Here is a 132,935-nt window from a genome sequence, read left to right as displayed (position 1 = left end):
CAGGCCACTCTTCTTCGGCGTCACTTGGTTCGGGTGACGGCTGCTGGATGACCCTAAAGCAAAAGAAAAGCAAGTTGGAGACATGGCATAAATGGGAAAAGACACTTTTGTTCATACATGTTTTCCCCAACACATTTGGTAAGAGAGGGGAGCTCTCTTGGTGCTTGGGCTTGCAGCCCACAGACTCAACGGGTACCCACTGTAGAGCCCATCTTTGGCATTCCTCATGCTAAGATCCATGAACAGAAAACAGAACAAGAGCATCAGGTAAGAGATTTTCAGGGACTCTCCACCAGCAAGGTTAGAAAAACATGCTTGGCCACAGGAGCATTTCCCCATTGGATTTTGTTCAAGGTGGTGTGTCCCATCAACGATAAGAAGCTAGCCATGATCCAAGATAGTTTTCCTTCTGTACTGAGCTCATGTTCACACAGGCATGTGGCCCAAAACCTTCTTTGGAATTCCCCTAAATTTCAGAATCTAACATAAGTGTTTCCTTTCTTGGCCACCTGTCTTTAAGGGAGTACTTAAACCCCTGAATATCAAGCATTTCTTTCTGCTTACACTTACTATCACTAGGTACACATTCCTGACCTCATCCCTATTTCATTCTCCTCCTTCTTCATCCCCCCGCATGTTTAAGTACACTTCTTTCCAACCACAAGTCATCCTGAAAGCCTGATTTCTCTGGAGTGAGACTGATGAAAGTCTCCTTATCAAGGACTGATACAAAACCATGTGCAATGAGAAGGTCAGCACATCCCTTTACTTGCTTATTTCTTACCTTATTCAGCTCACCCACAAAGTCAGCTCCTAACTCAAACTCGACCCTGATATTAGTATGTTTGTACATCCCTTGTTACATTTGCAACACCTAGGAAATATTTCAGGCCAATTCCAGCAATTTCAGGCATCACCCACAGTGTCCAATGGATGGAGCTAAGAGTTATCACACCGAGGCTGCTTCCTCTACTAAAATAGTTCTTGCAGTTTAAGACGATCACTATGGAGAGTAACTTACACAAATGAGTTCACTGACAGAATCCATTGGAAACAACCTGCCACCAAGTTACCCCAACGATGTGTGCTCTTTCTCTACCTCCCCACAAATGCAATATCAGCCTACTTTGCCTTTACACATTATCACAGCCAGTGGGAGAAGGCAGGCAGAATTTGGATGGATATTCTGAAAACATCCCAAAAGATCTGCAATGGGCACAACCTTCACAGCTTCCCACAAAGTTATTTGTCAGCTTTGTAAGTGCAGACAAGACTAGTCTGGTCTTGAGAAATCCATGGAAAGGCTTATTTATAACCTTGGGTTGACTGGTGGGGCCTAACAAACCTGAGCTCTCATTTCTCACGCTTCCAAGTTGTGAAATGCTCCACCCCATTGACAGGAGCAGCACTTCCCTGGGAAAGCAAAGGACCTTCCTCCTTTTCAACCGATTCTACATGAGTGCTCATTCATTTCAGGATCAGGACAGGAATATTTAAGACCAACATGCCCATTCTGGCCAAGTTAACAGCAGAACTCTGCTCTCTACAGCAAAGGTATTCAGTAGGTTAATGACACAACTTAAACTGCTGCTGTTAACTCCAGAACTCCCCCAGGCTTCATACAAAGCATTAGAAAATCCAGGTAGTACCTGACACTTAGCAAGGACTTTGTAAGCTCTGACAAACCTGGTTTACAGCATGATACTGAGTCCACGTCACACCACATCTAACTCAGGCAATGCTGAAGGATGACTTGCTAAGGATGTATACTTGGGTTTAATCCCAGTTAGGAATGCATTGTCTCAGCAAGGATTTTCCCCTGTTTATTTTAACTTGCATTTTGGTGTGTCACTTGGGTTTCCAGAGAACTGTTTAGGTGACTAACCTGAAAGCTTTCCCTATAGCAAGGGGGCTCCTAGAGCTGCTCAGCAGCTCCTTCTGTGGAACCTGTCTCAAGTCCAGGAGCTAAACTAAATAGACCTGAACATCCCAAAACACACACCCCCGCCTCTCAAAAAGCTGCTGCAGCTTCAGGCTCCCATTACTCCAGTTCCCCAGAGCCTTCTCTTCTCCAGGCTGCCCCAGCCCAGCTCTCTCAGCCTGGCTCCAGAGCAGAGCTGCTCCAGCTCTCACATCATCTCCATGGCCTCCTCTGGACCCAGTCAGCAGCCCCAGAGATGAAAACGCAGACAACACAACAGGCTGGGCTCCCCAAATATTCACAAACTCCAGGTCAAAGCAATCCTCATGAGTTCAGATGAACAAGCTAAAGCTTACACTGAACACAAAAGCAAAACAAGCCTTGTTCAATGTCAAGCATTAGGACAACTCAGCTCCTGTGACCCAACAAGAGTTTTTACGTCCATTGCCAGGCTCTTCCACAAACAGCTCCTCAGCTGACCTGAAAAGCAAAATGTGGGGGTGAGCTGCGCCGCTGGGCAGTGGATGCAGGGCACAGAAGCAGCTGATGTAAGCAGTGTGTAAATGCTGCTGGAACACAAAGCTGTGCTAGAAAAGCTGGGAAAACAATGGCTGGAAAGCTCCCTGGACTCCCCTGCAGACACAACAAAGGGGAGCCAAGGCCATACCTCATCAAAACAAGCTGCTGTGGTGGGCAGCTCCCTAATCCAGAGCCATGGATGCCAGCTCACAGTACTGCTGAGCCATGCAACCAGCTCTCTCTTTTCACCTCCTCACACAGGGTGCACAGGACATGGTGCAGGCCAACCAGCAAAGTTAGGTGGTGCTCCTCGCAAAGCATCACCCTCTAGACAGGCAAGATGACTGCTGGCTGATTCTGCTCGGGGCAGCAGAGAAAAGCCTAAAAGAAGGACTAGGGGAGGTGCAGAGAAAGCTCAGAGAGAAGCATCTGAGATAAGGCCAACAGGAAAAGTGTTCACTGTCTTCCAGGCGACCAGTGTGACAAATCGGACCAAGCCATTCCCTGAATGCTGCTAGTCACAGAATCATGGAATCAACCAGGCTGGAAAAGCCCTTTCAGCTCATCCAGTCCATCCGTTCCCAGCACTGCCCAGGCCACCACTGCCCCATGGCACTGAGGCCTCGTCTCCACGGGGTGTGAACACTTGCAGGGACGGTGCCTGCAGCCCTGCCCTGGGCAGCCTGTTCCAATGCCTGAGCACCCTCTGGGGCAGGAATTGTTCCTCAGCTCCATCTAAACCTGCCCTGGTGCAGCTTGAGCCCGGTTCCTCTTGTCCCATCCCTTGCTCCTTGGGAGCAGAGCCCAGCCTCCTCTTGGCTCCATCCTCCTGTCAGGCACTTGTAGGGAGCGATCAGGTCCCCCCTGAGCCTTCTCTTCTCCATCTGAACTCCCCAGGTCCCTCACAGAATGAGCTCTAGCATAGAAAAATTTGTGTTGGAAAGAACCTTAAAGCTCATCCAGTTCCAAACCCCTGCCATGGGCAGGGAGACCTCCCACTAGAGCAGGTTGCTCCAAACCCCATCCAACTAGGCTCTGCTTTCATGGCCTGATCCAAGCAGCTACACAAAGCCAGCCCTTCCAGACCAGCTCATTTGGGATGGCAACTTCCAACACCCTGTGTGTGTATGTGTGAAGCTTGTTAAGGAACAGCACATGGCTCCACGTCAAGTTGGCAGCTCGATGCCGCGCAGCAAAGCGCCTCCCTCAAAAGGGAAACAATACTTCCCAGGCTTTTTTTGTTCCTTGGGAAAAGAAAGCTTTCATGTACAGCACACAAGCAAACATGAAGTCTCTAGCAAGCTGGCTGCCTTCCTGAGAGATCCCTGTGGGAGCTTTTGCTGCCAGCCCTGGCATGAGCAAGCCCAGTGCCAGCACAGCACAGAAGCCATTGTTGGGAATCCTGCCTTGATATTTATTGATTCCAGTCACACAAGTATTCCAAAGGGGGGACTGTGGGTCTGACTTAGCACGCTAAAGGGCATCAAGAGGGCAACTTCCAGCTGTACTGAATCCTGCGTGACTTCAGCTCTAGGTGACACCTCAGCCTGTTCTTCCCCAAACACCTGCACCCAACATCACCACAGAGCCAGGATCTCTTCTATCCCCATCCTGAGATTCACACAACATAAGCCCCAAGCTCCAAACACACACTTTGAGGAGAAGAGTTCACTTCTCTACCTCATGTACCCTAAATGAATCCAAGATATCCACCAGACACTGGCAAACAGCATGAAGTGAGGTTATTAACCCTCCTCCTACATGCTCCATCCAGCCAGAATAAAGCAAAGCAGAAGTTATTTGTGCTATTTAGGTAGACAAGGCTGGAGCTGAAACAAGTTCTTCTAAAACCAACCAAAGGAACGTACTCAAACAACTAAGTGGAACTTAAGAGGAGCTAGGGACTTAAAAACCCAAGCCATTTACCTTAAAGGAACCACAGCTCTCTTCCTACAGCAAGCACCAGGCAGTGCTTAGGCCTAGGCAGAAGTAAAACACTCAAAACCAAAGAGGCTTGATGATGGTTGGTCATCAGGGTGTGCATGCCTCCTCCTCACATCACTCTGTCCTTTCTCCTCCCATCAACCCCCTTTGGCAATCACAGCAGTAAAGTCAGAGAAAAACTTCCAGAAGTTCTTTGGGATTCCCCCACAAAACAAAGCCCTTGAGCTCCCTGTTTAACTGGCCATTCCCACCTGGGTTTTGCTTCTTTGCTAAACACAAAAGCAAGAGGCGGGGGAAAGATGAAGTCATGGGAATATGCTGCATACATAAGGATGCTTCAGCAATGAAGTCATGGAAATAAGCTGGATATCCACTGATGGTTCAATAATTGCATGAAGTAGATCTGGAAAGGAGCATAGCCTAAGGGGGCTTTGAGGAAGAAAAAGAGAACATAGCCAATTTTGGCACAAAAAGAAGAGTTTGAAGAGTTAATGAGCAGAATAAAGATGAGGGATGCTTGACTTGGGAGATGTGCTGATTGTATCTTTACACCAGCCTCATTAGAACTGTTAATGTGTGTTTTTAACAACACAGCAAATAACACTGGTAGTTACTTGTAGGGTGATGTTGCAAGAGCTTACAGTTATAGAGGCTTTAAATAGAAAAGCTTGGTAATATTGCTCTATGCTTCCAGTTCCTTTTAGAGGAAAACTGGAGGCTGGCAATTGGGCAATCTTCAAGCAGCAAGAATGAGGAAATCATTCTACCCAGCGTTATTCAGCTCTCCATTTTCTAACACTGGATGCCAACAGAGCAGAATAATCCATATAGGGAATATCTCCACTAATTAAACTTGAATATTCCCTTTAATATTCTAAACTGTTAAAGAACTATTTGCTTTTTACATAAATAGGCATCAACCACACTTCTCTCAGAAATGCTGCAGCAGAGAAAACACTTCGCATACTCCAGATCATGAATGGGATTATATCTGTGAGGATTAGAGGATGATGCAAAGGCAAGCGCCAAACGTTTGGAAAATCTATACTTGTAATACTTGGAGGCATAGCTTGTGAAGGGAGGGGATTCTCCCCTTCTGCTGGGCTCTGGGGAGACCCCCCCCCCCCCGCATTCCTGATCCAGCTCTGCGGCAACAACACAAGAGAGAGATGAAGCTGTTGGAGCGAGTCCAGAGGAGGCCACACAGAGATGCTGCGAGGGCTGGAGCAGCTCTGCTCTGGAGCCAGGCTGAGAGAGCTGGGCTGGGGCAGCCTGGACAAGAGAAAGCTCCTGAAGGAGAGACCTTAGAGCAGCTCCAGTGCCTAAAGGGACTGCAGGAAACCTGGAGAGGGGCTTGGGACAAGGGCCTGTAGGGACAGGCCAAGGGGAATGGCTTGAACCTGCCCGAGGGGAGACTGAGATGAGCTCTTAGGCAGAAGCTCTTCCCTGTGAGGGTGCTGAGGCGCTGGCACAGGGTGCCCAGAGAAGCTGTGGCTGCCCCATCCCTGGCAGTGCTCAAGGCCAGGTTGGACACAGGGGCTTGGAGCAAGCTGCTCCAGTGGAAGGGGTCCCTGCCTGTGGCAGGGGTTGGAGCTGGATGAGCTTTAAGGTCCCCTCAACCCAAGTCAGTCTGGGATTCTATGAAGTCTTTCTCCTCACCATTTAACTTCCTCTTCTCCAGACCTTCAGGAGGTAAGACAAGTATAAAGGCAAAAGTTTCCAGGTCCATTTGAAACATTCTTGAGGAAAAATGGAAGATACTGCAGCCATAACTCAGTAGTGAAAAGTAAAGTTGCGGAGTAACATGGATACTCACAGGAATTGTGTCTACGGCGGAAGCCTTTGGACTGAGTGAGCGTTTCCACATGCCGATCCATGTAGCTCTTGGAGCACTGCTGCTGTGGAGAGATTACAATATCCTGGTTCTTGGTGTCTGTTCTCTTCGGGATGTTCTGTGGGGCACTGCTGGACATGGGTTTCTTTAACGCTTTCCCAGTGCCATTCTGACTGGGACCCACTTGGCACCCAACACCAGGGATGCCCATCTCTGTCTGTGGCAGATCCCCACATTGTCTGATGTCCCCAGGCCCTGGGATCTCCAGGATTTTCAGCTCAGTAATGTCACCTGCCCTAAAAACAGGGAAAGAAAAGCAGACATGAGGAATTTTGCATTTGAGGTACCTCTGCAAGAAACCCCTAAAGAAAAACGTGTTACATTGTACAGTGTGGTTTGCCTGATCAATAGAAATGAGGAAAAATGGACTTTAACGCCCAATCACACAGGATATTTCCATAGACATCAAACTGAAATGGCCTGAATCCTCAAAACACCAATGAGTATTTCTACACCGCACCTGGGTTTTGTGTGAAAGGTTCTATTCCAAGCTGGAACAGGCAGCACTCAAGCAGAAAATGGAAGCAACTGACCTTTGCAGAGATCTGCACTGGTTTACCAGTTTCTAGACACTTCATTCATCTCAGCCTTGAGGCTACTATTACATTTAATCCCTTTCTCCAGTAATCTACCCTCAGACGAGGGCAATTCATGCTCAGACAAGGACAGTGCTTCCCGTTCCCTCAGAAAAAGAGATAAAGAAAACCAAAGGAGCACTGGGTACAATTCAAAACCAAACAAAGCAGCAGTTACAAAGAATTCCATTTACCCCGATGGTGAGAAATACATCAGAAATTAGGGCTTCTACTCAAAACTTAAGTATTTGTTCAACTGGGATATAATAAGAGCTTGTTACTGACTTCCACATATCTCCTAGGAGAATATGGTCATCATCATCTCACCCTATTCTCTTTAAAATCCAGGGAGAAAGAAAGATTAAGAGTATCAGGGAATCAATTTTATTTAAAAGTCAGTGACTCGGTGTCTCAGTTGTCATAAGATGCCGGGTAACAGGAAAATGGCCAGTGATGAGTGACTCTTGACTCTTCTTTTTACGTACAGTGTTACCAGGAGCTGGTGGCAAAGAGCTCCTGAGAGTAACGCCACTACAGCATCAATTCAGCTTCTTGGTTCAAAACTCTGTCCTGTCTCTGCAGCACAAAGCACATTGCAAGAGCAGAAGGGATGGAGTTGGATTTGGTAACTGCACTTCATTGTACTGGGGCAATAACAATGCTCAGCAGCAATAGGGAGATTAAAGGCAAAAAGTTCATTTCTGAGGAAAACCAACCCAAAACCATCCCAGCCACCACCGACGTGGGAAAAGGCAGGAGGGGAAAAGACAACCACTAACCTGAAGGTGACTTCTGGCACGAGGCACTTGACCCCATTGTGGAAGGGCCGTGTCAGGGAGATGGTCTGGCTGACCTGATCCACAGCAGACACTCGTCCTTGGTAGACTCCCAAGCTCTCTCCACAGTTAATTGACACAATGCTCCCAAGCCAGTCCGTAGCCATCTTTCTGGCACACAACCACTGTAAAGAGACACAGGCCTGGCTGTAACAAGATGCAGAAAGTGACAACCTGAATCAGCATCAGCTGTATTCCCCGGCCCAAAGCCTGGCTCCCACCCAGGCTCCGGCTTTGTCAGCTTCTCCCTTCTTTGTGGGGTGGAAATAACATCCCAGCGAGTGTGTAAATCCCTGGATGGGGTTTTGCTATACCATTGTGACACAGATCGCTGTTTGCTTCATGAAAGAAATCATTTTCTAACTGGATTCAAGCTCCCAACAGAAATATTTGGTATTTAATTCTGTCTGTGGCCATTCTCCCTGGAATTTCAGGGAGTTGTTAAGAGTTTTGGCACAGGAACACTGGGGCAGACGAGCTTTTGTGAATACTCAGCCCGGAGAAGATTCAGCTCTGAACACACAAATGAAAACCAACACCTTTAAGGGAGCAGATACAGAAGGAGGTGAGGGAAACCCAGTGCTGGAGTCCAGGATAAAAGCCTTCCCGCTCTCCAGAGCCAGGAATATCAGTATTCCTGACGCAGTTAGGAAGCTGCACTTCTCCCTAGCACTGAGTTCCACCAGAACACAGGGGAGAAAATCCACTTTGTTGAGTCCCACGCTATTCCCTCAGCCTTGATGCTTGACTGAATTTGTGTCAACACACTTTGAAGCAGCCTAAGCACATCTTTTGAGCTGAGATCTCTTCCTCCAGACACAGGCCCAAGAAGATGACAGGCTCGCCAGTGTCACAGCAGCGAAACAGAGCTGACAAGTTCCTAAAGGGAAATGACCACTGTATATATTTGCCTTTCGTGCTGTAATCAACAGATATGTACTGTCAGGAGCACAGAGAGCCCAGAAGATAACCCAAAAAGAGATAAACAGCAATATATAAACCTTGTTTCTGAGTGTTGTTTTAATTCTCTTCAAGCTCTTCCTATCCTGAGCTTCTTGGAAAAAGAAGGAAAAAATAACCCTGGAAATAACTAGGATGCATGTTACCAGGAAAACTCCTCACTTCCCCCACCTTCCAGGGGGCTGAAAACAGGGGATGCTTCAAAAGGAAGCCAAATTTGGTGACTAAGGTGGAAATCCATCAGCACCAACCTCCTCTCTTTCCTGCTTCTCTGGATCCATATTAAGCCATGATAACAATGTCTGGATGCCAAGGTGAGAGCTGCTAAAAGGCAGTTTCAAAAGGCAGAAAACATATCACCAAGTATCTACAGTAAACTTAAAACTTCACTCCCTTTCCCACTTTTTGTATCTCCTTCTGGAAACAAGGGGAAGAGCTCTACACACATCACCACTTTCCAAGGATGCTATTCAAAAACAAGAGCCTCCTTTCACCAGGCAAAAGATAATCTACGTTTGCATTCAAACATGAACTAAACCAAGGGAACCTCCTCATCTCAAGGGAGACTTCTACTGCTTTGTGCAAAAGTCACTTAGAAGAAGGACTGAACAATACATGCAATGAATTATTTACAACATCACACATGAGAACAGCAGCACATCTGTGTGGTTACACACACTGGGAAAGTCAAACCTCCCGTCCAACAGTGTGTCATATATTGCAGGTTTTGCCATACAACTCACAGAGATCTTCTCCCCAGCATCACTTCGGGTGGGTATTACTGATACGCCTGATACTGCCAGTTGTAAAAGAAAGTCGAGGCTTACTCAGCCACGCAGACAGCTCTTTAATACACAGAGTTTGTAAGCAGTAACTCAGCACCTTCTTCCATCCCTGGCAGTGCTCAAGGCCAGGTTGGACACAGGAGCTTGGAGCAAGCTGCTCCAGTGGAAGGGGTTGGAGCTGGGTGAGCTTTAAGGTCCCTTCCAACACAAACCGCTCAGCAGCCGTGCACAGCGGGCACAGCTGCATGACAAGGAGCCACAACACATGTTCTCCCACCTGAAAGGTGAGTTCACAGCGAGCTGGCTTCACTCAGTCACGAGGAAAGCAGTCACAGCGACATACCAGCTCTGCTGCCGGGGCCCGGGCAGGCACAGGGCACCCACCCCCCGCAGGGCTCATCCCCCGGCCCCGTCAGCCTGATCGGCACAGGGCAACACAGCCCCGGGGCCAGCAGCACAGGGACCCCCCGGGGGCGGCACAAGGGACCCTTCCCTGGGGGAGAAGCCCGAGGAGATCCCCTCACCCCGGGGACAGCCCGAGGCCCCCGCACCCCGCGCGGCCCCGGCCGCCCCGCTGAGAGGGGGAGCCCCGGCAGGGCAGGGCCGCCCCGCCCGCTCCCGGCCCGGGCCTAGCGCCGCGGCCGCGCCTCCCGGGCGGGCCCAGCCCGCACCGCGGGTGCCGCCTGCCCCCGGCGGGCCCGGAGCGGGGGTCCCGGGCCCGGCCCCGCCTCACCTGGCGCCTCCGCCCGCTCCCGCCTCAGCGCGGCCTCTCCCCTCTCCGCCGCTCCGCGCTTCCGCCGCTGCCGTCACTTCCGGCCCCGCCCGCCGGCGGCCGACCATGGAGTGCCGCGCGGCTCATGCGCACGGGCACCGCCCCCGCCCGCTGCGGGGTGCGCATGCGTGGGGCGGACCCGGCGTGGCGGCTGCGGCGGGGGAGCCGGGTGCCGGTCCCCGCAGCCGCCGGGAGCCCTCCGCTGCGGCCCCAGCGCCGCCGGCGTCACCCCCGGGCCCCCCGCACCAGCACAGCCGGGTCGCTGCTGCCGCGCGGTCTCTGCCGTGCCTGCCCCGTGTCACTGCCGGTGGGCTCCGTCACCCCTCCATTGCCCCTCCATCGCCTCTCCATCATCCATCACCCCGCCCTCACCTCCATCACCCCTCCATCAGCGCTTCATCACCCTTTCATCACCCCTCCATTCCCCCTTCATCATCCATCACCTCCATCACCCCGTTCACACCTCAACCCCATCACCCCTGACACCTCCATCACCCCTCCATTGCCCCTCCGTCACCTCTTCATCATCCATCACCCCTCCCTCACCTCCATCACTACTTCATCATCCTTTCATCACCCCTCCATTCCCCTTTCATCATCCATCACCTCCATCACCCCTCCGTCACCCCCACCACACCTCCATCATACTTCCATCACCTCTCTGTCACCTCCATCACTCTCTCACTCCATCCACCACCCCACCTCCATTGCTTGTCACAACTTCGGCAACCTTCCATCAGCCCCTTCACCTCTGCCACACCTCTGTCACCTCTCAATCACCTCCATCACCCCTCCATCATACTTCCATCACACCTTCATCGCTTCTGACGCACATCCATCACCTCTGTCACATCCGTCACCTCAATCACCTCCATCACCCCACGTCGCCTCCACCACCACTCCATCACCCCTCCACCACCTCTGTCACATACCTCCATCAATCCTCCACCACACCTGCACCACGTCCATCACCTCCGTCACCCCTCCATCCCCTTTCCCAAACTCCCCACCCAAGGCACAGGTACATTCACCTCCTCCTTTCCCCTCAGCTCCACTACCCCCAGCTTTCCCCCCACATAGCATCCTGAGCCTGTTTTGCTCATTACTGGGAGGAAGGAGCAGGCAGGGTGCCGGATCCCTTCCTGAGCTGCTGTGCACAAAGGCTGATTGAACACACAGTCACTGGGAGCACAGTCAGTAACAACACTGTGAAGGTGACCCAGGTTAGGGTGGGAGGAAGGCTCCTCTTCCCCACAGCAGCCTTTCCAGGGCACAGCCCCCACATCCAAACTACCCCTGTGGCTGTCCATCCCATCCAGGTGACGATGGAGTTGAATAATCACCTTTCTTCAGGTGTGCCCAGACCCCAGTTTTCCATATATTCCCTTTTTAGTTACATGGTGATTTAATGTTTATCACCTTTTTTAAGGGATGCTATGCAAAGCCTTCAGAAATAACCATGCTCTGAGCTGGGGAAGCACAGAGCAGGCGATGGTCCAAAGCATCCCTCTGTGGATCACCTCCCTAAGGGTCCTGAAATGCTGTTTGCAAGCTCCTGATTCATTTATTTGGAGGAATAAAAGGGCCACGCTTGATTTTGGGTGAAATCCTGAACCAATCAGAGCTCAGCATCACCTCTCTGTTGACGTTTTAGCTTCTCTATACACACAGGGAGAGGACCAGAGCCAGCACCTGTGAGGACTAAACACTCCCCATAATACCACTGGTATCACAGCCCTGATGGTGAAGGAACATCCAGCTCATGTCCCTGCAGGAAAACCCTGATCCAACACATCCAAGTCAGCTTTTCAAGAATAACAGAAATGGGGTTTTCCTCAAACAATCTTTTCCCAGAGGAATAAGACCAGAAAGAACCAAACAAGTATTTAACAATATAAGTATTTATTGGGTTAGAATCACTGCAGTTTATACCCCAGTGTAGGGATGTGTTCCACCCAGGTAGGAAGCAGCATGAATCAGTGCTCAATTTGCCATGGGAATTCACCATCTCCTGCAGCCCTCAAACCTTTACTAAGCTGAATATGGGAATCTATTGCTTGTTAAAGGACCCTCAAACTATAGTTGATTAAAAGCAGCAAATACACCACCTGGAAGCCAGAATGTGCCTCTTATTGCTTCTTGTCCCTTATTCTCAGACCTTGGATATTTTCCAGGAGGCTTCCTGGGAGGAATTTAGCCAGCATCTCAGTGTGTGAACAGCACTGCTTATGGATACACATTCGTTCTCCTCGCAAGCTGTCTTCGAGGATGGGTAAAACCCTTGGGGGTTCATTTAATGCATTTACACTGAGGGCAGGTGGGTGCTGGTGCAGGTCTGGCCCCTGCATCACCTCAAGAGCCCTTCAGAAGGCAGCTGGAGCCACAGGAATAGCCTGTTCCTATCGGCAGAAGGAGCCAAAGGCTTCACAAACAGCTCTGCCAGAGCTTGTGGGAGAAGCCCGGCCAGGTTTCCCAGGGAGGATGCCACAGCTTGATTCCTATTTGGTGGATGAAGGGAGTGTTGCAGGAGGCAGGGTGAGGACATCCCTACCGCTACCCCACACTGCTCCGCCCAGCGCAAAGCATCCTCCTCCTCCTCCCTCCCTCCCCACCCCAGGGCCCTGATCCGCATGGTTCTCCCCATGGTGAGCTTTTGTGCAGGCAACAGCAATGGAACCTGCTGGGGGGGGGGGGTGTCATGGGTAGCCTGACAAAGCCGGCTTTATCCCTCCCCACTGGCATTTACATGAGATGAACAAGCCCCCAGTGAAGCAACACAGTGAGGAGCTGTGCTGGCTTCTAGACAGCATGAGCAAAAGCAGGCTGAGCGTGCAGCTCCCAGGGCTGGCTCTCGTGCGGCGCGATGCTTCCTCCCGCGGCTTATGGAGAGCTCTTCATGGGGAAGCGCTGCTTCATCTGGAAGCAGCTGCACTTCTTGTACTTCATTGTCAGCCCGTACTGAGGGGTGATGTCCACCTCCGCGCCGGGCAGCAGGCTGAACTCCAGCTGCTGCAGCAGCGTGGCCAAGAAGAGGAAGACTTCCCAGCGGCCAATGGACTCCCCAAGGCAGCGCCGCTTGCCCAGGCCGAAAGTCAGCACTTTGTCACCCTCGGTCCTGTTGATCTCAGTCCCTGCAGCGTTGAGGAACCGCTCGGGGTTGAAGGCTGAGGGCTCCTTCCAAAGCTTCCTGCGGCAGAAAGGAGACCCAGCTGAGGAAGCTGGATTCACGCGGAGAGACGCACCGCAGTGCTTCCGCACTTCACCACCCAAAGCCCCTTTGGCAACCTCTGTCCCTGCTCTGAAATGCCAACGAGATGACAGAGCCCATCAGCTCAGGCTACTGAAACCTCGATTGCAAACTCAGCCTGTGTTTGCCTGCGCCGTTACCGGAGGTGGATTTAATTCAGCGTGCAATAGCTGGACATCCTGCAGCCTCAGCCAAAAGGGGAGCATGGAAATCGGTCAGCAGCTCTTACAGAAAGCAAGGATGGAGACCTGAGAGCTTTCCCACCTTCAATCTTCCCAGCCCATCCCAGCCCGGCTCCTGGAAGGTGCTAGGTGGGATTTTCCAGTTCTTAGCTGAGAGTTTCTGCTTGGACACAGAGAATCCTCGCTGTCCCCAAAGACAGCGTTCCCATTGCAGTGCTCAGGAGGAATACTGTGGTGTTTCTGCTGCTGGGATACTTGGGTATAAGCTTCTGATCCGGGAACTACCTTTTGTGTCAAGCCTTGCTCCCCTGCCCAGGAGGGTCTCTACTGGAGAGCAGTGGAAGGGTAGGATGGGGCTTTGCTGGCCAGACCCTTTCCATCCAGCCAAGCTGATTACCAGCACTAACGACAGGAGCTGATGGAGTTTAACGGGAGTCACGTCAGGACATGTTTCTCCCTGGAAGAGGGAACCGGGACGTTCCCACTGAGCACATCCAAAGCCATCACCCCGGATCACAAGGGCTGCTTGGCAGGAGGATCTACTGATTCCTGATTATTCAGCAGCCCAAGCTGCCAGCCCTTGCACGTACATGGGATGTCCAGTGCACTGAGGACCTCACCACGTGATGGGGAGTTGCTGAGCCAGTGACCAAGTCGCCCCAGAGCAGCTCCATGCCCAGGAGTTTTTGGCCTGATCTGCCTTGGAATACTCACACGTCGTGATTCACTTGCCACTGGTTGACAAACACACAGGTACCCTTGGGGATGTAGTAGCCATTCAAGGCTGTTGCTCTTGTTGTACTGAAAGAGACACAGGGCAGAGGGGAAAGAGAAGTTAAGAGGAGACCTGCAGCTTCAAGGTAAAACAAAGCTTGGCAGGTTCAAGGGTTTCAGTTTCAATGCCCTATTTGTACTCTTACAACTGATGAGGAAATACCGCCCGTTGCATTTGGGAGACTAAATAGGTTAACACTTTTCCTTGAGCAGAAAGATGCCAGTTTCGGGAAGCTGGATGAGTTCTGATGGGGTTTCTCCCCCTGGGGAGGCTGGGGGAAATACAAACCCAGGGGTGTTTGACATCCCTCCAAAGGGCTTTGTGGTGGATGCAGCCCCAGGCATCGGCACTACCAGATGTGGAAGCCATGGAGAGCTTTGACAGGAGTCATCCAATCTGTGCACTGGAATATTTCCTCATAGCAGGGATGGATTCCCAGGCAATTATCTGCCTCAACAGCACCTCCCAGAAAACCACTCCACAGAAAACCCCAAAGAGGATGCCAGGCGCTGCAGCCCTTACCTGTGCGGGATGGTGAAGGGCATGAAGGAGGAGTGCCTGAACACCTCCAGGATAAAGGCTTCTGTGTAGGGCAGCGCGCCGCGGTCCGACAGCCTCGGTCTGCGCTCCCGGCCGATGGCCTGGTCTGTGGGAGGCCAAAGGAAGGAGCAGGTCGGGATCAGCCCTGGCCACGGGGGTTTTGGCTCCAGGGGAAGCAGGTTCCTGGACTCACCCAGTTCTCTCTGGATCCTCTTCTGGATGTCGGGGTACAAGGCGGCATACATGAGGCTCCAGGATAAGGCAGTTGTCACAGTGTCGAAGCCTGGATGGACATGGAGAAGGCATTGAGCTATCAAAAGAGGGCAGGCAGTGGGTATTTACAGATCCCAGCGCTCCACGTTTGCCTTGGAGCAGGTTCCTCAGGGGTATCCGCTCTGGTCACTGTTCAAGGGGCACCTGAGAGGCCAGGAACAGCTCCAAATACCCAAGCACGGCCAAAATCTCACTCCAACAGCTCCAGCTCCCATACCCAGCATCCGAAAAGCAAGGCTTTACCCTCCGAGATGTTCTCACCTGCCCCAAAGAGGTCATAGACGATATTGATGATCTTCTTATTGGAGAGCGGGACATACGCATCCTCCCCTACACTGTTCTCCTGGCAGTGCTCGATCAGTGAGTCCGTGATGTCCCGGATGTGCTCCTGGGGGAGAGCCGGTGGGTCAGGGACACCGCGGACACCCAGGGCTGGGGAAACCTCCCCCAGCAAGGGCCAGATCCTGGGGGATTAACTCAGATTGGAGAGCCCCAAGGAGCTCTGATGCTTGCAGGCACCTCTACCCACATCCAAGAGCATCTGAGCTCTTACCTTATCAAAGCTGGTGTAATGCTCCTGGACAATCTTGTGCACAAAGGAGCTGAAACGCCTGTTGATGTCCTTGAAGAGCTGCATGGAGCGGCTGGGAAGATACTGGAGCAGGGGGATGAAGTCTGCAGGGTTACCAGAAGCAGCCACATCTCCAAACTCATTGTTGAGGTTCACTATGTTGAGCAGCTCCTGGTCGTTGTGGTCGTGCCGCTTGCCAAAGCACATGGCGCAGATGACGTTGGCCACAGAGACCACCAGGTACTCGTAGGGGTCGAAGCTCTTCTCCTCCTCCATGAGCTGCAGGAACTTGGTGACCAGGTACTCCGCCTCCTTGGAGACGTGCTCCTCCAGGAGGCAGCAGGATGAGGCCGTGGGGCTGGGGGTGACGGAGAAGGTCTTGAGGGCGTTCTGGGCCAGCTTCCTGCGGGCTTTCCACACCTCCCCGGAGTCTGAGCTGAAGGTCAGGCTCTGCCCGTCCGCAATGTAGCGGAAGCTGTGGAGGTCGGGGCGGCCCAGGAAGTCTTCTGCTTGCTTCACCAGGGCTTGCTTGATGGTGTCCAGCCCGCTCAGCACCAGCACAGGCCGGGTGCCGATCCTCACCTCCATCACGTCCCCATAGCGCTGGCTCAGCCGGGTCAGCGCCAAGTGCGGGTCCTTCCTCAGCTCCAGCACGTTGCCGAGGATGGGGAAGCCCCTGGGGCCGGGGGGGCTCTTCAGCCCCTTGGGCACGTGCTGCCGGAGGGACTGGATGAGCAGGAACACCAGGCAGAACACGGCACCAGCCACCAGGAGCTCGGTGGCCGAGACGACACCTTCGCTTCCCAACAGAGACATCGCTGCCATCGTGCAGGAGCCTTGGTAATGAACCAAAGAGGCATTAGGAAGACTATGGAGCACCTCCAGTCGGAGGCACCTGCGCAGCACTTAAACCTGTTAGCTTCTGATCCAGAGCTGCATCAGTTTTGTGCACTTTAGGAAGCTGCTTGCACTTAGAAGCCATATTTTGCTAGTCAGGAGTGGAAGGAATGGGTCCCACAGCTTTTTCTGTGTGCGCAGGGAAGGAAAGGTGCTCTCTCAACTACAGCACCTCCTTTCTACTGCAGAGCCTGTTCCAGAGCACTTGAGTGCTTTCCTGTACTTGAGTGTGGGAAAGCTGAATCCTCCTGGTTGCTGGTTCCAAGCCTCTGCTCACCACCAAACCACAGCATTGCCATGAATCTCCCTCAAGTGTGGATGGTCATGAAGCCCAGCCATGGCTGCAGAGTGGGGCTGGAGGCTGTGAGCACCCAGCTCCCTGCTCCGTCAGAAATCCCTCAGGAAATGCCGAGCCAGGGGTAGGAAGAGGCTGGAACTGAAATCCCCCCTCTCCTTGGGTTGGTACAGACGCTAAGGGACACCAAGGTCCCACGGGGTGAGGAACGTGGGGGCTGCTGGGACCCCAGCCCATGGCTGCAGATAGTGGCTGCCCCATGGTGAGAGGGGCTTTGGGGCAAGGGTTACCCTCAGAACCCCCTAGGAGCCACCCTCCGGCAGCTGCAGGAAGGATGCCAGAGGAGATCTGGGGAGCCGGAGTGTGGGGACACCCACGGCAGAGCACCCCTGGCTGCCCATCCCTCGGGGGTGCCCTGGAAGCGCCCCCCGCACCCGTCCATCCCGAGGGTACTCACCTGTGGAGCGCTGTGGGGCCCGATCCTCCCGGCAGGTACCCCCCAACTCCGTTTTGCTCCTGCTTTATATGCATTGCCGCTCGCCCTGATTGGCCCGGACACCTCCCGTCACGTGGCCGAAGCCTAATCAAAGCTGACGTGTGTCCCAGCTCCCAAACACCTAACCCGGACCCCCCCCCCCCCCCACCCACGGCGGAGATCCCGCACCCCCCGCACCCGCTCACACACGGGTTGGGGTGCGGGAGCCCCGTTCCCTGCCTGTCCCCGCAGGGAGGCTGCGGGGCGGCGGGAGGAGGAAGGGGGGGTCCCGTCGGGGCAGGGGGGGTGCCGGTGCCGCCCGTGGGTTCCAGACCGGGGCGGGCATCGCGTGCGAAGCAGGCGGGATGTTTGGGCAACCCGCGCCGCCCCGGTCACTCCAGTCACGCTACCGGCAGGATCTTAAAGGCGCCGGTCCCGAGCCCCGGTTCCCCCCTCCCTCAACCCCGGGCAGCGCCCCGGATCCACCGAGGCCCCCTTTCCTCCTCCCGGCAGCCCAGGCTCCGTTCCCCCTCCTCGCCGCCGGTGCCCGCAGCCCCGGGATGTCCCCGGTGTCCGGAGCCGGCAGCGAGGGAAAGCACCCCCGGTGTCCGCAGTGCGGGGCAGGAGCAGCGGATCCCCCCCCCCCGGCGGTGCCATCCCACAGGAGCCCCAGGAACACGCTCTTTCCCCCCCCCCCCCCCCCCCCGAGCCCTCCCCCCCGCCCAGTGCTTTAGCGGTCCTCCCCGTCGGCGGGGGCTGCCGGCGCCTCCGACAGTGCTCCCCGGGGGAGCAGAGGGGGAAGAGCCCGGGGTACGGGGTATCACCGGGTGCCCCCGCCGGTGCGGGGCCGCTCTGTTGGCCCACAGCCCCGGTGCTGTAGGGCAAGTGGGGCGGTGGGGCAGCCCCGGGGGTCACGGCCCTCGCTGCCCCGGCGCAGTTAAAGATTGTCTAAGTTCGCGTGCGAAGCGGCCGTGCCCTCTGTCACCTCCTGTCCCCTGGGCACAGGGCAGCCGGCGTGGGGCAGGGGGATCACGTCGGGGGGATGCCCGGGGACAACAGCGGGTCCCAGGCAGGGTTTGCTCCTCCAGTCCCGCCCCCATCCCCAATCCCTATTGGGCTACAGGTCAAGACCTGTCCTTCAGGGAGGACAAGCGGGACCAGACGTAGCCCGACTCTCACCCCTTCCACCCTCATCCCCCCCTATCCCCAGCCCAGCCCAGCGCGATGGGAGAGGGGCCGTGGGGTCCCGCCCCGGCGGAGGGGGTCCCGGGAGTGGCACTGGGGACATCGCGTGCGAAGGGGCTCCGGACTGACCCGGGAGGGTCACTCGCAGTCACGCTATGGGTGGGTGGGGGGGGAAATGGCTTTTAAAGGACCAGGGCGGTGGCCTCATGTCCAGGAGCCTGGCCCGGGGTCAAGGCGGCGCCGGAGCAGCTCGGGACCAGCCCCCCCCTGGCTGGCTGGGGTGGGGGGTCCCCAGAACTGGGGGCACTGGGCACACTGGGCTGTATGCCCTCTGCCACGGGATGCTGGTGGCGGCAGCCCCCTGTGCCACTTGTGTCCCCCTTGATGGCACAGGGACATCCCTCGAGAAGGCAGTTTCCCACTGTGCAAAGCTGAAGGTCTCAGCTGTGGCACCACAAATGTCCCCTTTGCGGTCCGGGGGACACTGAGCGGTGCCCCAGACTGCTCTGACGCGTCCCATGCAGAGCTACCCCTCTGACACTGCACTGCCTCTACTCACGTCTCTGGAGAAGGGCAGCTCGAGACACATGGACCGGGCAGGACACGTGGCTGTGTCCATAAACCCCAGGCAGAGATGTGCCCGTGCCCTCACTGTGGCACCCACACCTGCAGCTCCCAGTGAAGCCACGTACCTGCGGCTGTGCATTCACCCTACACATCTATAGGCGCATCTATACGTGCAGACTACACGTACACACAGCACATACAGCACCATGTGTATGTGCCATGTGCATGTGGCGTATGTACCAGTGCACTCGAGCACATTTTAACACTCCTTTATGCACACACTCTATACATGCATATGGACAACCTATACGTGCACACAGACACTGCACATGCACATGGACAACCTATACATGCACACAGACACACTACACCTACACATGGACACACTAGACATGCAAACACCCTATACATGTACACAGACACTGTACATACACACAGACACACTAGACATGCACACAGACATGCTATACATTCACACAGGCACATTATACATGCACACAAGCACTCTATACATACGCACAGGCACACTAGACATACACATGGACACCCTATCCATGTACACAGACACATAGACATGCACACAAGCACCCTATCCATGCACAGGGTCACACTAGACCTGCACGCAGACACTGTACACACACAAATAGCCCATGTACAAACACACAGCATGTTCATGCTCTTGCATGGGTGGATTTGCCCGTGTTCACACACACCCCCCCGGCTCTGCCACGTGTGCACACAGGGTGCACGCCAGCATCCTCTTGCTCCCGTGTATGTCCTTGCACGCACACACACGCTGGTGCGAGGTGCCTGGCACTGAGCAGAGTGGATCTTAGCAGCCAGGGTTTTGTAACTGTTCTTGCCAAACACTAATGAATGGCGTCACTGCTGTTAATGAGCCTGATTAGAGCAGATGTTGAAAGCCTTTATTAAATATTAGCTCAGCTTTTACCTGCGCCAAATTCCCACATCCAAAGATGGAATGAAACTGGATGAGCTGAACCCCAAAGCTCAGCTCATTCCTGCTCATCCCCGCTGCACTCCCCAAAGCCCTGCATTCCCCCCGGCAGCTGCAGCAGCAGCCCCACGGGCTCCCACCCCTCCGGCTGGGTTTGGGGAAGGATGAGCTGCCCCAGCCTTGCCGCGAGCTGCCCCATCCGCCTCTCCTATCTGTGGGGCTCACCTCCTCTCCTCTGCCCCGCCACTCCTCTGCTGTTTGCCACGGAGCAGCCGGGGGAAGCGAGCCAGCCGCCTTCTCACGCGAACCTGGGCAATGGTTAACCTGAGCCTGGCTCTGCCGCCGGCCACGAGGTCCTGCTGCCACCACCGGTGCCGGGGCACGGCGACCACCTGCTGGTGCCCCAGGGATGCAGAGGGCTGTGGCCGCGGGTGCCCTGCTGCAAACACATCCCCTCGCTGCTCCCGGCATCCCCGGAGTGGCCACGGAGCTGACAGCGCTCTCTGTGTGCTGGGATCAGCCTGCTCAGCCCGGAAAGGGCTTTGGCACCCCACATCCCACCAGGCAGTGGGATCATCCCCAGGGCAGGGCTTAGGGATGCCCCCTTTCTGCCTCCCTGTCCTCAGGAACCCCACTTCTCCCTCTCATTCTGAGCTCCAGGGCAGGAGGAGAAGTCATCATTCATCCTCCAAACCCCACTGGAGCTGAGGAAGGGTCTTCCCTGGTTCTTGGGCTGGCCCCAGATGGCCTTGCTCCAGTTCGTTAATGGGTAGCTATTCACCAGTGACCCCACAGAGATAAGAAATGAAGGGAGCGAATATAAAGCCATGGTCTTCCAGACAGCAGGAGAAGAAGGTCCAGGCAGCAGGAGAGGATCCCCTCTGCTCTCCAGGACAAGCAGATACCCTCTGCCTCTCTTTGCTGGGAGCTACAGGCAGCAAAACCAGCCTTGTCTATCGCAAGGACCTGCAGGTAGGAGACAATGTGTGCATGTGTGTGGCTTTGAGTACCTGTCTTCTGCAGGGAAAGGAGTGCCATTACAGGCTCTGGGGGGCTGCGGTCCCCCCTAAGCAATGAGTGTGTTTGGAGTCTTTGGAGGTCTCCAGCATTTACCCCTTGAAAACCCGTAAGTGCAGCTCCATCACCCTGAACTGTTTGAGGGCACTTGCTGCCCTTTCTCAGCATCGGGAGCATCTGCAGGACTCAACCTCTCGCTAATCCTGGCTCTTCACAACACTCCACTCCTTTAGAGTTCCTGCAGGCCAGAGGCAAAGAAGGCAGCGATGTCTCTGTTGGGAAGCGAAGGCGCCGTCTCGGCCACCGAGCTCCTCATGGCTGGTGCCGTGTTCTGCCTGGTGCTCCTGCTCATCCAGTCCCTCCGGCAGCACGTGCCCAAGGGGCTGAAGAGCCCCCCCGGCCCCAGGGGCTTCCCCATCCTCGGCAACGTGCTGGAGCTGAGGAAGGACCCGCACTTGGCGCTGACCCGGCTGAGCCAGCGCTATGGGGACGTGATGGAGGTGAGGATCGGCACCCGGCCCGTGCTGGTGCTGAGCGGGCTGGACACCATCAAGCAAGCCCTGGTGAAGCAAGCAGAAGACTTCCTGGGCCGCCCCGACCTCCACAGCTTCCGCTACGTTGCGGACGGGCAGAGCCTGACCTTCAGCTCGGACTCCGGGGAGGTGTGGAAAGCCCGCAGGAAGCTGGCCCAGAACGCCCTCAAGACCTTCTCCGTCACCCCCAGCCCCACGGCCTCATCCTGCTGCCTCCTGGAGGAGCACGTCTCCAAGGAGGCTGAGCACCTGGTCACCAAGTTCCTGCAGCTCATGGAGGAGGAGAAGAGCTTCGACCCCTACCGGTACCTGGTGGTCTCTGTGGCCAACGTCATCTGCGCCATGTGCTTTGGCAAGCGGCACGACCACAATGACCAGGAGCTGCTCAATATAGTGAACACCAGTGACCAGTTTGGTGCTGTGGCTGCTTCTGGTAACCCTGCAGACTTCATCCCCCTGCTCCGGTACCTTCCCAGCCGCTCCATGCGCTTATTCATAGATTTCAACAAGTCCTTCCTCCGTTTCATGCAGAAGTATGTCAAAGAGCACTACCAGACCTACGACAAGGTAAGAGCTCGCAGGACCCTCACCTGCACCACATGCATCCACACTCTCTGCCCCTTTCTGGTAGAGAGTTGTTTGCTTCCTTGCAGCCAAGCATCAGTGGACATTTACCTTCTTGCAGTTATTGCTGCAGTCTGTCCATGTGCAGTCTAGCACTGCAGCCCTCCTTCTTCTCCACAGCCATGTGCGGTCGAGCTGGTGTGTAGGCTGACCATCTGATCTGTGCCCTGGAGAACCATCTCCTTGGTTCTGTAGGTTGCAAAAGCAGTAGGGACCATGGGGGCTGAAAGGTGATGTTCTCCGGAGCTCATACAACCCCCGGCTCCTCCAGCACGGGGTGGGTGCTCAGTAACACCCATTCCTCGCTGGTTCTGCTGCCATGACTTGTCTTCTCTTCCTCTCAGGACCACATCCGAGACATCACTGACTCCCTCATTGTGGAGTGCCTGGAGAAAAAAGCGGTAACAAACCTTGCCGTGCAGGTCCCTGAGGAGAAGATTGTCAACCTTGTGAACGACCTCTTTGGAGCAGGTACCTTTCCCCACTGGCTCCTTCACTACTGCAGGTTTTCTCTGGCTCCTCGTGTTACAGCCCTCTCTGACCCAGCTTTGTCCAACCCCAGGCAGCCAGTTTGGGTCTGAGCACTCACTCTGCAGCTCACTGGTCTTCCTTGACCCTTTAGGGACACCCCTGGAAAGCAGCATAGAGCATCAGCTCTGGGAAGAGGCTTTAGGGAAAAGAGAAGGGTTCAGCCAAGCCTCACAAGCCAGGGTGGCTTCTCCTGGTTGAGGGAGATGTCTGTTCCCTGATTCATCTTTGAGCTACTTGTGGAAACTCCCCTGATTCCAGAGAATTCCTACAAACCTGACATAACACAGGGGTGAATCAGGATGAATGAGAGCAGACTGCGCAGGCAAGGCTTTCTCTGACAGGGAAGAACCTGAGTCTCACTGTATGCCTCCTTAGCCATCCCAGCCTGCTCCATGGCAGGGTTAGGGAGCAGGGCAGGTGCCCTGTGTGTTGTACAGACCTCATCAACATGCTTTCCTCTCTGAGCAGGCTTTGACACTGTGACCACTGCCCTGTCCTGGAGCCTCATGTACCTCGTGGTGTACCCCCACATCCAGAAGAGGATCCAGAGAGAACTGGGTGAGTCCAGGAACCCCACAGGCCAAAACCTGTCCCTGGCCAGGGCTGATCCCGACCTGCTCCTTCCTTTGGCCTCCCGCAGACCAGGCCATCGGCCGGGAGCGCAGACCGAGGCTGTCGGACCGCGGCGCGCTGCCCTACACAGAAGCCTTTATCCTGGAGGTGTTCAGGCACTCCTCCTTCATGCCCTTCACCATCCCGCACAGGTAAGGGCTGCTGGGGCTGCAAAGGAGGTGGAGGGACAAGGTGGACTCGAAGCATCTCATCAGCGGTGCGGTGAGAGGCAGGGAGATCATTATGGACCTGCAGGATGCTCATGGGCATGGGGAGCTCACAGCTCCATGCAGGAGGTCCCAAAGAGCCATTCTGCTGACTTCACTGCAGATACACCACCCAGCTTAGGTAGGGGTTGTCCAATCCTGCTCATGGACAATGCAAATATCTCTCATGAAGCCATTCCTTTGGGTCTCATCCTTACTTCACCAGCACCAGGAGCAAGTTAACAGTCCCCTGAGGATGCAGAAGGACCTTTCCTCTTCCCAAACTCTGGGAGTCTTTTCTCTCTCCAGGACGACCAGGGACACGGTGCTGAATGGTTACTACATCCCAAAGGACCGCTGTGTGTTTATCAACCAGTGGCAAGTAAACCATGATAAGTAAGTACCTCCTGAGGCAGAAAGCCTCCAACAGTGACATACAGGACCCTTCCTGCACTGTTATCTTCCTGGGTGGAAGTGGGGTCAACCTGCTTTGAAAGGGAGAGGCATCTGCTAAACATAGGGATATTCTTACTGGCAGCTCCCACCTTCCAGTGCGCCTACACTCATGGCCGGGATTCAGCATCTCACCACCTGATGTATTGCCTTCCAGGAAGCTTTGGAAGCATCCACAGACCTTCAACCCAGAGCGTTTCCTCAGCGCTGACGGCACCGAAGTGAATAAGGTGGAAGGGATGAAGGTGCTGATTTTCGGCCTGGGGAAGAGGAATTGCGCTGGGGAGACCATTGCTAGGTGGGAGGTCTTCCTCTTCCTGACCACCTTGCTGCAGCAGCTGGAGTTCAGTGTGCGGGACGGCAAGCAGGTGGACATGACACCACTCTATGGGCTGACCGTGAAGCACCACCGGTGTGAGCACTTCCAGGTGAAGCAGCGCTTCCCTATGAAGAGCATGAATTGAGCAGAAAGCTTATCCATTGCTTGGACATCACCGGCAGGGCAAAGACCTGGGTGTCCTTGGAGCAAAACGGGGGCTGGTACAGCTATATGGGATGATGAAATAAACTGAAGCTGTTGGAATTCCTTGCCTTGTCTTGTTCGCTTTGTAGCATTTCTTGCTTATTCATTTTTCCAGCATTTCTAGTGTTGGGTATCCCATCACATCTAGTCCTAGTACCGCAAAAGCACATTTATGGGGTGTGTGAATGGTCTTTTGCTGGAAGAAAAGGGAACATACGCCAAACCAAACTATCTGAATACCACTGGGCTGTACCCTTTGGTAGCTGAAGGACACCCAACCCATGCCATAATCCCATAGCCTCCATCAATGTGTAAGATCTTGGACGAACTGATGCCCAAAGCTTGGGTGGAGAGAAGGGTGCTGTTACTGAGGTCCAGCCAACTATTATTAGTAGTAGTATTAACTATTATTGACTATCAACTATCATTGAGGTCCAGCACCACTGTTTCTGGGCTAATTTTCACTGGCTGAAGTTTGCCTTCACTGTAGCTGTGTCTGCAGGGAAAATAAAACCCCTTGGAAAAACACGAGCACGTCTCCAGGTCCTCTGAGCGCAGCCTGTTCCCTTGCTTCTGCACTGGTTTTCGTTGCCTAGCTGACCTGCCGTGTCTCTAGGATGCCGTTCCAGGAAAGGCTGATCTATGTCATAGAGGAGCTCTTTGAGGATCTATCAGCCTTGCACCAGGGGCTCTCCGGTTTACTTTCTTTAGCAGAATGAGCGGGATCCTTCAACCAAACTGGGCTGGGGCAAAGCCTCTCTGCAGGGACCCGTGCATTGAGGCTTCATTGACCACAGTCGCTGTTGGCCCTGCAGGACGGGAGAAAGGACACCTTTAACCCTTGCTGTTGAGCAAGTCAAGCTGCTGGTGTTCTGGAGCAGAGCAAGGGATGTTATCACAGCGGGGCAGAGGAGAACAGGACTTCCTCCAACTCCAACCGAAGAGTTTACATTGGCTGCCAGTCAGCCCATGCCAGTAGAGCCAGATGCCTCCTTTGCTTCTACTTGCACGCAAGCCGCGCTGCAGGAACAAGTCAAACCATCCAGTGCAACACGCACGGCTCTTGACTCCGTTCCCATGGGTGGTATCTGCTCTGCAGAGCCCCGGACCCTGACCAATGGGAGCTCCTGTCAGCCCCGAATGCCAGTCACTCACCACGCATTGCACAAAACCTTCCAAGAAGAGACAGAAAGGGAAGAGAGTGTTGGGGACGAAAATGGGGAAGCCGATTGCCCAAGAGGTGAGGGAGATTCCAGCGAGCAGGGAGGTGTTCAGACCCGCTAAACAAGCCTGAGAGAAAAGGAGTAACTCTGTCTTTGTGTGTCCAGGCCCTGCCTGGTCACCGGTGTGTGATGCAACCCTGAGCAGATACAGCCTCAGACCCACCTGAACTCATTGAACCAGCCCGAGAAGCTTCACTCTGTGGCAAACTGGCTTTGGATTCATCACTTACTGGCATAATCCCAATACTGCAGGAAAAGCGAGGGACCAGGAGGTCCAAAGCGTGGCTTGAGCCCCAGGTCTTGGAGGAAAAGGAGAAGGATGGTTTAGGACAAACTATGATGTCCATCAGGCAAATAACATCTCCACTACCTCTGATAAGGGCCACAGGTCAAGGCAAGAGAGTCACGAACACCTTTCCACAAGAGACACCCCAAAGCTGGCATTCGCCTACCACAGCGGAATGTTTGGGATCACCCTGGATGTGGATCTGGGTCTCTCAGACCCTGACCTGGTGATTCAGAGGAGCCCTGGCATCATCAGGGACTCAACAGCAGCGTGTGTCACCATCCCCATGGGGTGAAGAGCCTCCATATCTTGTCCATATCAGCCACAGGGGGAACACGCAGCGCTGGTGCTGCTGTAGGACCAGAGCTGGAGCCATTGCGTGACTTTCTGCTCTATCTGCTGATAAGACCCGCAATAAGTGAGTGCAGATACAAAGAAAGAGCGGGGAGGGGGAGGTATTTTTTTCCCCTTTGGAAATGAGTGTTTTATAGCCCCGGGGCAGATAAGCAAATTAATATTAACATTACTGAGGTGAAACAGCCCCTTGGTGGTGGAAGGTCTCCCCAAGACACATTCATCAAGGGCTGATTGCCTCCATTGGGGAAACTGCTGCCAGGCTGGTTCCCCAAGACCAGAGACCCAGGAGAAAAAGACACCCCAGCATCAGGATAGAGAAGGGAAGAGGCCAGAGGGGAAAGAAATGGGCAGGAGATCGTCCTTCCCCATACAGCCCTTCCCTTCATGGTGTCGGAGGCAAAAGACCCCTCTTTACAAAGCCCCATCTTCATTTGGCATTTCCCCCTCCACTTGATGCCGATGGAGGCATCCCATACAGCTGCAGGAGACGTTGCTGGGCAGCTTGCAGAGGCAGGAGGGTCCCCTGAGACCTTGGTGTGACGTCCCTGCACTCGCACATCTCCTTGGACATCCAGGTCCCTCCAGCAGGGATCCCAGGTGAGGCCCCAGCTGGGGATGCTGCAGTCAAAGTGTCCCTTTGATCCCAGCCACCCCAACCCCAAGCCAGGACCTGGACCCCCCGCTTCCTTTGGGGTGCAGGAACTCTGCTCTTCACCACCTCCTCTTCCTCATTTCCTCCTGATAAACAAACCCATTGATGATGGCCGTGAAAGCCGCAGTTGCCCACAGTAGGAAAGGGGCTCCAGCTCCCATACCTTTGCTTTTCCCTGATGACCTTCCTCAATTAAGGCCTTTAATTACTCCCTGCGTAGCCTGCAAGTGCAGGGTGATTTCCTTACCGGAACCGGGGCGGTGATAAGCCAGAGGAGCTGTTATCACTCCACAGCCAATTGCTTTGATTGCCAGTGTAACCTGAGTCAGCAGAGCAGCCCTGGCCACTGGGCTCCAGCTCCTCTTCCAAAGCTCTCTCATTCCCACTGGGAAAGGTCCTTCAACCTGAGACACGTTCCTGGTGCCAGCATCGGGGGTGGTGGCCCCTCCTTGCCATGAAAGCCCCCACACAAGCTCAGGGGACCCCTTGCAGCTCTTCCTCCCCAATGGAAGGCAGGGGGGACTTGCTCCAGCCCATAATGACCCTCCTCATTAAAAGCACATCCTGTGTTTCCAACTTCTTTCCTTTGCCTGTTTGTGAGATGTGTTATCAGGAATCATCTCCCCACAGGGATTAACTCTTGGGTGTCTCCTTCTTGCTGCTTGTCCCCAACACTGGTGGCAGTCCCATGACATCAAAAATAGCAGCCCTTGATGCCCTAGGGCTTAAGATAAAGCTCTGAATCACACCTTAAGCTCTGTTTCTGAGCAATGGGTGCTTTCTTTCTGCCTGCTTTGCGGACACCTCCCTCTGAGCTGGTGACAGCACATCCTCTAAGTGTGGTGGGCTTTGCCCCAGTGTCCTGCTTGCCCACTGCACCAGCAGGCTTTGGGAGCTCCTTCCCATGGAGAAGGAACCCACCAAACACCATCTCTCTCTTTGCAGCTCCATCGGGACAGCGTGGGGCCTGAACCCCAGGAGCAGCAGCTTCACGGTGCGGATAACGTCTGGTTTCTGCCTTTTGGGGGTGAAAATCTCTCCTCAGCCCTCAGCTTCTGGGGTGCTGGAGCTGGTGGGACCTTCCCCCGGTGAAGTTTCCCTCTGCGGTGGGCTGGAGAAGATACTGGTCCTCTGCTGGACCTGTGGATGGAGGGAATCTTGAGCCAAGAGTGCTGGACATGTAAACCATGGCTCTGCCCCTGTGCTGCGAGTGCTCCCAGATCAGTATGAACCCTTCTTCCTGCTCCCATCCTTCACCTCCCTCTTCCCTCTGGAAAGCAGACAGTGTCTGGGCAGATCGATTGCCCTGGGATCATTAGAGGTACAAGGTACCTGTTAATCAGAGACATGAAAGTGGATAAGGATGGAGTTTGTCCCCGGGTTGAGAAGGGAACACCGGAGATGCAGAGATAACGACTCCCTGCACGCAAAGCTCCAGGCTCCTGGAATAGCCTCAGATCTGGCTGTCCCCCACCCCAGCATAGGCATGGGCATGGGCATGGTTTCACATGGGGCCAAGAACAAGTAGCCACAAAGACATGTCCCCATGGAGTCAGGGCCACCAGGTCCCGTAAGCACTGGCAGTGCCAAAAGCCTTTGGGATTTCAGATGCTCCTCAAACCCAGCCTTGGAAGCCGGATGTGGACTGGACAGCCGGGATGTATTATGGGCTGGCAGACACCTGCATGGCCCCAGAGCTGGCATCAGGTGGCAGAAAAGAAGAAGATCTGAGGGGGATGACACAAGGGGGTGTGCTCTCATCTTTCCCCATAGACCCCCCCCAATTGTCCCCATAATAAGGGGTCCCAGCTGAGCGTTCCACTGCTCTCATGACCCTACAATCAGCTCCCTGAGCCCCATCAGGGTGGGTAAAGCAGGGGGGGCCGCAGGCAGCGCAGGGGGTCTCCAGCTCCCATGCTGGAGGTGGGAAGCCTCTCCCAGGAGGCACCATCCCTACGCCTGCTCCTCTTCTGCTTCCATTAAAACCAGCCTGGAAACGAGGATCCCGCGCTGTGGAATGAGCAACCCCCACCCGAGAAGGCTTTGGACGGGAGAAGCCCCCCGAGAGCCAGGGCTGGATCCCCATTCACTGGCGCGGGCCGTCCCTTCCCGCTGGCTCTGGGACATGGACGCCCTCCCGTGGCACCGGTCACACCGGCTCCGCAGTGCTGCGGAGCCAGGCGAGCGGGGGGGCATCCCTGAACGGAGGGGTTTGGGGATGAGCGTTTGGGAAGGGGGGTCTAGAGGGAACTGACCCCCCCTCCAGAGCATCCCACGTCGCGCTGCCCCTGTAGCTCTGGGAGCCGCGGAACCAGCCGAACCTGGCTGCCTTCGGGGGGGCTGGAGCTGGGAAGGGAATTCTCCAGGGTGGAATGAGCCGGGAGTTTCCAGACCGGCTTCCCTCTGATGTTCCCAGCACCGCCTGTGGATCCTCTGCTCCCTAGCGTATCCAACGCAGTAACCCTTCCCTTTCCCCTTTCCCTTTTCCCTCCCTCAAGCAAAGGAACATCGCCCGGTCGGGAGTTTACTCTCAGCTCCTGTGTTGCTTTTTCCCCCCTTTCCGTGGTTTTCCCTTTGCTTGGTGATGCCCGGCAGCTGAAGGGCCCCCTCTCCTGGTGCACGGCAAGGAGATGGCTATCCTCGTCTCCTGGTGCGGCCAAATCCATCCTTCCCTTCCTACCCGGAGATCACCCACTCCAAGCAAAGATCCTTCCCAGGTTATCAGGGATGCTGATGGGTTTGGGGCTGCAGGAATGGACCTTCAGAGGGGAGAAAAGCCCTGACAGCAGCCTTGAGCACTCCTAGCTGTGCATTTGTTGGGGTGTTTCCCTGTTCCTAGGTCTGATGGACTGGGAAAACCTGGGAAGGGGCAGGATTCCCCAGCAAGCTGGGTTGATACCTGCTGTTTTCATCTGAAAGCTGAGACCCCCCCAGCCCCGTGCTGCTCCTCAGCCCCATGGAGGTTGAAATCTCAGACCCAGTGTTGATGTGAGGGAGGATATTTATTGACTTTGGACAGGCCAAGGGGAATGGCTTGAACCTGCCCGAGGGGAGACTGAGCTGAGCTCTTAGGCAGAAGCTCTTCCCTGTGAGGGTGCTGAGGCGCTGGCACAGGGTGCCCAGAGAAGCTGTGGCTGCCCCATCCCTGGCAGTGCTCAAGGCCAGGTTGGACACAGGGGCTTGGAGCAAGCTGCTCCAGTGGAAGGGGTCCCTGCCCATGGCAGGGGTTGGAGCTGGGTGAGCTTTAAGGTCCCTTCAACCCAAACCAGGCTGGGATCCTGTGATTTTAGTTCCTATCACACAGAAATTCCCACCCTCTGAATGGAAACCCCTGGAGGGAAAAACCTGCCTCTGCCCCCCTTCTTTGTCTCTGGCCTCCTGTGTCACCCCACGTCACCCCCCTGTGAGCGTGCAAGCACGGGTGGGTGCACTGGGGCGTGTGGGTAGGCTGGGGCTTGCATCCACGGCTGCGCTTCTGATGCACACAGATGCATGAGCTGGTTTCATTTCCTCCCAGGTCGGCTCTGCTCAGGGACCACGTGAGGATGAGCCCCTTCCCCACCACCCCGATGCCCCATGAACCCACCAGGCCCCAGGGGCAGCTTGGGGCAGCAAAGGCTCTGGGATGCACAACTCCACCAGCAGGTCCTTGGCTCCTTCTTTTCTACAGGAGCAAGGATGTGCTCCCTAAAAACAGGCTGGGGTTTGCAACCCACCGCACTGGCCGCTCTGGCTCTGTCCCCTGACTTTCCCTGTCCTCTGCAGTCCCTTTGTTCCCTTCATGGACATTTCCATCACCTCTTCGTGGTCCTCTCATCCCAGGGAGAGCATCCTCCTCTCACAGCCACACACGGCTGGTACTCCGGAGTGTCTTTGTGGGCGCTCATCCCTTGTTCAGCAGGAGAGGAGCAGAGACGGTGGGAAGAGCTCCTGCCCCTTCCCTCCCCAACCTCCTTGGGGGTACCACACTCAATGTGTGATCTCTTCCCATGCAGTGATGCTGTCCCAAGCCTCCCTGGCCAGCGGAGCTGCTGCCATTGTCCTCCTCCCCAGCTGGATGGGTTTGGGGCACCTACGGCTCAGCAGCTGGATGCTGAAGCATGGGGTGAAGCGAGGGGTAGCCAAAAAGCGGAGAGAGGCAGTGCCTGGGCTTCCTGCTCTGCCCTGCGGGGGCCAGGAAGTGACAACCAGCACCCACCTCGGTGTGGGTGCTGAGGCACCTTTGCACCTTGGTGTTCCACAGAGGCCTCCCAGCGAGAAGGGGGGGTCTCTGGTCCCTGCCCAGCACCCATGGGTCTGTGCCTTTCCGCAGGGATGGAGCAATCCCCAACCATCCCAAGGGACCCACGTGGTGGTGGATAAGGAAACGCTGCAGGATGCCCAAGCGCTGTTTCCTCTCTCCCACCCCTCCTTCCACGCTACTCCCTTGCTGGAACAGCCCCGACACCTCAGGCAGGTTATCAGGCCTGGCCACGCAGTGCCTGCAGTGCAGGGCACCCACAGCTTCCCACCCCACTGCAGCTGTGCCCGGACACCCTCACCCCATCTGCAGCATCGCTGTCATTATCATCATGATTGCTATCACTGTTGCAGGGGATGTTATACCACAGAACCACAGAATCATAGATTGGTTTGGGTTGGAAGGGACCTTAAAGATCATATATTAGCATTTCACATTATATCACATCATAGCATGGCATGGACCATGTATTATTAGTAAATTATACTGTATTATTGCATGTAACATTGTATTATTTATATGTTGCATAAATTACATATAAATATGTTACGTTATGTCATACCATATCTCAATTAAATTATGTTATGCTACGTTATATTAGGCTATATATAATAGGATAGGAAAGGATATCCCATGGCAGAGGGGTTGGGACTAGATGATCTTAAGGTCCTTTCCAACCCTAACTATTCTACGATTCTGTGATACAATGATATCACATCACGTATCATATCATATATTATATACCATTAGTTTATTGTATTACATTGCATTATATTATTGTTATATAGTATGTAATATGTTGTATATGTAGCATATATACTACATACATATATAGTATATATAGCAAATATAGTATATATAGCATATATAGTATATATAGCATATATAGTATACATACTATATATAGTACATACTAGACACTATATATAGTACATAGTATATACTATATACTACACACTACATGCAATATAGTATAGCAATAGTATATTATAGTATTTCGCTGCCATTTAGAGAGCATGTTGATGGCGTTTTGCTACCTGAACACCCCACTGCTGGTTACTGCCGGTTCGGCGGCAGCAGCAGCGGCGCTTCATTTGTATTTTATCGCTATTTCGGCACTGTCTCAGCGCAGCTCCGCGCCCACAGAGCGCGCACCCGCGGCGCGGGAGGCAGGGCCCGCTGCGGGTCCGGGTCCGGGTCCGGGTCCCGGTGCCGGTGCCGGTGCCGGTGCGGGTGCGCAGGCCCCCGGCAGGTGGCGGCCCCGCTCCGCTCCGCTCCGCTCCGCCCCGCTCCGCTCGCCCCGTGCCGCTCCGCGCCGCTCCGAGCCGTGCCGGCGCAGGCGCGCTCCGATTCCGGGCGCCGCTTCCTCCCAGCAGGCCCCGCCGCCCCGGGCGGACCCCGCGCCCCCCGCCCGGCCCGACCCGGGCTGCGGAAGCGCCGCTGCTCCCCCCCCGCTCCCCGCACCCCCCCCCCCCCCCTCCGCTCCCCTCCCGCCGCAACGGGCTCGGCCCCGCCGGGCGGCGGCGGCGGCGGCTCCGGCTTCCTCCGCCCCTTCCGCCCCCCCCGCGCCCCCCCGCCGGCCCAGCCGAGCCCGGAGGCCCCCGGCAGCGCCGCATGGAGCAGCCGGCGGCGGGCTGAGCCCCCTGCCCGAGGGAGGTGAGTGCCGCGCCGGGGCGCGGGGGGGGGGCACGCACACGCGCGTACCGGGGGTGCCCGCACCCCCCCGCACCGGGCTGGGGGTCACGTCCCCGCCGCGGGGGCAGCGGGGCCGGGCCCGGCCGCCCAGCACAGACAATGGGGCCCGCGGGGGGGCACGGCCGCGCTGCCTGACCCGGCACGGGTGACCCCGGCCCCCAGGGACAGCGGCACCGCCGGGGAGGGGGCTGCGTCCTCCGGCACGCAGGGAGCCAGGGACCCGCCGCCCGGGGCAGGGCTGGCACCGCTTCTCTCCCTCCTCCCGCCCCGTCCCCGTCTCCATCCCCATCCTCCCGCCTCATCCCCATCCTCATCCCATACAAAGGCCGGGCCCGTTTGGGTTGCTGCTGGCGGGGTTTTTGAGAGCGGTTGGGGCGGAAGGAGGGAGCTGGGGCCGGGCGTCGGAAGGGGCTGGCAGCGGGTTTTAGGGGTTTTTTCCCCTATTTTCATGCGTTGATGTTCATGTTTCTGGTCCCCGAGGCGGGGACGGGTTATTTATAGCGGCGGCTGTTGCCCGTCGGTTGATCGAGAGTGAAAGGGGCTGTGCCAGCGCGCGGGGAGAAAAGTCACACACAATAACTCCAACCTGAGGTGCAAGGGCTGGGCAGCGCGAGGAGGGTGATGGCTGCTTCCCTTCGCAGCAGAGGGGAGCTCAGCCCGGCTCCCCTCTGGAAGAGCCCATCCCGATCCCTGCCAAGGCAGAGAGCGGCCAGAGAGGACCGTGGGAGCACGGCGGAGGGATGCAGGGAGCATCCCTTGGGTACCCGTTCCTCACCCTGCATCAGCGCGATGGTGGTGATGAAGCAAAGCCTCATCAAGGGGGAGCAGCGCCGGGACAATCCCCCTGGGAGCACGGGGAGGTTTGGGGTGCTCCTCACTCTGCAAACACTGCCTTCCCCCCTTGCCTTCAGTTTGGGGCGGCTGTTTGCAATGAAAACCCTTTGAACCATGCCCCAAGCGGCTTCACCGTGTGCTCATCCCCAAGGATGCCCTGACACCCCCCAGGACCTGTAAGGTCTCCCTGGGAAGGGATGCCGGGGTGATGTGTGGGATAAGGAGGGCGGAAAATCACCCTGATGGGTTGGTTTGTGTAGGAAGGGTGGCAAGGAACAGCCCTTTGCCATGGGGAGGCCGGGGGCAGCATCTCTCCAGCCCTCCACCTGCCTCCTCTTAGGTCTGAAGTGCAGCATCTTCCCTTGATGAGAAGCATAAAGAAATGAAAGCAAGAAAAGGAAAGACCCCCCCGCCTCTCCAGCCACGCAGGGCCGGGGAAGCAGCAGCGGAGCCCTGCGAGCGCAGCCAGCTTGCTGATGAGATAAAGGAAGAACGTTTGTCTTTCGATTAAAGTAATCGTAGGTGTTACTTGTAATAACAGGAGATAAGATCTTTTGGAGAGCGTGAGGATGTTGTCTGGTTTGGGGTTGGGTTGGGTTATTTTTGGTGAAGTTTAAAGAAACTCGAGTTGTTGAGGACTGGAGATGTTGCAGGGAGGCGGATGCGGTGGTGCCTGTGCCCTGAATTCCATGGGAATGAAGCGTTGCTACCATCTACAACTCAGCTTGGTTTAACTGGGGCTGGGCAGGGGCTGCTCCCCGTTTCCCTCCACCTAAGTGGGTTTGAGGTGGAAATGTGGCATCTTTCCCTCAACCCATCCCTTGGTGCCGGTAGGATTTGGTCCGGGGGTCCCAAATTCCCCTGGGTACTGGTCCCAGCCTGCCCATGGGTCTGGCGCAGCATGATTTTGGCTGGTGGTTGACAAGAGGAAAGGTTTCCCTGGTGCTCTTTGGATTATGGGGGTACCTGTGGTATTCACCATTCCTGCCCTGCCCGCCTTCCCCCGCTCTTCACTATGAACCGGGCTTCCCAGAGGGAAATCTGGGAGCGGGGAGGCAGTGGGGGTGAATCTTGGCCCTTCCCGGTACACAGCATGAGGCTGAGGTTCCTTTCCTGGCCAGAGCAGAGATGCTCGGGCAGAGAAGGGGCACTCTGGCTGCTTCCCAATGGGGATGGGGATGGGATGTTTCCAGGGGGAGCGAAGCCGTCTCCCGGCAGAGCTGAAGAGCCAGACCTGGCGCTCGGCTCTGCTGAATCTGCTGGGCGGCTCCCTGGCTATTTTCTTAATGATCATTTATTTGCTTCGAGCTGGCTTCTGCTCTTGCGCATCCTCCCTGGGGAGGCACCTCTGCTTTGAGAAGGGGCCCTGGCCGTGTCTTCGCGCAGCCCACCGGCTGGAAAAGCAGGGAACGCTGCTGCCTTGAGGCTCGGGATCCAGCGCCACATCCTTGTCCCAGCGCCGGCTCCCATCGGGATAAGGCGGGATGGCGGAAGCGAGCGGGGGCACGAGGCTGGGGCCGTGCTGGGTGACAGCGGGTGACGTGCTCGGCAGGAACCGCTGGCTGTCACATGAGGCCACCGCAGGCACAGCGCCCTGGGGGGCCGGGTGGCAGCGGCCTCGCTGCTCTCAGGGGTACAGGGTTTCCTCCTCCTCTGAGGCAGAAATGAGGTAGCCATTAAAGCGAGGTGGTAAATAACCGGGCCGCTGCTTAGAAGTCACCTGCGGGAGGTCGGTGACAAGATACAGGGGCACATCAGGGCAGCCCCGGTGCCGTTAACCCCCTCCCCTTGTGCTCTCTTTATGCCAGTGCCACCACGCGATGTCCGTGATCCCCAAGGTACAGACTGCCATGGAGCGGGTTCCTTGAGATGGGGTTTGCTGGGGCAGTTTCCTCTTTAAAAGGGAAAGAAAGTGCTCTTTGTGAGGGCCTGAGAGCCCAAAGGCGGGCTGTACGTTTTGGGGCCCCTCTGCGTTTGTAAGCTCTAAATACTGGTGACATTCGTGAGCTGAAAGCCCTAACAACCATCCTTCGGGAGTGGAAAGATCCTGCGCTGGTGCAGGGTGGAAGTGGCTTTTCCAGCCTCGTGGTCCTGGGATCGGACTTAGGGCATCCAGGTGATGTTCCCTGGCATCCCAGCCTAGCTCCTGCGGGTTTTCCAGCTGGAGTCAGACCCAGGGTGAAGCCTCCTCCTGCTGCTTTCTCTCCTTTGGGTAGTTTAGGGTTAGAATCGCAACCTCGGAGCGGCCGGGTGGTGGGAAGCGCTGACTCAGCGCTTTAGGGATGAGCTGGTCCTTGAGCAACACCCGGGGCCAGCTCCTGCTCGGTGTCCCCACAGTGTGCTGAGTGGGGAGCAGGGGCTGAAAGCAATGGGCAATTCCCTCTGCAGGGATGCAGAAGCGTCTCTTCTTCAACCAGCTCCTTCCAGGTGTTAGCCGAGTCCCTCCATGGACTGATGGAGGGCTGTAGTTTGTTCCCTGTTTCCCTTGGGCTGCGTTTCAGACTGCTGCTGTCCGGACCCTTTGCTCCACACCAGGTGTAAATTCTGAATTTAACCAAAACTCAGCTTGGAAACGAGTTGGAGATGGGGCGGTTTTGGTGGGCTGTGTTCCCAGCTGCGCTCCCTCAGCCCCTGGCCACCTCGATGGCTCTGTTCCCACCTCATGGGTGCTATCAAGTAGGGTTTGGGTGCCGTCTCCAGATGCTGTTCTTCATCAACAGCCCCATGGCTGGCTGGGAAGAAAACCCAGTGCATGGGGCCCGGACGCTGCAGGGATGGGCTTCACTGGAAACCCCAGTGCTCAGCTTCAGGTCCTCAAACCCTGCCCTTGGGGTGAGTGTCTGAGCCTTGACTTCTCTCTGCTGCCAAAACCAAAGGGCCCTGTGGCCTGGGGGACGGTGAAGGAGGTGGTGGGAGCGTGATGCCTGTTCCGGAGGGTTCCGGGCATGGCTGCGGTGGAGCCGGGGCCGTGTCCGCGCGCGCTCTCTTCCTCCCTGTGGTTCTGCCCCTTATCTCCTTCCTCCTCCAGCCTTGCCTCTTGTTTCAGTTCCTCCTTCCCAAACTATTTTGAGCCGCTGCCAGCCCCGAACCCATGCAGTGGATTCAGGAGCACCTGGGGGGGTTTTGGGGCAGAGATGCCCTTCCTGCATCCCGCGCATCCCGCTTCGTGCCCCCCGCCCGGCACGACCCCGTGCCCCAGCCCAAGAAAGCCTGGTTTGATGCTGGGGGTGGTGACTTCATCCCTTCCCCGGGGTCCGAGCAGCGAGCATAAAGGCGGGTTTGTTCCCCTCCCACATGCTGGGGCAGGATGCGACCCAGCCTAGCGCCTCGGGGTGCTGCCGGGGGGTTGGTCCTGCAGGGAATGGATGTGGTTTATTTCCTTTGGATCCGGGGCCTGGGAAGCTCCCGGGGCTGGATGTTTCCATGTGGGGGTCACCAGGCACTGCGGGAGAGCAGGGTTCTGGCCGTGTCGTCCCCAGTGCTGCCAAGGAGGGATCAGGATGTGTCTGGATATGAGCGTGGGGCTTTGGGAAGCAGCGTCTTGCTGCCTGGATCCCTCATGCCTCAGTTTCCCCCTTGGTGCTGCAGGGACCATGAACCACGTCACCGGCAGCCCCTGTGTCTGCGTGTGTGTGTCCCTCCATCCCCATCCCAGCTGAAAAACACTGGCTGAGCTCCCAGGGCTGCCCACAGCCCTCCGAATGGCTTCAGCATGAGGAGGCTCTGCAGGATGAGGCTGGCCTGGGTGGGGGGTTCCAAGGCAGAGGGTTTGGAGCTTCTCGCTGCTGGTTCTGCCACAACGCAGCAGCCACCCTGGGCTGGGAAATGGGCTTCAGCGGCTCTTGGAGGTCGTCTCTGCTCCCATCCCATCCCCGGGCATCTCCCTCCCTCTGTACCGTCCCGTTTCTTCCCTTGGATCCTTGATGCTGATGCTGCAGTGGTCACGCAGCACATAAACCTCCACTCTTAAGAAGCTGGATCCATGCAAATACCTTATAATCCGGGTGAGCAGTTCTGCGCTGGTCCCACTCCCGGATGAGTGGACCCAGAGCTCTCGCTTCCGCATTGCTCTGGGGACGTGTTGGAAGCAGCCCCTTGATCTGTTCCCTTCTTGGTGGTTAAGAGCTGCTGACGTGGCTCTGGGAGCATCCTTTGCAGCAGGGTTCCTTGTGCATCATCCTTACACAGCCCACCATGGCTGGTTGTGGCTGCTCCATCCCTGGCAGTGCTCAAGGCCGGGTTGGATGGGGCTTGGAGCAAGCTGCTCCAGTGGAAGGTGTCCCTGCCCATGGCAGGGGTTGGAGCTGGATGAGCTTAAGGTTCCTTTCCAGCCCAAACCAGTCTTGGATTCTAAGTTGTCCTTTGCCCCTGCTGCAGGTCTCATGGTACCCAGTGACGTGTCCCCCCTGTGAGAGTCGTGCTCCAGCCTCCTGAGAAGATGTCAGGGATGCAGGTGAGCACTGGGCAGGGATGGAGTGGGCTCTTCACCCATGCAGCGGTGGTCCCAGGGCTCAGGAGGGACTTGTCCCCATCCCCCTGTGCCCTGCAGAAGCCCAGCACTGTGGGGACCTGTGTTTGAGCATGTCTGTGTCCCTCCATCCCCATCCCAGCTGAAAAACTCCATCTGGGCTGCCCCAAATCCCCCCGAGTGCTGCAGGTTGAAGTGAATCCCTTTGGGTTTGCACGAGGATGGGTTGGGGGGGCCGGGGGTGCTCAGCCAGGCTCTGACACCATTCTGCTGTCCCCGGCCAGGCTGTTTGGCCGTCTGGTACAGAATGTATCGCCAAGTACAACTTCCATGGTACCGCCGAGCAGGACCTGCCCTTCAGCAAAGGAGACGTCCTGACCATTGTCGCTGTCACCAAGGTAAGGCCATCCCCTCCCCATGGCAGCACCCTGCTGCCAGCGCCATGCCGGGAGCATCCCTGCATCCCGCCGCACGCTGTGTCAGTGCGATCTCCGGGTCCCGATGGACGTCCCGCAGGGCCGGAATGGGGCCGCGCGTTCGGTTAATTAACTCACGGCCTCCTTAGTTAAGGTTTCTCCAAATTGGAAGCCTCTGGAGTGCCTCCTGGGAGGTGGAGGAGGTTGGGATGAGGATCACGTTGGAGCGATGCTTGGTGCCGGGGTGGGAAAGGAGAGGGGCTGTGGCTCAGGGGGTTCTGGGGTACCCAACAGCCTGGGAATGGGGTCGCAATGACCCCCATGGGGCCACCAGCACTGACCTCTGTGGCTGTCCCTGCGCACCCCGTCCTGCCTGCAGCTTGGGGTCATGCAGAGCTCGGGTGCGATGCTGCTGTCTCCGGAGGCCGTGGGCTCCTTGTGACATCTCTGCTGTCCCTGCAGGATCCCAACTGGTACAAGGCAAAGAACAAGGTGGGCCGGGAGGGCATCATCCCTGCTAACTACGTGCAGAAGCGGGAAGGGGTGAAAGCTGGGATCAAGCTCAGCCTCATGCCGTGAGTATCTGCTGGGGATTCAGCCATGGGGAATACTGGGGGGAGCATCCCCACTGCATCAGACCAGAGACCCTGCTGACCCCGTGTCCAGACAGAATCCCTGCAGGGTTTAGCGAGGTGGGAAGGCAGAAGGAGCAGGGGCCTGGGCTTTCCCAAGTGGATTCAGGATCCAGTGCTGCTGGGAAAAGCTCTGAGCACCTTTGGAGCTGCCTGCAGAGCTGGGAAGGTGATGGATGGTTGGGTTGGATGCCAAAATAGGTCCTTTCCCCACAGTGATGGTTGTGAAGGCTGCTGGGAGGAAGAATGGGGTCGAAGTGGGGTCTGTGTGGGAGAGGTAGGAGATGGGCAGATGGGTGGATGGATGGGTTTGATATCCCTGCTGCATCCCAGAGCCTCCAGTGACCCAGTCTGGAGGAGCGAGGGCTGCTGTGGGGAGGGGAGCAGGATGCCGTGGAAGGAGCTGTGTGATGGGGCGCATGGGGGTACCAAGGAGGAGCATGAGCAAGCTGGCTCAGCGCAGGCAGGGCTGAAGGCTGCTCCACGTCCCCATCCCAACCACATCCCAATGCTCACCCTGCCCTGTGCGCCCCTTGCAGGTGGTTTCATGGGAAGATCACTCGGGAGCAGGCGGAGAGGCTGCTGTACCCCCCCGAGACGGGGCTGTTCCTGGTGCGGGAGAGCACCAACTACCCCGGGGACTACACGCTGTGCGTCAGCTGCGAGGGCAAGGTGGAGCACTACCGCATCATCTACTCCTCCAGCAAGCTGAGCATCGACGAGGAGGTCTACTTCGAAAACCTCATGCAGCTGGTGGAGGTGAGGGCCCACTGCTCCTGTCCCCGGCGGCCAGCATGGGGACCATAGGTGTGAGGCTGGGGGAGCTGGGGCATATGGGTCTGAGCTCCCACCCAGAGATGGTGGGGCCTTCTCTGCCCACCCCATGGGGCAAAGTGGAGGGCAGGGACAGGATAAAGGCAGTGGCTGGATGGGCAGGAGGAGGGATTGGGACCCCCGCGCTCCCCCTGTGCTCCATCCGTGGCCTTGTGCTGCCACCTGGTGGGATCCCAGAGCCTGGCATCGCCTTGGCGGGGATCCCCCCACCCGTGGTGTCCCCCACCCCACTGCGATGTCCCCGTGTCCCCTCCCCAGCATTACACCACGGACGCGGATGGGCTCTGCACCCGCCTCATCAAACCCAAGGTGATGGAGGGGACGGTGGCAGCGCAGGACGAGTTCTCCCGCAGTGAGTGGCCGTGCCCCTTCCCCGGCTCCTGGGGACCCCCCAGCACCCCCTCACCCTCCTCCTCCCCCTCGCAGGCGGCTGGGCCCTCAACATGAAGGACCTCAAGTTGCTGCAGATCATTGGCAAAGGGGAATTCGGAGGTAAGCCCCCTGCCCCCAGCGCTGTGGTAGCCCTAAGTTGGGGGGGGAAGAGGCTCTGCAGCCCCCCAGGGTGATGGTGGGGCCCTGGGAGGCCGGGATGCTTCCCCGTGTCTCCTGTGCCCGTCTCTCCCGGCCTGCAGACGTGATGCTGGGGGATTACCGGGGGAACAAGGTCGCCGTGAAGTGCATTAAAAACGATGCCACAGCTCAAGCCTTTCTGGCGGAGGCGTCCGTCATGACGTGAGTGTTACCGGGGGGCGCAGCGCAGGGGAGCGGGCTCCTCTGTCCATATGAGCAGGGCTGGGTGGTCCCCAGCATCCTATGGGGACCGTGGGACCCCTTCTTCACCCCAGCCCCTACCCTGAGCCCTCCGGTGCCTCGCAGGCAGCTCCGACACAGCAACCTGGTGCAGCTCCTGGGGGTGATCGTGGAGGAGAAGAGCGGCCTTTACATCGTCACCGAGTACATGGCCAAGGTGAGACCCCCACCCCCTGTCCCCTCTGTGTCCCCACCAGGGTTCACCCCACAGACCCAGCTTGGGTGGCATTGCCCTGGGGCCACGGTGGTGGTTGGAGGTTGTGTGTCCCATTGCTGGCTCTGAGGGAGGGATGTCGTCCCACGCAGGAGGGGCAGTAGGTGGGATGCTGACCCTGATGGCATCATGAGACCCCACTTGCAGCACTGTGCAGTTCTGGTGTCTTCAACAGAAGGGCATGGAGCTGTTGGAGCAAGGCCAGAGGAGGGTCACAATCAGGGACTGGAGCAGCTCCCGTATGGAGCCAGGCTGAGAACACTGGGGCTGTTCAGCCTGGAGAAGAGAAGCTGCGTGGAGACCTCAGAGCAGCTTCCAGTGTCTGAAGGGGGCTACAAGGATGCTGGAAGGGGACTCTTCGTCAGGGACTGCAGCAATAGGACAAGGGGTGATGGGTTCAAACTGAAACAGGGGAAGTTCAGGTTGAATCTAAGGCAGAAGCCCTTCCCTGTGAGGGTGCTGAGGCGCTGGCACAGGGTGCCCAGAGAAGCTGTGGCTGCCCCATCCCTGGCAGTGCTCAAGGCCAGGTTGGACACAGGGGCTTGGAGCAAGCTGCTCCAGTGGAAGGTGTCCCTGCCCGTGGCAGGGGTTGGAGCTGGATGAGCTTTGAGGTTCCTTCCAACCCAACCCATTCCATGATTCTATGATCTCCATCCCTCCAGGGCAGCCTAGTAGACTACCTGCGGTCGCGCGGGCGGTCGGTCCTCGGTGCAGACTGCCTGCTCAAGTTCTCCTTGTAAGTACAGGCCCAAGCACCAAGGGTTGGCCGTGCCCACCACGCTGACCCACACCCAGCAGCGTTCTGGGGCCTCCTCGCTGAACCCCTTCCCTCCCCACCCCAACCAGAGATGTCTGTGAAGCCATGGAGTACCTGGAAGCCAACAACTTCGTCCACCGGGACCTGGCGGCGCGGAACGTGCTGGTCTCGGAGGACAACATCGCGAAGGTCAGCGATTTTGGGCTGACCAAGGAAGCCTCCTCCACGCAGGACACGGGGAAGCTGCCCGTGAAGTGGACAGCACCAGAAGCACTTAGAGAAAAGGTGGGTGAGCAGGGACTGGATTGATAGAAGGCAGAAGCTCTTCCCTGTGAGGGTGCTGAGGCGCTGGCACAGGGTGCCCAGAGAAGCTGTGGCTGCCCCATCCCTGGCAGTGCTCAAGGCCAGGTTGGACACAGGGGCTTGGAGCAAGCTGCTCCAGTGGAAGGGGTCCCTGCCCGTGGCAGGGGTTGGAGCTGGATGAGTTTAAGGTCCCTTCAACCCAAACCAGGCTGGGATTCTATGATCCCCACAGGATGAGGATGTGATGGAGGCTCATGGAGAGGGGTGCACCCCGCATTCCCCCAACTAGTAGTGACAGGACAAGGGGTAACGGGTTAAAACTTAAACAGGGGAAGTTTAGATTGGATCTAAGGAGGAAATTCTTTCCTGTTAGGGCGGTGAGGCACTGGAATGGGTTGCCCAGAGAGGTTGTGAGTGCTCCATCCCTGGCAGTGTTCAAGGCCAGGTTGGATGAAGCCTTGGGTGGTTTAGTGTGAGGTGTCCCTGCCCATGGCAGCGGGGTTGGAACTGGATGATCTTGAGGTCCTTTCCAACCCTAACTATTCTATGATTCTATGAACTTATCCATTCAGAGGTGGTGCTTGAGCCCCAGTCCCTGCTGTCTGACCCCTAAGACCAGCTGCCCTGAAGATCTGTTACCCGCATCCTTACCCGACCCCACTCACGAGGCTTCTCTCCCTCCAGAAATTCTCCACCAAGTCGGACGTGTGGAGCTTCGGGATCCTCCTCTGGGAAATCTACTCCTTCGGGCGAGTGCCTTATCCGAGAATTGTGAGTGAGGACCATGCCCGTGCGCTCAGGGCTGGGTGCGCGGAGGGGGCACCCACCCCCTCCCCACCCTGACTCCCTCCCCTGTCCCCCCAGCCCCTGAAGGACGTGGTACCCCGCGTGGAGAAGGGCTACAAGATGGATGCTCCCGATGGCTGCCCCGCTGTCGTCTACGAGGTGATGAAGAAGTGCTGGACGCTGGACCCCGGCCACCGGCCGTCCTTCCACCAGCTCCGTGAACAGCTAGTGCATATCAAAGAGAAGGAGCTCTACCTGTGAGGGGGGGCACCGGGAGCGGCCAGGAGGGAGCCCCGGGGGTGCTTCACACCCCCCCCCCCTCCAATTCTCCCGGTTGCTTCCAAACTTCCAAATCAATCTGATTTTTTATTATTATTTTTTATTTTTTCCCAGGTTTTGGGGTTTTTTTGGGGTCTCCCAAGTTCTTTTTTTTTTTTCTGTTGTTTTTATTTTTGGGTTGGGGGGGTGGGATTTTTTGTTTTCCAAATTTGGGGGTTTTTGTTGTTGTTGTTGGGGTTTTTTTCACTGTTTTTTATGATTTGCAGCAGGGCCCAGCCCCGCGCTGGTGTTTTCCTAAAGTACGAATCTTATTTTTTAATGTAACTAAAAGAAAACACAAAAAAAAAAAAAAAAGAGAAGAAGGAGGAGGAGGAGGGCGATAGAAGAATAATAATAAACTCAGCCAATGAACCGGACACACGGCAAGGAAACCCCAGCGACAGAAGTGATGGTTACAGGGGAGCCGCCGCCGAGCCGCGGCCCCGCGAGCCGCTTTCCTTTTGGGTTGTTTTGCTTTAAACTCGTCGCAATGTTTGCATGCTGTCTCCAGAGGCCTTTTTTTCCAGTCCTGTCCAGTGCTTTATTCTCATGTAATGCTACCGACTGTGAGATTCAACCTGTAATAAAAAACAGAACACGACAACCAAACCCCTGCCCCGACGCACGCGGCGCATCCTGCTCGCTGCTCCCCGGCTCCTGTGGGGATGGATGGTTCCCCCCATCCCTGGGCAGTCGCCACAGAGCTGGGGTGAGCAGCTTGGCTCCATCGCGCCCATGGGAGCGGGTGAGGTTGATGCAGGGATGATGCTGCCGAAGCTCCCCTTTGAGCCAGGCTTCGTCTTCCCCCTTTGGCTGCCCCATCCCTGGCAGTGCCTAAGGCCAGGTTGGACACAGGGGCTTGGAGCAAGCTGCTCCAGTGGAAGGGGTCCCTGCCCATGGCAGGGGTTGGAACTGGATGAGCTTTAAGGTCCCTTCAGCACAAACCAGGCTGGGATTCTATGCTTGGACAAAGTGGTGGAAGACCTGGGGATACCTTCTGGGGCTTGTTCCCTCCCCTGCTTGTCTCAGCCAAGGAGCTGAAGGTGTCTGTGCAATGGGACTCCCCAGATCCCACACCCTGAAGGAGGTGTCCCTGTGGAGTCCGTGCTGCCTTGAAGCATGGAGGTGGTGTCTGGCAGGATTATGGCAGTTCCCCTCATCCACAGAGAATTATTCAGTGTTAAACGATGCACAGGGCATCAGCTTTACCAGCTGCACAAACTGGAGCCGGGAGCTCTGGGTCTGCTTTTGGGCCAGGATGGAGACAGATTCCTTTTGGCAGGAATGATCGAAGGGAAAAACAGGGAGTGCTGGGACAGCAGGTACGGCTCAGGTCGGGCTGGGAAGGAGGATGGAGTGACATGGAAGTGGTACCTGTGGAAGTCAGGTGCTCCTGCCCCTGAGGCAGGACAGGGATGTACTGGGGCTTGGTCCACCGCAGGTTTTATTTCCCCTGGGCTAACCCCTGCACCCTCCATTCCTCCTCGTGCTCCAGCAGGCCCCAGCTGTATAAGCAGCTTTACTTTTGGGGCTTATGAAGATTAAAGTCATTTACAGGCAAAGCCTGCAAGGAAGATGCTGTTGAAATGGCGAGCAATACCCAGCGCCTTCTTGTGATGGTGGTGAAACCCTAACCCAAAACTCGGCCAGACCTTGGGTTTTCCTCTAAATGGCATCCACCACCAGGTCTGTGCTCAGTCCCATGGGCAGAGGGGAGCTTTGGAGGGGTTTGGTGCCATGATGGCATCCTCAGCATCCCAGGATGCACCTGGAGGATGCTGGCAGGGGCTGCTGTAAGAGATCCTGCTCACTGCAGAAAGGAGGCTGAGCCCTGCCAAGCCCCTCCTGATGCCAGCCCCTGTGCCTCGGTTCCCCCATGCCGGGCTGTTTGCTCCTGACTCCTGTCGCTGGATCTCCCCCGCTCTGGGCTGCTGCCCATTGATGCCCAGCCAAGGACAGCCTGTATCCCACAAGGTGCTTTCTCCTTAGGGATTGGGGGCTGTTCCCATCATCTCTGAACCCATCAGCAGCCTGGGGGGGATCCAGGCTGCCGGCTCCTGCGTGACGCCCGGGGGCTGCTGTGTCCCTTGGGTGCTGGCTCACAGCGTGTCCCCTCTTCCTCCTCCTCCTCCTCTTCCCATCAGCGACAGGGAGATGGGCACTGGGCCCAGTTGTGTCAGCTCCCATCCTGCCTCAAGTTCTCAGTGTGAATCATCAGCAGCAGGCAGGGAGTGATTGCTGCTGAGCGCCGGGGTGCCCGTGACACGGCACAAAGGGACTTGCTTTGCCTCTCCCTCTGCCTTTGCCACATGGCTTGCCAGGAGACACAGCTCCTGCGAGCCAGCCCCTGGCTCTGGGGCAGAAGGAGCTTTGCTTTTCCTTCCCTGTCCCAGCTCCTTCACCTGCTTCCTCCCGCTCCCTCTTGGAGCAGCCTGTCCCATCCCTGCTCCCAGCAGCGATGCTCTGACCTTTAGCTCTGACCCTTCCCTACATCCCAGCCCTGCCTTCTCCCCTTACCCCAGGGCTGCAGGGAGCCTTCCCCTCCCTCAACAAACTTCAAAGGGAACCCATCTGTTCCCAGCGCAATTCCAGCTGCAATGCCTCGCTGCTTCCCATTTCCCAGGGTTGCGAAGCATCCATCCCAAGAGGAGGGGGTGCACGGTGCCCCCTCCCAAGCTGCCCCAACGCCTAACTCAGTGCTGCTTGGAGGAAACTACAAGCTCCCATTATGGCCGGACGAGGCTCCTTCTGCTCCATCCGTGATGCGCGGGCTTCCAGAGCCCTGGCATCTGTGCCCTGCCCGCCCGTCCCCCCCTGCACGCCTGGCGTTATCACCAGCACTATTTATAGCACAAAGCCGCTCCCAGCGCCGCTCCGCTCCGTTCACCTCATCCCGCTCTGCCTTTTCCTTCGGAGCACTCCAGGAAATGAAGGCAAGGCTGGAAAGATCCCCCGTGGGAAAGCTGTGCGTGTGCGTGTTCCGCCTGGCGTGTGCCTTTGCTCCGGGCTGGCTCTGCACCACCGGCAGCGAGGCAGCACATGGTGTCCCCATGTGCCTGTTTACATGCTCCGTGTGTCTGTCCGGCTGCATTTGTGTCACTGCTCGGGTGCAGGCTCTGCCAACCCGCACCCCGAACACCTCAGCAGCATCGCTCCTCGGGCAGGGGTTACAACCACCCTGGCCTGTGCTGTGACCTCCTCCCCTGCCTGGTCACCCTCCTCTTCAGCGGATGTGCCCGCAGCATCCCAAAGCCTGCATCCCTTGGGCAGAGGCTGCCTGTCCCTGCGCACAGCTCTGGCAGGACCGTTCCCATCCCACACAAAGAAACCCTGTGCTCGAACACTGAGTCTGGGAACCCGCACTCAGCCCCGCGTTGGTATAAGGGGGCTCAGAGGGAATTTGGGGATATCTCAGCAGCATCCCAGCTTCCCTTCCCAGGTCCCACAGAGGGGATGCTCTGCTAGGCCAGCCCAGGGCCATTATCAAGGTAAGTCTGTCATTCATTGCCAAAAAAGTGCTAGAAATGTAAAAACACTGTAATAAGGCAAAACCACTGTAATAAGGTAAAAGTATTCTGTATTTCTAGAGGAGAGCTGGGCATGACCCTGTGAAGGACCTTGCGACTTCTTCCTCCTGAGCGCAGACAGTGATGTCCACGCTGAGGGCAGCTCTGCTGCCGCCCCACAGCTCGGGATGCAATTAAACACAAGGGGGTTGAAAAGGAGTAAGTGTTCATTACGTGTGACAGAGCCTACGTGATAAACCACTCTCCGTGAATAAAACGAAGGCTTAATACCAACTCAGAACAGAAATGACCCTCCCCCCTTTGGGACCTCGTCCTTAGGCGATGACAACAGATTTTTGGCACTCAGAGGCTTGGTTCTGTAGGAGTTGGAAGGTTTCACATGGAAATGGCTTCCCTAGGTCATGACAAGGCAGCTTTGATTTCATTTCCATAGCAAGCGAAGTGCTGCGTTGCATCGCACCTTCCGCAGCCAAGGCAAACTCCAGATGCATTCCACTTCATTGAATTACATCCGAGTACCACGAAAGGAAGTCATTCATTTGATCATTCACACCACCCTCTCCCTACCCCTGCTCTATTCCCTGTGTTAGTGACACAGCAGCACTTTTACCCCTGCAAGTGCTGGGTGGAAGGGAACCCACTGCCCTTCGAAGGGATGTTATGTCAAGAGCTCAGACCAGGTTGGACACGGGGGCTTGGAGCAAGCTGCTCCAGTGGAAGGGGTCCCTGCCCGTGGCAGGGGCTGGGGCTGGGTGAGCCTTAAGGTCCTTGCAATACAAACCATTCCACGCTTCTATTATATTCTATCTTTCTATCTATATTCAATGATATTTTCTCTTGAGCTCTTGGCAGCTGAAGCTCGTGGTGGTCCCAGACAGCTCCAGGACCGTCCGGCCAAGCTCTCCCTCACAAGATCCCCCTGCATTTGACCTCAGCACTTCAGCACCTCAGCATCTTCTTAACAGCTTCTTCATAGCTGTCATGGAGTGATGGTTGCTTTCTTGCAGCTAAAGGAGTTTACAGAGAGGGGCTGATTGAACCAATAAGGGCACAGAACACACGTACACCAGCTCTCTCTGTTTCAGCTCTGAGTATTAGTATTAGCATTAGTATTAGTATCAGTATCAGTATTAGCATTAAAGTGTAATCAGAGCCTCTTCTATTGCTCTTTTTGCTGCTGGGGACCTCCAAGAAAGGGGGCAGGTGTCCCCCACTGTCCCCAGGGCCACTCTACCACTGGCCAGAGCTCCTGCCTGGTGAATGCTGAGCTCCCAGCTCCATCCAGCTGCCACCATCACGGATGGATGTCACTGTGCCTTATCCCTGTGCCCGGAGCAGGCGGCTGCCCCTATGTGGCAGCAATGGGAGGACTCCTGGTCAGTTCTGGTCCCCTGCAGGGATCTCTGGAGCATCACATGAAGCCCTGCATGAGGGGAGAGCATCCAGCTGCTGCTTTGGAGCCAGTTCTCCTGTTACCTGGCAAGGAGGGCTGAAATGATCCCTCTCACCGTGGCGGAGGAAACCGAACTGCTTGCATCCTGTTCAAATCAGGTGTCAATGCTGAGAGAGGATCCTCTTAACTTCCACCGGCTTGTCTGAGGCTGGCTGCTACCGGCGGACGTTTCATCTCCCTCCCGTCTAATCCAGGCAGATGTGTGATATAGCATAAGCTAATATAATAGGTCATGCAAGGATTTACATCTCATTACTGCAGGTTAGAGTCCTGGCAGGGAGGATGACTCACTCTGACTTGAATATATTGAGGGGATAAGGAGCAGTTCGGCTGCCCGAAGAACAGCAGATGGGGAAATCAACCACCTTGAAGCACGCCCAGCCCTCCAAAGGCCCTTTTCCCTCTATCTGCCTCCAGATGGGACGCTGGCCCTCTGGAAAGAGCCTGGGCCAAGGAGCCGGAGGGATTGGAGAGCTTCCAGCAGCTGCAAGAGCTCCTTTAGCCCCTTGCTCCGTCCCTACAGAAGCAGTTCCCTACCCCGTGCGAGTATTCGCATGCTCTTTTTCACCGGGCTGCCTTGGCCGGGCGCTGCTGCTGATCACGAGCCGCTTCCCCTCCGTCTCTCAGACAGGGAGGCTACGGGGGAGCTGACCCATCCAACCCAGCTGGAAAAAATCGGTCCTGACTTCAAGTCTCTTGCTGTTAGTGAGTGCTTAGACAGAAATCCGGCCTGAGCAACGCTCCCGGGACCAGCCGCATCCAAAGCCTGCTCCGAACCAACCCAGGGCTCAAGCCTGCCCTGGGCAGGGGACGCGAGCTGGGGTGCTTTTCCTGCCCTCTGCCCCTCTTTCCCCCAGCCTTGGGCTGATGCACAGCCAGAACTTGGACACGCTGTTTCCAATGGGACTCCAGGGAAAATATCCAAGACAAATGCGGGATTTTTTCCTGATTTAGTTTCCCTTTAAGCCACATTTGTGCCTGGTGCCACCTTGGGTGAGGGGGGAAGGGAGAAGATGGCCCCATTCCCCCTCCCTCCTTCACTTCATCGCCTCACAGCTGTTCCATCATTTTAATCTGCAGAGGTTGTCTTAAATTTGGGGAATGCGATGATTTCCCGGAGCCGGGATTGGGGTTTGAAGCCGCACTCGTTTCCTCATGAGCAGAGAAGGGAAAAAGGGAGAAATGCCCATGAGAGCCAGGCTGGCCATCTGGAAGGGAGGTGCGTTTGTGATGCCATTAATTGCTCACTCCCTAAGGCCCCTGGTATGGCTGCAGTCAAGGGAGACTGCAGGAGTGGGAAGTGGGAGTGGGGGCAGGATGGGAGCCAGGAGAGCTGGAGGGGCCGAGGGAATTACACAACAAAATCAATGCCTGCTCCGGCCTCAGCCTATTGATTTAGGTGACCGATGTGCGCGTGGGTCCCTGGGTTGTGCAACAGCGGGTGTGAGCTTCGATGGCAATTAATACCATTAGTAGGAACGAGAGGAAGAAGGGTTTGGGCACGGCAGCCCTTAGCTCTACGGGCAAACAACAGTTGCTCCTTGTGCACGCACATATGGCTTTCACAGGGCGTTAAATCCGGCTTTTCCCCCGCCGCCCCAGGCGGATGGGCATAGACGGCAGAAGCGCCTCGCTCCGTGCGCTCGCTGCCGGCCATGGGCGCAGGGGGACACCGGGCGCGGGGGCCGGGGGCCGGGCGGGGATCGCGGCATCCCCCGGGGCTGGGGCCGGGGGGGCGGCGGCGGCGGCTCCGCCTCTGCCTGGCGGGGGGCGGCGGGGCCGGGGCCGGGGCCGGGGCCGGGGCGGTGCTGCCCGCACACACCGGAGCTGTCCGCGGCGCGGTGCTGCAGCTCCCGCCCGGCCCGGCCCCGGCCCCGCCATGGGGACACGCTGAGCACCGCAGCGGGGACCCGGCAGCGGGGGACCTCGGCGCCGCTGCACCCCGGCTCCTCAGACCCCCCGCGCTCCGCATCCCGGAGCTCGGCTCTGCTCCATCCCGGCTCCGCAGCACCGCCGGCGCTCCGGGGGCTCACCCCCACAGCACCCCGGCTCCCGGGTGACCCCGTGCTCCGGCAGCCCTCGAACTCAGCGCCGCTGCACCCCGGCTCCTCAATCACTCCGTACTCCGGCATCCCAGGAGCTCAGCGCCGCTGCACCCCGGCTCCCCGGTAATCCGGTGCTCCGGGAGCTCACTTCCACAGCATCCCGGCTCCCGGGTAACCCCCCCTGCGCCGGCGCTACGGGACTCGGCTCCGCTGAGCCTGGCTCCTCCATAACCCCGTGCTCCTGATCCCCGGGAATTCGCACCGCATCTCCCCGGCTTTCCGGTAACTCCCGGTACCCCAGCACCGAGGACACCTCGGATCCCCGGCTCCTCCTAACTCCGCATCCCCACCCTGACCCCTGCACCCCATCTCCCCGGCACCCCTGCTCCCCCCGGCACAGCGACCATGGCGTTCATGGTGAAGAGCATGGTGGGGGGGCAGCTGAAGAACCTGACGGGCGGCCTGGGCGGCGAGGAGAAGAGCGAGGGCGAGAAGTCCCCGGCCGAGGCGCAGGGAATGACCCGGGAGGAGTATGAGGAATATCAGCGGCAGCTGGTGGAGGAGAAGTAAGTGAGCCCTGCGGCGGTACCGGGGTGTGGGGTGCCCCCTCTGCAGCCCCACGCATTGGAGCCGGGGGGGGACAGCGCTGGGGACAGCAGGGCTATGAGGGACTCTAATGAACGCCCTAATCCCTTAATCCGCTTCCTCGCCCGGGAGATGGGATTGTTTCCTCCTTTCGGGATGCACTGGGAGGGGAGGAAGTGGTGGGGAAATGGGGCTTTGAGGAGGGGATGGGGGGTACCCGGGCTGGGGTGGGGGGGATGTTCAGACCCCAGTAACTGCCCCGTGTGGTTCACAGGATGGAGAGAGATGCCCAGTTTGCCCAGCGCAAGGCGGAGAGAGCCACGGTCAGGTCCCACTTCCGAGACAAGTACAGGCTCCCCAAGGTACGGCCTGGGGGGGGGGGCACCCCAGAGCAGCCTTCGGGGGGCTCTGTGCATGGGGAAGAGGCACCACAGCCCTTGGCCGGATGGGCTCCGAGCTACAAAGCCCAAATGCAAACCAGTTCCCCTCAGAAGCACCCTCCCATGTGAATCCTGGCCCCTTCCAGTCACCCCTGGGCACCACAACCCCCACAGCGGGACCCCCAGCACCCCCTCAGCCGTGCTTCATCCCCCTCTTCCTCTCTTTTGCTCCCTAAACCCAGCTGGATGAGGGGAAGCAGCCGCCACCCCGGGCTCTCAGCCCTGTAGCTGGGGTCGGAGCTGGAATTACACCTTCCCGGCCGGATTAGCCCTCTCCTCTGCCCGGATTATTTGGGAAGCACTTCCTACCTAAAGCCCTGTTTTGGAGTTTCCATTCTGGTGATGAATGATTCACCAGGAACAATCCAATCAAGGCAGAATTCAGCCATTCTTGGACCTGCTACAAGCTCTTCTCCCCCCGAACCCCCCATTCATTCAGCAGGAGCCTCAGTGGTGAATACTCTAAATTGGAGCCGGGCTAATATTAGTCGGGAAAGGTCCGCCCAGCCAAGCGGCATTGTTCAGATTGTTTGTTAGTGCTCCGCACCCCCTGCTCCAAACACCCCTTGTATTGCCAGGGAATAAACAGCTGGAAAAGAAATCTTTCCCCTGCCAAAAGCGAGAAAAGGCAGAACGAGACCGAGATTCCCTTTGATCTCCGGGGGAAAGCGGGATTAGCTCAGCTCCGGCCCCCAATCCTTATTCTTTCCATGCTGGAGATGTCCCTTCTCATCTTCTGACAACTTTCTTCTGCTCATCACTGATGCCGCTTGGCAGCCCGGCCGCCTCTTGCCATTGTCTCCCTGTGGCTCCGCAGCCCTGCTCTCCGTGGGCACAGCAGTTGAGTGTACGTGGAGCTTAAGCGGGTGCTGAACCTCCCCAGCGCCAGTTTACACCAATGCTGGCTCCCTGGGGTCCCTTGCTGTGCGCCCAGGCTCTGCTCACCCACATCCCCTTGGGGTCAGCATCCCACCCACAGCACGAGCGTGGCTGGCACCCCCCAGGGACCGTCCCTCATGGACCTTAGTGCAGGGAGACAGCTCAAAGCCCACGCTCTGGAGCACTGTGAGCCCTTCACGTGCCCTCAGCGCCGGCAGAGCCCCCCTGTGCCACCCCCTGACCTTCCCCCTGCCCACTGCAGAACGAAACGGACGACAACCAGATCCAGCTGGTGGGAGGTGACGTGGAGCTGCCCAAGGAGCTGGCCAAGATGATCGAGCAGGACAACGAGGAGGAGGAAGAGAAGAACTCGGTTATCGGCCAGCTCAGCAACATCCAGAACCTGGACCTCGACTCCCTGAAGGACAAAGCCTCGGCCACGCTCGAGGACCTGAAGCAGTCGGCTGAGAAGTGCTCCATGATGTGAGGCGGCAGCAGCCCCGCTCCCCACCCGCGGGATGGGAAGGGAGGGGGGCAGCCGAGCGGTGCCGCCTGCAGCGGGGACCCCACTGATGCTGCCCCCCTCGCCCCGCAGAGCCGGGGCCTCCTCCTGCCTCAACCCTGCCCCAGGTGTCCCTGATGTGTGGCTGTTGTCCTGTTCTCCGGTCCGAGGTTAGAGCCGAGAGGCAGCATGTTCCCCTGTGCCCCATCCCACCCCGGCGCCCGGCAGCGGGTGTCCCTAGGGAGAGCGGGGAAGGAAAGCCCGGAGTGACCTTGGGGTGTCATTGGAGCGCATCAGCATGGGAAGGCAAAGGCTTTCCTGCAGAGCAGTGCCCAGGCGCCGGGTTCCTGCCTCCTGGAATGATGGGGAGGCTCCAGTTCGCTCTGCATGGTGTGAGGTGAGAGCTCACCTTCCACCTGGGCAAGAGACACCAACCACCGCCCTTGAGGGCCCCTCCGGAAGGAGTCAGCAGGGAAGGACCTGCCATACGATCCCAGTCAGCCCAGTGGGAAGGGGGTGTTGAGGACCAGAGGGATGGAGCCTGAATTGATGCCAGTGAGGACTCTACCCCCCTCCCCGGTGCCCATCGGAGCCCACACCAGCCCTTCCCGGGGGTGGGAGCCGCTCGTGTCCTTGTTCCTTCCAGGAGAACAAAGTGAAAAGGGAATCTCTCTCCTCCTCCTCCTCCTCCTCTGTTGTGCTGTAGTTGTGCGCTGTGCTCATCGAGTGTCTCTCCACCTCCTCTGCTGTCCCCGTGCCATGGTACAGTTGTAACCGGTGGAATAAATACCAGGAGATGTCTATGCACTTCTATCTGTCCTTGAGCAGTGCTCGCCTTGGGTGCAGAGAGATCAAGGGCATCCCCTTTGCAGAGCAGGGGGAGCAGGGCTGGGGGTTCAAGGGGGAGAGCTCCAGCAGCATCACCCAGCAGGGAGCAGCTCGCCGGGGTCTGGGTGGGCTTTGCTGTGGTTTGCACCAGAGGGATGCTACAAGAGGCTTTTTGTCAGCAGATGGGTTTAAAAGCCAACAAAACCCCCAAATCCCACAGATGTGGGGCTATTTGGGTAAAAAGGCTTCAGCTCACTCCCTGCCTCAGCCTCACGGGGTGTCCATGGCACTGCTCCAAGCAAGGGCACAGCTTTGCCCAGTACAGGTCCAAGCCGGAGCAGCTCCAGCCTGGCTGCATCCCGGCAGGGGAGGTGGGCACCTGCAGAAGCCTTCCTGGGAAGCACTTGGCACAGGTTGGGAATGTCTTGCTGCACATCCCAGCAGCGGGGATGGATTGACTGTGATTTGCTTTTGCAGGGGAGTTGGGTCAGGCAGGAGAACACAGCAAGGCTGCGGGAAGCTGGGGATGGTGGTTACTTGTTATTACTACAGTCAAGGACGCTGGATCAGGCCATGTGGGGCTGAGCAAAGCTCCCTGGTACAGCCAGGACATTGCTTCCTGCCCGCAAACCCCTGGTACTGCCATGCTGGGGCCTGAAACCCTCCAAAACCAGAGGTTTCCATAGAATCCTGGTTTGGGTTGAAGGGACCTTAAAGCTCACCCAGCTCCAGCCCCTGCCCCGGGCAGGGACCCCTTCCACTGGAGCAGCTTGCTCCAAGCCCCTGTGTCCAACCTGGCCTTGAGCACTGCCAGGGATGGGGCAGTTGCATCTCAGAGGAGATCAGGCACTGCTTTGGCTGCCAGGATGAACAGAGGCAGCCCAGGTGGGATGCTCTACCCATGGGGACTCACATCATGACAGCCCCACAGGGACCCACCAGCACCTTGAGGACACCCGCTCCAAGCCAGCCCCACACAGAGAAAGGAAGGGGAGGATATGGTCAGCAGCAGCTTTAGCTCCAGAAAGGGATCATACCTGATGAGGATGAGCCCAAGCTCATCTAATCCCCCCAGGAAAGCGATAGCAGAGCAGGCACTGACCAAGCCGAGCCCTCCGGCACGGCTTGGCTTTTAAATCCCAGGCTGACGGCGAGGCCCTGATCAATAGAACACCTTCTGGAGCTGCGGGAGGGATGCGGGAGGGATGCGGGATGCAGCCCCTGGGTCCAGGTGAGCAGCGCAGCCCCCAGCGGGTGCATGTGCCCCCCTTCCCGCTCCCGGCCCACGTGCTGCCACGCAAAGGCCGCGTGAAGCTGGCCGGGTTTATTTTAGGAGGCTCCATGACCCCCAGGCATGTGAAAGCAAAGCAGCAGCGCAGCCCTCGCTCCTCCCCGCTCCTGGCGGGAGCTCCGGGGGTGCTCGGAGCCCGGTGCTGTGCCAGGGAGCACAGTTTGGGATGGGGGGAGCAGCGCAGGCTCAGCTCCAGGCTCCTGCCCAGCGAGACGCGCATCCCGTCTGCTGTCATTCCCTGCTCATTCCCTGCAGCCGAGCATCCCGGCTGCCTGCACGCCATACGACTGCTCCGGGCATCAACACACAGGCTGGAAAACTCAAAGCGAAGAATGAGTGTGGATTAAAGCAGGAAAGATCCAGATTTTCCTTTGCTACGTTATAAACCTCTCTATAATTCCCTCACCTGTGAGGCCGGGTTTGGGGTGATTGCTCAAGCTGGATGCCAGAGGATCACTGTGGATACAGCTCCTGCTTTCCAGCACCAGCCGTGGAACAGGCCCTCATCCTACAGAGCAGGATCAGGCCTCTTTTCCACTGGTGAGCAAGTGCTTTCCCCAAATGAGCAGTCATTAAGCACTGAACCAAATGAACCAGCATGGAATGATGCGGGATCTCCACTGAACCCTTTCCCGTCCCACTGCAGCATCACTGCACTGCTGCTCCAGGTACCAGGGTTAATCGGGATCCATCCACCCAAACACAAAACCGGGGCATCCCCCCCCCAAGCTTCGGCACCCCCGGAGCCTCTTCCTGCTTCCAAAGCTCCGGATTCATCCGTGTCTTCGGCAGAGCGGAAAGGCAGATGTGATTATCCGCCCCGGCTGCGGTGCCGCCGTCCCCAGCGGCTCTGCGCTCGCCACGGGCCGGGGAGGGCAGGGGCTTTGGAAGCGCTTTAAAGCCTCAGGGAATAATCTGTGCTCACAATAATAATAATAACAATAATAAAGACATGGAAATGCCTTCCCACAGCTGCCCGGGAAGCTCTCCCGGCACGGAGCAGATGGAGAAGGACTAAAGGCTGGGGATGGAGGGGGGAAGAAGCCACGTTACGGGGCAGCATCTGGGGTGAAGGCAGCCTCAGGAGGAGCTTTGCTGGGGTCCTGGCTCAGACCAGCTCTGGGACCCCCCCCCCCCCCCCACATCCTTCCCCACACCCCCCGGTCCCTCACCCGCCACAACTGAGTGGAGAAAACGGGATTTTACGTAACCTTTCGTGTTGCTCTGCTCCGTGTTTTACAGAACCCACAGGATCTGAAGTGAAAACAAGGTCAAGGCTGGCTCTGGCTGCCTCATGGCCCCGGGGAGGACGGGAGCTGGGAGGAGAGAAGGGAAGGGGATGCCCCAGCTCCGCTCTTGCCCAGGGGGACAGAGACGAGGGGTCTGGCTCCAGGCACCCCGGGCTGGGCTTGGCTGGAGCCCCCTTTGGGCTTAAAGCACAAACCTGAGACAGGAGGAGACGGAGAAACCCAAACCAAGTGTTTATTGGAGACAATAAATTACATTCCCTTTGCAGCACAGCAGACACGGAGGAGAGCCCCTGCTCTGCAGGACCCGCGACCTCAGCACCCGGAGAAGTGACTCTGCAGGGCCCGGGGGTGGTCTGGGGACACGAGTGGGTTGGGAGAGCCCCAGGAGCTCTCAGCCTGCCCGCTGAGCACTGACCCCTCACGGCACGGACGGCAGCGCAGTCGGTACCCGCCAGCCCCCAGCACAGGCGGAGGAGCAGCAGGAGGGAGGGCTGCCCGGGCCATGGAGACCGGAGGCGCGGTGATGGGCGCAGAGAGGTAGTTGCTGGGTGAGAAAGGCACAGCGTGCCGAGCCCTGCTGCCCGCCCCACCGGCGGAGCTGTGCGGCGCTCAGGGCTCCCCCAGGAGGATGCGGGAGGTGGAAGAAGAGGCAGGAGCAGCATGGGCAGGATGTGGGGCTGTCCTGCTGGAGCCACTGCCAGGATAACAACTCCCACCCGTGGCAGCCAGCGGAGGGAATTAGGGTGGAATAACGGCGGGCCAGGGCTGGAGGGGATCCCGCCGGTCGGGAAGGGAAGGAGGCGGATGGCCCTGCGGACCCACCCGAGCAGGGGAGCCCCCCAAGGCGGTTACCCCAGTGCAGGCAGGATGAAAGCCTCGTCTCCCCCTCCATCCTCCCTGGGTGAGCAGCATCCCGGCGGCCGGCTCCGGGCATCACTGCAAGGTACAGGCTGTGCCGGGGGACAGGGGACACTCATTGGGCTGCACAAGCCATTGTCCCCCAGCGCCCACGCACGGATGAAGGTGTGCGGGGTCGGGATCACCCGTGGGCAGGAATATCCCCATGTAGGGGCATTCCCCACCACAGGACCGCAGCCTCCCATGGGATGGGGATGGACACTCACTGCTCCGCACGGGCTCTGCCAGCGCCTCCTTGCCCATGGACTGTGCCTCCCGCATCTGTCAGGGGAGAGGAGAGGCTTCCAGCCTGCACCCCCTCCAGCACGCTCCAGAGCCCCCCCAAGCAGCAATACCTTCAGCTGCTCCTTCAGGTACTCGGCTCGAGACATCAGGGTCTGGATCTGGCACAGGAAGAGAGGGAAGTGTCCGCACGAGTCTCTTCACAGCCACCCCAAGGGGACACAGGGCCATGCCCGAGCTGTTCCTCACCTCTGCGTGCAGCAGCTCCCGGCGCCTCCCCGCAGGCTCCGCTGCAGAGGGAACAGGGATGCGGCATCAGCTCAGCGCCCGGCACAGGACCGGCCCCCGCAGCACCCACCATGGTCACAACTCACCGGCCAGCAGCAGCAGCAGCTCCCCCAGGCTCCGCTGGTACAGCTCCAGGGTGTCAGCATCGTCCTTGCCCTCCTCCTCCTGCCAGACAGCCCTTGCCAGGCACCGGGGGATGCAGCAGCTTCCACCCCACACAGGGCTGCTCCTGCCCCTTCCACTCCAGGGCACCCCAAGTCCACCCCTCACCTTAGCGATGGCAGCAGAAGCCATCTCCAGCGCAGCGCAGAGCCGGGGCTTGTCCTTGGCCATCTCTGCAAGGGGGAGCACCCTTCAGCCCCAAACCCCACTGGGTGCCCCCGTCCTGCATCCACACCCCCAAACCCCGGCTACCTCTAAGGAGCTCTCTGGCCGGGTTCTCTCTCTGCAGGAGATTCTTGCTGCTGGAGGTGACCAGTGCCTTCAGCTCCTCTGCTCGGGAGATGTACTGCCCCACCTGCCCACAGCGTGTGAGGGGCCCCGCCACGGGGGCAGCCTCCGGGTGGGATGCTGTCCCCACATCCCAAGGGATTCTTATCTCACCTTGGCTCGGATGGCTTCCCTCCGGCGAGCATCACTTTCATCTGGTGGGGAGGAGTGACTGAACGTTAGGGTGGTTGGGGAGCAAACCAGCAACTGTTGGGGCTGCTTTCCTCCCCCCCAAAACACACCCAGGACCCCCTCAGGGGGGACTCACAGTGCAGAGCAGGCACAAAGTACTCCAGGGCTTTGCAGTAGAGGGACAGGGCAGCAGAGGCATCTCCCTCCTGATCCTTCTTCACTGCTTCCACCACCAGGTCGGTCTGGGGGAGATGAGGGGGGATTCAGGGCTCGGTCCCCCATATCCCCAGGGACCAGCACCCCCCAGCACCCCGCTCACCGCCTTGCAGAGGCTCTCGGGGCCGGGGACATGCTCCATATCCACAAAGGGGTGCGCAAAGAAGCGCTCGAAGGAGATGCGCTTCAAAGGGTCCCTTTCCAAGAGCTGTCCCAAGAGATCCCGGCATTCCGGGGAAAGCAGGGGCCGGCTGGGCAGCTGGCGAGGGAATGGGGCTGAGAGCACAGGCCCTGTGACGGGTGAGACCCCCCAGCTCCGTCCCACCCCACGTTACCTCCACAGCCCGATCGCTGCGGATCTTCTCCTCCAGCTCAGCGAAGGAGCGGGAGGCAAAGGGCGGCCTCCCAAAGAGCGCTTCTATGGGGCGGAAAGGGAGAGAGGTGGGGATGGAGAGGGGGAAACCAGCCCCACACCGAGCCCTGGGGGGGGGGGAATATAAGAGCAAACGCCCACCGTAAAGGATGACCCCCACCGACCACAGGTCCACCCGGGCATCGTACTGCTGCCGGCACACCATCTCGGGGGCCATGTAGAGCGGGGAGCCGCGCAGGACGTGCTTCTCGTCCCATGGGGACATGTACTGGGCAAAGCCAAAGTCTGCGGGGGGAGAGGGTCAGGAGAGCTTTGGCGGGGGGGAGCAGGGAGAAGGAATCCCCCCCCGCCATGGGGCTGCCCTGACCTGCCAGCTTCAGCTGCGGGTGCTCCGGGGCGCTCAGGAGGATGTTCTGTGGCTTCAGGTCCAGGTGGGAGATGTTGTGGTCGTGCAGGAACTTGAGGGCGCAGGCTGGGGGGGCAGCGGGGGGGGTGACAGCGGGGATGGGGGGGGCACCACCGCAGCCCTGACCCCTCCGGCCCCCGGGCAGGGCGCCCTTACCCAGCTGCTGCAGGAACACGCGCGCCACCTTCTCCGGGAGGATCCTGCGCATCCGGATGAAGCGGGAGAGGTCCCCCCCCGCGCAGAACTCCATGATCAGGTAGATGTGGTCGCTGTCCCACTGCGAGGCAAGGGGGACACCGGCTCACCCCGCGCCTCCCACCGGAGCGGCGAGCCCAGGTGCCGGCACCCAGCGCCGCGGGTACCCCCCGGCCCCACCTGGAAGTCCTTGAGCTCCACGATGTGCGGGTGCCGGATGGTCTTGAGGATCTCGATCTCGGTCAGCAGGTTCTCCACCGAGGCCCGGTTGAGGCTCCTCTTGCTCACGCACTTGATGGCCACCACCTCACGCGTGTCCCTCTGCCAACGGGGACCCAGCCCTGGAGCACCCCCCCGCTCACGGCCACCCTCGGGGGCCGGTGTCTACACGCCAATGGGGTGCGAATTGGGGGGGGGGGCAAGCTGGAGGCCGCAGTGCCCATAGAGGGGCTATGGGGCTGGCACCCACGTGGAGGGCCGCGGGACGGGGGTGGCAGGGCACAGCGGGGCCCGGCCCTACCTTCCTGTAGGCCTTGTAGACCGTGGCGTACGTGCCGGTCCCGAGCCGCTCGGTGAGGATGAACTCGTCCAGGCGCGGCGGGGCCCAGCCGGACCCCGCCATGCCCCAACCGGCCCCGGTGCCCGGCTCCCGGTGCCGCTTCCGCCTTCCGGGGCTGGCCCCGCCCCATTGCCCATAGCCACGCCCCCGATACGGCACTTACACGGGGCTGGTCCATGACCACGCCCCCTTGGTGGTAGCCCCGCCCCCCGGCCGGTGGCCCCGCCCCCGCAGGCAGCAGCAGGGATTGCAGGCGCGCACATGGACGTTTTATTATTAACCTTTATTCTCGACGTGAAAAGATGAGGAACAAAACCCGACAATAACGGTACGGGAGGGGGCAGGGAAGCGCCGGGGCCCGGGGGAGGAGGGCACCGCGCACACACCTGGGGAAGGGGGGGTATAAAATGCAGCTTTCACCCCTAAACAGGAAGGGACACGGCACAAAGTCAAACCTGGGTGAAAATCCTCGCTCCGGGGATGGAGAGCCACAACGGGCGCCTTATCCCCTCCCAAAGGGACGTCCCATTCGGGACACGGCTTTGGGAGCTCAGGGCACGTCAAACCCGCTCGTTCCCAGCTGAAAAATAACCCCAAAATTACACGAAACCACGTTAAAGCCGTGCGTTCCAGCTGAATTCACACGTGGGAGGAGGCAGCAGGAAGGGGCTGTCCCGGGAGAAAATTCCATGCATGCTCCCTCCTGGCAGGCTCTCAGGGTTGGTGGGAGACCGGCGGTGCAGGCACCGGGGGTGTCCGAGCTCCCAGACAACAGAGCTGGCCCGGCAAGAAGTCCCCGTTGCCCTCCCTGCCCTCGTTTAAGGCCGCAGTGAAGACGCAGCCCCAGCCCTGCTGCTCCTTTCTCTCCCCCTGCATTCCCCGGGCCGCAGGAGCGCCTGCAGGGTCCTGGTGGAAGTACAGAGGGGATCTGCCACAGCGGGGCAAGCAGGAGGATGCTCCCCCTCCCTGCTCCCAGGTTTTCCTTTGTGCCATGGTTCCCTGACTGTCAGGCAGCCGAGCAGCGAAGAGGCGGAAATGCAGCATCGTTTAAGTGTAATAAACCGAAAGGACAGTTTCTGCTCTCCAAATTAAGGACACAAACTACATGCACGTTACACCACCCCCGCCCCTAAACAGCAGATAACCAAGTTCTCCATAGCAAAGACCAAGAAAAGAGAGAACAACACAAAAGCCCTGCTTCCCCTCACCTTCCTGCTACACACAGGGCCAGGGGAGGAAGAGACACAAACATGGTAGGTCCTGGGTAGAGAAATATATTTGCTTCAGAGAATGTCTCCCCTATCTCCCTGCACCCTAAAACAAGACAGGGAAAACCGATCACCCTCAAACGCAGCCTGGTTGCAGCTAAAACCCAGGCCTCTTCCCCCCTGGAGTCGGCATCACAACGTGGTACCCCCAAAAAGTGCATGTTTCCCAAACAGAAGAGGAGGTTGGGGTGAGGAGGGCAGCGGGAGCCAAGCGAAGGGCTAGTTTCCTCGGAACGCGCTGTGTGCTGCTGAGGAGGCTGCCCCAGCAGCGGCCGTCTGGAAGCTCCTGTTGGTGAGGATGCCTTGGGAGAACTCTTCCTGCGCCCTTTGGAAGCTGGCTCCCGTGCGTCGGTACAGGGAGTGCACCTGGAAACAGGGGCAGAGGGGGGAAACAACCACAGATCAGCCTGAATCGTGGGTTTGCGGTGCACATCGTGCTGTCATGCGGCTGGAGAGGATGGGCTGGAGCCACTGCATCCATCCCATCCGGAATGGGAGGTTGCACATTGCAGGAGAGCCTCGTTTTCTTGTAAAATAGGGAGTTTTCAGCAAACTAGTGGGTGTCAGAGCAAAACCTCCTGCACTCTGCGGGCAAGGACACTGAACCCACACTTACAGACACTTGCAGAGCAGGGTGCATCAGCAGTTTCCTTCAAGACAGGGAGAAAAGGAGCAGGAAGCAATGGAAACAGGACCAGTTCAGCCTGTCCTCGCCTCCCCCAGAGCCACACTGCTGCTGTTAACTGGAGAAACACAACCCTCATGTGGTTGATCACGAGGAAGGCTTGTGCTTGGGAACCCCCAGGAAGGCACTTGTGTGACTGCCACCAGGCTTTGGGAAGCCCCAGAACACTGTGGCAGCAGTGAGTGTAACCCCTGGATACGTGAAGAAGGCAATGGCCTCTGCTCAGCCAGCTCTGGACAAACTCAAGCTAAAGGGAGGCACAAGAAAACTGAGGTCCATCTGTGATGAGGATGACATCTGGGACCTTGCACGGTTAATGGTGTGCCTCACTGGAGCGTCTGTGCTCTCATCCCTTCCCCAAAGGCTACTGTCCCACCTGCAAGTGTTCAAGACATTTGGCATCAAAGCAGAAAGCACAAGCACAAATACACTGATTAAAGCTCTTGGCCTGACCACCCTGATTACATCTACAGCCTGGAGAAGGCTCCTTAAGGGGAGACCTTAGAGCAGCTCCAGTGCCTAAAGGGGCTGCAGGAAACCTGGAGAGGAGCTTTGGCCAAGGGCCTGTAGGGACAGGCCAAGGGGAACGGCTTGAACCTGCCCGAGGGGAGACTGAGCTGAGCTCTTAGGCAGAAGCTCTTCCCTGTGAGGGTGCTGAGGCGCTGGCACAGGGTGCCCAGAGAAGCTGTGGCTGCCCCATCCCTGGCAGTGCTCAAGGCCAGGATGGACACAGGGGCTTGGAGCAAGCTGCTCCAGTGGAAGGGGTCCCTGCCCGTGGCAGGGGTTGGAGCTGCGTGAGCTTTAAGGTCCCTTCAACACAAACCAGGCTGTGGCTCTATGATACAATTCAAAATCAAGCTCACCCCAGACAGATGTGAGCAGGTTTCAAACTCAGGATACCCTGGGAGCAGCCTGAGCTGTGCACCTGCAATTGAGGTGAGACCTCGCCCTGCCCCTGAGCCACTCACCTGCTTGAGGAGGAAGAGGGAGAGAGCCGCGCAGAGAGTGAAGAATCCTGCCACCACCATCATGATGATGGCCACGGCCAGGTTCCCGTGCAGCTCCGACAGCGCCGCAATCCACCCACTGCGGGACAGGAGAGCAGCGTGAGCACAGAGAGCACCACTCACAGCACCCACAGCTGCACAAAAGGCTTTTGTTACAGCAAAGTGCAAAACCAAACGTAATGGCTGTGGAAATGGACCCAGAGTTCATCCGGCATCATTTTATAGAGCAACGTGGAGCTGTTGGAGTGAGTCCAGAGGAGGCCACGGAGCTGCTGTGAGGGCTGGAGCAGCTCTGCTCTGGAGCCAGGCTGAGAGAGCTGGGCTGGGGCAGCCTGGACAAGAGAAGGCTCCTGAAGGGGAGACCTGAGAGCAGCTCCAGTGCCTAAAGGGGCTGCAGGGAACCTGGAGAGGGGCTTGGGACAAGGGCCTGTAGGGACAGGCCAAGGGGAATGGCTTTAACCTGCCCGAGGGGAGACTGAGATGAGCTCTGAGGCAGAAGCTCTTCCCTGTGAGGGTGCTGAGGCGCTGGCACAGGGTGCCCAGAGAAGTTGTGGCTGCCCCATCCCTGGCAGTGCTCAAGGCCAGGTTGGACACAGGGGCTTGGAGCAAGCTGCTCCAGTGAAAGGGGTCCCTGCCCATGGCAGGGGTTGGAACCGGATGAGCTTGAAGGTCCCTTCCAAGCCAAACCAGTCTGGGATTCTAGGATTCTGGGGACAGTTTCCATTATCACTTTTTGGAAGCAATCCACCTCCACACAAGAGAACCGTTCTCACTCCACCTGCGTTCCAGCCCTAGCCCCTGCTGCACCCCCTTAAGCTGCAAAATCAATACCGTTGGTGCTGTTGTAAATCAAATCACTTCCATAAGCACCTTGTCAAAATTCAGCCAAGGCTTGTGAAGATAGGCTGGGACATCTACATTGGAAGATCTGGAGCCCAGACCTACATATCCCCATGACAGCTCTGCATGGCCAGGGATTTAAGTGTTAGGAGGTGGAGGGAGAGGAAGAGGAAGGAAGGGATGAAGTTAGAGCTACAGATAGGAGGAAACTGGCACTTGCGGAAGGGGCAGGGGGGATGCTTGGAGTTATCAGTGCCTGGCTGTGGGCAAAAATACCCTCCTGGGTGCTGGAGAAAGGAATCTTTCCAACTGCTAAACCAAGCAAGCCATGTGCCACCAGGAGAGGGGGAATCAAGTGAGCCAAAGCGTCCCATGAGCCGTGCTCACAACTCCAGCCTTGCTACAGGGAGAGGCACACCACGAGCTGTAGCCAAAAATAAATGTGCTGCCTGGCTGCGGGAGAGGCAGCAGCAGGCTCGAGGCACGCTCTGCAAGTCACACTGAAAGGGGAGAGCTCCCTCCCCATCCCACCGCTACGGCAGCACCAGAAGCAGGGGAGGGAGCACGAGGACAGCTTTGCCCACGAGCTCTTCTGCAGGCAGCGGGCAAAAATAGGCAGAGATTCACTGTGCTCACCTCCTGAAGGCTGCCCCTCGGGAGAGGGGCCGCTGCCTGCTGACCTTTGCAGTGTTCAGTGAGGCTGGAAGCTGAGCAGCAAGGCGAAAAGAGAGGCTGTGCTCTAACTGCAGGGGCTCTGCGCAAGCCCAGCTGCAGCCTCCTGTACAGTGCCATCAGGAAAGGGTGAGGGCAAAACCCTCTCTGTGTGTTGCTTGAAGCACAACCCATCATCAACACAAGAGAAATCCAGGAACATCATCAGTGATTTAGTGTCACCATATAGTGCTATGGGTTAGTGGTGGACTTGGCAGTGCTGGGGTAAAGGTTGGACTTGATGGGCTTAAAGGTCTTTTCCAACCTGGTTGATTCCATGATCAGGCTATATGGAGTGAAGCTGCTCCCAGACCCTGGATGAGGGATGCCTCACCCCCACGCTACAGCCTGTATTGGTGAAGGTTCCACTTTAACACAAGGCAGACGTGGTCAGCACTAGAGGCTCAGCATCAAGAGGGGATCAGTATTAGATGTATTAAGCAAGGGGGAAGGCAGCAGCAACAGACAAGCTTTGTGCCTTTGCTGGGACTAGGATGGGATGAGCCCAGCTGGGATCTGCCAGGGCGAGAGTGGAAAACCACGGGAGAAGGAACAGGCAGCTGTCAGGAACGGACCCCACAGCTCTGCCAGTCACAGCCCTGGTGAGAAACAGCACCCAGGCAGGGCTGTGAGGCAGTGAGTGTAAAGCCAAGCTTACCTGTCTCCCCAGCCTGGAATGCCGACAGCCTGGATGACGTAGATTGCTATTTGGCAGAAGAAGACGAAAAAGAAGACGAAGAAGCTGAAGGAGCTGTCAGACCTGCGGGAGAGATGGAGCAGGCGTGAGACCCAGGGACACGAGCCCTGCACAGACCCCCTTTGCCATGAGGGGGCTAAACTCCTTTATAGAGCCTTCTGGCATGTTTAGGAACAAGTGGGTTTGATCTATTTAATGATGCAAAGAGCTGGAAGAATCCTGCAGGCAACACATGATGGGAGCAGATAAACCCAAAGTTCCTCCCACTGAAAGGTATCTCCCTGTTCCAGAAGAAAAGAGAACTTGCCTGAAAGCCTTGTAAATCGGTCGGTACCAACAGAGAAAGGCACAAGGGGTGAATATAATAAACCACAGGATGGAGAGACCGAAGTCTACTCCTCTGTCCGTCTGCACTGTGAACCACGCCAGGCAAGCGAGCAGGTTGAGGAGCAGGGTTATCGAATGCACTGTTCAGGATGGGAAAGAGAGAGAAAGAACCCATCAGGAAGTTCCTGTAAAACACTGAAGTATCCCAAATCCCTCAGGGAACACATGGAGCCCTGCAAGACACGAGGAGGCTTCAGGCCTTCTCACTTATAGAATCATGGAATGGTTTCAGTTGGAAGGGAAGGGACCTTCAAGCTCATCCAGCTCCAACCCCTGCTGCAGGCAGGGACCCCTTCCACTGGAGCAGCTTGCTCCAAGCCCCTGTGTCCAACCTGGCCTTGAGCACTGCCAGGGATGGGGCAGCCACAGCTTCTCTGGGCACCCTGTGCCAGCGCCTCAGCACCCTCACAGGGAAGAGCTTCTGCCTAAGAGCTCAGCTCAGTCTCCCGTTTCAGTCTGAACCCATCACCCCTTGTCCTATCACTACAGTCGCTGATGAAGAGTCCCCTGCCTCCCTTGAAACGGAAACAGCTTAAGCTGAGCCTCATCTGATCCTGCTGCCTCCAACCACATCTTAAATCTTTTTCAGGGCACCAAAAGTGACAGAGACCATTTTGGACCCAAGCTCTGACCTGCGCTGTCCTTCCTAAACAAGGGAGACATTTTGTTACCCTGCAGACAACACCTGCAGAACTGACTGGAGCTCAGCCTTTGACACAGAACCTCCTTAGGAAGAGGTTTCCTTGCAGCTCAAGCTAGTACTTACACATCCACAAGTAATAGAGCATCTTGCATATCCGCTGGTAGTCAGCTGGGATGTCTGCAGAAAAATCTTGGTAAAAGCATGGCTTGATGGGACACTTCTTGGGAAGAGGTGGCCAGTTGTTCTGCCTCGCTGCAGGAAGGAGAAAAGAGCAGTTCTTCACTTGCTTTCAGCCTTTTAAAACCAAGATTAGGTGAAATACAGCTTTGCTGTGGTTCCGAGAGCCTCAAGAGTTTTGGAAGAGCTTAATGTGGCCAAACGCAGGTGCTGAGACCATGCTGGAGAGCAGAGGCCCACCAGAGCTGGTGCGCAGCCCCTCATCTCTGAGCTCAGTTCCCATCTTGGATGCTATGGGATGACAGGTACAATGCCAGGAGGATTGTCCCAGTGACTTCAAACCCTGACAAGCCAAGCGGCCCAGGCTTCCCCGGCATCCCACTGGATGGGGTGATGCAGGAAGCTGTACTCACGATCAATGCTGGCTGCGTGACTCTGCAATTCCCTTTCCTTCTTCTCCAGCTCAGCTGCCTTCCTCTCTAATTCTGCCTGCTGCTGGAGGAGCCCAGCCTGTGCTGCTGCCGCCACAGCCTAAAGCAGGGGGAGAGAAAGGTTAACCCATTCCCTGGCTGAGGCAGCAGGAATACCACCAGCAAACACACCAGATGCCAAACTGGAATGGAACAACAGCAATCCAATAGCAAGGACTGAGAACAAGTTGGAAGCTGAACACCCATTGCTGATCTGAAATGTCCTGAGGCTTTCTGCCTTAGCTGGAGGCTGAAATCAAGCTCAATGCAGAACTCCATCCAGATGTTCCTCTCCTATCCCATGGGAAAAGAGGGCTGGAAGCTATGCAGTCTGTTACCCATCCTCTACACCCTTCCCTTTCAGCAAAGCTATTCACTTGTCACAGCTTCTCCTCCTTCCCAGCTCATTGCTCCTTGCAACAGAGCAGCGAGCAGGACTCTGGAGTTCACCAGGACAATCTCTTCCCAGCACCTTTCAGCATCTCTTCTCCCTGTTTGTTACTCTAAGAACTGATCCCTTCTCCCAGCAGCCTTCTCTGCATCTGGGATGAGGTGGACCTGGCAGTCAGGTACTTGTCAGCCGGTCTAAGCAGTGGCTGCAATGTAGAGCTCATTTACATGCCTGGAATTGAGCGCATCTGACCAAAGCTAAGGAACCAGAGCTAAAAGCATCAGCAGGACACATTCCTGTGTCAGCAGAGGGAAGCCAGAGCAAACAGGCTACAAGGCAAAGGAAGCTCTGACATCAGAGGCACAGGGGGAAAGGCATAAAAAGCACTTTGCGTGTTCCCTATAGAGATCCACTTCACCAGATGGGCACAAATGTGAGTTTAAGAGATCATAGACTCAGACTGGTTTGGGTTGAAGGGACCTTAAAGCTCACCCAGCTCCAACCCCTGCCATGGGCAGGGACCCCTTCCACTGGAGCAGCTTGCTCCAAGCCCCTGTGTCCAACCTGGCCTTGAGCACTGCCAGGGATGGGGCAGCCACAGCTTCTCTGGGCACCCTATGCCAGCGCCTCAGCACCCTCACAGGGAAGAGCTTCTGCCTAAGAGCTCATCTCAGTCTCCCCTCAGGCAGGTTCAAGCCATTCCCCTTGGCCTGCCCCTACAGGCCCTAATGAAGAGAATGATGAAGAGATGACCTGGAGCTTCCCACCCCAACCCCTGGGAATCCTGTTCCACTCTTATTCCCATGTGCCCCCGAGCCCCAGGTCTGCTCCTTCCCCTGCCCAGCCCGTGCTGCTGTACCTGGGGAGTGGGCTCCACGGACGTCTGCAGAACCGCAGGCTGCGAGTGGCCCGAGGGCTGTGCGGCCGGTGTTGTCCGGGCTGCATTGGTCTGAGGATAAATCACAGGCAACAAGGCAAACCCATGACAGAGTGCTGCATTTGGCAACGTATACTTTGAGCTGTAGCGCTACCACACCACAGAGCAACTCTGCTTTTCCAAAGCTTGTTAGTTCCTTAATGCACTGGGCAAGCAGCATCTGAGGGTTACAGCTATTAGGCAAAGAAGAAGCAAAAAGGGAATGTGCTCAATTGTTTCAACTTCAAATCTCACTTCACCCTGCTGTCCTGTTCTCCTCTCACCTCACACACAGCAGCCAGGAGATAAGCATGAAGCTCTTGCAGAGACCCATCACTGGTATCACTGCAGCAGCTCAGCTCCCAACCCCGAGACCCGATAAATATTGATGCCTCCTGCCACACAGCATCTTCCCCTTCACACTTCGTGTAGCTCCACTGTGAGCCAGCAGCCAGTATGAGAAGCTGTTCTGTGCGAGTGGAGAGCTCCAGCTGGGAACCCGTTAGTGCTCCAGTGCAGGAGCAGCTGCTCACAGCTCGCCATGCACGCAACGAGCTGCACAGTCCATGGGGAAATCTGCTGGGAATGCCTCACTGTTTTGAAGCTGTGCCTATCAAGGAACCTTATATACCACCATAACCACCACCAAGGCACCCAAGTGCAGAGACACATGGCACGTACCAGCTGGGAGCTCTCAGAAAAGGGGTTGAATTCATCCAAGCCACTTTGGCTGGTGTTTGTGAGCTGGGTCACCGAGGGGTCCTGACAGGAGAGAAAGCAAAGAGAAATCAGCACTGAGCAATGCTCATCATTGCCTTAGACATTACCCATTATCCATGCTGCCAGGCTGGCATCCACTTGTTAGCTGGGAACCAGATGGGGCTGGCAAGGGGCTGAACTAACCCGGGAGGTGACCGTCAGCAAGGATGTGCAGGCAGGAACCACCTCCTGTCCAGCCAAGGGGTACTTCTGAAGAGCTCCAACACGCTGATAGCACAGAGGCCCTTGCTGCAGACGACCCACAGTGAGTTATCCCTCGTTTCCAAGGCCTTGGAGTGGGAACTGGATTCATTCACCCACAGTCGGAACATTGCTGATACCTCCTAAACCTTCCTGGCACCACAAAGCAAGCGAGGAGCCATCAAGCAGAGCAGAGCCTCCCCAAATGAGTATCCAGGTACAGTGGGCCTGGCTGCCACCCAGGGCACTTGGAGCAGCCAAGGTGCCAATGGCTGCTCCAACATGGTAAAACACACAGGGAGATGGACCCGGAGGTGGGACACCCATTACTTTGGGGGGGTTAATGCTGCTATATAAGAGCTGTGCTCACGGCATCTCCTGCTCACCTCTATCAAATAACCTGATGGTTAAAATAGGTTCTCTGCTCCTCTGCTGGAAGAGCGCCTTTCATCCCTCACCTGCACTGCACTGAGCTGATTTCACTTTCTCTTCTGTACACACTCCTTTCCATACAGAGATCCCTCTTTGACAGCCAGGGTTTGACTTCTGGGGTGCTTCTCTCCCCAGTTATTAGAGAAACAAGGTACTTTTTGAACGGGGGAATGCTCCTGCAAGCACAGCCTGGCTACCCCATAGCTGGTAGGGGGAAAACATCAACACATGGCTTTTTCTCCCTCCCTCAGCACCCCATGTCTTGGGATCAGTGATTTTGTAACTTAATGGGGTGAGCAGCAACTGAGGCTGTGACAAGGGAAGGGGGTGCTGCCCGAGCCCATGTGCTGCGGAGAAGCCTTTGGCCTTGTGTGAGCCCTGCCGGAGCCATCCCCTGAGGTTCCAGCAGAGCCTTCAGATGCCTGCAGAGTAGTTAATGAGCAACTTCCCCTCTCCTCCATAGCAGGCACTCCCTCCGCAACAGGTCGCACTAGTTTCTGAATCACCCTGTGCTGAGGGATGCCAGACCAGGAGGCTTCGGATGCTGCTCCATGAGGTTCGAGTCCCCGGCCAGGCAGGGCTCCGAGAAGCACCACAGTGGATGTAAGGACTCAAGACACAGGTTTTAGTTCACTGCTTGCTCCTCTGGAGGCTTTCACTTTGTTCTGCAGATACATGGGCTGGCAACACGAGTTTACAAGTCAGTTAATCCACAGTAGCTACTGCATGGTGGCACAGACACCCTTAATCCAGCCTGGATGAGGTCCCAGCCTGACTAGAGTCCAGCAGATGACTGCACTAGGATGAGAAACTCCATTAACGGAATGGGAGTGGGAAAACAGAACCATCCAAAGAGCTTGGATGGTCATGGTGGGAGGAAAGTGCTTGGAAATAAGGAGGAACACTTGGAATGGCAATGCAAAACGTGTTTTTCTTCCCTTTGCTCAGCTCCATTCAAAAGAAAGCTCCTAAGGTAACTGGAGGCTCACCAGCACAGCACTGCTGCTGGAAAGCACAGGGAGAGCAGCACCACTGTCCCACTGCTTCTAGCTGCACGGCAGCTTGATTGCAAAGGGAGAAGACCTCTCATCTTGGTGCATGGCTTAAAAATCTCTTACTTCAGCACTATGGCCAAGGCAGCTCAGCTTAGCTTCCTATTGTGCAAGTGTGTCTATAATGGATATACAAAGAGCAGGGAACATGCAACAAAGCTGAAGCTGCTTGCCCATGTGTCCCTGTGCTCTGGAGCGGGCAGGAAGGAAACCAGCAGCTGGGAGACAGACGGGGTGGTATAAAGGCACCCGGTTCCGCATGCCAGGACCGCGCAGCTGAGGGTTGAGTAACGCCGGGGAGATGAACAAGAAGTTGCTCCAAAGTTCACATTCTGCAGTTCCTTTCTGCCAGCTGCAGGGCAAAAGGAAGCTGACCTGGTCCTTTATGCTGTGAAGTGTGGAAAGAGGGACCTAATTCAGCCTCTGAATTAACTACCTGAAGCCACACTACACAGCGCTGTCACTCCTTGGAGGAAGTATTGGAGCATAGGAGAGTACTGTAGGTACCTTTTCTTTGGAAGGGTTTAGCTGTTAGCACCCCCAGTTAAACCCAAGCAGAAGAAAGATGCTTCTCTAGATGAGACCAAGGCAAGAGAACTCAAACGACAATCACTTGGAACTCATCATGTTGTCTAAACCCACAGTGACTGCCCCAAACATCACTAGTCCTGCAGTCAGCCACCAGCATGGGGCCTCAGAGCGCTGCCGCTGCCTGGAAGAAGCATTGAGAGACACCTCAAGGGGTTTATTATGGAGATCTCTAAAGAGGATGGAAGCCTTCAGCCCCGTCTGAAGCTTGTAGCAAGGTTCTGGAGGTAGCTGCCGCTCACAGCAGCACTGACACTGAATGAACAGAGGCAGTTATCATCTCTTAGATGTTAAGAGCAACAGAGAGAAAAGCCAGAGATGCTTCTCACAGGACCAAACCAGCTTATTTGACACCAGGCTTATTGACACCAAACAAAGCCCCCTTGAAAGACAAAGATTCCCAGTTATGTTGGGCTCTGTAGGGGATTTGTTGGGATTATGTTGTATGAAACACTAGCCAGGGATCCACAAGGAGAAAAGAGAACTCTGGTCCACTGCCTGAGGGATGCTCCTCAGCATGACAAGGCTGGGAGCATGAAGACACTCCCAGGCCTTCAGCAAGCTCTGGAGCACGTGGAAGGGGATGGCAGCACCTGCCTGTCAATGAGCTGGAGGGAAGAGACGTGATCCAGAGGGATCTGGACAGGCTGGAGAGGTGGGACCATGGAGTTCAACAACACCAAGGGCAGGGTCCTGCCACTGGGGCAGGGCAATCCCCAGCACAAACAGAGCCTGGGGGAATCTGGAGGGAGCAGCCTGAGAAGGACTTGGGGGTGTTGGGTGAGAAGCAGCTCCCCATGACCCAGCTTCAGTGTGCGCTTGAGCCCAGAACCCCCCGTGTGCTGGGCTGCACCCCCAGAGCGTGAGCAGCAGCGCAGGGAGGGGATCCTGCCCCTCTGCTGTGCTCTGGGGAGACCCCCCCTGCAGCCCTGATCCAGCTCTGGGGCAGCAGCACAAGAGGGATGTGGAGCTGCTGGAGCGAGGCCAGAGGAGGCCATGGGGATGCTGCAAGGGCTGGAGCAGCTCTGCTCTGGAGCCAGGCTGAGAGAGCTGGGCTGGGGCAGCCTGGACAAGAGAAGGCTCCTGAAGGGGAGACCTGAGAGCAGCTCCAGTGCCTAAAGGGGCTGCAGGGAACCTGGAGAGGGGCTTGGGACAAGGGCCTGTAGGGACAGGCCAAGGGGAATGGCTTGAACCTGCCCGAGGGGAGACTGAGCTGAGCTCTTAGGCAGAAGCTCTTCCCTGTGAGGGTGCTGAGGCGCTGGCACAGGGTGCCCAGAGAAGCTGTGGCTGCCCCATCCCTGGCAGTGCTCAAGGCCAGGTTGGACACAGGGGCTTGGAGCAAGCTGCTCCAGTGGAAGGGGTCCCTGCCCAGGGCAGGGGTTGGAGCTGGAGGAGCTTTAGGCTCCTTTCAACCCAAACCAGGCTGGACTCTATGACCAGGGAACGTCTTTCATTAAGGGACAACGATGAACACAACCTCCCGTTCCCGAAAGGAGGATGTGAAACCTGCCACAAAGCCCAGCCACAGAGAGCCATCAGACAACCACAGGGACGTCCATGGCGCGACTTTCACCTGTCCTCATTAGAAACCAGGAGTTACCTGTCGCAATCAGGTTCCCTGCTGTAAATTACGTCCAACCTCTCTCTGTTTGAACAGTGAGTAAAGCCCGAGCACGGCCCTGCCCGCTCAGACACCGCCACAGCTTTCACATGCGGAGTATTCACTTCCCCGGTGCCAACGCCATAAATCCCTGCACAAAAGCCACCCGGCAGGAGTATCACAGGCACACGGCCACCCGGAGGCTGTGCTAAAGCGAAGGAGGGGGAAAGGACTTTGTTTTCCCTCCTGATCCCACTCTGATTCCTGAAACCCCACAGCCCCATGGACCAACACTTCCTTTGCTCAGGAAACCTTCCCTTCTCCCCATTCCCACCCGACTCCCTGCCCGAGAGCCGGGACGTTAAACCCATGGAGGGCAATTCCCAACGGGAATCCCACCCGCACAGCGCTCCCGGTGCGCCGGGGGGGGCCGGTACCGGCCCCTGCACACCCAGCCCCCCTAGTCCCGCCCCCGAGCCCTGATTGGCTGCAGCGGGGAGAAGCGGCGCTGCTATTGGCCAGAGGCGCTTCACTCAGTGCCACGTCCCGGTGGTGGTTGGTGGCGGCGGGCAGGGCAGCGGCGCGCTCGGGAGGGAGGCCCGGCCCGGCCCGGCCCGGCGCACGCACCTGGAAGGGGTTGATGTCCACCGGGTCGGCGAACGGGTTCGTGTCGAAGCCCGACATGAGCGCGGTCCCGCTGCTCCGCTCCGCGCTCCCGCCGCCGCCGCCGCCGCTGCTACACAGCCACTTCCGGGTCAGCCGGGGCGCGTGCGCCGCGCCGTCATGTGACCCGCCCCGCCCACTCGCGCAGACTTGCGGCTCCGTGGGGCGGGGCTTCGTGACGTCACAGCGGCGGCCACCACCTATAGCGCGGGAAATGGGGGGGGGGGGGTTAACCCTATAGGTGTTGCTGTGCCCCATAGGGGCGCCTATAGGGGGGCGACCTCCGCAGGGAGGTTATTGCCGGGCCCATAGCCCCTATAGACTGTCCCCTGTACGATACCCCTATAGAGCACCCCCTATAGAGCACCCCCTATAGAACACCCCCTATAGAGCACCCCCATATCCCCCCGTGAGCCCCGCACACGGCGGTGCCAGCCCCACGCCGCGCTCCCTATGGCCGCTATAGGGTGCGCGTAAGGCGCTGCACAGCCCCGCCCAGCGCGGCCGGGGGGAGGCGGAGGCGGGGCCGGAGCCGGAGCCGGATCGCGGCCGGGACTCCCGGAGCCCGGGCCATGGCGGAGATCCGCGGTGAGCGGGGCCGGGGCACACGTGGGGCCGGGGCCGTGGGGCGGGCAGGGCACCCCCGATGTACCCTCCCCATCAGTAGCCCCCGGTCCGCCTCGATCCCCGGGAGGGTGCTGGGGATCAAAGGGTCGTTTCTGCCCCCCCGCAGTGTTCCCGCTGGCCTGCGCCGTGCAGAACTACTCCTGGGGGAAGCTGGGGCTGGCCAGCGAGGTGGCCAGGCTGCTGGCCAGCAGCGACCCCCTGGTCCACATCCAGCCCGACCGGCCCTACGCCGAGGTGAGTGCCCGGCCCCATGGCCGGCCTGGGTAAGAGTGCCTTCCACCCGTGTGGGCATCGCAACCAGTCTGCGGTCCTCACTATCCCTGGTCCGGCCAGTGCAGGGAGGGATGTGGATCCCCTATAGCCTGGGAAGGACATGGATCCCCTATAGCCCAGGAGGGATGTGGATCCCCTATAGCCCAGGAGGGATGTGGATCCCCTATAGCCCAGGAGGGATGTGGATCCCCTATAGCCCAGGAGGGATGTGGATCCCCTATAGCCTGGGAAGGACATGGATCCCCTATAGCCCAGGAGGGATGTGGATCCCCTATAGCCCAGGAGGGATGTGGATCCCCTATAGCCCAGGAGGGATGTGGATCCCCTATAGCCTGGGAAGGACGTGGATCCCCTATAGCCCAGGAGGGATGTGGATCCCCTATAGCCCAGGAGGGATGTGGATCCCCTATAGCCTGGGAAGGACATGGATCCCCTATAGCCCAGGAGGGATGTGGATCTCATATAGCCCAGGAAGGATGTGGATCCCCTATAGCCAAGGAGGGATGTGGGTCTCCTATAGCTGGGGAGGGAGAGGGATCCCCTATATCCCGGGAAGGATGTGGATCTACTATAGCCTGGGAAGGAGGAGAGGAGAAACCCGGCGTGACTCAGCCCCCAAGGGAGCTTTTGGCTGCCTCCATTGCCAAGCAGCCTTCAGAAAAGCCCAAGTCATCCCCGCTGGCTGCCCGGCTCTGGTCCATCATCCGTGTGCCCATCCGCGTGTGTGTGTCCCGCAGCTCTGGATGGGCGCACACCCCCGTGGCGATGCCGTCATCCGGGATAACCGCATCCCACAGCGGACACTGGGGCAGTGGATCGCCGACAACCCTGCGTGCCTGGGGGCGAAGGTGAAGGACACCTTCCAGGGACACCTCCCCTTCCTCTTCAAGGTGCTGTCCGTCAACACCGCCCTCTCCATCCAGGCGCACCCCAACAAGGTAGGGAGACCCCAGGTTGTGCTGGCGGCCCTTGCTGGTCCCTGTGGAGCTCACCCAGCCCCTTTGTCCCCTCTCCAGGAGCTGGCAGCGAAGCTGCACGCCCAGTTCCCGGAGCACTACCCCGACGCCAACCACAAGCCGGAGATGGCCATCGCTCTCACCCCCTTCGAGGGCTTGTGCGGCTTCCGGCCGGTGGCTGAGATCGTCTCCTTCCTCCAGAGTAAGGATGGGGATGCTGGTGGGACGAGGATGCCAGTGGGGTGGGGATGCCGGTGCGGTTGGATGGGGATGCTGGTGGGATAGGGATGCCGGTGGGATGGGGATGCCGGTGGGATGGAGATGCTGGTGGGATGGGGATGCTGGTGGGATGTGGATGCTGGGGGGATGGGGATACCGGTGGGATGGAGATGCCGGTGGGATGGGGATGCCGGTGGGATGGGGATGCCGGTGGGATGGAGATGCCGGTGGGATGGAGATGCTGGTGGGATGGGGATGCCGGTGGGATGGAGATGCTGGTGGGATGGAGATGCTGGTGGGATGGGGATGCTGGTGGGATGGAGATGCTGGTGGGATGGAGATGCTGGTGGGATGGGGATGCTGGTGGGGTGGGATGGGGATGCCGGTGGGGTGGGATGGGGATGCCAAGCTTCAGGAATGACACGTGCTGTCACCCCATGAGACGTCCCCGAGCTGCGGGCGCTCATCGGGGAGGTGGCGGTGGAGCAGCTGGAGCGCAGCGGCAGCGATGACCCCCGCGGCGTGTCGGCCGCGCTCCGCGTCTGCTTCACCCGCCTCATGAAGAGCGAGAAGAAGCTCTTTGTGGACCAGCTCAACATGCTGGTGAAGAGGATCTCGCAGGAAGGTGGGTCCCTTCCTGTGGGGCTTGGGGGGCTGTGTTCAAGGGGAAGGGATGGGGCACCCCAAAGCTCCGTCCCCACTGTGGTGCCTGGTGCATTGCAGTGGCAGAAGGGAAGGACACGTCGGGGAGCAATGGGGACCTGCTGCTGCGGCTGCACTCGCAGTACCCCGGGGACATTGGCTGCTTCACCATTTACTTCCTCAACCTGGTGAGGCTGGAGCCAGGAGAGGCCATGTTCCTGGGAGCCAACGAGCCCCATGCCTACCTGCACGGAGGTGAGCACCGTGGTGGGCTTCCCCAGCGCCCTCCCCAGGGTGCCCATGGGCTCCTGCACACGTTGGGCCATGGAGGTGGGCTGAGGGGGCTGCTCTGTCCCCGCAGACTGCGTGGAGTGCATGGCGTGCTCGGACAACACGGTGCGCGCCGGGCTCACCCCCAAGTTCATCGATGTCCTCACCCTGTGCGAGATGCTCAACTACACACCAGCACCCAGCAGCTCCAAGATCTTCCCAGCGGCACAGAGCCAGCTCGATCCAAACGTCTACCTCTATGACCCGCCTGTGCCAGACTTTGCCATCATGAGGATAGAGGTGAGCGGTGGTGGGGACACGGAGGTGGACACCCCGGCTTTATCCCATCTCGGCTGTGCTCTAGAAGCCAGTGCGCCAGTGAGGATGGAGGGATGCTTGGAGCTGCTTGGGTTCCCTCTGCCTAGAGCTCCATCACCTTCTCCAGCAGCTCTGGGCAGAGGGAGGACCAGGAGGAGGGTAGGGGTGTCCCTGTGTTCAATCCCTGGGTGGGAATGGAGAGGCTCAAGCCGCAGTGACCCTTTCCCTTGCAGATCCCATCCTCCATCAAGCTGTACCTTGTCTCTGCCCTGGACTCTGCCAGCATCCTGCTGGTGATCCAAGGGGCAGCCGTGGGCACCTCCACAGCCGCGGCCTCCGAGATCCCCCTGTGCCGGGGCTCCGTCCTCTTCATCTCCGCCAACGAGAGCGTCTCGCTCCAGCTCTCCTCTCCCGATGGGATGCTGCTCTTCCGAGCCTGCTGCCTCCTCTGAGCCGGCCCAGGGCGCTTCCCCCCGTCCGCATTGGAGTAGATAGAAACTGACCTGGGCAAAGGCGTCTCGCTTGGAACCTATTAAACCCCCAAACCAGCCCCACCTGATGCAGAGAAAGAGCAGTTCCATGAATGAGCTCCTTGGACATGGCGTGGAGCAGAGAGGGCAGAAGAAGAGCATCTCCCCTCCTCACGAGCCATGTCCCCGTAGCGTCAATCCCTCAGGGTGCTGCCAATGCCACAGTGACTCTGGTGGTTCTGTTTCCCCTCCTCATCCCTTGCTGAGCAGCAGCAGGGAGCCCGGAGCTCTGCACCCCAGCTCTTGAGCATCCCTGCCTGGCTTCTAGGAGCTGCTGCCACGGTGATGCTGAGGCTTCCTGCTGCTCCTGGTGGGCTCTTCCCAAGCCTGGCCGATGGCAGGGAGTCCTCTGAGCCATGTCACCCCTTCCCCGGCTGTAAAAGGGGCTGCTTGATGGGGTGACAGAGCTGGAGAGCCTCTGGTGCTGTGAATAAAGAGGTGACTTTGTCCTCGGTGCAGGGCAGCATGGTGGGGGGAGGAGGATGGGGAGAGCACTGCAGGGCTTGGGGACCAGGAGGCTGGGGTGGCTCTGGTACCCCCCTGGCATCGGCAGCTCCACAGGGAATGTGCCACCAGGGTGACAAGGGAAAAGCCCTTGCTCTGGAACTGCACTGGGGTGTTGGGAGGAGCCCCCCCAGCAGGGCTGTGGGGCTCAGCCCCCACCACAGCACCAACACAGCCTCTGAGTAACAAGATGCAGTTTATTGAGTGCTCCCTTGAATGAATAGAATACAAAAAAAACCCCAAAGCAACAGTTCAGGACTCTAGACATGAACTATTTAAATAAGGTTTCTAAGCAGCTGATTGTCCTCTATGGAGTAGCAGGACCATGATTTAAGGCAGCTTTTAAGGTTCACAGCAAGTAGAGCCTGCAGCCCCCCCAACCTGCACCCAAAAGGGGGTCCAGGCTGCCCCTCGCCTCCATCAAAGCAGCTCTGGGGACACCTGGAACATGCCACCAGCTCCAAACCCAGAACTTAACAGGTCCTCGAGGGGCAGAAAGCAGACAGGGAGATCCCAGCGTGCACAATGGCTGCAGGTGGATGTAACAGTGCCGACACCTAAAGCTCAATCCACTCCATTGGGGTCCCTCCATTGGAGCTGCCAGCTTTGGTTCAGTTCAGCCCAGGCATCAGGAAGAGGGAACCCAGCAGCGATCATCAACCTCACCATCATTAGGGCAGTACCACCCATGTCTGGGGCCAGGTCCTGAGCCTCACTGTGGCCAATTAAAGGAGGAAAAGAGGAGGTCAGGCAAAGCAGGGAGCATTTGCTGCTGCACCTCCCAGTCCCTTCCCCTTTTACACCCCCTTGGAGATGCCTGGGCCCCAACCAGGTGACTGGTCCCATCCAAGCCACCTGAACGTCACTGTGCCACCTCTCCCTGCTATTGCTGAGCGTGAGGAAAAGTCCCTTGGGGTGGGTTGGTTGCTGCTGCTCACCATGAGAGGCATCGCAGCATCATTCAGGCCTTGTGTCACTGTCCCAGCGTGGACACGGACACCAACAGCCACCCCATGAACAAAGAAAGTGCTGGTTTGTGCCCTGTTCTTGCACAGCGCTGGCAGAGCAGTGTCTACTGGATCACGCAGGAGAGGCTGTCTCCGAAACAACAGGGGCAAGAAGAGGAGGTGATGGGTTTCGGGGGGATGAGATCCAGATCCTCATCATCAGGGACCTCATCGAGGTGGTACCCATCCTGCAGCAGCTGCCGGCTCAGGTCCTGGTTCACCTGCTGGGGGGAACACGGAGGAGGTACAGATTGGTCCTGGTTTAGTTCAAGTTCAGGGCTTGCAAAGGGAAGGGCTGTGAGCAAGAAGGGCATCGCCTCCTCCTCCAGTGCCTTTGCATGGGGAGAAGCACCCCAACACACACCCCTACATGGAGCCTCGAGGGGGCTGGGAGTGAGGGAGCCCCATCAGTCAGAGCCCTGCACTTGCCTCAGCAGAGGAGTAGCCTGAGGAACATCTGGATCCTGGCTCCTCGTCACTAAGGGAAGAGGGAAACAGTCAGAGCCAGCCGGGAAGCAGCATCTTTGTGTGGGATGCAGACAAGGGAATCTGAGGGGTGCAGTTCTGAGCCAAATCCCGGGATATCCCCCCACTCCCACCTGTCCGAATCGAGGGAGAGCAGGTTCTCATCCGCCGTCTGGCTCAGCGCCGTGTAGCCCTTGTTAAACTTGACTGACCTGCGGGGAAGCAGAGAACCACCCGTGACGGGCATTTTGGTGTGGGAATCCAGCCCACGGACCGAGGAGCCCGGGCAGGGATCCTGCTCCTGAGCCTCCCTCAGCTGAGCCCAGCTGAGCTCTAGGCCACCCTCGTGACGAGACCCTCACCCCCAAACCACCCCCAGAGCAAGGAGAAGAAGGAGCTAGGGCAATCCCTGTTATCACATCGGGTGCTCGCTGGCCACAACGGAGCCCGCGGGGAAGCTCCTCAGCTCCTTGTGGAGCTTCCCAGTCTCCCAAAGGAACACGGAAAAGCAGAAACGGGCTCCAACCTCTTTGGTGCTGGTTTCGGGTTTGGCGCAGGTGCCCCCAGCAGCCCCTGCCTCCGCAGCGCCGCCTTCGCCAGCTCCCGCTGCCGCTCTGCAACACAGGGCAGGGCTGAGGCAGCCCCGGGGGGGCGGCCTGAGCCCACCATGGGGCAGACGGGGCTTTGGGAGGTGCAGGTCCCTGCCCGCATCCCGGCACAGCGCCCGGGGCAGCACTTACTGAGCTTGGCGTGGAGGGAGGGGGGCTTGCTCACGAGGTACGGTCCCTTCTTCTCCACCGCGTCCGCCGCCTTGCTCAGCCTCTGGTTTTCAGCCCACATCAGCTACAACACAGGGAGAGACACGGGTTTAGTAGCATCTCTCCGTGGGGATGAAGTAACCCGGAGTCATCCCGGAGCATCTGGTCATTCCTGGGGATCTCCAGCTCCCCAGCCCTGCACCATGCCCCGAGGAGAGGGAGGAAAAGGAATAAGCGGATCTATTAGGGGAGGAAGGGATTCTTTGGGAATAGCAATGCTAAATTTAAAGCACACGCGGTGGCCAGCGGTTCCATTGCAAGCCTCACTCCAAAAGTACCCCGGGGAAGAAGGGATGGAGGGGATTTAATGAGCAGGTTCAGCTAAAATACAGGGATCACTGGGTTTAATTTCTCCGCAGGTTTTGAGCCTTCCAAGCTTCCCCTTGTGCAGGAATCGGAGGGAGCAGTTAATGAAGCAACAAGGCAGAGGGCTTGGGGCAGCGATGGGAGAGCACAGCCGGGATTAGCGGGGTCCGAAGCTGGAATTAGCAGGGCAGAGCCTTACCCGTGGGAATAACCCCGTGCACAGGGAGCTGCGGGATTAACCGGGATGGCAGCAAACCCCTGCCTGCACCTTGTGCTGCCCCACACCGCCCATGCACATACCCTAAACTGCATCACACACATATCCCAGCCCTGTACCCTCCTGTACATGCCCTGTACCCTCCTGTACATGCCCTGTGCTGCCATACACACATATCCTAGCCCTATAGTATCTATGCACATACCCTATGCTGCCCCCCACACATATCCCAGCCCTATAGTATCTATGCACATACTCTATGCTGCCCCACACACATATCCTACCTAGCCCTATAGTATCTATGCACATACTCTATGCTGCCCCACACACATATCCTACCTAGCCCTATAGTATCTATGCACATACTCTATGCTGCCCCACACACGTCCCCAGCCCTACACCCCCGCTATGCACATACCCTATACTGCCCCATACGTGTACCCTAGCCCTACACCCACGATGAACACACGCCATACCGCCCTATGCATATACCCCAGTCCTGTACCACCTACGCCCATACCCGGTCCTGCTCTCCGCACGTGTACCCAGCCCCACACTTGCCCCACACCGCCATGCACACCCCCTACACCCCACAGCCCCCCGGCCCCGCACGTACCCCCGGGCCCCGCCGCCCGCCGCCTCTGCCCGCACCGGGCCCGGCTCCTCCGCCGTCTGCCGCCATGGCCTCCCGTCTCCCCGCCCCTTTCCCCCCGCCCGCCAATGGCAGAGCGCGGCGGCGGTGACACCCAGCCAATGGGAGGAGAGGAGGTGGTGCGCCCCTCGGCCTGCCGCGCACGCGCAGAGAGCCCCCATGGGGACACGGACCGCGATACGCTTCCCTGCAGGCGCTCCCATTGTCCTGGAAAAGTCCCTTTTTCTGGGGAAAACCCCCACGGAATTCCCTTTTCCCCCTTTTTTTGCCCCAAACCCCCCCCCCCCCCCCCGCCTGCATCAGACCCGCGGTGGGACACGGGCTCCGCAAAGCAACACCCACCGTGGTACCCCGTGCGGCGGGCGCAGCAGCGCAAGCGGGGGTCTCCGAGCGCACCCAGAGCCTGCCCAGGGCAGGGCGGCTGCGAGCCCTTGTTCGCCTCCTCCTCCTCCATAAAGCCGCGGGTACAGCGGGGTCCCTGTGCCCTGCCCCGCGGAGGACGTGCCGCGGGCACTGCAAGCAGACACGGGCCGATTCACTGCCGGGAGGGCGGTTTGCCCTTCCATTTCCTCCTTTTCCCCGTGCCCCAGCAAGAACAACCACAGGAGCCACTGCCACCACGTCAGTCAAACCGGGTTTTCCTTTATTAGGTCCAACTCCGCCTCACGTACATTGTGACTCAATAAAGGAAGTTATCTGAAGTAAGAGGATTTCAACACTTGTGCCTGCAGGCGGCTGGGTACAATCAGGTGGCACCAGTGAAATGCTGGGGTAATGCACCTGCAATGGAAAAGAACACAAAAGGCATTAAAGCAGCAGTCCAGGACCTCTACCACATGTCACAGGGGGCTCCTGTGAGCTCATCTAAGAGGCTGGGGAGCTGAATGTCCTCTGTGGTTGTTCTCAAGTTTAGCAAGTACCCAGCTCTACAAAGACAGTAAAGTAAGTGGTGTCCCAGGACTCGAGGCTGTTCCATTAAGCACCACTCCTGAAATAAAGGATATCCAGTGAAGTTCTGGCCATGCTCCAGCTGATCTGCTTCTTCTGGAAGCAAGGAGCCCTCCAAAGTAGTGTTTAATTACAGAAAAGATGCTGGTTTAAGTGTAACGTGAAGAAACTGATAGAATCACAGGACGGTTTGGGTTGGAAAGGAGCTTAAAGCCCATCCAGCTCCAACCCCTGCCACGGGCAGGGACCCCTTCCACTGGAGCAGCTTGCTCCAAACCCCTGTGTCCAACCTGGCCTTGAGCACTGCCAGGGATGGGGCAGCCACAGCTTCTCTGGGCACCCTGTGCCAGCGCCTCAGCACCCTCACAGGGAAGAGCTTCTGCCTAAGAGCTCATCTCAGTCTCCCCTCGGGCAGGTTCAAGCCATTCCCCTGGGCCTGTCCCTACAGGCCCTTGTCCAAAGCCCCTCTCCAGGTTTCCTGCAGCCCTTTAGGCACTCCCCTGTTTCAGTGTGAACCCATCACCCCTTGTCCTATCGCTACAGCCCCTGATGAAGAGCCCCTCTCCAGCATCCTTGTAGCCCCCTTCAGATATTGGGTGACCACCATCACTGACGCACATTTCCCAGCATAAGCTATAACCAGGGTCTCTCAGTTTTCTAAGTGGGCAAGACTGCAACAATAATGTGCAGGTTTGTGCATTCCCAATGGAAACGAGCCTGCCATTTACTAAAACACACTTCTGGGGCCAAGCTGCTGAGCAGTCAACATGCTGCAATACACATTGTCTTAGCAAAAATGTAGACACTGCGGGGGATGGTGGCAACCGCCCCATCCCTTCCCAAGGATGGGGTAGCACTTCATTTTAGAAGTGTTAGCAACTTTTCCAGGAGACATGTAGATACAGATATTTGGAGACTCACACTACACACAGCCCTGCGAAGGCAAGGAAGGGGACTCTGTCCTTGCCAGGAGAGTTTTGGGGTACCCGAGTCCCATGCCAAGACTTGCAGAAGCAGCAGCATGCCTTACCAATAACATTTATGCTTTGTCCAGGCCCAGTTCCTCTGGAGTGGAGATTCCCAATTCACTCAAAGTTGGTCTAAGCTCCTGGATAACGTAAGGATAGATTTCCTTGTGAGGTCCTGCCTTGTCCTAAAGGAAAAGGAATGGTATTATTTCCACAGCAAGCTGCTGTACAGTGGTCAGGTTTGCAACCCAGATGTGTGGACTCATGAGGGCAGGAGATAACAGCCCAGCTCTGCCTAGGAAAAACAATGCAACTTGCTTGGAAATCGGGGAAAAACCAGCACCCCTTGGGTAAGAGCATGTTACTGTCCCCACGTTCTGATCAACTGAGTTGTCCCTTAGCTGGTGGGGACAAAGGGGGCAAAATAAAAAAAGAGATAAGGGAAACACATGAAGATTCTTCCATCAGCCTGTAAAAACACTGAGAGAGTTTCAGTTCTACAGAAGAATGCAGAGAGCAGCAACAGCAAACACCGAGGCAAATGACTGCGGAGCACAGCCTGCAGCAAGTGTACGTGAGTCCTTGGGACAAAAAGGCAGCTGGAAGAGCAGAGCTGCTGGCTTCCAGGACTGAAACAGGACTCCTGCCTCCATGCTCACCCACTTTAACCCCATGCTAAGTGAAGGCTGGACTCGGGTTTCAAGGTGCTGGTTTCTGCTGGGTTTGAAGGCTGTGCAGCTCAGTGTTCAGCCCTTTAGGAAGCTGGTAAACTGCCTCTGCCTGAGAGATTCCTGCTAATGCTTGTTTTAAAACTAAAAGGAAGAAAAATCCTTTGCCTTTCCCACCAGAGGCAGCAGCAGGAAAGGAAAATACCAACCTAAGAACATCCTACCTGAAGCTGTGCTGCTGAGTGCTCTCAAAACTTATCCAAGGCACCAAGCACACGCTCACATGGAAGCTATGGACTTTGCCAATGGGAACTAGTGCCTTTCCTTGGCACCATTACGAGCAAACCAAGGCAAATGCTGTGCTCTGGGCACGGAGGGCACAGCAGTGAGCCCGGAGCTGCCGTTCCACTCACCTTTACCACTTCTAAGATGCGGACAGCGGTGGCAAAGTCATTTAACCGTCTGCATGCCCTCAGAGCTGCGTCGATGATCTTTGGTTCCGGAACCAGGTCATACCCCACAAGCGTGTTTATGCCTGTGAAACACCAAGAGGGACCTGGCATCAGCTCCTCGTGCTATCAGAAGGAATCCACTGAGCATTATTGTGCTCCACCTCATGAAGGGATTAAGACTCACCACCACTAGGAGCTGATGAGACTTTACACTACTATTCAGGGGACACACAAACAGTCCAGGGTTTTCTTTTGCTCTTCTCCCTACTCTACTACTGTAGATTTTAAGTTGATTTCATGAAATCCCAGTGAGCCAGTTTCATCCATGCTCCCTACAGGAGTCAGTGTCTGCACCACAGCACTTACGGAATCATTAAGGAATGCCAAATGACTTCATTCTTACAGGTGTAATGAAAACTAGAACTCAAGCTGCTGGCTCTTCCCCTCCAAGGGACAACAGCCCATACCTCATGCAGGTGATGCTGGAATGATCCCTCTGGCTATTATGCAAACACATTTTTAAGCCCTAATTGGGGTAGTTTAATAGGAGCTGGCAAACAATGGAGACACCAGTCTGCATGAGTTACAGCCAAGCCATCAGCTCAAAGGCCAAATTCAAATGTGTGTGGTTATGCTCTAGGCAACAACTGAGCTCAGATGCAGTTTCTTCAGAGCAAACGTTTCTCTCCCTCCAACCCAGGTGCTGAAATGTGTGTTCTGAGCCACTAAAGCTTACAAAGCCCGACTCCCACCATGTCATAGCGCTCATTCTGCATCCTTGCAACCTGCTCGTGTGGTTGGTGGGGTGCCATTGCCCGATACAACAGGCTCAGAGCAAACAGCACAAGCACAGAGCAGCCCCAGCAGGGTACATACAGGATTGCTCTCCTGCATCTAACCCCAGTTTTCCCTCTTCCTGCTCTCCAGCAGCAAAGTCAGATCCATTTGTTATTCCTACTCACTGAACTGTTCTATTTACTCCGTGGTTACTCTCCCCTTTTCACTCAACTCACCTTTCCTGAGCTCCCAGGCATCAATATCTGGCTTGTTGAAATAGGTCACCCAGCGAGCATCAAACTCTTCATCTGACTCTTGTGACCCATGGGAGTAGCAGCGGGCATGCAGCACAGCTGGAGGCAGACAGAGAGGAAGAGATGTGGAGCAAACAGGAAGGCACTGCACTTTAGCCCTGACCAGGACATCAAGAGCCATAGAAAGAGGTGTTTCACTCACTCCAGTCAGTCTGGATCAGTCCTCAGCTGGGATATGCACTGGAAGGATACAGCTGCTGGCAAAGTGTGTATTTTCTGATCTACATCAGGCTCCCAAAGTGTTCCCAAACCCTTTGGTTAGAGCAGGATTATTTAACGAGGGGAAACACCAGAGAAAAACCCTTCAGTATAACCAGTGCTTAAGAGAAGTTTCCTGGGAGCCCTGTTTCTGCAGGACACAGGAATCTTCCCTCTTCCCAGAACCAAGGAAGCCAAAGAAACATCCCACACAGGTACTCCATCAGCAAAATTGTTCTGTTCCCTGCTTTGACCCTTCTCAAAGCATCAGGACATGTCCACTGTGAGTTTGTCAGTGGCATTCCTTCGGAACTAAACCCCTACACCCTATTAGTTACACCGCTACCCACTTCAGACAATACACTGCCTTATTCCCCCTGCTCCTGAAACTGCTCCACAACTGAGTCTGTAATCCAAGAAAAGCAGATTTCCCAACCAACTGATGGGTTTCCCAACCAGGCTGGTTTCGAGGGATGACTCAATAGCAACGAACCTCTGCAGCTTTTGATTCCAGCACGAGTTCAGAGCTGATGAGGGCTCGTTTTAAAGAGGTTTTAGCACAAAATGACATGGGCCCAAATGCAACAGCTCTCAAGCAAAGGGACCAGAGCTATTCCTTCCAACAGGCTACTGAGGGGTTGAAGGAGGAAAAAAGCCACTGCTGTCCGTGCCTGTGCAAGATAAAACTCCCGTGGCTGTAACTGCATTCGTATCTGATCATTCACAAAGAACAGAAGTGGATCATACCCCAATGGACAAATGCCGTTGATATGATTCTGAACTCATTTCCTCCCTCAACACTGCTCTTTACCAAAATATCCCTTTTTGGGGGGAGTTTTGCCTTTTTTTAACCCACAGAGGTTGGAACTAAACGCAGGGCACAGGCAGCTCCACCTGCAGCACAGTCATTCCCTGCAGGCTCCTGGCTGGAGACGCTTCCTTCCCTCCTGGTAATTCCACCCCACCACTGTTTGCGGAGAGGTCACACACTAGATATGACCTTGCCAGCGTGGAGCTCTGCTTCAGAGGAAGGCAGAGCTGACCGGGCACTCCTCCTTTCTCATCCTCGCCTGAACCCCTTACGCTGCCCAGCTACAAAGCTGTATTCATAGCAAGAAGCCCCCAAACCGAGCTGCTGGTTTGCAGCCTTCCCACATACACTCTTCTGCTTTGAGGAGTGCAGGGCACAGGCACACTGCGAACCAGCAGCCTGGTTCTAGGTAAAGTACAATGGAAGGAACCTCAAAGAATATCTTTAGTCTCCTGAAGTGATGGCCCAACCAGCGCACAACACAGGTTTCCATGTGGTTCAATGTTTCAGCCGTGGTTCTGGTTTCTGCAGCGCTTCCTAAGCCAGGGAAATGGGAAGATAAACCACAGTGCATCTGGTTTCTCTCCATCACTAGGCAAGGGAAAGGCAAATTCAGGCCAAGCCAGAATTATAACGCACTTTTTGTGTTCCAGAAGGAGATTCCCCATCTCTGCCCAGCTCCAAAGCAGCTCCTTGACCCTGCTTTCTCCAATAAAGCACACGCACAGCGGAGCTCAGAGCAACAGAGCTCCTACGTACATGCTCAAGTGCTGTTTGAGGGGAAACACTTTCTTTCCTGATCACAAAAGCAAATCCTGCAGGGAAATAGCACATCTAGTTTGAGAAGAGCCCAGAGTCACGTTCTCAAATGCCATCTTGAAGTCAAAACTCTAAAGTCTCCTTCCACGGAGCTCAACAAAACCATTCCCTTTAGTCTTAACGGAACAACTTGGTTAGGCTAAAAGGATGCTGAAGGAAAACACAACAGGCTACAAGAACGTGGATTATGGATTTCCAGGATGCGTTTTCCAACCTTTCCCTGGTTTATCTCCCATGCCAACACTCACATCTGCACCCAGGAGGCAGGACCTGGTGATCCACCCTGGCGAAGCTGAGGCAGGAGCCAGCCAGAGCCCGGCACTGCCCTGGGGTCCCTCAAGGTCACGGTCACACACAGGTGGAAGTCACACCAGGCCAACCCATCCACACGGAGATTCCCACCTCGGGGAGGAAGCCAAGGGCAAGCTGTGTCTCCAGCGGTGTGCTCGCAAGAGAACTCCACCGGCTTCCAGAGCACCAGAAGCCTAAAATCACCTGCAACCACACTTTAAAGCTTCCCCAGCACCAGAATTCGGCGGCTTTCCTTGGTAATGAGCATGGAACTAAAGCACTCGTCCAGAGGAGCGCTCGTTTACATGAATTCCCTGGAAAAAGGCAGCAGTGTCAAGTGAGGCCTTTGTAATGCAAGGCCCTAGGAAAGAAGAGCTCGGAACTGCTCCGTGTTAGCAAAGGTGCGGAGAAGGGAGGGCAGGAGCAGCCGGGGTCCTGCAGGAGCACGGCGGGGCGGCGGGCACGGGGATTTAATGGGGTTTTAATTAAAACAGGGGTTTAAAGACGTGTCAAAGAAACCCCGCACACGGCCACCACAACCACCACTTGTCCCTGCGCACTTTAAAGCCAGGCAGCGATACGGGCCCTGCGGCAAGTGCTTAACTCCCACACGCCGCCGACCGCTTTAACGGTGATCCGTGCCCGTCTATCAGCTGTTACTGCGGGGCAGGGCACCGCCTCCCCGCAGCCCGGGGGTCCGGCTCCGCTTCCCCCACCAGCACCGAGGCCGCGCTGCTTCTCTCCCTCCCCTCCCGATGAACCGGGCTGCTGATGAGGGCAGCGGGAGGAAGCCGGGGCAGGCCCGGCCCCGCGCCGGTGCCCGGGGCCCAGGGGAGCTCGGTGCCGGCCCCGGATGCGGAGGTCACCGCCGACCTCCGTCAATGTCACCTTCAGGAGAGGCCCGGGAAAGCGCCGCCGCCGCCCTCGCTACAGCTCCCGGGCAGGGGCGCGGCGCCCGCCCCTTGCCGGTGAGGCCGGTACCGACCAGCGGTGCTTACCGGGGGCGGCGGCAGCGGCGCAGCGCCGGGCTCGGCGGGGCGGCGCGCACTAGGCCGCAGGCGCGGCCTGCCGCCGGCTGACAGCGGCGGGTCACCGCAAGGACACGGCGCCACCCGGGGACCGGGAGGGGAACCGCGGCGGGGAGCGGGGCCGAGGCCGCTGCGCGGGCGGGGTGCTGAGGGGCGAAGGTGTGAAGCAAGCGGGCGGCCGCTCACCTGCGGGGCCCACGGGCCTGCGGACGGCAGCGCGGAGGCCGGAGACGGCGCAGCGGCGGAGGAGCGCGGCGGCAGCCTGCATGGCGGCGGGGAGGCAGCACCGGGCGCCGCTCGCTCCTGCACCGGGCACCGGAGGGCGGGCGGGCAGGACGGAGGTGGGGGCTGCGGGGGCTACGGTGGCTCGGCGGGGACACGGCGCGCCGCACGCGTGACGGCGGGAAGCCGCAGGGGCGGCGCTGAGGGCGGCGCCTGCCGCCATTTTGTGGTGTGTGGGGACGGGGCCGGGCAGCGGGGAGCGTTCGGGGCGGGTCGTGCGGTGATACCGGCCCCGTTCACCCGGGCCGCGGGGCAGCGCCGTGCCGTGGCCGCTCCGCTGCCTGCCCTCACAGGGGGAATCGGCTCGCTGCGAGGGGAAGATGGGGCGCAGCGCGGCTCGGGGTGCCCCCATCCGCTCCGCAGGGCTGCTGCTGTCACCTTGTCCCGCAGGCCTAGCCCCTGCCTGCCGCCGGTCTCTGTTGCCCCGCGCTCCCGTCACGGCGGGGCTCAGCATCGCCGCAGAGGCCGTTCATGAGGCCCCCGGGGCTGAGCGCGGCTCCGCGGCGCAGGTCCTCGCCGTGTCCCCTCGGGGGCCGCGGAGCCGGCTGGCGCCGCGCTGTTTAAATGCTCGTTCCGGGTTACGGGCTCTGAACCGCTCACGCAGGAAAGCCCTCGGTCCGCAGGCAGCGAATGCAGAGGGGCAGGATCCCCTCCGGGGCTGGAGCTGCCTGCGTGTAAAAGCGCTCTGACCCGACTTCGCACGTTGACAAGTAACGGGGATGAGTGCGTGGCTGCTGCTGGTGCCTGCCCCGGCTGGGAGCAGGGCGAGCCGCCGCTCTCGCAGGGTTTAGGCTCCCTTTCCGGAGGGCGCCGTTCGTTATCCCGGATTTTCAGTACGTGCGGGAGAGGAGCCTGTGCCCGGGGGCTGCAGCTCGCGTGTGGGGCACAGCGTTGGACCTGGACGGTGCCTGCGCCAAGGAGAGGAGCTCGGAGCCCAAAGCGGCCCCGACCCCACCGAAATCCATTACAAGGAATTACAATAGAAATTAACATGCAGCAGCCCAGCGGCAGAGAGGTGAAGGGAATGGCTCTGCAGCAGGGGAGATAAGCGGGAGCCCGCGGAGGGAGATAACAAGGTCATTGCCAAACAAAACAGACCCCTGCTTCCTCCTCCTCCTCCTCACTCCCCTCATCTCCTTTCATTCCCGTTCCCAGCCAAGCAAGCCCTGGACAAAAGGGGATGCTCAGCAGCATCGCTCCCGGCTGCCGTTTCGGAAGGATGTGCTCATAATGCCAATGTAATTCACCCCTACCCCATCCCTGCCCTCCCCGCAGCGCCAGGCTGCTCCCAGAGCGCACAGGAGCCCCGATCCCATTCCACCGTGGCTCAGCTGGGATCCTCTTGTCCGGGATCGGCAGCAGCCCTCGCTGTGCTGATCCGTGCTGTGGCCAGCAGCCAAGGTGATCCCCTATAGGTGATCCCATAGACATATTCCGGCTATTTCCAAAGAGCTTTTATTTTCCGTACGCCTCCCTCTACCCCTGGAAGCAGCAGGAACGTTGCTCCAAAAGGCTTTCCCACAACCCCAACACCTCCCAGTCCTGGCCGCTGCATCCAGCCACAAGAAGCACCCACTGAACGCTCCCATTGCCTGCAGCTCCCGATGGGCGCTTCACCCCAGCTCCGGACCCTACGGACACCTCCGGGAGAGCAAAGACCTGGACATCCGATGTGGGAAGAAGAGGCAGGAGGAGGAGGGCTGGTTTATTTCCCTGTGCTGTCCCGTCTCCTGTCTGTGTGCTTCATTCAGGATGAATCGCGGCACCGCAGGGTGCTGAGCCCGGCATCAATAACCCTGACAGCTCCTCAGCGGGTGTAATTGCAGCAGTTTTGATGATGAAGGTGTTACTCCAGCGAGCTTGGGGCCAAAGCATCCTCCTGATGGCTGAGACATAGCAACGGGGAGTGAGGATGTGCAGCTGCCTTCCCCGGCCCGGGCACCCATGGGAGTCACTGCAGGAACACGGCTGGAGGTGGGTGGCATTATCCCTATGGGGTCACCAATACATCCTCAGTCCATAACCAAAAGCGGGTGCATTTAACCCTTTAACCCTCAGCCCAGATGTGGGGACAGCTTGGGGGGAGCCTGCAGCACGCTGGTGACTCCAAAGCAAGGCTTCACGCTGCCTTTGTCCACCACAAGGCAGCTAAAACTCCTCCAGCACACCCTCTGCCCGGCGTGGGGCTGGTCGGGGCGGGAGGCGGTGCTCAGTGGTGATGGTCTGCCTGGTGCTCGGTGCTCCCCGAGCCCCTCGGGCCATCGGGTACCTGTACCTGCAGCCTCTTGGTGAGCAGCTCCTCGCAGGGAGGTGGCAGGGGCCGCTTCAGCCCCTTGCTGGAGGAGCCGGATGTGTCTTCCCCCGCCTGGCCGAGCTGCGGCTCCAGCCCTTGCCGGGGCTCCGGGGGCTGGTACCCGGTCTGGTTGGGATCCAGGGGGTCCCGGGAGAGCAGGATGCAGATGGAGGGGACGTTCTTGTGGACAGTCAGGTTCTGTGCCCCGCCGCCAGGCAGCGGGTCCTGGTTCTCCCAGACTTCCAGCAGGGTTTTGTAGCGCACCTTGGTGACCTGGTGCAGCCCTCCCAGCTTCCGCTTCATGATCTCCACGCAGGTGATGGTCTTGGTGACGGCCCTGCCGCAGCCGCTGAAGACGATCTGCCGCCTGCCCTTCAGCTCCATCTGGGCCATGGCAAAGTTCATCAGGTTCCTGATCTTGCTGCCCTCCTTCACTTTCATCTCCACCACGTCCGGCGGCAGGTCGGGGAAGGGCAATGGGCTCTCCTCCTCCGACGTCCTCACCTTTCGGAAGTTCTCCATCCTGGACTTGGTGCCGGGCTTGGCTTTCCCTCCTTCAGCAGCCATCCGTGACCCCTTCCTGGTGGATGCGCTCAGGCTCCTAGCCCCCTGGGACCATGGCAGGGCTCCGCTGCCCTCCAGCCCAGCCTGCAGCAGGGCCGAGTTTAACCCTGCAGCCCCGGGACCAGCAGCCGCTTCCCCTCTCCTGGCTTGGGGCTGGCTGCGAAGGAGCCGGTGGCCGTGCCGGAGGCTGTTCCCTGGGGATACGGGGCTGCAGGGTTCCCTGGGTGCCCCCGTTTGCTCCCAGCCAGCCCCAGCTCTCGGTGATGCTGCTCTGCTCCCACTGCAGCACTTGCTTCTGCTGCTCTTTGCTTCATTCTGGACTTCAGCAGAGCCCCCAGAGCTGTTCTGTGTAATTAGCAGATCCTCCCCCTCGCCCTCCCCTCCTCTGCCTCCTCCTCCCCTCGCTCAGCCTCCCATCCCAGCACCCAGCTCCTGCCCTCATCCCTGCCCCGTACCGAGAGCCGGGAAGGCAAAGGGGAGCCCAGACCCTCCCCGGGAGCATGCAGGCAGGGAAGCAGCAGGCAGGGAAGGAGGAAGGGCAGAGGGAGAAGCTCAGTTTTTGCTTTCATGATGCTCCCGGAGTCCTGCCCCCTTAAAGAGAACCTGGTCCCTTCTCTCCACGCTTCCTCCTCTCAAGGACGGGCTGGCTGCTAACTTCAAGTGTCAGCACACTGCGGGCAGCTGGCCTGCCTGCCTGTCCTCTCTCCGGCATTCCCAGAGGGATGGGAAGTCCCGGCCACGCTGTGCCCAGGGATGGCACGGAGATGCAGCAGGTACTTCGGGAAGCACTTTGGAGCCTGAGCTCAACCCTTATTAGCCATCAGAGAAGCTATTGGGAGAAATGCTGGTGGACGGCATTTCTCTCCCTCCTCCTTCCCCTGTCCCTTCTCACTTCCATGTCCCCAGCGAGGAGTCAGTATCACATTGACTGGATACGTCCCAGAGATACCTGTTACAGGCCAGGAGATCTCCCCTTTCTGACCCAATCTATTCCCTGGGCAGAGGCGCTGCCCCTGCCCCAGCTCCCCTCCGCCTGCTCCTGTCACCTGCTTGTCCCCTGCTTGCCCCATGGCCCGGGGGATCATTGCACAGTGGAAAGACATGCTGAGTATTGCCTTGCAGTTAAATCTTACCAGCCTCTGGATTGTTTTCACTCTGAGCAGGGCTTGAAAAATACATAAATAAATCAATCTGTCCATGGCAGTGCAGTGAGGGCTGTGGCAGGGCAGGATGCAGCCATCCCTGTGGTCCCCAAAGCATCTTTCTGGGGTACTGCTGCCCTACATGGGGGTCCAGTGGGCAATGGGGGACAGCACTGGTGTGTCATCTGCCTGGGATGGGATGCTTGAGGAAAACCCAAGCATCTCTTCCTGACCCAGATAACACAGAGGGGGAAACTGAGACAGGACACCCCAGCACCAGGTTCCAGCTTGGAGCATCCCCCAAGTCGTCCCCACCCCGATGTGTGCCTAGTTGCTGTGCTTCCACTATGAGTCCCTTGCTCCTAGCAAACAAAACAACATCACTTCTCCCCTTTTCCGCTCGATGGCTCTTTATGGCATTGCTGCAGCAGGCACTTGGCTCCTTCCTTGGGCAGGCAGGGATGGATTAGGCATACCGGGAAATTGCTGCCTTCAAAAGATGCAGGGAAAACAACCAAGGAAGATTTCAGCAATATCCACAGAGCGTGTGTGAAGTCAGGGAGCTGAGAAATCCTGCAGGATTTGCACAGGATGGGGTTGTGGCCACCAAGAGCACCAGGTGACCTGGATAGATCCCCGTGCTGGATGAAACCTCCAGCCCTTCTTTCCTGGCCCAGGCCCAGCTCCTGCCTCCCGTGGCCCATTTTCCATGGTGTGGGGCACCTTCCCCCCTTGCATCTAATTGCTGCTTCACAAACTCTGCTCAGTGGAGCCCTGGAAATGGAGGCGGAGGAGGTGAAATCACAGCAAAGCCTTTCTGCAGCCCCCAAAGGGGCACTGATGGCAGGGTCTTGCTTTTCCTCTGCAGTGCCTAACATGTAAATGCAATTCATTATTAGCAACTCCATTGCTAATTACCATCTGAAGCCATTCATTAGCCTGTCAGCTTGTTTGGTGGAGGACAACAGAGTGGATGGGCTGGCTGTTCCAAGCAAAGGAATAGCTGAAATGAGCTCAGCAGCAGCAAACAGCGGGGTGGGAAAGGGGGGAGAGCAGGGACAGGGGGGATGAAGGCACAGACAGCTCCAGCCATGTGGAGAACCAGGAAAGAAACGCTGCAAAACAGGGTGCAGAGTGATTTAAAATGGAGATGAGGCAAATGGTAAAGAGGAATGAAGGAAAGATGGGAATAAAGCAATTACACCCTGTCTGTCCTCCCTGAGCATCCATGCCGGTCACAGCGGGAGCCAGGCACTGGTTTCTTGCTCCCTTTTCCCATTGCAGTGTCTCTCTGAGCATCCCATAGGGCTGGGGGTCCCCTTCCCTGCAGGACGTTCTTGCCACAAGAGGTGTGAGCTTGGAAGGGCCATCTAGCAGAGAAGCCAGAGGTGGAGGCTGACGGGGATGGGATGGAGAGGGCTGCATGGAGCCAGAGCTGACACCAGCCCCAACCAAGCCTGTGCAAGGGGGGAAAAGCACCCAGAAACATGTTCCTAATGGAGAGCAGGGCAGCTGGAGAGGAGCAGTAACCCAAGCCCTTGTCCTTCACCTGCCCTCTCTAGATTTTCTTTCACCCGAGGCTGCCCGCATAGGAGCGGGTCGGAAAGTGGGAGCATCCGATACAAGGAAAGTCTGGGTGCCGCCGGCCATCTCTGCGTCACATCGGCCCGGCTCAGGTCTCTGCTGCTCATCACATTGCACCCAGCGGCAGGCTGGCGCCTGAGCTGACGCAGCCCTGGGACCCGGGGGTGCTCCTTCGGAACCAGGGGCTGGGGCCTGCTGCTCCTCAGCACCAGAGCTCTGAGGATGTGACCCCAGGGGGCAGGGGCTGCCTTGGGGTGCCAGGAGCACCTTGGGGTGGCTTCAGCACCTTGCAAGCTAAGGCAGTAGAAGATCCTCCATTATTCCTAAAGGGAAACACAGTAGAGCTCAAGATAATCCTCATTCTGAGTAAGCAGACAGTTTAAAAAGGAGAAAACAAACCTTTCATAGGATAAATCCCTTTGCAAAGCTGTAGCGCAATAGGCAAGATAAGGGCCCTGAGGGTGTTGATAAACCCTAATGGTCCTGAACAGACACACCTGGAACACCCTTCCCATCCTGCCCATGGCCCAGGAACTCTATTTGAGCTCAGCCCAGGGGCTTCAGCTCTGGTCTGAGCTATGTTACAGTTGGTCTCTAAGTGAGACGCAGTAACTCTTGTGGCTGGGTTGGGCTCTATGGACCTCACCTGCATGTTGATCTCATGGCTTGGCTTTGAGCTTGCCTAGATTCTGACTGACCTGGGCTCTCAGTTAAACCCGAGCAGCTGCTCAGGTAGTGTAGGGTGGGCACTGGGATCTCCCCTTGGTTCTCCAGGTGTCCCCCAGGACCCACGAGAGGACACAGCTCTTTCTGTAAAGCCTGCAGGCAGATGGAGATGTGGTGGGCGAGGAACAGCTCTGTCACTGGCCATCCCCAAATGAATGAGTGGGGAAGGTAGACAGGAGGCTTGCAGGAAGCAAATCCGGTTGGGAGACAGCTTGAGAGACAAGGAATAAGGGGCATAAAGCAGTTCTGTTGTCCTGGCTGTGAGGGAGGCACCCCATAGCTGGCACTGAGCAAGGAGCAGGACTGGGGCTGGTGCCAGCGCTGGGTGCCCAGGGTGCTGGGTGCCTGCCGGCAGGGCCAGCGCAGCTCTCCAAGTCCCAGAGCACCCCCGTGAGGTCTCACACGTGGCTGAGCAGTGGCGCTTGGTGAGAATGGGGAGCCACAACCAACCTCCTCCTGCTGCCGTGCACGGAGCCGAAGACCCGGAAGGTGTTTGGAGTGGGCAGCTGGGCCCTCAGGTATGGGGCCATTGTGGCATGCTGATTTTCCTGCTTCCCTCTATTTTGCCATCTGTGAAACAGGCGTTTTCCCTGTTTCTGCCAGGTTTCCTTCATTACATCCCTATAGAGCAATGCCACTCATCTGCCAAGGGGGTTTGGTGACCAGGACTCGCTAGTATGAGGAGATATAGCTGCTTTCCTGTCCTTCCCACCTTCCCATGGTGGGATGCTGCCCTCGCTGACCTCTGTGTGATCCAGCTTAAAGCTGGATCTTGGGAAGGGAGGAGGGTTTAGTTGTCAAACAAAACCAGTTTCATGACACTGCATCGACACGGTCCCAAGCACTGACACAGGAGGTCTGAGGGGTCCCTGCAGGGCTCCTAGCAGTGACACTGAGGACATGGGACATGGAATCCTCCTCTTGTTGCTTGGAGTCCTCAGGCTGTTTGGGATTTATGGCCCCTTTAGGGGCTTTTTCTCCCTCCCCAGCCCACGTATGGGTCAGTCAGTCCCTTCCTCTGCATCCCAACCTTAGTGCTGATGGCAAAAGAAATCAGCATCTTCTCTGCCCATCATGCAAGCCATTAATTAGGGGGTTAGAACTAGATCTTAAGGTCCTTCCCAACCCAGACCATTCTATGGTTCTAATTAATGGCCATGTGGAGCAGCTCCTGGTGGGAGGCAGACCAGGAGGGAGCACAGGGTGATGGGGATGGTGGCTTCTGACCTGCCTGGGACGGTGGAATCATTTTGCCTGCTCTCAGGAAAAGTGCCTAGCTTTTCTTAGAGTGTTTTCCCATTAGGATACCTACTTCCCCGACGAGGCTTGCCCCCATACCTGTGCACATACCTGAGCAACATGTGGGTGCTTCGCCTTGCTGCTGCAGCTCCCTTGTGCTTGGTTAAAGGATTGGGCAACCTGTGCCAGTGCCTCACCACTCTCACAGCAAGGGATTTCTCCTTTATATCCAACCTGAGTCTCCCCTGTTTAAGTCCATCACCCCTTGTCCTGTCCCTACAGGCCCTTGCCCAAAGCCCCTCTCCAGGTTCCCTGCAGCCCCTTTAGGCACTGGAGCTGCTCTCAGGTCTCCCCTTCAGGAGCCTTCTCTTGTCCAGGCTGCCCCAGCCCAGCTCTCTCAGCCTGGCTCCAGAGCAGAGCTGCTCCAGCCCTCGCAGCAGCTCCATGGCCTCCTCTGGCCTCTCTCCAGCAGCTCCACGTCCCTCTTGTGCTGCTGCCCCAGAGCTGGATCAGGGCTGCAGGGGGGTCTCCCCAGAGCACAGCAGAGGGGCAGGATCCCCTCCCTGAGATGCTGCTCACACCCTGGGGTGCAGCCCAGCACACGGGGGGGTTCTGGGCTCAAGCGCACACTCAAGCAGGACCACTCCCTTGTGGAGGTCACCGAACCCGTGCTCCATAGAGGCTCTGCTGTGCCCCAGGTAGGGGTTGCTGCACGCCAGCCCCATAGGAACCCCACAGAGACCCCGACCCTATACGGCCCCGCCCCTTTGTCGGCCCCGCCCCTTTGTCGGCCCCGCCCCTCCCGACGGCGGCAGCAGGACCCTGGACAGCGGCAGCTGCGGCTGCTCTCGCGAGATCTCGGCGCTGCCCCCATAGCCCGGCCAGCGGCGGCGCTGTACTCTCGCGATACCGCGGCCGCTGCGGCAGGAGCAGCGCCAGGCGGGCGGGCGGCCGCCACCCGCCGCGGCTCCGGACCGGAGGGGACGGTCACGGTCAGAGCACACCGGGTGAGTGCCGGGGCCGGGGGCAGCGGCCTCGGGGGCAGCGCTCAGCTGCGACCCCCGCCGGGACCGACCGCCCCCTGCACCCATCCCCCGCCTGCAGCCCACCGTTGGGGGGGGGGTGCGTGGCGTGGGGGCACCCGCGGGCCGGCAACCGAGCGGGAGCGCGGCCGCCGTTCTCCCGTAGCCAGGCCGCTGCGGGGGGCCCACGTCTGGTTCGGGGGGGGGGGGGCGGTGCGTGCGACCCCCGTGGGTAACCCACGGGCCCCAGTCCGCGCCGAGCCCAAACCCATAGCGGCCCGGGCCGCCCGGTGCGGTGCTGGCAGCCGGAGCCGGTGTCGGGGCTCCTCCTCCGTGTTCCATTGCAGAATCCGTGCGTTTTAGCTTTGCAAACCCCATATTGCAACAGCCGCTCCCCCAAATCGCGCTTTCCCCCCTACATTGTGCGGGTGCCCCTTGTCCTTGCCAAGCTGCCGAGCCGGAGTCGGGCCGGGGGCACGCCAGCCGCGTGTCCCTGCTCCCGGCACACGTGCCCGGGAGACGTCACTCGTATTCCTGGAGCCATCCGTGGGCTGCCGTCGGGTGTCGGGCGATGGCACGTGGCGGGATTGCTTTGCCTTGTGATGGTTGGGGGGCTCGGAGTTAGAGGAGACCCCCCCAGATCTGATCCTCAAGCACCGCGCATTGAGAAACGTGTTCCCTGCTGCTGTTTGTCCACCTGGGATAGCCTGGGAGAGGACAAGGTGGGATGGGCAGAGCGGCTCGGATTGCAAACCTCTTCATCCTTGCTTTAATTCGACTTCATTTTCTGAGCTCCACCTGCAAGACACAGCACCAGGTTCCGAATGCCGTGAGTAATCCTTAAACCAGCGCTCAAGTGACTCATTAGTGACAATCACCACTCAGTTGTTGGGTTTTTCCAGCTGGTATTTTCAGTTGCTTTCCCTGCTCCCTTCCGGCCTGGTTTCTGGAACTGGGCTTGCAGAGATGGGTGCTACCACGGAGCCCGGTAGTTCCCTGTGCTGGAATGCTTTGTAAACATGGGAATTGATAAAGAAATCAATTGGTTTTGGGGGCTAGGTCATGAAATTAAGGGTTTCAGGCTGCCTCATGGCTTATGGGGCTCTTCCTTTCCCTGCCATCCAGCCTGGCTCCTCTCCCGGGCGTTGGATGTAGGTCAGTCGGGAGTGGGAGGCGAAGCCTGCGCCCTGCCCCACATCACTGGATCTTCTCTTAATCTCCTGCCTTTACCGGTGTGAAGCCTCAGGCCGGAGCCAGGATTTGTTCTGCTGCCAGCCAGGTGCCAGCAGACAGCCTGGATGCGGGAATAGCGCGTCTCTGTTGCCAAAGCGAAGCGCCTCCCTGAGCTGTTCTGGAGCAGGCGGAAGGTGGAAGCTCTTCACATCGTTCGTTTTCTCTCGTTTTCCTGCAGCTTTGGGAAGGCTCCCGGGTTTTCTCCCCCCTGCTCTTCCTGTGGAACGGCGAGGCTGAGCGTGTGCCAGCATGGCAGGTACGGGGAGCTCTGGTGTGGCTGCCCCGCACCTCTGAAAAGAGGCGTTACTGGACATCACATCCCCTCATTAGTCCCTGGTAGTGTTGTGGGTGTCCGTGTTTGCAGGATCCACGTGGCCAGTGAGGGCTAAATCTGTCTGATGCTTGGGGGTGGTGATTATGAGGGGAAATCCTTAATTCCTGCATGAAACACGTCAATTCCTAGGGCTGAACAAGACCCACTGGGAAACCTGGATTTAGTTCAGCTCTGTGCAGTGCCCAATGCCGGTGAAACTCTGTTGCAGAGAAAGTGAACAACTTCCCTCCCCTGCCGAAGTTCATCCCCTTGAAGCCATGTTTCTACCAGGACTTCGACGCGGAGATCCCGCCGCAGCACCGCACCATGGCCAAGCGGCTTTACTACCTCTGGATGCGTGAGTGGCCGAGAAGGGCTCGGGAGGGTCTGTGGTTTCCATTCCTCTCCAAAGGCAGCTCCTGGCTGGAAGAGCAGAGCAAGGTCAGGGGAAGCCCGTCTGCCCCTGCAGGCCTTGGGGTCTCCCATTAAAACCTGTTGGGGGGGTGGGAAGTTGCTCATGGGAAAGGAGCTGGGGGTGCCGATTGATGGAGCTGAACGTGAGCAGCTTGTGCCCAGGCAGCCAAGAAACCCCAGCATCCTGGCCTGCATCAGCACCAGTGCGGCAGCAGGGCCAGGGCAGTGGTTGTGCCCCTGCACTGGGCACTGGTGAGGCTGCACCTCGAATCCTGTGTTCAGCTCTGAGCCCCTCGCTACAAGAGAGACATTGAGGGGCTGGAGCGGGGCCAGAGAAGGGAATGGGGCTGGTGCAGGGCCTGGAGCCCAAGTGTGATGGGGAACGGCTGAGGGACCTGGGGGGTTCAGATGGAGAAGAGAAGGCTCAGGGGGGACCTGATCGCTCCCTACAAGTGCCTGACAGGAGGATGGAGCCAGGAGGGGCTGGGCTCTGCTCCCAAGGAGCAAGGGATGGGACAAGAGGAGCCGGCCTCCAGCTGCACCAGGGCAGGTTTAGATGGAGCTGAGGAGCAATTCCTGCCCCAGAGGGTGCTCAGGCATTGGAACAGGCTGCCCAGGGCAGGGCTGCAGGCACCGGCCCTGCAAGCGTTCACACACTGTGGAGATGAGGCCTCAGTGCCATGGGGCAGTGGTGGCCTTGGCAGTGCTGGGAGTGGTTGGACTGGATGAGCTTAAAGGGCTTTTCCAACCTCGTTGATTCTGTGTGGGCTGCAGCATCCCATGCGCTCAGCCCTTCCAGCCTCCAGGGTGGAGGTGTGGAGCTGGCTCAGTGCCCAAGGGCTGTTGGGGTGACCTTGACATCCAAACCATGGGAGCCTGCGGCTTCCCCCACGCCAGTTCTTGCCTGCTCCTCTTGCATGCCTCTGTGTGCCGTGCTGTGCTAACAGAGCTCTCACTGGCTTCCAGCTCCTGAAACTACCCTTCACCTCTCATCCTTACCAACCCTGAGTGGGGAGAAGAGCCATGGAGGGACAGATCACACCCCACCATGCGTGGAAACGTGTGTGTGCTGCTCAGGGCAAGCTGGCACCATCGTTCTATTCCTTTTTAGAAGATTTTAGTTCCTTAAGCAGGCGTTTCCCCTGAACTTTGGAAGCTGGGATGCCCAGGGAGTGCCACGTGCTTTGGAGGCAGGTTGTGGGGAGCTGAGCTGGCACTGCAGACGTTAGGCTTTTCTGCTTCTGGTACAGCACCCCCAGGGCCGTACCTTGCTTTGGGGGCCCCATCCCATCAGGAACATGTCCCTCGGATAACTCCCCTGTCACTTTGTGCAGCCCTTCCATGCAAAGGGAGGCCAAAGAAGTTGTGCCTCCCTGGGGTAGCTGTCTCGGGGGTGTCCAGCTCCCTCCCCAGCCTGATCTGGCTGTTCTTGCTCTGTAACGCGCCCACAAGCACCCAGCAGAGGCTGAAAGGTCCCTGGGGGTGCTCAGGGAGCAGCGAGTGCCCCGCTGCCTCTCCTGCAGCTGCAGCTCTCTTGTGGGCAGCAGTGGGAGGGGTTTCGTGCTCCTCCAAATAATGAATCATTCTCAAGAGCCCGAGGCGTCAGGATGCAGCTGAGGCTCCTCTGCTTTGTGCTGTGTCCGCCGGGCCGGGCTGCACAGTGCCGGCCCTTGTGCCGCTTCACCCCGGGCAGGGCTGCCCCCTGACCTGCCGAGGCGGGCGCAGGCAGCTCAGCGCACCGGCTCCTGGGGGCTGCAGCTCAGGCAGCTCTTCCACAAGCAAAGCTGTAGCTGGAGGCAGGGAAGGAGCTGCACTTGGGTTCCTCCTGCTCCCTCTTGGTGGGGGAAACGTGCTCCAGATTGCAGGCAGCGGGAGGCTGTGGCTCTTCCCAACCTGCTTAACACATCACAGTTCTAAGCAATATATGTTTTCCCCTGCTCCTCAGCTGAAGCTGAGCCAGCCTGGGGACCCTTCCTGCACTCAGGCAGCTTAATTTAAGGGAAATCCATCCAGGATTGGAGGTCAGCCCCACACGGGCATCCCTGGGGTCTCTCGTATCTCACTGACGTCCTTGTGTCCGTGCTCCTCTGCTCCCTCTGTGTGTGTGTGTGTGTGTTTGCAGTGAACAGCATCACCTTGGCAGTGAATCTCGTTGGCTGCCTCGCATGGCTCATTGGAGGCGGTGGAGCTGTTAATTTTGGACTGGCAATTCTCTGGCTCATTCTCTTTACGCCCTGCTCCTATGTCTGCTGGTTTAGACCTATTTACAAAGCTTTCAAGTAAGTGTTCACTCCTCAGCCTGGCTTCTCATGGGCTTTTGGGTTTGTTTCCCTTCCCAACTGGTTAGTGCTTAGCTTGGGGCACTGCCTGAAGATCTGGGGGTATTTCTGCTCTTTCTGTCCAGCCCTTTAGCTTTACTTTCTAACCTTCAAAGCGAGGGTGTTTGGGATGCCCTGAGGCCATGCAATATAAAGACATCCTTTGTGTGCCTCCACCAAGTGCTGGGGGAGTGGTAAGGAGGCAGTTGGATGCCAACTTGCCCTCCCCTCCCATCCTTGAGGCTTCTTTTATAGCTTTCCACAAGTCCTCACGGTGCTTGTATTGATTATCCCACTGCTGAGATTGATCCCCAGTGCAGTATTCCCAGATCTAGGAGCTGGGGGTGTATTTATTCCCCATATGGGATGAGTGAGGCTGGTGTGAGCAGAGAGCTGTGTTTGAACACGGATGCCCAGTGGCCTGATGTGCAGAGCTGGCTGAGCCATGGGGAGGGTTGGATGCCCTGTGGCTTTCCCAAGTGTTCCTTCAGCCTCTTTCAGTTTTTCCCTTGTCTTTAGTTGTGCTCTGGTGCTCTGCTTCTCACCACCCTCTCACTAAACCACAGCACCTTCTGCCCCTCAAGGGTCTGAGACGTGGGAGCATCTCCCTCCCTTTGTGGTGCAGCAGGGATGGAGGTGTAGGGAGTGACTGAGCCTTCTCTTGCAGGACAGACAGTTCCTTCAGCTTCATGGCCTTCTTCTTCACCTTCATGGCCCAGCTGGTGATCAGCATTATCCAGGCGGTGGGAATTCCTGGCTGGGGTGTCTGGTAAGGAAGGTGCTGCTCTTGTGTTGGGTGCAAGGAGGGGAGACCTTATAACACTCTTTCAGTACCTAAAGGGGGCTCCAGGGAACCTGGAGAGGGGCTTTGGACAAGGGCCTGTAGGGACAGGCCAAGGGGAATGGCTTTAACCTGCCCGAGGGGAGACTGAGCTGAGCTCTTAGGCAGAAGCTCTTCCCTGTGAGGGTGCTGAGGCGCTGGCACAGGGTGCCCAGAGAAGCTGTGGCTGCCCCATCCCTGGCAGTGCCCAAGGCCAGGTTGGACACAGGGGCTTGGAGCAAGCTGCTCCAGTGGAAGGGGTCCCTGCCTGTGGCACAGGTTGGGACTGGATGAGCTTTAAGGTCCCTTCAGCCCAAACCAGGCTGGGACTCTATAAATCACCATTGCACTGGTGCTGTGTCCTCCTGGTGTGTTTTTAACACCCTTGGTGCCCAAGTGGCTTCTCAGGTGGGTGCTGTGAGGAGCGGCAGGGGGATGCTGGCAGCCGGGGAGGCCCACATTGCTGAGCATTCCAGTTGTTTTGCTCTTCTTGCAGTGGCTGGATTGCAGCAATTTCCTTCTTCGGGACCAACGTGGGCTCAGCTGTGGTGATGCTCATCCCCACTGTGCTGTTCACAGGGATGGCTGTCTTCTCCTTCATCGCCCTCACTATGGTATGGAGGTGCTGCAGCATGTCAGGGCTCCCTTGCTGCTCCCCTGGCAGGTCGGGGTGAGCTGCAGGCCCTCAATCCCTCTGGATTCTCTCTTCCCAGGTGCATAAGTTCTACCGGGGGAGCGGCGGGAGCTTCAGCAAAGCCCAGGAGGAGTGGACCACGGGGGCATGGAAGAACCCGCACGTGCAGCAGGCAGCGCAGAATGCGGCCATGGGCGCAGCGCAGGGGGCCATGATGCAGCACGAGACGCAGTACTCAGCCACCCCCAACTACACCTACTCCAACGAGATGTGAGCGGCAGGACTCTGTCCTCAGGCACCAGATCTTGGGGAGAAAGGGAGGAGGAGGAAGGCTGAGCCGGATTTCTGCAGCTATTCCAGAAAGCTGGAGTGTACCATAATGGTTCTTTTCCTATTCTTTGTAACGAGATCATTTGGGATTTGTTTTCTTCTTCTTTCCCCCCCCCACCCCCCGTTACTGTCTGGAGCTTTTCTTTTCTCCTTTCCTTCATTTTGAAGAGGCTGTGAGCTGACCTGCAGGGCTCTTGGTGTGTGTGTGGTAGTTACATGTACGTTCACGTGTCTTCTTTTTCCCTGTGAACCAGTGTATGGTGGTGGTGGTTTTTAATTCCTGTGGTGATAGGTGTATGTTAGAACTCCATCAGCCAAAAGCCCCCACTCCCAAAAGGGAAAGATACAAATAGCAACCAGCACCCATTTTCCCTCTTGGAATAAGCTCTGAGCCACAGGTTTCTGATGTGTGTGAGTTTTCTCTTTGAGTTGGTAGCACCCAGCCACTCACCACTGTCTCGGCAAGGACAAGCCATCCCGGGAATTCACCTTTTTCCCTTGCTTTTTAACCAGGAGGTGGCTGGCTGGGTTAGTATTAACCAAGAAAAAGAGGGGATAAGGTAGAAAAGAACCCCTCCATCCTGCTGTTGATAGGCTGGAAGCTGAGAGATTCCTACCCTACACCCTGGCTCAGGATCTACAACTTCTCTCCGTGTGTGGTGGTGTAAATGAGTAGCTTCCATCCAGTATTTGTGTGTGTCCATGGGCAGGAGCCCCGGTGTGCTGCGTGTGTGTGCATGTGTTGGGGAGCGAGGACAGGTTTTTCCTTGTGGGATACAACCTTTCCATTCCGGATTCTGCATCCTGAGGCTGGTTTGTAAAGGCTTCTTGAAAAGCAGCTACAGAACGGGCAGTGTTTCTCAGAGGAGCTGTTCTTGGCGGAGGCTCTGGGTCACATCAAGCACATACAACCTGTGTACTGTGTAAATAGCGAGGGCAGGATTTGTCCCTGTTAGCTGTTGAGGTGTGCAGGAGCATAAGGAAACCTCCAGGCTGCTGGAGAAGGATTCCTGCTCAGTTGAGCTGCTGGTGTGGAAATCCCTGCTCCTGTCAGCCCCCAATTCATGCCCAGGTAGGGGTTAGTTTGGGCTTTAAATAATGGTGTGGCACCTCAGCAGAGGCAGCTGAGCTCAGACCAACACCTCCTGGGCTGTCAGTGCGAGCTGATGGATGCTGCCGGACCAGGAGCAGGGAAAGCTCCTTCTCAGAGATGCTTTTCAGATTCTAAATGCACTTTAAATATGCCAAATTTCTCTCCCAAGTCCTAGGAAAGCAGCCCAAGCCGAATCCCAAGCCAAGCTCCCTTCTTAAGGATGTCACTTCAGTCACTCTGCAGTGGACAGTCGTCTCCTCCTAAGACTAAACTGCAGCTAACAATAAATTGCCTGTCCGTGTGTGTGTGTGTGTGTATATACATGTAAAACCTAAGGAGAAAAGTAATCCTTTGCTGAGCCTATTATGTACTTAATCAGGTTTAAATATTGTGCAATTCATTTCTAGCTAGCCGAAAACTGACTATGCCAAACCACGTGCTCTGTCATCCATGTCTGAGAAGTGATGCAATGAAAGTGACTTCACCTTTTGCATTGATGGTAACTGTACCGAGCTGTAACTAACAGACATTGCTTCAGCACCTAACCCTCCTCTCCGCTCTGTCTCCTCAACCTGCGGCCACCGGTGCTCCAGCCCTGCCATGGGGCTGGCCAGGACCCCAGACCCCTGCACCCTTATTCTTCACCTGGGTTGGGATCACAGCACCGCGGGTGGGAGATGTGTGGGTGCTTTGGCAGATGAGGGGTTTCACCGAGGTCTCCCCATTGCTTTCTGCAGAGCCCTCTCTGCCTCTTTGCCTTCTCCGTGCTTATTTCCAGCTGACCAATGTGGCTTTTAAGCTGTGTGTGGAAGGGTTCGGCACCGTCCCCTGCTGCAGATGCCCCTGCTCCTGCTTGGCGAGGCACGGGCAGCCCTTTAACGTGCCTCCCCCCGGATGCGTGCCTCCCGCACGGAAGGGCTCCCACCGCCGGGTGCTGCCCGCTGCTGCGTGCGGGGACCGGGAGCGGCTCATGGCGCCGTGCCCCCGCTCCGTCCTCTCACACGCAGTGACCTTCGGGCTGTGCTCCACCTCTAACCCGCCCTGCGGGCTACGCTCCTCCTCACGCAGCTTCTGAGGGGCTGCTGCCGCCTGCCCTTGCAGAGCGTCCCTGCGGAGCGGGCGTCACCGGGCTGCTGTGGGGCACCAGCACCCGCGGTGCGAGGCCCAAAGGCCCCGACCGCCGCCATGACACCGCCTCAGGGCCGCCCCCTTCCCTCCGCAACCAATCAGGGTTTCCCAGCGTGCCCTTCGGCTTCCGGGGCCGGCGCGCGTTGCCGGGCAACGGCGGACGGTGCGGGGTAGGCCGCTGCTGGTACATGGCCGACGTTCGTCCGCTGTTCGGAGCCCACCGGGGTCCCTGGGGTCTGTGCTGTGCCTCGGCCGCCGTTTGACGCTGTTTGCAGCATCACCGCGGCGTTAAACAGCTGGCAGCGTGCCTCTGGCGGCTCCTTACCGGTACCCCGGCGCTGGGCTCGGGCGGGAGGCAGGCCCGGCCCGGCCCGCTCTGGTTTTATCACTAATAGCCCTTATTGTAGGCTGTCTATTAATAAATTACATCTTATCCCCCAGGCTTTAAACGTGGGCGCTTCGGTGCATGACTGTCAGTAATCACACGGGAAGTGGATCTTTTCCTTACTGGGATGGTGTTAACTTGGTTTTCATCAGCCATAGATGAACACATGGAGCGGCTCTGGAGCCGCCCTGCTGATGCACTCGCTGCGGTTCCTCGCCTCTAATTGCTGTTGCTAATCAGTGCCTGGGAGCTTCAGCTGAAGCCCTGCTCTTACCTTGGTAATTCCTTTTATAACCAGGCTGAGGAACGTTTAAACTCGTTAATTCCAAGCGGAGCATGGAGAAGGAGCGCGTGTCAGTGCTGCTGCACCGGGCGGGTGTTTGTGCTTGTCATGATGGCAGGGGCAGAGGTTTGGGTCCTGAACTGAACCTGGGATGGGGATGGGAGGGTTGGTTTCTGTCACTCGTTTTGGTGATGAAAACAAGGGCAGCACCAATGTCTCTTTATTCCAACCCAAAATGCCTTGTCTGAAGAACACTCGAATGGACCAAGCGCTACTGAATCCCAGTCTTTGCCAGGAACACGCTTTCAGCTGTTTCAAGGACTGAATTTCCTCTCTGCTAATGACTTGTGAGGCAGAGCCCTTTGCATCGGTTCTGCTCAGGAGCACTCCTCCTCAGCTGAGCACTCACTGGGGATTTATCAGTGTGGCAGCCCCAGATTCTTCATTATTAGAAAGCCTCCCTGCACTTGTTGCTCACCACAGACTGTGAAGGGAGGCTGCTTCTAATGGGAGCTGTCTTCTTCCCAGTAAAGCTGCATGTATTGGGAACTCTGAACCACGTTCAACACATGAGAGGTTATGTTTTGTTCTGGGAGTTTTCGGAATGCTCTTGAGGTCTGTCTTGTGTGGGATTTAGCCTTGTGTTTACCAGTATCTGAGAGACTTAGAAGGAGGAGGCTTCAGCTATGTGTAAAGCTCTGCTGGTGCTTGGAAGCTTTGTGGATGAGGGTCTGAGTGTTCATCCTCAGGCTGAGTTACTCCAGGTCCTGCTTAGTCCACGCTTAAGTGCTTGCCAACAGAGCCCTGCTGTGCTCCGTTAATCAGTGTGTTTGTTCTCCTGTGCTTGCAGTGTTTGATGGGAACATGGAGCCCTCTTCCCCACCAGACCTAGGGATTCCTGCAGGGAAGAGCTGCTCCATGCCGCAGAGAAACTACCGCGTCCTGGTGGGTGTGACTGGGAGTGTGGCTGCCCTCAAGCTGCCCCTTCTCATCGCTGAGCTGCTGAAGATCACTGGGGTGAGTAAAGCTGTTGGTAGAGCATTGTAAAGTTGGTGTTGTCCTGTTCTTGAGGGAGGGACTGTGTGGCTTCTGATGGAATGGAAAGTTCCTTCTGGCTTTGAGCCCTCTGAAAGTGTGTTGCGGGAAGCTTCCTCCTGGGTTTAAAAGTCAGTCAATTTCCTCTCATTTCATATTTCTACACTTAGCTTCACATCAGGCTTAAAGAGCCTATTCCAGGGTATTTCCATAGGCAAACATTTGGATTCTGGACTATGAAAGTGCCGTTGTTCAGCTCAGCCAAACTCTCTCTGAAATGATTGAATAGGTCCTTGCTTTGCTGGGGTTTTTTGGTGGAATATGTCTTTGTCAGCCAAATTATCAGCTCTGGCCACAGCCACAGGTGATAGTTTCTGGAATGGGAAATCTCTGGGTAGGATATCGCAATTCCCTGTAGGTGAGGCGTGGACTTTGCAAAGGTGCTGACCAGCAAAAGGCAACCAGATCTTGTATGGGCAGAAGTAACAAAGTGCTATATGTGCCCATGCACTTGGTTTTTTACTAAGGGTTTATTGTCTGGAGTAACAGAGGTGTCCAGCAGAGGCCAGTAGTGACTGGAATCAGGGAGGGAAATGCATGAACTTTCGCTGTAGACTAAAGTCAGAGGAAAACATAGAAAACCTTTGGCTTTTAAGAAGTGGAGCAAATGGTTTTGGAGCACTAAAAGAGTGGCAGGAACACAATGGTGCACTTAAATATGCAGATACTGGTTAGATTGCTCAATGAATCTCCTTTAGGATGATCTGGCGGGCTTTACCTTGTAGATACATTAATGCAGAGTCAGAAGAGGTATGATCCTTGAGTAACTCTGATGCGTCTGGCTGGTGTTGGCTTGGAGAGCTGTTGGTGTCCAAGCTTTAAGGGTATTGAGGATGCAGGGAGCTTTTGGGCTGGCATGGTGGGTTGGAGAGAGGGGCCTCAGTTAATTTATTACTTGACCTGAAGTGATTAGTGGGGGCAAAGGTTATAGCCTGAAGGAAGAGTGGCACAGAAAGCTGCTCCCAAGGAGCTCCTGGTAGTTCATTTATTAATTTAAATGATATGTTTACTCACTTGTGCTGTGATTTCCAGGCCTGACTCAAAGCCTGCTGAGCCACTGTGACTTTTCCATGCAGTTTCATCTGTCTTGCACAAGTCAATTTCTTTACTGATGGAACAGAACTCTAAAAGGAAGCAGGGCAGGAGCAGGGGAAGGCTTTGATACTGAAGGAGATGTGGCTGGAGGCTTGAAACTGGAGTGGTTAGTTTAAATTGCTGTTTTGGCTAGAGTGATCTTTGGTGAACAACTTGGCAGCATGGTTCTGCACTCATTAAACTTTCACAGCTCCTTGAGGGTGATAGGGGAGGTGACTCCATCATGCCTTTTGTTTAACCGCTCTGAAGATGGAGGAAATCCAGACAGCAGCAGCCTCCACCTTTCAGGTTATTCCCCTTACACCTGGTGTTGCAGGGGGACAGCCCAAAGGGTCTCCTCAGGACACCGTGTGTAACTCTCATGGTCGTCCTACACTCCTATGCTGATGATCTCAGGCTGGTGCCTGGAATTTCTGAGCAGCCTGGCAGGAGTACAGTGGCAAAAATGATGCTGGTTAGTTGTAAAAAAAGGCAACAGTGGGGGAAATGTGTTGCTATTGGAGCTGCAGGCTCTCATCTGGACCTCGAGGTTTAAACCATTTCATGGTGCTCCTACCAGGTAACCTCTACATCAGCTTGTAAGTGCCATTTACCAGAGGAGCTCCTCATTCTCTTCAGCAGTTGTTCCTGAAGCTCAGTCTGTGAAGGTTTTGCTGTCAAAACTGAGAAGTCTATGAAGGAAAAACCATGCACAGCCCTTTACCCCACACAGAAACATCTGTGACAGGAGGATCCTCTACCAGCCACCAGTGAAACTGGGGGAGCACAGGAGAACACTTATGCAGTCAGGTTTAGTCTGGAGAATCAGCTTAAGTGCTCCAAGCAAATGAACTCTGACCAGTCTGAACTCTCTCCAGTAAGGAGTTGGAGTGTGGCTAGACTGGCTTTACTATTTAAGCAGAGATATATCCACAGGCAAACAGAGGGTGTGCCAGGTAAATAGAAGGAAAAAGCTGTGGAGGCTTAAGTGATCTTGAGAACACTGATCTCTTCCCAGCATAGCTGGAGGGACTTGAAGGTCTTGCTCAGAACAACAAGGGAACCAGAAGCCCACCCCAGCAGAAAACCTTCATTAGTGAGAATATTAACTTAGAGAGCAGCTTTCTTGGGAGAGTGGTGGAATTGTTACCACGTGAGGTCCTTGAGCATCACTCTTTTACGCTCCGGCTTGTAGTGGGTTGGATGCTGAACTCCATAGCCCAATTCCCTGTTCCTGGGCTTATGCTTTGAAGAGTGGAGATGGTTCTGAAATGATCTTTTTAAGAAAAGCAGAGTGTTTTTTGGGGGGATTTTTCTGCCCTTTACCCTTAGAGGGGTATTTCTGGTCTAGATTTTGTCTAATGACACAACTGAAGTGATAAAATATGTGGTAGGTGGAGTTGTATCACCTGAAACTCCTTCTGTCTCACTGGAAAACAAGACTACTGCTACCAAACATTCCTGCTGACAACTTTTAGCCCAGACCTGGCCTCCTGGTACCATTTCAGAGAGCTGACATGCCCCTTGAAGCTGCACATTGCTCTTTAAAATCACCAGAGAAATAGCATCTTGCAGGCTGTGAGGTTAACACCTCAGCTAGACCCGCGGAGGGGCAGAAAGCAGCGTTAGCACCTCTGTGGGTGTCACTGCTTGGCTCCAAAGAGTGAGCTTCCTGTGAGCTGAGGTTAACATGGAAACCATACACTTGCTTGCTGTGAATGTGATCTTCACACTCAGAAGCACTAGAAGCGCAGCTGTGATTCCAAGTTAGGCTCACTTGAAGAAGAGCAGACATTTAGAAGAGGCAAAGAACCACATATAGCACCAAATAGCGGTGTTGTGTGCAGCTGTGTTTTCCCATCCTTTTCTCTTCAGGAAGTGGGGAAAATTACTGGAGCCCGTGATATGCCTGTGATTTTCCACCTGCTCCCAGATGCTGTTCTAGTCACATAAGATGCAGATAACCAACCCTGCTCCATTCCCAGTCAAATAGTGTCGGGGAGATAGGTTAACGTGTTGTTACTTCAACCACTGCTGCTGAAGATAGCTGGTTGGAGGGTTCTGGCACTAGGTTTTAGCACAAATGAGCAGACAGTGCTGCATCAGTTGTATTCCTCAGACCACAGGGTTTTAGTGAGAAGGAGTTCTGGTGAGGCTGGTTTCTCCCCATCTCTCTGCTGGGCCAATAGAAGCACGTTGCACTGTGAACTGCTTGAAGGAGCAGAGAGTGGTTGAAAGTGGCTGATAACAAGGAAAAGCGTTCTTTTTCGCTGTTATCTGCGGCATCTTCCACATTACCAGTCTTTACAGAGCTCTCCGTCCATGTGTTGGCCTGTCTCTTGTTTGAAGGGGTATCCCTGGGAAGAATTGCAGGTGGATGTACAGTTGCATGTCCTGCACCACGGGTGACCAGCACAAGCAGAGCCACCCTGACACTGACGTGCTGTGTGCATGGGGCAGGCAGCTGGCTGTGGCATTTGACTGTGACATTTGCCAGGGTGACAGCTTTGATCAGGTCATGGGACACATAAAAACTGGGGAAACCCCCCTTTTTCCTCTTGTTGAGATTTCTACAGGAGGAAATGAAAGGATCTCATGTCATAGGGCACCTTGGCATCTCATAAGTGTGTGTCAAATAAACTCCAAGGGATGTGATAGGGTTTCCCAGCCTGGTTTGGGTTGGAAAGGGCCTTAAAGCTCATCCAGTTCCAACTCTGTGCCCTTGTCCTGCAGCAGGAGTAAAGGTCCATGAACAGACCATACAATCCTAGGCTTGCTCCAAGCCCCTGTGTCCAACCTGGCCTTGAACACTGCCAGGGATGGGGCAGCCACAGCTTCTCTGGGCACCCTGTGCCAGTGCCTCAGCACCCTCACAGGGAAGAGCTTCTGCCTCAGAGCTCATCTCAGTCTCCCCTCGGGCAGGTTCAAGCCATTCCCCTTGGCCTGTCCCTACAGGCCCTTGTCCCAAGCCCCTCTCCAGGTTCCCTGCAGCCCCTTTAGGCACTGGAGCTGCTCTCAGGTCTCCCCTTCAGGAGCCTTCTCTTGTCCAGGCTGCCCCAGCCCAGCTCTCTCAGCCTGGCTCCAGAGCAGAGCTGCTCCAGCCCTCGCAGCATCTCTCTGGTCTCCTCTGGACTCGTTCCAACAGCTTCATATTGAGCTTCTCACTGACCAACCAACATCCCCAGGGTACACTGTATAACTGAAGGTTCCACTGGCTTTCAGCAAGGCAGGCAGGTTTATCTAGGGTTTCAGAGAACACCTTCCTATATTTTCACCCTTTTCTTTATGGAAACCACTGCTTTCCTGGCTTGGCTGCACAGGAACCATGTGCTGTGAACATACCTATGGAGTTTCTCCTCTTTCCAGCATCTTACCTTGATAGCGGGGATAGGAAGGCTGGAAGACACCGCTCTGACTTGGTTGTGGTATTTTTATCCCTGGCTGGAGCAAGTCTAACTAACCTGGTTTTAAAAGGCAGGACCTAGTGGTCTGTAGCTATCTCCCCACATCTGGAACCAGGAGATCATCACAAGAGGGACAGAAAGAGGTTCACAGGGTCGTCCATGAGACCAAGAAGTGCTCGTCCGTCTTCCAAAGCCCCCTCTTCCTTGTGAAGCCTTGCATGGCAGCAATGGGTTTGCTTTTGGTGCGGGTGCTGAGCCCCACTCGCCTTCTTGTCCCTCAGCAGTTCTTTCAATCACTCAGCACTGTTTGCTCTTGGCTCCAAGTGTGGGAAGATGCAAGTGCCCTGAAGGCAGTGCTACCCCTTGGCAGTCCTGTGTGCTGTGGTTATGGATCCCATGGAGGCAAGATGCTCTCCTATGCCCTTTGGCAGGCATGTTGGAGAGATTAAAGGGCATTCTTCCCTGAGCTTTGGTTTGCTGCTTCTTGCTGCCTCTCTGAAGTTCTGTGCACTCTGCACCTCATTCAGACCTGCTCTGGCCTCTCTGCTGTCCCTGCTGGGAACTGGCCCCATGAACACGTGAACTGGCTCCACATGAACCGGCCTGCCTCTTTTAGGGTGCTTTAAAATGAGTCTTTGGCTCCCATAAATACCTGTGGTGGTCTTTCAGCTGTGAAAGGGGGAAGCTTCCCTGAGAAGCTGTTTTGTGGCTCGAGCCCAGCTTGACAGGGTTGTCCTCAAGTCTAACCACTGGTCTGTCTGCCTCTTTCTGATCAGCTCGAAGTGAAGGTGGTCACCACTGAGAGAGCAAAGCACTTCTACAGCGTCCAGGAGATTCCTGTCACCCTCTACAGTGATGAAGATGAATGGCAGGTGAGTTGTGCTTCCACGGGAGACTGCAAAGGCTTCCGTCCCATCCCGAGCAGCCACAGGTTTTGTAATTCAAGTAGCTTTGTCATGCGTTCATGCCTTCTGCTTCCAGAGGGCCAGTGGGTCATGCTTCAGGAAAAAAGCAGGCTCCTGGGAGATTCACTTGTTAAAGTGCTGAACAGCAGATAGAAGTGCTTCATTGCAAGAGACCACTTCTGTTTGTGCTTTAATCCTGGGCCAAGACTTGTTCCTCTGGAGCACTGTGTGCAGTTCTGGTGTCCTCAGTGTAAGAAGTACACAGAGCTGTTGGAGCAAGTCCAGAGGAGGCCATGAGGATGATCAGAGGCTGGTGCACCTCTTGTATGGAGCCAGGCTGAGAACACTGGGGCTGTTCAGCCTGGAGAAGAGAAGCTGCGTGGAGACCTCAGAGCAGCTTCCAGTGTCTGAAGGGGGCTACAAGAATGCTGGAGAGGGACTCTTCATCAGGGACTGCAGTGATAGGACAAGGGGTGATGGGTTCAAACCGAAACAGGGGAAGTTCAGGTTGGATATTAGGCAGAAGCTCTTCCCTGTGAGGGTGCTGAGGCGCTGGCACAGGGTGCCCAGAGAAGCTGTGGCTGCCCCATCCCTGGCAGTGCTCAAGGCCAGGTTGGACACAGGGGCTTGGAGCAAGCTGCTCCAGTGGAAGGGGTCCCTGCCCATGGCAGGGATTGGAGCTGGATGAGCTTTAAGGTCCCTTCTAATACAAACCGTTCCATGATTCTAGTCATGAATGCTTTGGAGTCTGGTTTTCCAAGAACATGGTTCCAACCATGCTGTTAATGAGGAAGCACAGGCTGCCCTGGGTGGGCTGCGGAAGGCAGTGAGGGTGGCAGTGGTCTCTCACCACCCTGGGCTCAGCCACTATCCACAGCTCTAAGAGGAGTCTCAGCAAGTGTCAAGAAAGCCACTGCAGAGTCGTGGTGAGAGTGTCTGGGGTTAGTCTGAGTCACACTTGTCACAAAAGCAAGAGCTTAATTCTTCTTAGCACTAAGTATTGCTTCTACGGGCATCAGTGGTGTTCCCCAGCTGCCCACACTGGTTTGAAACAGCCTAGTGTGGGGCTGGGAAACTGCCTGCTCGCAGGGAGGAGCAGACCAGCTCCTGGAGGTGCCATGCACTAGTGGGATAGGTGGCTGGAGGTTAGAGAGGTTCTCCTTCCTGCTGGAAGCACTGTTTGTCTTGGAAGTCCGTGCTGTGTGGTCATGTCCATACACAGAAGAGCCATTCCAGCAAAGGATGGCTCAGTTACCAGGGCTGTGAACATCTCTAGACCCTGTAAAATGGCTTTTTCTCTTCACTACAGCTTTGCTGACATGCTTTGAGAGTTCCTGTGTGTGAAGAGGCTCATTGTATAAACATCAGCATTTGGTTTTGTATATATTATATATATAGATAGGTGGCAGTCCTGATCCAAGTACAGGGAGGAGCTGGAAGCGGTGTCAGGAAGCACCAGCTTTCTGGAGGCTGGCTTTTTGTTGTGGTTTCCAGTGACTTAGAGAAGGAACAGCTTGTGGCCCTGATGCACCTCTTCTGGTCTGTGGTTGTGTGTGTCCCGTGGAGATTAAGCACCTGATGCTGTTGCTGCTTCTGTTGATGCTTTCCCACATAAGTTCCCAGTTAACTGTGCTCTTAAGAAGAGACCAGGACTCTTTTGAGCAGCTCAGCTTTAGAGTTTAGAGCTGGTTGAGGAGGGAAGTGCCCTGTTGGCCAAACCTCATCTCTCCTGAAGAAAGCCAACAGGACTGTTCACTGCTGTACTTAGGAGAATGCTGCTGTGAGTATGCATCCTAACTGGAAGGGACTTGTGGAATTAGGGGTCTAGACCTCATAAAAGCCAGTGGACAGCTTCACTTCAAAGAATCATGGAGCTTACAAACAACAAGGCTTCCTCAGGGAATGTGCCCCCAGTTTGGTCCTGCCTGGCTTCAGCTGCTGACAGGATGGAGCCCTTCCTTCCACTCAGATACGCTACAAGTTGAGGGGGGCTTTTGCAAACAAGAGTGAAGCTGAGGGATGATGTGAGTGGGAAGTGGATGGGGAAAGCTCTTTCCTGCAAGTTGAAATCTGGGGTTGTCTGATGTGTGAATTGTCCTCGCAGGGGAAGGACACCAGTTTGTAGAGCTCCAAGCACAGCGGTGCTGTCCCTTAACTGTGATCCCTGAATGTAGCTGCAACATTGCCTTCAGACAAGTGAGCACTGGGTCTCTGGTTCTCCACACTCTCAGGTCTCAATGTGAGAGTAGGTTTACGTGGTGGTTACTATGGGATTGTTCAAGTGAGGGCTTGGTAACCTGCACCTTGTCTGCTCCCTAGCTGTGGCAGGGGCGCTCGGACCCTGTGCTGCACATCGAGCTCAGGCGCTGGGCTGACCTGATGCTGGTGGCACCTCTGGATGCAAACACGCTGGCAAAGCTTGCCAATGGCATCTGTGACAACCTGCTGGTGAGTAACAGCGAGTTCTCTCACCTCCCAGTGTTAGACTGCCTGACCTTTCTTTTCACGGAAACTTGTGCTTCTGCAGCAGCGAGATCAGCCACATTTGCATGTTCTGCTCCCACTTCATCTGCTTGTCTCGCTCTTCCTCCACTGTGGCTCCTTCTCAAACAGTCATTCCTCCCTTCCCTTCTCTGCATCCCTTTCCAGTCCTCACCTCCATCTCTGTTCTGTCAGTTCCCAGTCCCTGCTTTGTGCCTTTCCTGCTTTCGCTTTCTTTTATTGCTCTTTCTACCCCCACCCTCTCTCTGCCATGCCTGTGCACGCAGACTCGTGCACACACGCACTTGCGCTCACTTTTGAGTTCCTCTCTGCATTTCTTAGATGTGATCTGAAAAGACACCTGTGAGATCTGATAAAACTGTTGACTTCCTGCTCCCTCGCCTCCTCCCTCACCTAACTGCGGAGCACTCCAAGGCAAACACACACTCACCTTCCACTCGCAGCTAGAGGGCATTTTGCTTGTTCAGGCTTGTTTTTTCTGGTATCAAAAGTGCTTAAAGGCTGATCAGAAAGTGCATTAAAAGAGAATGTGGGCCTCTGATGACTGATAGGGACCTCCGTCAGGGCTGAATGCTCTGTGTCCAGGCATTAGGTCTTCATTAGGAGAGGTCATAAGCATTAACCACCATAAAGATGTGCCAGGAAGCTGCAGATGTTGCTGTGGTGCATCAGCCAGTGGTAATGCATGGAGGTTAGAACTAGGAATGGAGGGCAGTGCATCACATCCAGAGAGCCTTGTGTGACCAACTTAGCTCTTCAGGTAAGAGGAAGCGCATGTCAATGCAGGGCAACAGCCCTGATTTTTATGAGTTGAGGGTCTGAGAGAAGCCAGGAGGAGCTGTGGGGAGGGACAAGCAATATCTTGTCCTTCTAGGTCCCTTTGGTACTATAGATGCCATGGTGGTAACAGAGGGAAGAGCTCAGGAAGGGTGTTAGGAATACATGGCTTCCCAAACTCCTGCCAGTGTTTTCAGAGAGCCTTGTGGAGGGAAGAGAAAGCTCCTGCAAGTGCTGGAGGTACTGGCTGGCAAGTTAGAACAGATGCTGGCAGAATTCCCTGTGCTGGGAAAGGTTCAAATCACAGGACACAAGAAAGGATGGGCAGAGTTCTCCAAGTACTCTGTGATCTGAGTGGAGACCCTGCGCCAGGGATTGTTCCTACCTGGGAAGCTCCTTTTGCAGGATTTAAATGCCTCTAGGCCTAGAGAAGCTGATGGACATTGCAGTACGAGCAACCAGCTTTCATCTTTTCAAGGTGATACTGGGTTATCTGGGAGCTCTGTATGACAGAGGAGTCAGCTGTGAGTCCCTGTAGCACACAGGAGCTGCCAGCAGCTGCTGCTGCAGCCCACGTGTGTTCTGGTATCCTCTGTACCCTGGAAGCAGCAGTGCTTCCCTTGGGAGGAGTTACACGTCCAGCTGGCATAGCTTTGCCAACGTGCTGTGTTTGGCTCCACAGCTCAAGTGTTGCCTGGGGATCTCTCCGTAGCTGATGTGGCCTGTGGCCACCCTTCAGCTCCTCTCAGTCCTCCAAATGGGCTGGCAACCTGCACACATCGTGTTCCAGCTTGCCTTGCTCCAGCCATTGGGTTGTTTGCAGGATGGGATCTATCCTCTTTGAAGCCTCATTATCTTTTCTGCCTGTCAGAGCTGAGCTCTGCTGGAATGTGGTACAAATGAGCATCAGCCCCATGCATCTGCCTGTGCGTTACTACATCTGCACTGACAGATTGAGGCTTTTGGTCCTCTTGTGACACCCAGGCTGGGAAAGCACTTCTGTGCTGCCAAGTGATGGGGGGGAATGGGGAAAGCCAAGCCACCAGCTGAACCTGTTGGCTTCTCTTGCAGACCTGTGTGATCCGTGCCTGGGATCTGAGCAAACCTCTGCTCTTCTGCCCAGCAATGAACACAGCCATGTGGGAGCATCCCATCACAGCACAGCACGTGGAGCAGCTGAAAGGCTTTGGCTACACAGAGATCCCCTGCGTGGTGAAGAAACTAGTGTGTGGAGATGAAGGTCAGTCCCTTTGCCAGCTTTCTGGCTCTTTCTTCCCTGCACAAGTGCATTCTTTTGTCATGTGGTGCTCCCCATGTTGAACTGCAAGGAGTGATACGTGGATTAAAACCCCACAGCTCGTTCAAGTTGTAAAGTAGGTATGCGTTTATTCAGCTGAGGCGCATGGGGGAATGGGTCCTCCAAAGGCATGCGCACCTCAGTGTCGTCTTCCCTTTACATTTATCCTCTAAAGTTATTCATATGCATCAGGTTACTCAATACGCCTATACATATTTATGTCCTATTCCCGCTTTGTATTATAATGAGCAAAAAGTCCTTTGCGTGTGTGCAGAGCCTCCTGGGGGTTGTTGGGCAGGGGTCTCAGGATGAAGTAAGTGAGTCTTCCTCGGTCTAAACTTTTCACCTTTAGTTGCTGCGCATGCTCTCTAGGAGTCTTCAGGAGTCTGGTTAGTATCCAAGTTTCAAAAGCTGTTTTTTTTACGGGAATTAAGTAACTGTCTTTCCTTATCAGTAGCTGATGCTCTGGTACTGCATGGTAAACAAGATAGGTATTTGCTGAGCGATATAAATGTTAAGCAATCAAGCAGTTTAACTTGGTATCCCCTTGTACAACCCCCCCATACGGTTTATATATTCCCCTGTATGGACATTTCTACATTTCTATACGGTTTACTTACCCCCCTGTACATATATCCCCTTGTATAATAGTATATCACGAGCAGATGCTCACTGCTGGGGTTGACACAAACAAACTGAAGCTTTCCCCTGTGCTGGCTGGTATCTATTATCCTCATTCATTAATTTTTTAGTAGTCTTAAGAGGTCATCCAAGCCAAGCTTTCAAATGAGCTGTGAGATAGGCCTGAGATTCCAAAGAAACACTCACTCAAGTAGAGAGGAGATGAAAGAGAAAGAAAGCTTTGTGGTGAGTGTTGTCAGCCTGGGATATGGGTGTCCTGACCTCTAATGTGACTACAACAAGCACTTTGCAGTCCTGGCTGAGGATGTAGCTGGATGTGCATGTAACATCTGTTGGTGTTTGTTGCTTGGGTTACTCTTCAGCTTCCCAGATGAGTTTTGATTTGGGGTTTTGACATCAGATTTGTCTGTGAAGTGGAAGAGGGTGGGGAGGGAGTGTTGTCACACCCACTTTCGAAAAGCTTCACTTGCAGTGCTAAGAAATACCACTGAAATGATCTCATTTGTGTTTTAGAAGCTGCTTTAACTGGAGGTATTTTGACTGGGGGGGGGGGTTGAGGAGGGGTTTTATGCAAGCAATTTGGCCAGATTGGAAAATATCACCCAGTTCTAGCCCATAATAGCAAATCTGCTCTTACCTGCACAGTAATGGACTCATACTTTTGTTTAACAGCCCCAACTCGTGCAGGATTCAATAAACAGGCTGTAGCAGAGACAGGGTGTTAAAATGCTCTTCACAGTTCAGCCCTAGGGCTGGCTTTAGTTCCTGAACTCTTAAGTGGTTGCAATGCTTCTGGAGGGTGGTTTTGGAGCAGGAGACTAAGAAATAGTTACGCTGTGGTGAGTGTAGTCAAGTAACTCAGGAACTATTGAAATACCCTGGACATTTATGCTTCTGTTGGGGTTTTAGCCCTGATGACATCAAATTCCTGACATACTTGTAGCGATGTTAAGGGAAACTGCCCAAAAGAGGTCATCCTGTACAGATGTTTTGGCAGAAGCAGGAAGAGCATCTGGCATCACTTCTTTGTCCTTTCTTTCTTCCCTTCGTCCTTTTCAGTACACATGTAGGATCTCCATCCCCATAGCAAGCAGCTGAGTGCCTCCTCATGGGTCCTGTGCTGCTGCTTGCAGGTTCATGCACCTGAGGCTGAGCTGTGGTGTTACATCCCTACTCCACAGATGAAATGGGTGCAGTTTTGCATCCCTGAGCCTCCACTTGTGTTTGTGAGTCAATTCCTAACAAGATTTTCCTGTAGGCAGGATTTTCCTGTAGAAAATTTCAGTGAAGCAGTTGTTGTCCTGGTTCAAGCCCAGGCAGCAGCTCAGCCCCATGCAGCCTCTCACTTCCTTCCCCTCAGTGGGATGGGGGGAGAGATTCAGAAGGGTAAAAGAGAGAAAACTTGAGAGAAAACCAATTTAATAATGGAAATAAAAGAATAAACTGTGATGAAAAGGAAAATAAGAGAGAAATAAACCCCAGAAACCCAAGTGATGCAAATGAAATCACTTACAAGTGATGTCACATGGCATATGAATAGCCCTTGGGTCAGCTGTCCTTCCGTGTCCCCTCCCAAGTCCTTGTGCCTCCTCCCTGGTGGGGTGGGGTGAGGACCAGCAAAGGCCTCAACTCTGTAAGTGCTGCTCAGCAAGAAGGAAAACATCCCAGTGTTCCTAACGCTATTTCCAGCCCAAATTCAACCAACAACCCCATTGGAGCTAATCCGAAGCAAATGAACTCCAGCACAGCAGTGATGGACTCCAGGTCTCTTTAAGATGCAAGACACTCTCCACCACTGCCTTTTTCCTCTCATCCCCTCTGTTTCAGGCCTTTCACCCCAAAGCCTGTTCCTCTCCACTAATTTAATGTGGGTTTCATCCACAGAGCTTCCACCCGAGCAGCAGGTAGCAAAGCTCACCCAGCTGCTGCACAAGGAAGGAGATTCAGTTTGCCCCAGCTTTGTCTGTTGGTGCTGTGGTTTGGCTTGCTGCAGAGAGGATTATGTCCTCACTCATGTGGCTGGTCTGACCTGGGCCAGATCCTGAAAGAGTTCAAATCATCAGTTAAATTGAGTTGACAACTAAACTGTTTCCTTGGTTGGGTAGTTAAATGCTGTCTTTATATCACGATATAAAGGGAGCTTTGGTAGGTGCCATCCCACCCATGGGCCTGCAGCAATTTCCCTTTGCAAAAGCATTTCCATACTGCTGGGATCTTCCTCACCCTTGGCTGCATTTCTAGAGCCTGACACTCTAGAAGGTTCACACCTGTAGGCATGAGCTGTGCTGCAAGACAGGCTCTGCTCAACCTAAGAATCCAGCTGGGAATTGCCCAAGTTGTTGAGCAAATGGGTGGTGAAGGACAAAGGCAGGTCTTGGAGATGTTCTCAGCTCTGCAGAGGCAGGCAGGGAATGTCTCGTGTTTAGCAGGACCTGGCAACTGCAGCTCCTCTCCTTGAGGTGAGGAGAACAGGAGGGCCCACATCTGCCTGCAGCTTGTTCACAGGATGCTCCAGACACCCTGGGATGGACAGGCCTGAAAGGCATTCACAGGCTTACATTGCAGGGAAACCCAGTTTTTCTTCTCCTTCCAAAAATACCATTCTTCTGCTTCCAAAAATACCATTCTTCACCACAAATCCTCAGGACCAGGGGTGATGGGTTCAAACTGAAGCAGGGGAAGTTCGTATTAGATCTAAGGCAGAAGCTCTTCCCTGTGAGGGTGCTGAGGCCCTGGCACAGGGTGCCCAGAGAAGCTGTGGCTGCCCCATCCCTGGCAGTGTTCAAGGCCAGGTTGGACACAGGGGCTTGGAGCAAGCTGCTCCAGTGGAAGGGGTCCCTGCCCGTGGCAGGGGTTGGAGCTGGATGAGCTTTAAGGTCCATTCAACCCAAACCAGTGTGGGATTCTGTATCCAACTACACCTTCTGTCCCAGACAAAGCTCAGGTGAGAAACTGACTTCTGATGCCCAGTAAAGCACATATTTCCAATGTTTAGAGCCAGCAGGACAGAAGATTGATAGAGATCCATCTCTTCAATCTTCCAATGGAGATGTGCTGGTGGGAGAAGTATCCTTCCTCAGCCCCAGGGGAACTGCAGGAGTGAATGGACTGAGCATGAGTTCAGTACAGAGGCTTGGACAACGTGATTTAATGCTCTCTGGCCTTAAACTTCTAAACCTAAGTTTAAAAAGACTTTCAGATGTTCATCTGGCACCAAACCAGTCCATTTCCCCCCACATTAGAGAAAGCTGTCCTGGATCTGCACCAGCTTGAATCCTGGGAGTAATGCTTGGAGATGACCGAGTGCTGCACAGAACAAAATGTGAAAGCTTTTCCTTCTGGACTGGGTGGGTGCCAGATGAGCATCTGAACGTCTGCTTTTCCTAGGCAGAGGCCATTTCAGAAAGCTCCTGAGCATGCACACACGGTTTATGGTGGAGAAAGGAGGTGGAACAGGGGATTTGCTTTTTTTGTGGTGCTTTTGTACATTTGCCCCCAGGGTGGTGTAAGCTGAGATTGTAACTCCCTGTGCAGTCAAGGGTTAGATGCAGGCTCCTCTGGGGATGATTGGGAGCACGAGGTGCTTCGGAAGGTCATCTGAGTTGCCTGTTGAGGTTTCCTGCCTCTCCATTGACTGCAGAACTTGTGCTTCTGCCTGGACTTCTGAGTTACGAACTGAACCTGTAAGACTCTTCTCACTCTCCTCCCCTGCTGATGTCCACCCGTGCCACAGAACCCCTGCAGAACCAGGACTGAGCAGATGCTCTGGCTTCCATCGGTCCTTTCTCTTGGGTCACAAGGAAATAACGTGGGGATACGCAGTGAGCTCTGCTGCGCTGTGCCACCGTTGTGCAGCTCATCTGCTGCAGTTATGCAGTGTGTGGAACAGAGAGGAGGTGGGACAGGGGAAGCACACGCCTCGTGTCTCTGTGGGACCCGGATTTCACAATATCCCAGCCTGGTTTGGGTTAGAAGGGACCTTGAAGCTCATCCAGCTCCAACCCCTGCCACGGGCAGGGACCCCTTCACAGAATCACAGAATCACAGAATCCCAAGGGTTGGAAGGGACCTAAAAAGATCATCTAGTCCAACCCCCCTGCAAGAGCAGGGTAACCTACAGTACATCACACAGGAACTTGTCCAGGCGGGCCTTGAATATCTCCAGTGTAGGAGACTCCACAACCCCCCTGGGCAACCTGTTCCAGTGCTCTGTCACTCTTACAGTAAAGAAGTTCTTCCTGATGTTAACGTGGAACTTCCTATGTTCCAGTTTACACCCATTGCCCCTTGTCCTATCACTGGATATCACTGAAAAAAGCCTAGCTCCATCATCCTGACACCTACCCTTCACATATTTGTAAACATTGATGAGGTCACCCCTCAGTCTCCTCTTTTGCAAGCTAAAGAGACCCAGCTCCCTCAGCCTCGCCTCATAAGGGAGATGTTCCACTCCCTTAATCATCTTTGTGGCTCTGCGCTGGACTCCTTCAAGCAATTCCCTGTCCTTCTTGAACAGAGGGGCCCAGAACTGGACGCAATATTCCAGATGCGGCCTCACCAAGGCTGAGTAGAGGGGGAGGAGAACCTCTCTTGACCTACTAACCACTCCCTTTCTAATGCACCCTAAGATGCCATTTGCCTTCTTGGCCACAAGAGCACATTGCTGGCTCATGGTCATCCTCCTATCCACCAGGACCCCCAGGTCCCTTTCCCCTTCACTACTTTCCAGCAGGTCACCCCCCAACCTGTACTGGTACATGGGGTTGTTCTTCCCCAGATGCAAGACTCTACACTTGCCCTTGTTAAATTTCATCAAGTTTCTCCCCGCCCAACTCTCCAGCCTGTCCAGGTCTCGCTGAATGGCAGCACAGTCCTCTGGTGTGTCAGCCACTCCTCCCAGTTTTGTGTCATCAGCAAACTTGCTGAGGGTGCACTCAGTTCCCTCATCCAGGTCATTGATGAAAATATTAAACAGCACCGGTCCCAGCACCGACCCCTGAGGAACTCCACTAGTCACAGACCTCCAGCTAGATTCTGCGCCATTGACCACAACTCTCTGCCTTCTTCCTTTCAACCAGTTCTCGATCCACCTCACTACTTGATCGTCAAGCCCACACTTCCTTAGCTTATCTATGAGGATGCTGTGGGAGACAGTATCAAATGCCTTACTGAAATCAAGAAAAACTACATCTACCGCTCTACCCTCATCCCTCCACCTAGTCACTTCCTCATAGAAGGCTATAAGGTTGGTCATACATGACTTCCCCCTCATAAAACCATGTTGGCTGTTCTTAATGACCCCCTCATCCTTGATATGCCTAGTGATGGAGTCAAGAATAAGTTGTTCCATCATCTTTCCAGGGATGGAGGTAAGGCTGACCGGTCTATAATTACCCGGGTCCTCCTTCTTGCCCTTCTTATAGATTGGTGTGACCTTTGCCATCCGCCAATCCTCAGGCACCTCGCCCGTTTCCCACGACTTACCAAAGATGATGGAAAGTGGCCTAGCAATGACCTCCACCAGCTCCCTCAGCACCCGTGGGTGCATTCCATCCGGACCCATCGATTTACAGATGTCCAGTTTGCATAGCTGATCCCTAACCCAATCCTCATCTACCAAAGCAAACTCCTCCTTTGTCCTGACTCCTTCTGGGGCTATAGAAATCCGGGGCCCTCGGGGAGAGTCTGCAGGAGTAAAGACAGAGGCACTCCACTGGAGCAGCTTGCTCCAAGCCCCTGTGTCCAACCTGGCCTTGAGCACTGCCAGGGATGGGGCAGCCACAGCTTCTCTGGGCACCCTGTGCCAGCGCCTCAGCACCCTCACAGGGAAGAGCTTCTGCCTAAGAGCTCAGCTCAGTCTCCCCTCGGGCAGGTTCAAGCCATTCCCCTTGGCCTGTCCCTACAGGCCCTTGTCCCAAGCCCCTCTCCAGGTTTCCTGCAGCCCCTTTAGGCACTGGAGCTGCTCTCAGGTCTCCCCTTCAGGAGCCTTCTCTTGTCCAGGCTGTCCCAGCCCAGCTCTCTCAGCCTGGCTCCAGAGCAGAGCTGCTCCAGCCCTCGCAGCATCTCCATGGCCTCCTCTGGTCTCACCCCAGCAGCTCCACGTCCCTCCTGTGTTGGGATTTCACTGTGTGTGGTTTGCTGTTCCCCTGCAGGTCGCGGTGCCATGGCAGAGGTGTGGACCATTGTGGAGAGCGTGAAGAGGATCCTGGAAGAGCGGGGCTTGCCAGCACAGAGCTGATGTTTGGCACATTCATTGTGTTTGGTGCCTCCCTGATGATTTGAAGATAAAACCAAGTGCTCTGCAACTGAAGGAGTGAAACGGTTGCTTCCAGCTGGTGCCAGCCTCAAATGTGGTTCAGTGCTGCAGACTCTCAGAAACCAAAGCCAAGGACATGCTGCTTTAGTGTGGGAAAGCCCTGGGGTATCTCACAGAGATGGAACAATGTTCTGCCCGGCCACTCACCTGGTGCCTCACGTTTCCTTCCTGAGGAGGCTGCAGAAGGAATTGCTGATGTATTTCAGTGGTTCCCCCAAGAGCTGCTGGAGAGGAAAGTGCAGTGCAAGCCCTGGCCATGGGGGTAGTGCTGGCTCCTGCATGGGGACATCACGGCTCTCCAACGCCTGGGCTGTAGCTGTGCTGGCTTCACCTTTCCAGCAGGAGTCACTGTCCAAAAGGCGTTTCAGACTCGTAGAATCACCGAAAGGTTTGGGTTGGAAAGGATCTTAAAATCGTCCCGCTCCAGCCCCTTTTTGGGACTTAATAAATGAGAGCTTTTCATTCTGCCCCTGGAGAACTGCCTCTTGTAGCTGCTCTGGGGGATGTTTACACCTCACGTCGTTGCTAAACTGTTGTGTCTGCCTGTGGTTCTTATCAGAGATGGGAAAAGTAGGCAGAAAGGAGCTTTTTAGTCCTCAAGTCAGCTCTTGCTCTATTGTATCTGTTGTCTGGATGGAGCTGCAGACATCAACCGTGTGCCAAAATGCCCATCTGAGTGCTCCAGTCAGGAAATGAAGAGCCTGAGCCCTTGTGGAAAGCCAGGCTGGGTGTATCCCAAGGGAATGAAGTCAAATGTTGCCTCTGGTGATCCTTTTCAGCTTGAAAATTAACTGATTGGCATGAAAGCGATTGGAGACTCCTGTGACCCCATGAGCCAGAGCAGCCGGGGCTGCCCCATCCAGCTTTCCCTTGGCAATGGGAAGGAATGGGAGCAGACTGGGGCTGTGGAGCACGTTGCTGTAGCAGAGCACTGACCCAGAGAGTTTATTTTTAACCAGTCCCAGGCAAATTTAAGGCCTTTGGTACAGAACGTGCATCCTGCCTGGGGGGGCAGCCTTCAGCCTGCTGCGCACCGGGGAAGAGGTTCTCAGGGTATGTTTGCTTTCTTTATCTATCCCACACAAACAGCGCTTTGGCTCGTCCACTGATAGATCCAGGGATCCAGAGCTTCTGGGGATTGAGACAGAGGGATCTTTGTTCTTCCAGCCTCCAAAGAGCAGAGGTTGTGGCTCTCACAAAGGGCCATAGTGGTAGCACGGTTGTGAACGTTGCCTTTGTGGTGTGACCTGCATCGTGTGCTGACGTTCTTAGCACTGTGACAGCTATCCTCCCTGTCAGAGCAGCTTACTTTATGCTTATGGAAAGTAGTAGGAGAGATGCTGCTTGGTTTCCATGGGGCTTGTAGTGAACTTTGTTTCTCCTACTCAGAGATAATGCATGTTCTGGCAGTTGCAGCCCTAACTTAACCTTGGTGCTGGGCTCTGCTGGGCTGCTTCGTGTGGTTGGAGTTGCTTATCCTTCCTCTTAGTCTGTGCCCAGGATCCAGCAGTCCTGTCCCTCAGACCAGCTCAGAACACCGTGTCCTTGGTAAGAGTCGTTATCTCCCGCAAGTCTGGGTTGCTGGCTGGAGCCAGCAGACGTTGGCAGGTATCAGCTGGAGGGTGGCCAAGAAGGTGCCCAGTGTGCCCCGCACGGTTTGAGCTCTGATAACTCGGCAGGATAGGGGAACATTGTGGGTTTAGATCCAGGGCTGGGGTGCCTGGTCCCCCACAGAGCTGACACCAGGCTGATCTGTCAGGCAGCAAGACACTGCTAAGGCTATAAAGTTGCGACTCAAGCTTGTTGAGAGGCTGAAATAAAGGCTTGCAAAGCACTCCCAGGTCCCTGAATAGAGGAAGCTGATTCTTTGTCCTGCAGAAGCAGATGCTAATTGTGCTGCTGAGTGATCCTTTGAAATAACTGCCATGATATGCAGTGGAGGAAGGTCGGGATAGCACTGGGATAAGCCCATCCCTGAAGCACCTTTCCTTTAGGGCAAAGAGAAGCAGCAGTTAAGTTCCTTTTTGGAAGGAAAGGGCTGTAGCAAGAGCAGCTTCCATGGGAGCACATATCCGCCGCCAGGACACTGCTGCCTGCAGGAAAGCAGTAGAAAGAGGAGCCAGGGAAGCTGTGTCCCGCTTGTTTGGCTTTAGGAGGGGACTTCGGGATGGGGCCTTCCAGGATGAAGGTTGGGGCAATGGGTGAAGGACCTGATTCAAAACCAGAGCTCAGTAGATGCCTCAGGGACTCATCTACTGCCTCAGTGCAGTAGATGCCGAACCAGGACAGCCAGGTCACCAAGAGGTGCTGGGTGATGAGCTCCTCGAGGCAGACCCGCTAACATCTCCATCCCTCTCACCTTTGTGTGTTTCAGGTTCACAGGGGAGGCAGAAGATGCTGCCTGGGTGCTTTTGCTTTTCCTTCAGCTCTTTCTAAGCCATGCACACGCCGATCTTGTGTTCGCTCTCACATGAAGCTCTCTGAAGGGCAAGGCAGCACCCACATGAAAGCGGCTGCCTTGCAATTGCATTCATGCTGCTCAAAACTGTTTCTTTCAGCACTCGCTAAGGAGTGATAAAGGGCTGGGAGCAAAGCTGGGCTAAGGCAGCAGCCTTCCTCCTCCCTGCGCTTAGATCTGGACTCTGACATGACTCGGAGCATCCATTTCTCATCCCAAACTTGATGGGATGCTGTGGGGCTGGTTTGCATCTGGATGGCTCTGAATGTGGTGCTTTGCTTAAGAGTTGGCTCTCCAGGTGTCAAATCCCTCCTCTGTCAGTTGTGACAGGATGTGCATCATCCTGTGCCCTTGGCCTGCAGCAAGAGCAAAGGTCCATGAACAGACCAAACAGTCCCAGCCTGGTTTGGGTTGAAGGGAACTTTAAGCTCATCCAGCTCCAACCCCTGCCACGGGCAGGGACCCCTTCCACTGGAGCAGCTTGCTCCAAGCCCCTGTGTCCAGCCTGGCCTTGAGCACTGCCAGGGATGGGGCAGCCACAGCTTCTCTGGGCACCCTGTGCCAGCGCCTCAGCACCCTCACAGGGAAGAGCTTCTGCCTCAGAGCTCATCTCAGTCTCCCCTCGGGCAGGTTCAAGCCATTCCCCTTGGCCTGTCCCTACAGGCCCTTGTCCCAAGCCCCTCTCCAGGTTTCCTGCAGCCCCTTCAGGCACTGGAGCTGCTCTGAGGTCTCCCCTTCAGGAGCCTTCTCTTGTCCAGGCTGCCCCAGCCCAGCTCTCTCAGCCTGGCTCCAGAGCAGAGCTGCTCCAGCCCTCGCAGCATCTCCATGGCCTCCTCTGGCCTCGCTCCAGCAGCTCCACGTCCCTCTGGTGCTGCTGCCCCAGAGCTGGATCAGGGCTGCAGGGGGGGTCTCCCCAAAGCACAGCAGAGGCGCAGGATCCCCTCCCTGAGCTGCTGCTCACGCTCCGGGGGTGCAGCCCAGCACACGGGGGGGTTCTGGGCTCAAGCGCACACTGAGGCCGGGTCATGCTGGGCTTCCCCATGCCCAGTGCACAGCCCTGCTTGGTGCTGCAGCTCTGCAGCGGCTCCGGATCTGACACCCAGCACCAGCAGCAGCACCGGCTGGGGTCACACCTCGCATTGGGCTGCGCTGCCAAGGTGCGGGGTGGCAGGAAGCGGGTTTGTGCTTAGCAGCGCCAGGGGCCGGGGGTGACGAGGCGGTGGCTCCCGAGTGGCACTCCGCCGGGTGCTCCCATGGAGCGATGGGCGGGCCGGGAGAGGGCCCTGGAGCAGGTGTAAGAAGCAGCAATCTATTGGTGAAATTCCATGGTAAATGGGACAGTGATTTAACGCACCTAAGGCTGTAGTCAGCGCACTTGAGGTAGAATCAACCTGTTTCTGACCTCAGGCTCGTGGGCAATAGAGGAGGATGTGCTGTGCCCTGGGGGCTGATATAATCAGGCTCCATCGATGGTGACTGCAGACACCTCAGACTGAAAGTGCTCGTAGCCCCTGGACCGATAGCCTGAAGCATCTGTTAAGTTACCCACGGCCAGTGCCAGCCCGGGAGCATCCCAAGACCCGCTCATGCCTCTGGCACCAGCCCTTCAGGTAGCCAGGCAATGCCCCCCAAGCTCGCCGCAGCGCTGGGGCAGGCAGCACCCCTTCCCTCCAGGGGGAAGCCGGATCCCTGGCCTTGGGGCAGGACCAAGCCTTCTAGACGGGGTTTGGCTTTGCGTGGCTGGAAGCGCCTTTCCCGGGGGGCTGAGCCCGGCTCTGCCCCGTTTCCGTTCGGGCCGCACGGCCGCTGGGGTGGTTCTTGGCTGGGGAGAAGCGCGGTTCACGATCCCGAGCGTGGCAAGGATGGGGGAAGCAAGGGCCGCGTCACCGCAGAGGAATGCGGGCGGTGCAGAGCGCAGCCTGCGGCTGGCGGCGGCCCCGGGGCCGGCAGCAGGGGAAGGACCGCAGCGGTGCCCCGGGGCAGGAGGTGCTGCCCGCAGGCTCCCCTGCAGCATCCGCTCCCCGGCACGGCTGGCGCTGGGATGTGCGGCGGGGACGTTGCTCACGGCCCCCGGTTTGCACTGATAGGAAATGGCTCTTTAGCTGGAGGGAATTGCACGGGCAGGCCTAAAGGCCCTGTGTGCAGGCAGGATACAGGCAGGGTGCAGGCAGGTTAAAGGCAGGGAACAGGCAGAGCGCATGGGTGCCTCCAGTCACTGAACCGTGCCACTTGCTTGGACAGAAAGTCAATACCAACCCTTGGGCACTGAAGTTACCAACAGGAGCGCAGAGCCTCGAGCTTCCCTCCAACACCAGCTTAATTTGCTGATTCTCTATAAAAACAATTATAATAAAAATAGTTTTATTGATTTGGGCTTTATTGGAAGTCAAAGATGTGGGAAAAGCCATGGAAAACCTGCTCTGCTGCTTATTTCTCACCCCTCTCTTCCACCCCTCACTCAACATCATCCTCCCCCCGAGCATCCATCCGAGCTGGACCACTGCAGTAGGAGAGATCCAGGCCTGGCTGCGGCATCATCCCTGTCCCCACCGTGTCTCCAGCTCCTCATAGGGAACCATGGCTCAGGAATGGGGCAGAGCACATCACAGGACATGGAAATAGGCTTCCAGACTGGCAGTAGGAGCTGAAGTGGTTCCAAAGCTTGACCTCAGGAGGGGGAAGGTGGTGGAGGAGTAGAGAGGAACCAAAACCCACCAGTGAGGAACAGGCCTGGCAGTGAAGGAGAAGTGAAAGCAGCTGTGATTACTGAAAGCCCCCATGTGAAAGAGTGGGAGCGCTATCTCTGGGGCTCTCACTTCCCTGTCAGGGCAGGTTTTCCTGGCTTCTGTCTCTTTTTATCCCCTCCCCTGTCTCTGCTCATAAATTCCTCCCTGGGGTGGATGGCGTCTGGGGTACCACTGAGCACCCCTGGGGTTTGGAGTTAGGGGGTATCACTGGGCATCCCTGCATGGTGGAGTTTGAGGGTACCAATGAGCATCCCTGCCATGGTGGGATTTAGTGGTACCGCTGAGCATCCCTGTGCAGTGGGGTTTGGAGGGTAACAATGAGCATCCCTGCCATGGTGGGATTTAGTGGTACCGCTGAGCATCCCTGCGCAGTGGGGTTTGGGGGTACCAATGAGCATCCCTGCCATGGTGGGATTTAGTGGTACCGCTGAGCATCCCTGCGCAGTGGGTTTTGGAGGGTAACAATGAGCATCCCTGCCATGGTGGGATTTAGTGGTACCGCTGAGCATCCCTGCGCAGTGGGGTTTGGGGGTACCAATGAGCATCCCTGCCATGGTGGGATTTGGGGGTACCACTGAGCATCCCTGCACAGTGGTGTTTGGAGGGTAACAATGAGCATCCCTGCCATGGTGGGATTTGGGGGTACCACTGAGCATCCCTGCACAGTGGGGTTTGGAGGGTAACAATGAGCATCCCTGCCATGGTGGGATTTGGGGGTACCACTGAGCATCCCTGCACAGTGGTGTTTGGAGGGTAACAATGAGCATCCCTGCACAGTGGTGTTTGGAGGGTAATAATGAGCATCCCTGCCATGGTGGGATTTGGGGGTACCACTGAGCATCCCTGCACAGTGGGGTTTGGAGGGTACCGCTTCCCTGCCGAGGCTGCAGACATGTCCAAGCTGCATCACCCCTCTCCATCCCCTCTGCAGGAGTTGCCAGCCCCGCTGCCAATCCCTGGTGCATGGGCTGCATCTGTGTGCTTGGCCTCTGAATATGGAACTATGTGAATCTTTAAACAGAGTGCATCTCCCATGGGTCCCTGCCCCAGGTATTCCATGCAGGACTGGAGGCCTGGTAGTGGGCAGAGTGAGGGGGCTTTGACACATCAAGAACCTCAGTAAAAGCCGTTGTGTGAAACACCATCACTAAGAGCTTCCAGTGTGTAGAGCAAGTGGTCTCCTTTCACCCACAGTACAAAGAGGTGAAGAATGGCCAAGACCTGACGATGGAGAGGCTCTGGCATGGCACTGATGTGTTAAAAAAGCCCCACATTGCTTTCCCTCAGGGTTTTCCCTGGCTCCTGGTTTGCACAACAGCTCCTGGCTCGCTCTGTCCTGCTGCTCTAAGGAGTGAAGGCCAAACCCCCTGGAATCTTTAAGGCCAAGATAAGCATTCCCCAGACACAGGGCTCGGGACAAAACAATAACCAGCATCCTCCCACATGTACCCGTCAGTTTGAGCTTGCTTCAGCGTTCCTGACTTCAGAACACACAGGGCCTGACCTACTGCGGAGGGAGCATCCTTGTCCCTGCAAAGCCTCTCCCTGGGGACAACTGCTCTCCATTTCCAACCCTACTTTCCCACTCCTCCATGCTATGTTAGCGCTGAGTTCATTTGGCCCCTTCACTTCCTATACGCCAGCTTTAAATTCCATAATTATCAGGTCAATCCTATTCCAGAGGCGGAGGAAGTGGGACGAGAGGGAGGCAGTGACAGGGGAATGCAGGAGGAAATGGGCCGGAGGCTTTCCCTCTGGATTAAACCAGCACAAGAAACAAGGAATAATGTCACTGGGGGGGATGGCAGAAAAGTTAAAGCCATTCCCTGAATCCCAGCAGCGGAGCTCAGCAGCGGGATCCCCGGCGCTGCTGGGTCGGATGCTGTGGAGCTCCTCCAGGCCTGGGCAGTGTTTAACCAGGACGTGATGGACCTGGACATGTTTCATCTTCAATTGCTCGTTTCCTCACCCGGCTCGGGAGCCCTCTGCTGATGTTTGCTCTCCTCACCCTGCTCCTGAGCATCCCATCCCAACCAGGGTGCCGGGGAGGCTCCTTCAGCTCCAGCTCCTCACCGTAGCCTGGTCCTTCGCTTCCCAGCATCACCAAATCCCCCCGGAGCCTGCAGGTGTGCGGGTGGGATGGTCCCGATGAGGATCCCAACATCCCCCCTTCCCTTCCCTGGTGGGAAACAGGGGCAGGGTCCCTCCAGTCCAGGGTCCCGAGCATCCTTGCAGGCCCAGCAGAAGGGGGATGTGAACTGCATGGTGCTGGCTTTGCTTTCCCCCAGTGTGGTCTCAGATCTCGGCCGGCCTCAATCCCAAAGCTATGGATGGAAAGCAGCGTTCCTCACCGCAGCTCTGAAGGGAATTGCTCTGGGAGCAGGCAGTGAAGCGCAGCGCTTCCCCTTCTCCTCCTTGCCAGGGTTTATCTCATCTCATGCTCATTTTTGCCTTCCCAGGCATGCCCAGGCCAAGGGAACCCGACAGCGACAGCGTAGGAGGGAGGCTGCAGTGCGAGGAGCCCTCGGGCTCTTTGGCAGAGCGGGATCTGATGGCAGATGGTTTCCTCCATCTCATCCTTGGGGGCCACTTGCATGGTTCCGGGGGGCCGCTTTTTCCTTCCCCATCCCAGTATCGGAGCCAGTGGATCCTTATCTCGGCCCTGCAGGTCTCCCTGGAGGGGAGGAGGGAAGCGATGCTCCCAGCAAGGAGCAGCCACCCGGCTGGATCAGTGAGGGGAGCTTGGAAGGAGCAGCCTTGGGGGTTGTGGGGAAGCCATGGATAAAGGGGGGATCACCCCCAGCACGAGCTGCGCTTGGCAAGAGCCCCCTGAAGGTAGGAAGCCAAGGTGGGTGTTCCCAAGGAGGGCAGGTTGGCTCCAAAACCCCTTCTGCAGCCGATGGGGCTCCTCTGCCAGCTCCTGCCCTGCTCATTGCACCATGGCAGGCACCTTGGGAGGAGCTGAGCGCAGAACCACAGCCTGATTTGGGTTGGAGGCGCCTTAAAGCTCACCCGGCTCCAACCCCTGCCACGGGCAGGGACCCCTTCCACCGGAACAGCTTGCTCCATGCCACGGATGATGGTGCCACTGCAGGAATGGGGTTGGTTGGGGTTTTCTTTCCTGGTTCTGGGGTGACAAATGTGTCCACGGCTGGTTTGTGCAATCGGGCCATTGCTCAGTCACTGCTCCCTGCAAACTGGAGAGGGTTGTGTGTTGTTTAATGGGGTAAATCAGAGCTGCCTCTGCTCCTCCAGCC

The 132,935-nt window shown here is 56.7% G+C and overlaps 13 protein-coding genes and 1 long non-coding RNA gene across 28 annotated transcripts in view; 6 read left to right on the top strand and 8 right to left on the bottom strand.

Annotated features, from left to right (window-relative positions):
- Positions 1 to 10,254, bottom strand: part of EDC3 (enhancer of mRNA decapping 3) — a 22,629-nt gene extending 12,375 nt beyond the window's left edge. Inside the window, exons 1-4 of the mRNA XM_065689001.1 lie at positions 10,168 to 10,254; positions 7,633 to 7,814; positions 6,201 to 6,514; positions 1 to 53 (exon numbers count right to left, since the gene is read on the bottom strand). The exon at positions 1 to 53 is cut by the window's left edge and continues 283 nt beyond it. Of these exons, the coding sequence (XP_065545073.1) occupies positions 1 to 53; positions 6,201 to 6,514; positions 7,633 to 7,796 (531 nt within the window). The 5' untranslated portion in view covers positions 7,797 to 7,814; positions 10,168 to 10,254. The remainder of the gene's footprint in view (positions 54 to 6,200; positions 6,515 to 7,632; positions 7,815 to 10,167) is intronic.
- A 1,835-nt stretch (positions 10,255 to 12,089) lies between these two features.
- LOC136019123 (cytochrome P450 1A4-like) lies at positions 12,090 to 17,597 on the bottom strand. The gene is made up of 7 exons (XM_065688994.1): positions 17,444 to 17,597; positions 15,777 to 16,630; positions 15,485 to 15,611; positions 15,144 to 15,233; positions 14,933 to 15,056; positions 14,350 to 14,436; positions 12,090 to 13,393 (listed from the first exon to the last, which is right to left on the bottom strand). The coding sequence occupies exons 2-7, from the start codon at positions 16,617 to 16,619 to the stop codon at positions 13,087 to 13,089; spliced, it is 1,578 nt and encodes a 525-aa protein (XP_065545066.1). The 5' UTR covers positions 16,620 to 16,630; positions 17,444 to 17,597; the 3' UTR covers positions 12,090 to 13,086.
- A 3,246-nt stretch (positions 17,598 to 20,843) lies between these two features.
- On the top strand, positions 20,844 to 24,730 carry LOC136019121 (cytochrome P450 1A5-like). Of its 2 annotated transcripts, none has more exons than XM_065688989.1 (7): positions 20,844 to 21,143; positions 21,422 to 22,288; positions 22,690 to 22,816; positions 23,345 to 23,434; positions 23,517 to 23,640; positions 24,004 to 24,090; positions 24,305 to 24,730. In XM_065688989.1, exons 1-7 carry the CDS (start codon positions 20,976 to 20,978, stop codon positions 24,609 to 24,611), a joined length of 1,770 nt encoding a protein of 589 aa, XP_065545061.1. In that variant the 5' UTR covers positions 20,844 to 20,975; the 3' UTR covers positions 24,612 to 24,730. The 2 variants fall into 2 exon arrangements, with proteins under 2 accessions (XP_065545061.1, XP_065545062.1); XM_065688990.1 differs by lacking the exon at positions 20,844 to 21,143 and adding an exon at positions 21,153 to 21,297.
- Positions 24,731 to 32,964: 8,234 nt separating this feature from the next.
- On the top strand, positions 32,965 to 44,104 carry CSK (C-terminal Src kinase). The gene is made up of 13 exons (XM_065689004.1): positions 32,965 to 33,084; positions 38,335 to 38,410; positions 38,710 to 38,823; positions 39,304 to 39,416; positions 40,013 to 40,232; positions 40,566 to 40,659; positions 40,734 to 40,799; positions 40,940 to 41,039; positions 41,184 to 41,274; positions 41,994 to 42,067; positions 42,178 to 42,373; positions 43,076 to 43,162; positions 43,256 to 44,104. The coding sequence occupies exons 2-13, from the start codon at positions 38,396 to 38,398 to the stop codon at positions 43,436 to 43,438; spliced, it is 1,353 nt and encodes a 450-aa protein (XP_065545076.1). The 5' UTR covers positions 32,965 to 33,084; positions 38,335 to 38,395; the 3' UTR covers positions 43,439 to 44,104.
- A 6,161-nt stretch (positions 44,105 to 50,265) lies between these two features.
- On the top strand, positions 50,266 to 77,862 carry MPI (mannose phosphate isomerase). Its single transcript, XM_065689005.1, has 9 exons — positions 50,266 to 50,279; positions 74,114 to 74,168; positions 74,314 to 74,441; positions 75,218 to 75,418; positions 75,497 to 75,638; positions 76,098 to 76,280; positions 76,379 to 76,552; positions 76,659 to 76,867; positions 77,119 to 77,862. The coding sequence occupies exons 2-9, from the start codon at positions 74,153 to 74,155 to the stop codon at positions 77,335 to 77,337; spliced, it is 1,272 nt and encodes a 423-aa protein (XP_065545077.1). The 5' UTR covers positions 50,266 to 50,279; positions 74,114 to 74,152; the 3' UTR covers positions 77,338 to 77,862.
- Positions 50,926 to 52,911, top strand: CPLX3 (complexin 3). Its single transcript, XM_065689034.1, has 3 exons — positions 50,926 to 51,086; positions 51,380 to 51,467; positions 52,687 to 52,911. Exons 1-3 carry the CDS (start codon positions 50,926 to 50,928, stop codon positions 52,909 to 52,911), a joined length of 474 nt encoding a protein of 157 aa, XP_065545106.1.
- LOC136019144 (uncharacterized) lies at positions 55,064 to 56,715 on the bottom strand. The gene is made up of 3 exons (XR_010614754.1): positions 56,490 to 56,715; positions 56,257 to 56,361; positions 55,064 to 55,960 (listed from the first exon to the last, which is right to left on the bottom strand). It is a non-coding gene; the product is annotated as an uncharacterized LOC136019144 (long non-coding RNA).
- Positions 57,129 to 60,214, bottom strand: ULK3 (unc-51 like kinase 3). Of its 2 annotated transcripts, XM_065689003.1 has the most exons (16): positions 60,055 to 60,214; positions 59,715 to 59,855; positions 59,496 to 59,616; positions 59,301 to 59,405; positions 59,075 to 59,218; positions 58,896 to 58,978; positions 58,664 to 58,819; positions 58,481 to 58,586; positions 58,327 to 58,367; positions 58,138 to 58,240; positions 57,994 to 58,058; positions 57,810 to 57,888; positions 57,685 to 57,725; positions 57,549 to 57,596; positions 57,420 to 57,474; positions 57,129 to 57,245 (listed from the first exon to the last, which is right to left on the bottom strand). In XM_065689003.1, exons 1-16 carry the CDS (start codon positions 60,154 to 60,156, stop codon positions 57,229 to 57,231), a joined length of 1,407 nt encoding a protein of 468 aa, XP_065545075.1. In that variant the 5' UTR covers positions 60,157 to 60,214; the 3' UTR covers positions 57,129 to 57,228. The 2 variants fall into 2 exon arrangements, 1 of the variants encoding a protein (XP_065545075.1); XR_010614752.1 differs by lacking the exons at positions 57,129 to 57,245; positions 57,420 to 57,474; positions 57,549 to 57,596 and having other exon boundaries at positions 57,810 to 57,901.
- Positions 60,358 to 73,721, bottom strand: SCAMP2 (secretory carrier membrane protein 2). Its single transcript, XM_065689008.1, has 9 exons — positions 73,545 to 73,721; positions 68,967 to 69,047; positions 68,229 to 68,318; positions 66,922 to 67,039; positions 66,455 to 66,583; positions 65,609 to 65,768; positions 65,263 to 65,364; positions 63,015 to 63,132; positions 60,358 to 61,727 (listed from the first exon to the last, which is right to left on the bottom strand). Exons 1-9 carry the CDS (start codon positions 73,599 to 73,601, stop codon positions 61,581 to 61,583), a joined length of 1,002 nt encoding a protein of 333 aa, XP_065545080.1. The 5' UTR covers positions 73,602 to 73,721; the 3' UTR covers positions 60,358 to 61,580.
- Positions 77,863 to 78,098: 236 nt separating the features above from the next.
- Positions 78,099 to 81,424, bottom strand: FAM219B (family with sequence similarity 219 member B). Of its 4 annotated transcripts, XR_010614753.1 has the most exons (7): positions 81,349 to 81,424; positions 80,132 to 80,234; positions 79,918 to 80,005; positions 79,526 to 79,603; positions 79,356 to 79,404; positions 78,858 to 79,150; positions 78,099 to 78,634 (listed from the first exon to the last, which is right to left on the bottom strand). XR_010614753.1 is itself a non-coding variant. In XM_065689031.1 (6 exons), the coding sequence occupies exons 1-6, from the start codon at positions 81,412 to 81,414 to the stop codon at positions 78,992 to 78,994; spliced, it is 543 nt and encodes a 180-aa protein (XP_065545103.1). In that variant the 5' UTR covers positions 81,415 to 81,424; the 3' UTR covers positions 78,099 to 78,991. The 4 variants fall into 4 exon arrangements, 3 of the variants coding, with proteins under 3 accessions (XP_065545103.1, XP_065545104.1, XP_065545105.1); XM_065689031.1 differs by having other exon boundaries at positions 78,099 to 79,150; XM_065689032.1 differs by having other exon boundaries at positions 78,099 to 79,147.
- A 582-nt stretch (positions 81,425 to 82,006) lies between these two features.
- Positions 82,007 to 89,011, bottom strand: LOC136019142 (cytochrome c oxidase subunit 5A, mitochondrial). The gene is made up of 5 exons (XM_065689036.1): positions 88,845 to 89,011; positions 85,434 to 85,550; positions 84,382 to 84,503; positions 83,363 to 83,485; positions 82,007 to 82,164 (listed from the first exon to the last, which is right to left on the bottom strand). The coding sequence occupies exons 1-4, from the start codon at positions 88,924 to 88,926 to the stop codon at positions 83,372 to 83,374; spliced, it is 435 nt and encodes a 144-aa protein (XP_065545108.1). The 5' UTR covers positions 88,927 to 89,011; the 3' UTR covers positions 82,007 to 82,164; positions 83,363 to 83,371.
- Positions 89,012 to 90,381: 1,370 nt separating this feature from the next.
- RPP25 (ribonuclease P and MRP subunit p25) lies at positions 90,382 to 92,134 on the bottom strand. Its single transcript, XM_065689029.1, has one exon. It carries the CDS (start codon positions 91,798 to 91,800, stop codon positions 91,150 to 91,152), a length of 651 nt encoding a protein of 216 aa, XP_065545101.1. The 5' UTR covers positions 91,801 to 92,134; the 3' UTR covers positions 90,382 to 91,149.
- Positions 92,135 to 97,362: 5,228 nt separating this feature from the next.
- On the top strand, positions 97,363 to 105,154 carry SCAMP5 (secretory carrier membrane protein 5). The gene is made up of 7 exons (XM_065689028.1): positions 97,363 to 97,495; positions 98,922 to 98,999; positions 99,286 to 99,414; positions 101,593 to 101,749; positions 102,456 to 102,557; positions 103,105 to 103,222; positions 103,322 to 105,154. The coding sequence occupies exons 2-7, from the start codon at positions 98,993 to 98,995 to the stop codon at positions 103,514 to 103,516; spliced, it is 708 nt and encodes a 235-aa protein (XP_065545100.1). The 5' UTR covers positions 97,363 to 97,495; positions 98,922 to 98,992; the 3' UTR covers positions 103,517 to 105,154.
- Positions 105,078 to 124,951, top strand: PPCDC (phosphopantothenoylcysteine decarboxylase). Of its 10 annotated transcripts, none has more exons than XM_065689020.1 (7): positions 105,829 to 106,027; positions 106,235 to 106,456; positions 107,312 to 107,478; positions 112,811 to 112,906; positions 115,259 to 115,387; positions 117,290 to 117,458; positions 124,310 to 124,951. In XM_065689020.1, the coding sequence occupies exons 3-7, from the start codon at positions 107,326 to 107,328 to the stop codon at positions 124,393 to 124,395; spliced, it is 633 nt and encodes a 210-aa protein (XP_065545092.1). In that variant the 5' UTR covers positions 105,829 to 106,027; positions 106,235 to 106,456; positions 107,312 to 107,325; the 3' UTR covers positions 124,396 to 124,951. The 10 variants fall into 10 exon arrangements, with proteins under 10 accessions (XP_065545096.1, XP_065545095.1, XP_065545092.1 ...); XM_065689021.1 differs by having other exon boundaries at positions 105,829 to 106,120; positions 106,331 to 106,456; XM_065689018.1 differs by having other exon boundaries at positions 105,829 to 106,120.
- The last annotated feature ends 7,984 nt before the right edge of the window (positions 124,952 to 132,935 follow it).

This window comes from Lathamus discolor, chromosome 8 (genome assembly GCF_037157495.1).
Source record: "Lathamus discolor isolate bLatDis1 chromosome 8, bLatDis1.hap1, whole genome shotgun sequence".
In the NCBI taxonomy this organism is placed as follows: Eukaryota; Metazoa; Chordata; class Aves; order Psittaciformes; family Psittacidae; genus Lathamus; species Lathamus discolor.
This window is presented reverse-complemented; position numbering and strand designations above follow the sequence as displayed.

Excerpts from the sequence above, each read along its gene's own strand:
- SCAMP2 (XM_065689008.1), bottom strand. The coding sequence starts at position 73,601 with ATGTCGGGCTTCGACACGAACCCGTTCGCCGACCCGGTGGACATCAAC. Across the intron at positions 68,319-68,966 it reads TTTCTGAGAGCTCCCAGCTG|ACCAATGCAGCCCGGACAAC; the intron begins GTACGTGCCATG and ends ATTTATCCTCAG. Across the intron at positions 63,133-65,262 it reads ATTCCAGGCTGGGGAGACAG|TGGGTGGATTGCGGCGCTGT; the intron begins GTAAGCTTGGCT and ends CCTGTCCCGCAG.
- PPCDC (XM_065689017.1), top strand. The coding sequence starts at position 106,968 with ATGGGAGCTGTCTTCTTCCCAGTAAAGCTGCATGTATTGGGAACTCTG. Across the intron at positions 112,907-115,258 it reads GTGATGAAGATGAATGGCAG|CTGTGGCAGGGGCGCTCGGA; the intron begins GTGAGTTGTGCT and ends TCTGCTCCCTAG. Across the intron at positions 115,388-117,289 it reads GCATCTGTGACAACCTGCTG|ACCTGTGTGATCCGTGCCTG; the intron begins GTGAGTAACAGC and ends CTTCTCTTGCAG.
- FAM219B (XM_065689031.1), bottom strand. The coding sequence starts at position 81,414 with ATGGCGGCAGACGGCGGAGGAGCCGGGCCCGGTGCGGGCAGAGGCGGC. Across the intron at positions 80,006-80,131 it reads CTCCCTCCACGCCAAGCTCA|AGCGGCAGCGGGAGCTGGCG; the intron begins GTAAGTGCTGCC and ends CCTGTGTTGCAG. Across the intron at positions 79,405-79,525 it reads CTCTCCCTCGATTCGGACAG|TGACGAGGAGCCAGGATCCA; the intron begins GTGGGAGTGGGG and ends CTCTTCCCTTAG.
- LOC136019123 (XM_065688994.1), bottom strand. The coding sequence starts at position 16,619 with ATGGCAGCGATGTCTCTGTTGGGAAGCGAAGGTGTCGTCTCGGCCACC. Across the intron at positions 15,234-15,484 it reads CTATGACCTCTTTGGGGCAG|GCTTCGACACTGTGACAACT; the intron begins GTGAGAACATCT and ends ATGTCCATCCAG. Across the intron at positions 14,437-14,932 it reads CCCTTCACCATCCCGCACAG|TACAACAAGAGCAACAGCCT; the intron begins GTAAGGGCTGCA and ends TGTCTCTTTCAG.
- LOC136019142 (XM_065689036.1), bottom strand. The coding sequence starts at position 88,926 with ATGCAGGCTGCCGCCGCGCTCCTCCGCCGCTGCGCCGTCTCCGGCCTC. Across the intron at positions 85,551-88,844 it reads CAGGCCCGTGGGCCCCGCAG|CTGTGCTGCATGCCCGCTGC; the intron begins GTGAGCGGCCGC and ends GTCTGCCTCCAG. Across the intron at positions 84,504-85,433 it reads TGCCTGGGAGCTCAGGAAAG|GCATAAACACGCTTGTGGGG; the intron begins GTGAGTTGAGTG and ends GGTGTTTCACAG.
- RPP25 (XM_065689029.1), bottom strand. The coding sequence starts at position 91,800 with ATGGCTGCTGAAGGAGGGAAAGCCAAGCCCGGCACCAAGTCCAGGATG.
- MPI (XM_065689005.1), top strand. Across the intron at positions 74,442-75,217 it reads CCGACCGGCCCTACGCCGAG|CTCTGGATGGGCGCACACCC; the intron begins GTGAGTGCCCGG and ends TGTGTCCCGCAG. Across the intron at positions 75,639-76,097 it reads GATCGTCTCCTTCCTCCAGA|ACGTCCCCGAGCTGCGGGCG; the intron begins GTAAGGATGGGG and ends TCACCCCATGAG.
- CSK (XM_065689004.1), top strand. Across the intron at positions 39,417-40,012 it reads ATCAAGCTCAGCCTCATGCC|GTGGTTTCATGGGAAGATCA; the intron begins GTGAGTATCTGC and ends CGCCCCTTGCAG. Across the intron at positions 43,163-43,255 it reads GAGTGCCTTATCCGAGAATT|CCCCTGAAGGACGTGGTACC; the intron begins GTGAGTGAGGAC and ends CTGTCCCCCCAG.
- SCAMP5 (XM_065689028.1), top strand. Across the intron at positions 99,415-101,592 it reads GCTTTACTACCTCTGGATGC|TGAACAGCATCACCTTGGCA; the intron begins GTGAGTGGCCGA and ends GTGTGTTTGCAG. Across the intron at positions 102,558-103,104 it reads ATTCCTGGCTGGGGTGTCTG|TGGCTGGATTGCAGCAATTT; the intron begins GTAAGGAAGGTG and ends CTCTTCTTGCAG.
- ULK3 (XM_065689003.1), bottom strand. The coding sequence starts at position 60,156 with ATGGCGGGGTCCGGCTGGGCCCCGCCGCGCCTGGACGAGTTCATCCTC. Across the intron at positions 59,856-60,054 it reads TCTACAAGGCCTACAGGAAG|AGGGACACGCGTGAGGTGGT; the intron begins GTAGGGCCGGGC and ends CCCCGTTGGCAG. Across the intron at positions 58,368-58,480 it reads CTTTGTGCCTGCTCTGCACT|ATGAAAGTGATGCTCGCCGG; the intron begins GTGAGTCCCCCC and ends CCTCCCCACCAG.
- CPLX3 (XM_065689034.1), top strand. The coding sequence starts at position 50,926 with ATGGCGTTCATGGTGAAGAGCATGGTGGGGGGGCAGCTGAAGAACCTG. Across the intron at positions 51,087-51,379 it reads CGGCAGCTGGTGGAGGAGAA|GATGGAGAGAGATGCCCAGT; the intron begins GTAAGTGAGCCC and ends TGTGGTTCACAG. Across the intron at positions 51,468-52,686 it reads ACAAGTACAGGCTCCCCAAG|AACGAAACGGACGACAACCA; the intron begins GTACGGCCTGGG and ends TGCCCACTGCAG.
- LOC136019121 (XM_065688989.1), top strand. The coding sequence starts at position 20,976 with ATGAAGGGAGCGAATATAAAGCCATGGTCTTCCAGACAGCAGGAGAAG. Across the intron at positions 23,435-23,516 it reads GAGGATCCAGAGAGAACTGG|ACCAGGCCATCGGCCGGGAG; the intron begins GTGAGTCCAGGA and ends GGCCTCCCGCAG. Across the intron at positions 24,091-24,304 it reads TGGCAAGTAAACCATGATAA|GAAGCTTTGGAAGCATCCAC; the intron begins GTAAGTACCTCC and ends ATTGCCTTCCAG.